General features: G+C 46.4%; 2 protein-coding genes across 2 annotated transcripts; one reads left to right on the top strand and one right to left on the bottom strand.

Annotated features, from left to right (window-relative positions):
- Positions 1-23930: 23930 nt before the first annotated feature.
- Slc22a3 (solute carrier family 22 member 3) lies at positions 23931-82129 on the top strand. The gene is made up of 11 exons (XM_090337871.1): positions 23931-24652; positions 46912-47015; positions 51835-51989; positions 53034-53202; positions 53954-54071; positions 73800-73897; positions 74000-74214; positions 78337-78445; positions 79094-79206; positions 80542-80641; positions 81549-82129. The coding sequence occupies exons 1-11, from the start codon at positions 24230-24232 to the stop codon at positions 81607-81609; spliced, it is 1665 nt and encodes a 554-aa protein (XP_090193997.1). The 5' UTR covers positions 23931-24229; the 3' UTR covers positions 81610-82129.
- A 1322-nt stretch (positions 82130-83451) lies between these two features.
- Plg (plasminogen) lies at positions 83452-118348 on the bottom strand. Its single transcript, XM_090337870.1, has 19 exons — positions 118228-118348; positions 113302-113437; positions 111126-111232; positions 109591-109705; positions 108302-108441; positions 105198-105318; positions 104812-104930; positions 103008-103167; positions 102303-102448; positions 101504-101663; positions 95380-95561; positions 94824-94972; positions 94177-94270; positions 93271-93391; positions 91960-92034; positions 91522-91662; positions 89965-90071; positions 84643-84788; positions 83452-83854 (listed from the first exon to the last, which is right to left on the bottom strand). Exons 1-19 carry the CDS (start codon positions 118274-118276, stop codon positions 83693-83695), a joined length of 2430 nt encoding a protein of 809 aa, XP_090193996.1. The 5' UTR covers positions 118277-118348; the 3' UTR covers positions 83452-83692.
- Positions 118349-144179: the final 25831 nt, after the last annotated feature.

Below are 144179 nucleotides of genomic sequence, written 5' to 3'. Positions count from 1 at the left end.
ATTTCAAAAACTTCTCTCAGACGATCTTTACTATTTTTTGCTTTCTTTTTCTTTTTATCCGTAAGTAGCTGTACAGAAGAGTCGCAGCTCATGCCAGTTTGTGAGCCATGTCTCTTCCATGAAATCATTTCTTTAAAACTCTACACCCATTAATTTGTAACACTTACTAATATAACTGTACTTCGGATGTAATGTTTCTTGTTGTTTTTCATTATTTAAAAGGTATTTTCTCAGTTCCTATGAGCAAGCCCATGTTTGTGAGACTTTGTTATTGAATATAGTATTATCCCATATACATAAAAAATGTGAGTTCATTATAGTTGCCAATTTCTGTACAAAAGCTACTCAACAACGTGTACTGGGGATCTTTCCTCCAAGTTTGACATCAGAGCTAATGTTTCCAAAAATTCAACATGGGTGTGTTTATTTGTATATGTGTGTGTATGATATTTATATGTACAAACACCAATAATAGTATTTTTGTTTGTTTGTTTGTCATGGGGCTTGAACTCTGGGCCTGGGCATTGTCCCTGAGCTCTTCAGCTCAAGGCTACTGCCCTACATCCTGAGCCATAGCACCACTTTCTGTTTTCTGGTGGTTAATTGGAGACAAGAGTTCCATGGATTTTAGTGCCTGGGCTGGCTTTGAACCATGATCCTCAGATCTCAGCCTCCGGAGTAGCTAGGATTGCAGACATGTGCTACCACACCTGGCTTATAATAGCAGTATTTTGCATGTCTATATCATTTATATTTTACCTTTCTATTTCATCTACTTTAATACTACCATGAAATATTTTAATTTTAAATTATCTCTTCAAAACTGATCTATTTTCTGTAGAAAAGTTTGATCTATTTCATTCACTGCTAGTCTTATCCATGTAATTTTCCAAGTGAATTTTATATTAACCTACGTACCTTCCCTCCTTCCCTCCTTCCCTCCTTCCTTCCTACCTTCCTTCCTTCCTTTGTTCTTTCCTTCCTGCCTCTTTCTCTCTCTCTCTTTCTTTCTTTCTTTTTGATAACTGGGGTTTGAACTCATGATCTTACGCTTGCTGGGTAGGCACTTTCCTACAGAGCCATAGCTCCTGATCTTTTTTTGTGCTGGTGGATCTTTGGACAGAGTCTTCCTTCCTACCATACCACACTCTTGGACTACAGTCTGCTTATTTTAAGCTTCCCATTACAGCTGGGATGAAAGGCACATGCTACCATACCCAGCTTTTTCTGTTGAGATGGAGTCTCATGGACTCCAGTTCCAAGGTGGCCTGGAACTGCAGTCCTCCTAATCTTAGCCTCCCACATAGCTAGGATGCCCGCTCCTGGTTAAGAAGGTACTCATGCAAACTTCTCTGCTCAGACTGGCCTCAAACCGTTATCCTTCAGATCACAGCCTCCTATGTGGCTAGGTTCACAGGTATGAACCACTAGGCCCCATTTAAGTTTAAGAAAAAAATATTAAAATTATATTTAGGATTTCAATACAAAAATCTCAACTATCTAGTGAAGAGCTATACTTATAATGCTATTTAATCTACTCAGTCTTTGCATTCAGAGATACCTTACTTCTTAACGTATCAAACATAGATATGTCTATTACTGAATATATATGTATAATTATATCATACACATATAATATGTTTTATTATGTATATTCTTTACATGCTGGAAAGTTTGATCTTTGCTGATTGATTGAAAAACTATTAACGTCCATACATTTTTCTTGCAATTACCTTATTAGCTTCCTGTAGTTCTCAGCTGATTTTATATGCTTTGTTTAATCAATAGGCCAGTTGAATCAAAAAGTCCTGTGAGAGGTAGGAAAGCTGCAGGAGTGAGAACACCACTCCAGCTTCCAGACTTCCTCACTATGGAGTTTCAATCTGTTTAAAAATGTTTGAATTGGTGCCGGGGCTCCCACCTGTAATCTCTCACTGAGACCTGACCATCATGGTTCAAAGCCAGCCCAGGCAGGATACTCCACCACTTATGAACCATTAAAAAACTATCAATGAAACTGTGGCTCAGGTGGTAGAGCACTAGCCTTGAGCAAAAGCACTCAGGAACAGCTCCCAGGTCCTAAGTTCAAGTCCCAGGATGGGCCAAAAAGGAAATCCTAGAATTCCTGCAGGACTGTACATATACTGAAAGCAATAGCATGTCACAGAATGGAAGAGCATCTGACATGTAGCTGCTACTGGCTGTGGTCCCTATGAATCCTGTGTTAGAGACCAGCTCTAATGAGCTATCATCACAATTCTAGCTCGTGATGGTAATGATCTGATTGGAACTTGTAGATTCCCCCACCCCCCAGTGATTTCCTTTTGTCTCAGCACAGTTGATTTCTGAGCAAAGGTGGAAAGAAAGGATCTAGCACCCCCCCACCAAAAAAAAAAGCAACTGTTTTTCTAAGCTATTTTCTAAACACAAAGCCTGCCAGCCTGTGGCCTGACTTGTAAAGCTGAGGCTAACACAGTGCACCGCCTGGTGGGAGCCCTTGATCTGGCTGTTTGTTTATCTGGGGAGCACCGGAGGGACTGACTGAAACCTGGAGAGCTGCAGAGGGGGAGGGAGCTGGTGTCGCTGAGGAGGCATTTTGACAAACTCTGCAGGAATGTACTCTTTATTTGCTACGAAAGATGGAGCTTTGATGGAATCTCCTGCTAGAGCCAGCTCTGTAGAATAATGGCTGTGTAAACCCAGAGATCAGAGACAGATGTCACACATCCTCTCCTTCACCGACCTCCAGATTTAGGGGAGACACAGAAAGTTGCCCTTGACATCAGGCAACCACACAGCCTGCCTGTCAGCATGGAGGCCAGGCTTCCCCGCAGAGTCTATCTTTTATGACCAGGTTGTCTCAAGCACTAGCTATAGATGAAGCCCAGGTGATTTCTGTAAAGGGAGCATATACCAGAGGGAGTCCAGGGAGGTCTACATTAGATTAAGTACCGGGTATATTAGACTAAGTACCATGTGCGATAGAACCAGTACCAGGCTTGGGGCCGGGAGTTTGGCCTAGTGGTAGAGTGCTTGCCTAGCATGCACGAAGACCCGGGTTCAATTCCTCAGTGCCACATACACAGAAAAAAAAGCCGGAACTGGTGCTGAGGTCCAAATAGTAGAGCTCTAGCCTTGTGAAATTCCAAGAACAGTGCTCAGGCCCTGAGTTCAAGCCCAGGACTGGCAAAAAAAAAAAAAAAAAAAAAGAACCAGTACCAGGCATGTTAGATGAAGTACTGTGTACGTTAGAGTGAGTATTGTGCACCCTAGAATAAGTACCATGTATAGTAGAATGAGCACCACCAAGGCAGTCGCTTGCCTCATGGGTGGAGGGGACTGGTCGTCATCTCCTTTGTCAGGGAGCCCCCATCCTTGCTGAAAGTGGAACCAGCTGTATCATTTTCACAGTATTATTGGCACACTCCCTGGGGAAGCAGAAAATCCCCTGCAAGTATTGGTTTAGCTGGGGCCTCCTGGGGAAAGCTTCATTCAGATTCTACATTTGCTGTCATAGTACCATGGCACCATTGGACATTTCCAAAGAGTGATGATTGAGGTTCCTGATGTAGTACTTTTAATTTCATACCTATTTATTTTACTGGTCCATATATGTATAAACTAGTCTGTATAAGAGAGTAATCGGGCAAGCCTCTGAAAAGGGAGTGAATATATGTTAGAGTCTATGTAGTCTATCATCTTCTAGTCTATATAATAAACTAATCTGTATATGTTCAACTACTATATATATTCTATATCTGTATATCGATCTATTGTTTATCTAATATTATAGACTCCCACTCATCAGACTTAAAAAAATGAGTGAGTAAAAGGGATCTTCCTATGTATCCCAGGCTGGCCTTGAACTTGTGGCCCTCCTGTCCGATAAGGCTGATAATGGGGATTTTGTGCTCTCCTGCTCTGCATAGCTGAGCAAGCCCTCGGTGTGTTAACATGGAGCCAGTGTCTGGTGATGGGTTTAGGTCCTAAACAGTTAGGCCCTCGGACTCCTCTTAAAGATAGATACTTGCATGCTGGCCAAGAAGTCACTGGAAGCCCCTGGTTCCTTCTGTATGTCTGCCTGCTGCTTCCTGCTCGACTGTCAATTCCCCAAGGAGAAGGCTGGGCTGTGCCCCTGGGTGTGTACTGTCCCAGCCCTGCCCCTCAACAGGACGGTTCTCAGGACCAGTGTCAGTGAATAACTGAATAGCCTTTTTATTACAAAGGCTGTGCCTTGCTTGGTTGTTTTATTATTTTAATGTTTTACAGTTTTATGGAGGCAAAACTGACAAATAGAATTGTGAATCTCTGCAGTGTGACGACACCCACGCACGCTGTGAAAGGATGACCCAGTGGAGCTGGTCAGTGTGGTTCTGGTCTAGAAAACTCCGGGGGTTCAGCATGGCAGTTCTGGCAGCCTGCACGCTGCTCAGCGCTCCTCTGTGCTAGGCTGTGCGTGTGATTCCTATGCGGACGCACCATAGAGAGCTCCAGCTCCACTTGTGCTGTACTTAAGGACAGGAACTCCTTCTTCGTGTGTGCCAGTCCTGGGATTTGAATTCAGGGCCTGGGCACTGTCCTCCACTCATGCTGTACTTAAGGACAGGAACTCCTCCTTTGTGTGTGCCAGTCCTGGGATTTGAATTCAGGGCCTGGGCACTGTCCTTGAGCTTTTTTGCTTAAAGCTGGTGCTCTACCATTTGAACCATAGATCTACTTTTGGTGCTTTTTAGGCGGGGGGGGGGGATGGTTAATTGAGAGTAAGAGTCTCATGGACTTTCCTGTCTAGGTTGGCTTTGAACCAGGATCCTCAGATCTCAGCCTCCTGAATAGCTTAGACTGCAGGCAAAGTCACTGGTACCCAGCTGGAGGTCTTACTTCTTAAAGACTAGACAATATGCCATTATACATAGATGTATATATGCCATGTTTTTTTCACCTATTTGCCCACTGATGGGCACTTGAGCCGGCTCCATATCCATGAACCTAAAGACTGTAGTGGGGTGGAGTGTTTCCTTTGGATATACGTGGAAATGGCATTGCCAGAATAAGCTAGCTCTCCAGGTGTGTCCCTGGCTGACGGCTGAGCCACTCGGAGACTCGAGGCTTCCTATTATTATTATCTTCAGGATAATAGGAAGTGCTGAGGGAGTCAGTTGCACTTGTTGAGGAGCTTGAACTTGATCAGGAGCAAGCTGTAAACTTCTCCTAGTCCCCTGAGGAAGGCCAGCCGAGGCCGCCACCTTGTGGCAGCTGCTGAACCCTAGCAAACCTGACTGGCAGGGGGTGAAGGCCGGGCTGGAGTGACAGGATGCCCCAGGGGTTGTGTGGGTGTTTTCTTCAAGAAGAGAAAGACCAGGAAAGGGCAGATCTTCAGAAAGCCAGATACTGACCTCCCAAGCTGTGAGTCCTGATGCATATTCAGCTTAGGGACTGGGTCAAGAAGGCATGGCCTTTCTTGACTTCTGGCAAGATAAAGAACCAGGAGGAGTTCTGGACACTGCCTGGTCCCTGTCCTCAAGCCCCTGGGGAGTTACCTCTTCATCCCTGATTTCCTAGAAGTCAGTCTGAGGTTTAGAGCCAGGTGTTGAGGGTCATCCAGAGGGTCTGCCTTCAGGCCAGTCTCCCATCACTGCTGCATGAAGCTACTCACCTCCCCTGGCCTGGGACCCTGTCATTTACACATTACATTCATGCATGAGCTCTGTCTACCTGGCCACCCAGCAAGGGCCTAGCTGGATCCCCTGGAAAAACTTGAACAGGTTGTGGGGTGATGTGGGGCAGAGCTGGAGGTGAGGTATAGCAGAACTATTACTAAGCAGCCAGATTTTTACTTTGGCCAGCCCTGCAAGGGAAGAGGATTGTGTGTTAGTGAATAAATGCCCTATTATGGGGAGAGGAGGTGCTAACCTGAAAGGAGGCAATGGAGTCACTGTTGCTATTAAGAAATACACAGCTCTATAAGATACTGAACGAGCAAACATCACCTCCACAAAAGTACAGAACACTAGTAACAGGGATGGGAATTCCTCTTATCTAAGAGAGATGCCTGCTAAAGCCACGAGTGGAGCCCTTGAACTCTGGGCAGTACCAAACCCTACAGTTTAATCCCTTTCCCTACTTAGCAAAGTACCTACCAACGGCAGTGACACATTTGCCACCTGAGGTGTGCCAGAGGACTTCGTGTGGTTGCCTTTTCCTTCTTCACAATTTCAGACAGATTTCTTCTCAGCCTAAGATCTTAGCAATGCCATGCGTTTTTGTTGATGAAGCAGAACGCTTTTACCTTTTTACCTAAAGGAGACACAGATGGCTTCTCTGATATGGATTGATTGGCCATTGCATGGCTCCTCTTACACTTTGTGGTCACTGAGGTGACTGCACCTTTCCCACAGTGTGGGTGTGTCATTAAGACCTTACCCTGCTCTCATTGGTGGGGACACCTGTCTCTAGTGTTTTGCTATAAGAACGACTGCCCAGTTGCTTTCCCATACCCAGATAAGCCTTTCTTTCTATCGGGTAGATTTCCAGAGATGGAATTAGAAAGTTAAAGATTTTTCGTGATAGATGGCTGTGATGCGATGTCTCTGAGAAGCTGGCATGGAGAACGGAGACTCTGGGCAATGTCCAGTTTTCATAGAGGCCAGAGAGCTTTGACAGATTCTGCAGGGCTCAGAGCCCGTAGGGGTGTGAGTCCAAAGATGAGGCCATCTTTTCTGATGGCCACTTGGGCCAACAAAAGGTCCCTCTTGTTCCCTCCCCCTCAGGGAACATGGTGCCTTCCACCACCCTCAGCCTTCAGAAATAACCTTGCTGCCTTCCTCCCTCACCTCAAGGGCTGTGGCCTCTGCTGACAGAGTTGCGCAGAGCCCCGGGCGCCTGGCTCAGCTGACAGTGCTCACCGCCTGCTGGCCATGGGCCAGCAAACCACTCCTTCCACTGCCACATTTCCACATGCCTGAGGACAGCGGCACAGGGCACCTTGAAGCCCGAGGCGGGGGTAGCCAGGGCTTCCCAGAAGGGTGACACGTGATTGGACTTGAAGGGCAGGCCAGTGCCAGCTGGCAAAGGAGAGGGCAGATGTGTGACGGGAAACATGGAGGGAGGAGGGAGACCAGGTGGGGAATGAGGAGGCTCATGTCCCTTTCTCGTTCGAGGGCGGAGCCCACCTCTTCCACCTCTCCCTGGGCCCCACGTCCTCACTGCTCTATCGCCTCACCTCGTCAGTACCTCCTTGCCTTTTTGTCTGGGGAAACTTAGTTTTTTATTCCAGCCTCATCTAAGAAGCTTTTGTACTGCTGCCATTTACCTTATACTCGCAGGAAGCTGCACTTTATCAGCCTCTGCCATGTCCTGTGTGGACACAGAAACAGCATCTGCCTGTCCTCTGCTGTGCAGGGTGGGTTTTGTGTTCTATGGCACGCTGGTGTTTAGGGGCTCAGACAGATCACACAGCACCACCAGTTGTTCAGCCCCTTCCCCCAGGCCTTGGCTATTGAAATCACAGGCTTTGCTTGGGACGTGATGCACAAGTGATATCTGCTTGTTTGTGGTTGGGGCAAAGTGATCCAACCCCACTGGAAATGTGGGGAGGGGGACCAAACATCATCATATCCCGGCAAAGAGAAGAGGAGGTGTTGCCCGTGTTTTACCCCAGCTCACGAGAGCTGAGCCACCTGTGAGCTTGCCAGCCAGCCTTGGGGTCCTCAAGCTCGGCAGTGTCCCCGGCCTGCTTTAAACTGACCTGCTGGAGTTGGCCCTCTTCTAGATGAGAGTGCATCGATGAACATCCTCACTAAGAACTTTTGGGGTTCCCCGTGTTTTGTGGCAGTGGCTGAGCTTATAGCATCTTACCCGGGTTGAGAAGACAGCTATCTGTGCAGCCACCACCTGCCTGTGAAGGCTTTGAAACACAATTGCTAGAATTCCAGAGATTTCTCTCCTTAAACCTATGTTCAATTCATCATAGAAGCTGCTGTCCAGCTTTTGATTATTTTTATTAGTATTTTCCAATCTACATCATGTAATCTCATGTTGAGTATGATTAATTTTTTGTTTGGGGGAATAGTCATGTGTTAAAGAATACGATGCTGTATTAAAGTGTTCCTTGGGTAACATTGCTTTGAAACAAATGTGTAGGCCTGTTGTGGAATCATTAGACATCGAGTCTGATCTGTCCACTGCAGACATTACAGATGAAAAACTTCAGCTCCCTTCAAGGTCTAAGCAAAGATCTACTTTGGGGAACTAGCTTGGAGGATTTTATTCTATTCCAGACAGATTATTTCTAGGAGATTGTCTCTGCTATTACTGGTCATCAAAATCTAAGGTTCCTTTCTATGAGAGCGAAGTGATCCTGAAAACACTCAGCAGGGGCTGACTTAGCAGAAATTCTTCCAGCAGCCGAGAGCTGGTGGCTCACCCCTGTAATCCTAGCTACTCAGGAGGCTGAGATCTGAAGATAAAGCCGGCCTGGGAAGGAAAAGTCTGTGAAAGTCTTACCTCCAATTAACCACCCAAAAGCTTAAAGTGGAGCTGTGACTCAAGTAGAAGAGCACTAGTCTTGAGCAGAAAATCTCAGGGACCATGCCCAGGCTCTGAGTTCAAGCCCCACAATTGACAACAACAACAAAAAAGTTCTCTTAGCAGCCATGACAAAGCCATATGATCTATGTTACCGATCCCAGTAGGAAGAGACAAGTGATAGGAAGCCAACTTCTGTTTCTGCTGTGGGCCATTCACTGAATTTCTGAGGTCATTTCCAGGCCTAAGGGCTCTGCCTTAGTAACTTTTTGGAGGTTGTTACATAATAGTATGTAGAGAAGGGCATTTGGTGAGAAAAAGAGAATTGCCAATTTTGTAGAGAACCTCTTCTGATACAAATTGGTTATGTTTTTCTCTACTAATGTTATCAAGTTACAATCACTTAGATTACACTGCCTGGAACGGGCTGGGACATTCCAAGAAAGGGTTGTGAGTAAGGCAACTCCTCATTTGTGTTTAGAGGAAAGGGGGTGGGGGTGGGTATGGCCTGGAAGGGGATGGAGGATCCAGAATGCAGGGCACTTGGAGGTTACATAACAGGCTCGGAGAGTAGACATAAGTGATTGCTTGAAAAGAGAAAGGTGGAGAGGTTATCATCACAGTGAATGTTTTGTAATTGTTGATACAGGTACTGCACAGGCTTATTGGACGCAGGAGTACTTGCCCTGATATTCTTCATTTTTTATTTAGAAGACAAATAAAAACTCTCTCTATATTGCCATGTACACAATGATACTTTGAAACATATGTGCCCTGCAGTATGGCTAAATAGAGATAATTAAACTAAGTATTACCTCATTTTGATTTTTCACACCCAAGGTTATTGTGGACAGGTAAAAACCTATCATGATCATTTTGCTCACCGATGGTTTTTGGTTGATCCGTGGATCCTTCCTTTGTGACAATACTTAAAATCTATTCTCTCAGTGATTTTTCAAGAGTTCAAAACATCACTATTCACTACTCCAGTGTGTTATAGCACAGATCTCCTGAGCTGAAAAGTCCTGTGCAAGGGAAATTTTGTATCCTTTGGCCAACATCTCCTGCTCCAGTCCTTGACTGCTCTGTTCTAGTCTCTGCTTCTGAGGTCAATTCTTATATCTCACACATTAGGCAGATACCGCAGTACTTGACTTTCTTTGTTTGACTTAGTTCACTTAGCTCCAAGTCCTCCAAGTTCATCGGTGTTGTGGGAAATGGTAGAATTGTCTTCTTTTTCAAGGCTGACTCATCTGTACGTGCCATGTAGTCTCTATCTATATATCTACAGACATTTCGTGTTTCGCATGTCATGCTGTTGTGAATAATGCTGCAGTGAAGTGTTGATCATTGACTGGCGATTTATAATTTGCTTTTGTAGTCTTTTATTGTCTTTTTATATTTTTGTAGTATCAACTGCAATGCTTCATTGTTTATTTCTGAGTTTGATTATTTGAGCTATTTTTTTCTTAATCTAGCCACAAGGTTGTTTGTTTTGGTTTTTGGTAAAAATAAACAATTCTTAGTTTTATTGTTTACTTTTTTCACAGCACTGGAGATTGAAGTTGGGTAAAGTTTTGCTTAGTGCCCTAGCCAGCCTGGACTTCAATCCCCCTCCTTGTGCTTTCCCCCGGTGCTGTTAGGTCAACCCATTAAGTACCCTCAGCCAGCTTCCAGCCTGGAAGCAGTCTAGCATGGAGAGAAGAACCCAGAAGCAGGGAGATGGGAGTTTGGGCTACTGGGGTGACTGTTAACAACAACAAAAAATTAAGAAGGGTCAGGGTTGGTGTTACAAGAATCTGCAGAGATCACAGCCATTCTGGCCAGTTCCTTCTGGAAGGAGTGATGGTGTGGGAGGTCTGCTGAGCACTTGCCAGGGATTTGTGAGCACGCACAGGCGCTGGAAGTGGCGGAGCTCAAACTCTGTGGACAGGTCACGCACTCACCTCACAGAGGAGAGGGAAAGGCTGAGTCCACTCTCGTTAGAATGAGCAGGTTCTGAGCAAGCCCAGAACAGTATTAAGTGGTTTGTGGAAGAGGATACTGAAGTGTGAACTCTTACCAGTGTAATGTTCCCTGTTTCCAGCTTTAAATCATAAACTGGTGGGCAGGCGGCAAGAGGAAAGTATGGCCCATAACCATGGCTCCAAATTCAAGGCAAACTGACCGAGATAGAGTAATTAACTCTACTACAGGTCTTCAACCTTTGTAAATACAACGGAAAAGGGAAAGGTTTACACTGCTTTGGTATATCCGCAGAATCATATAGCCGGGAGCTGTGTCTTTCTCTAGTTGATTCCATGAATAAGATGTCTGAGGAACAATAGAAGCTTCCTACGCCCATGTCCATGGTAGCACTATTTGCAATAGGGAAGCCATGGAAACAGCCCAGGTGCCCTACAACTGATGCAGAGTCTGTGTCATCCACACATAATTCTGCTATAAAGGAGGGAATCATGTCACTCTCAAGGAATGGGTAGAAACAGAGGTCATCAAGATGAGCCAAGTAAGTTAGGTTCAGAAAGACAAAAGTTCTATGTTTTCTTTCATATTCATAAGTATGGGACCATTTGAGGGGGCTGTGGAGTGAGAATGTTAGCGGATAAACAATACCCACATATACCACACTCGTAAATGAAGATGGCCAATTGAAACTCACTGAGAGTTGTTGACTAATGAGATGTAGTGGGATGGAGAGATAGCCAAGGAGGAGGTCAATCTGATTAAAATAATACATGCATGTATGAAATGCCAGGATGAAACACTTTTTTTTTTTTTTGCCACTCATGGGGCTTGAACTCAGGGCCTGAGCATTGTCCTTGGACTTTTCTCAGGGCCAGCGCTCTACCACTTGAGCCACAGCACCACTTCCAGCTTTTTTTTCCCCTATATATGTGGTACTGAGGAATTGAACCCAGGCCTTCGTGCATGCTAGGCAAACACTCTACTGCTAGGCCCAACTCCCAGCCCCATGAAACACTTTTTAATAACTAGTATACACTACAAAATAAGACAAAAGCGTGATGGGTTCTGTTGGGGATAGAAGAGACAGGAGGGAAGACTAAATGGAGAAGGTGAGGAGGGCAAATGTCTATATTCATGAAACGTGAGGCAATTGGTTAGGAAATGCCAAAAAGGGAAGCGTATGTGTGACAGGAATGAGTCTGATCAAGGTACATCACATGCATGTATGGACAACCAACTGATGCTAATAAAGTTTTTTTTTTTAAACAAACAGGGCCATCAAAAAAAAAAACCAGTAGTTGAATACTGAATAGTTGAATAGTTGAAGACATACACATGTAATTCTAGCACTCACGAGGCTGAGGAAGGAGGAGCCAGCCTGGGTTCTACAGCAAACAATAAAGAACAATACAGACATTTTAGAACTAAAATTAATTAATTAATTAATTGGATGAGGCTGGGAGTTTGGCCTAGTAGTAGAGTGCTTGCCTACCATGCGCAAAGACCCAGGTTCGATTCCTCCATACCACATACATAGAAAACCTGGAAGTGGTGCTGTGGCTCACATAATAGAGAGCTAGACTTGAGGAAAGCCCAAAGACACTGCTGAGGTCCTGAGTTCAAGCCCCAGGACCGACCAAAACAAATTAATTGGATGGAAGCTGACATTTTATTTTCTGCTCATTTATTTTAGAAGTGTACATTGAACATCACAGTTTACATTTCTATCCGCCTCTTTCTAACACAGAAATTTAACTCATCCACTTTAAGTAAAATAGAAGCTGTGATGATTAATACAAACAGGAGTAGGCTGTCTTCTGTTCACAAAACGTTAGTGTTGCTGGCTAAATTGCCTGGTTTTGCCAGTGGTTCTCATTGCTAAGGCCAGTTTCCCTGCAGGTTCATGCAGAGACCCTGGGTACATTTGAACTGAGGACAAGTGATTGTCTGGTCACCAACCTCCTTCCTAAAACGATGCTCCTCCCTTGGGCTCTTCTCCCACTTCCTGGCTCTCAGAGATTTCCTGTTTAGTCCTGTGTCACAATAGGGTGCCAGGGGAGGGACGCCACTTCAAACCCCCAATGTGAACAGTTGATAAACTGTCTTCTCAGGGAGTTAAATGCACGCCAAGAAGAGACTGGTGAAACAAATACCTGTCTTTTCAAATGCAACATTTTAGGATGAAACAAGAGATATGTTGAACAGAAAATGCTGTAGCTTAGTTACTGTTTTGTTTTTTAAAAACAAAAAATCACGGATACTGTTGATTCTTTTAAAATAATTATGCAATCCTTAATAATTAATATTAAGATATTAATAAGAAGCCTTTGGCTGATCTCAGGAGTTCAAATCTAGTTTGATTTCTCCATCCACAAGATAAGCAATGTCTGAATACTTGAGTTCTGCTGGACAGAAGCCCTAGGGCAGCGTTTAGCCAGTTTGCATCCTGTAAAACACTCAGATGAGGGCATGTATCCTTCTTGTATCCCTGAGCAACGCTCAATCACAGTTTTTTGCTAGAAGGAATTGCTTTTTTGTGTACTTCCTATTTGTGAATATTTTGACACCTATAACCAGTATTGTGTTGTGTTCTCTTCACAATTGGTAAGGCTTGAACATAGAATGAGATTTGTTTTTATTACAACCCTTTATCAGATCTGCGTCTGGGCAAAACTTGCAACCATTGCTTCAATAGTCCAGATCATTAACAATGCTGAAATTACCTGGAACAAACACATAAATGACAGCAAAAGCATTTGTGTTACTGTTTCATATGACATTAGAAATATCAAAGTTGGATAGTTTGTAGAACCAGCAACTACAGAATAAAAGTGTGGCTTGGGTCAAGAATCAGTCATTTCTTGAAATGTCTTTGTATGTGTATTCACTCATGAGATGATCAACAATTGATCTTCTTTGGAGTGTGTGTGTGTGTGTGTGTGTGTGTGTGTGTGTGTGTGTGTAGCTGGGCTGTTAGGGGGACTTGGACTTACCATCTGAGAAACTGTCTATTAGCTTTTTTTGTTCAAGGTTGACTACCTACCACCTGAGCCACATGACTTTTTGCTGGTTAATTGGAGGTAAGGGTCTCACAGACTTTCTTGCCCAGACTGACTTTAACTCCTGATCCTCAGATCTCAGCCTCCTGGGGCGCGAGGATCATAGCAGAAGGAACCAGTGCCTGGCAGTAATTGATCTTCTAATTGGAGGGTTGAGACGGTCCTCTCCTGGCAGCTTCTTCAGGAAGGGTCTTAGACCCCTCAATCGTGGGATCCATAATTAGCTCTCCTCCCTTGCAGCTGGCAAAAGCATTAAGAAACAAGTGTTCTCAGGGTATTTCGGGAATTGTATTCCCAGTGAGAAAACAGACATTCTGGCCTACATGGAGCTGGAAAGGATGCCGAGAGAAAAGAATTTACTAAGCTTGGTGGGGCTGGCAAGAGGAAGCAGGCTCTGGGGAGCCATTCTGGGCACGAGGTCAGCCCTGAAGGGAGGGGCTGCCCTGGCAGCCCAGAACCATGGGGTGATGTTTCCAGTTGCCTCCTGCAGCAGGAAGACCCAGTGCCTCGATCCCGAGCTGGGTTTATGTGTGAGGAGTCTGTGTGCTTTGGGCTGTGAGAAGAGTTTTAGAAGAAATGAAAGATGGGGGTGGAGGTCAGAATGAGCCGCTGCCCAGGTTGGAAGACAGGAAGGAAACCCTGGTCAGAGGCTGAAGGGTCTCAAGTCTCTGAGAGACTCTAGGCAGAAGCTTTGTGCGTGTGTGCACTGGAGGGAGTCATCTTCTCATTCTGACCTCCCAGGGCCTGGGACCACGCTGTGCAGAGAAGGGACAGCAGGTCAAGGACCCTCTCGCTGCAGGAGTGCTGGATACACCAGGAGCCCTGAGCAGAAGCACTGATTGGTTCATTTCTGAAGGTGTCCTGGGTGCACTGGGGTCAGGGCTGAGGGCCTAATGGAGCATAAATAAGATCTGAGAGGCCTCAGAACCAGTGACCAGTGTATGAGAGTCAGAGGAGACACACAGGGAGAAGAGGAGAAGCCAGGAGGCGAGGACAGAGACAGCTTGTTGTAGCTGCCATCCCAAGAACAACTGCAGTCTTCAGAGATGGAGCAGGCACGCTGGGAAGCCTCCCCTAGAGTCCACGAGGGAACTAGGCCCTGCCGACTGCTGGCTTTTGGACTTCGAGCTTCCAGGATCATGGGGGAATGGATGTCTGGCTGGCTTGAAATCCGGTTGTGGTCCTCAAGTCCGGCAGCCCCGGAACACATGTGCATTCCCCCGATTGTCCTCAGGGTGTTCTGCTGCTCCACCCTCCCAGCCTTCCTTTTATACCCTCTGCAGGGCTCAGGAGATGGCAAAAGGCTTCGGAACATTTATCTTTGTGAGCCTGCTCAGAGCAGATGAATGTCAACAAGCCATTCATGGCTAGGGAGGAAGTCCTGTGTGTGTCATCATCCCTAAGTCTTCCCCACAAGGGCTTGGCATACGATGGACATGTCTTACAATTGGCGAGACTTGCGCAGTGCTTGGGAGCATCTACAAGAGAAGTCTCCTCTCTTTTGATGGAGGAAGGCACAAGAGGCTGAAGACCCAGGATGGAAGGCTGTCAACATTCTCGTGGTGATGACATGGCTCAGGTTCCTAGAACAGGAAATAAGGATTTAATCGCTTGAACCCATGGAAGAACTCAAAATTTATCTGTAGTCTGAAAATACTTAGAGGATTATGGAAAAGGACAGCTTACCTGTTGTGGAAGACTCTCTAGATTCCCTTAGAGCTGCCAAACAAAAAGGGGAAGTGGAGACTTGGAGTCCGTGTTTTATTGGTCCCCTGAGATAGGAAAAAAAAAAAAAAGCTTCCCCCTGGGGGTATTTCTTCTGTATTTTTTATGTACATGCATTTTAACAAAATATATTGTGATAGAGTAATCCAAATATATTTGACTCTGGAGCCAAATGTATTTTCCAAGTAGAGGTTGGAGTGAAGAAGGGACGGGAGGCCCCGAATCCATGGAACTAATCTCTCTGGCCTTCCTTCCGTTTCTGGGGTGGACACTTTCAAGTGGATGAAAGTTAAGGGAAGGTATCTGGAATCACCAAGCCCCAGGCTGTTCTTGTGCCTCAGGGCCCACATTTCATAAAGCCGCCTTTGGCAGCACCAGGGCACCTCTATGCCAAGCTGGGCTTACATCATAGGTCTGTGAAGACAGGGAACGATGAGGAGATTAAAGGTTGACTTAAGTCACTGGGATGCCTTTGGTCCAGGAATAGATCTGCGGCTGATACATAGCCATCCAGATTTTGTTTGAAAAGAGATCCCTTGCATTAATACGTAGCAAGTGGAGAGGCACATTTCCAGCATTTGTGCTCTTACAAAGGAGGAAAAAAATGCAGAGGGAAGTTTGGAGTCCAGAGGGTTTTTAAAATTTGTTCAGAAAGGTTGACGATAAGTCATATTTCTACCTAGTGTTTTTTCTCTGTCTGCCTGCTTGTTTCCCTCCTCCCCTCCCCCTCCACCTATAGCTCCCTCCTCTCTTGCTCTCTCCATTTGCAAATGAATCTTGGGAAGCAATTCTCCTTCTCCAGGAGCTTCACAGCTGCGTATATCAAAGACAGGCATCGCTGAGCCCTCTTAGTAGGCACTGGCTGTGATCTGCAGGGCCCTGAACTGCCTCCATCCGCCAGCTTTGTGGTGGAAATCCTGGTTTTGTTTCCTTGCCCAGGCTGATGGAAGCACTCACCAAGGGGTGATTATTATGGGCTGCTCAGGGGAGCAGCAGCAGGGAGGCCTTTTCTGATAGACTTGCTCCACTTGGGTTCCTCTGGGGCAAATGGAAGTGAAAATCCTTCCGCCAATGCCAAGAAAGGCAAAACCCAGCACATAGAGAGAGGACTTAGAGCCTAACTTGAGAAGAGCTGAGCCCCGACTCTGCTTCCCACTCATGGTTTATCTGCTCTTATGTGAACATCAAACTCTGTGAAAGAGCAAAAGCAGAATGACCAGGGGAGAAAGACGTGGGCTTTAGAGCTTGGCAGGTTGAATTTCGATTCTTATTTTTCCTGTTTTCTGGTTGCATTTATTGTCTCTGAAAACTAGTCTTGATGGATTCTATGAGATGCAGGGCATAAAAACCCCTGGGACTATTCCAGTATGTTGTAGTCTACTCGAAGAGGCATGAGTGAAGGAAGTAAAAATAAAGTGAAAATTGCCCACAAAAATGGCCTAGGAGAGAAGCTGGGGGTGAGGACAGGAAGTAGCAGAATTCTAAGCTGCAGGCATGATGGGTAAGAGGGCTCTGAGTTGCTAATTGTTTGAGCAGAAGTAGATGTCCATTAGCCCTGAATTCCTCTCTAGTTGCTACTGCAGGCGGACTGCCCCTCTCTTCATGACCGGTGAAGCTCTGGGTGGCAGAGGTTGCCTAGGGAGGAGAGAGAGCTTTGGGCAGGAGCCTAGCAAGCCCCCCACCCAGGGAGAAGTAGACAGAGAAGAACATCTACCACCAAGCCCAAGGAGTAACTGTGGGGGCCTCTGGAAGACCTAGGAAGAAGAAAACGCACCACAGGAAGGCTCAGTGACAGGAAGGGCAGCTAGGGAGCTCAAAAGGACACCGCCTTATCTACTGGATTTAGCCCACTGGAGATCTGGTCATCCCTCAGGACTGAGTGATGGAGGAGGGAACGCAGCTTTGGCTGAGAAGGGTGGATGGTGTCTGGAAGTGGAAGGCAGCTGTAAGATGGGCATTCTTCCTTTTTCTTCCTTTTCATAAGCGGAGATCTGAGACTACATAAACTCGAATGAGGAGAAAATTAAAATATAGGCAGATAATGTCCCCAATTGTCTGTTCCACAGAACAGGGCCCATGCCCACCCAGGGGCAGCCTTCGCCATGACCTGCAGTGGTTGGCACTGCTTTCCCTAAAATGTCACCACAAAATGTATCCTAGAGCTGATGTGTAAAAGCCAATTTCATGCTTGTACCAGATCTGCTTTCTTAGCTTCATACTACAAACAGTCATATTTGCAGCCACTTGGAAACTCCTGCTAGTCTGTGATCCTCATTTCACAGCTGGCTTTGGATGTCACATCTGGAGAGAGCTGTTTGGTGTTCTCTAACAGATTTCCCAGGCGGGAACCGCCCCAGCGGCAAGAGTAGTCTTGTGTCGGGCTGTTTATCCGTGCATATACGGTATAAAAGGCTCTTCATCCATGGGTTGCCTGCCAGTAACCCAAACTGAGGCCCTTCTGACTGGACCCACCTTCCAGGGCAAAAAGACTGAATTCAGCTGTTGTGCAGCCAAGTTTCCTTTGCAAAGTGTGGTGCTGGCATCCCCAGCCTGTGACAGGCTGCTCAGAGGCATGTCAGAAAACGTCAGCCGGGCAATAATTAGCAACTGCGTCAGGCAGCTAGGCCCATTTTGATAAGATCACAGCCTTCTTGCCCTCAGAAGAACAGGAAGGAATGGCTTCTGGAAGCCAGGAAAGAGCACACTTACTTTCCCACGTGTGTATGAGACTACTAGACTAGCTATTACAAGAAAGAAAGGAGAGAGCTTTAGAAAACAGGGCTATCCTAAACTGATGACAAAATGAGCCATGGAGTGACTTCAGTGACTAAATTATTGATTCCAGCCAGCGATTATTGTTTGTTTGCATTTAGTAACCTGTCCAGCACTACACTGGATAATTTGCATATTTGGGAAATGTATAATACAGTCCCTGTCACCAATAAGAAGATGAAGGAAGTAATAACTGGTGTGGCCCTTGATTCTGCTATTTATCATCATTTTACTAAACTCAGAGACAGTAAGTGATGTTTTGGAGACGCACAAAGCAAACAAATGACAGAGGTGGAATTCCACTCTACAGCTAGAGGCTGGCTACAGGCAAGGTTGGTGTGTTGGTGTCACAGACATGGAGGATATAACTAGGTACAGAGGTGTGGTGTGGGCCGAAAGTGAGAAGAGAGACTCTCAGAGAGGAAAGAAAGATAGTAAATATAATATAACCGTGGGTACTGGCCTGAGATTGGGTGGTGGTGTTGAACACATTTAATTCATGATGAAAATGTATCTTGGGAGGGATAGATGTTGAGGGTACCTACTTTGAAAGAATGTAAGTGGGTGCATCAGTGTTAACATGTGACAATTGTGACCTTCAGATGTATACTGACCAGTCAAATAGATGACCACTATAATTTAGGCTTGAGGCACATGGGCAATCTATGGACACCAATACAGATGCCCAAGGCTGTCCTGAGTCCCATGAGATCCAGGACCAAGACCTTGAACTCTCACTGGGCCTGGGGTTCAGATATATGCAGACTTAGAGATAAGCTGAAGGTAGAGACCACTGGAAGCCTATAGGTTGAGCCAAGGGGAGCTGCTGGACTCCCAACCCCCAAGCAGTGGACAGAGGCCCTCCAGAGGGAGAGCCAGGGAGCTCCCGCTTCCCGGATCTGCCCCTCCTGACCATCCCACACATCCTTTCCACAAGGCCAGCCGTGAGCTCAACCCAAGTGCTGCATCTGGTCCCCAACCAGAGGTGCCATGATCTCCTCTCCTTCTGGACTGCATTCTGGATCAGACACCATCCCCTCCTTCTGGACCGCATTCTGGATCAGACACCATCCCCTCCCAGAAGAAAGAAGCAATTCTTCAGCACACAGGAAACACTCACCGGCCATAGTCTGAGAGATTCCTGGAAGAATACAAAGCAAATGGTCAAAATAATAGAGGTCCATGTAAAAGCTCATCCCTAGAGATTTTCAGAACAGTTTGCATTGGAGAACCCTGCAAGGGCTAGGTCTCCCATAGCAACAAGGCTGGCTAAGAACTATGGAGGGTCACAGAGACACCCTCAGGAGATGTGCCCATGAACATGGCTAGCATGCTTTGGGAGAAGATGCAGGTTAATAGATGAATAGATCTAAGGTTTGATATGAGGGTGTGTGCCAACAAACTCTATACACCATTTGTGTTTGCATGCATCCCACAAAGATGGCACATCTTCTGCAGCAAGACCACTAAGACCAGTGACTCAAACAGTAAAACAGTGGGAGAAAAAAAGGAATACTTTTTTTTTCCCCCGCCAGTCTTTTCCCTTTGGTAGTTAGCACTGGAGTTTGAACTTACAGCCTTTCACTTGCTAGGTAGGTGCTCTACCACTTGAGCCAGGCTTTCAGCCCCAATCATACCCTCATAGAAGATTTAGCTTGAGGACATCTGATTGATCACCATACTGTCACCATGCTTTGCCCATTTCAATAAAAGTGCTGGGTTTAGGGATGTGATGTGACTCAAGCAGCAGAGTGCCTGTCTAGTAAGCAAACCCCACATGGCTCTGCTGTCACTTGCCCTGTGTGGTAAATCTAGGGTCACCCTCGGGGCAGCAAGCCTGTAGGCCATCCCCAGTTTTCAAAAAGCAGGAGGGACCTGGTTCTCCAAACCTTAGAAGCATTTCGCATAGGAGCAATTGACTAGATGGAATCTTCAACTGGGGTTCAGCCAGAGCCGCTACTTAACCCTTTGAGGTCTGGAGTGGAGCAGAGGCCACTGAGCAAGTGGGAGGCAGAGGATGGAGTGAGGCCAGGGACAGAGGCCACATTTAGAGTCCTCTGGGGATTGGCTTGCCCTTCAAAGGAGCAATTCAGTGGCACGATGGTTTCTGGCACAACTTTTTCAGCACTGGTTGTCTTAGCAATGTATCATGGCTTTAAAAAATAACTCTTTTTTTATTTTGAAATAATTTAAGACTCCCCAGAAGTTGTAAAAATAGAACAGAGAGTTTCCATGAGTCCAGCATCAGCTTCTCCTGTGATCACATCTTACATAAGCAGTTGATGGTCAAGACTCAAGCAGTCTGTGTTGGCACAGCACCATTAGGTAGACAAGTTGCCTTCATTTCATTCTAAATGAATCATTAGATCATTTTGTTTTTCAAATGGTTGCACATGAAGTTTTTTCCCTAACAAAGACTTCCGCACTGACAATGTCAATTAGAGTGAAGACAGATTGCATTTCATACTCACACAAATTACTTTCGTAGATTCTATTTGTCAAAAGAATAATTTGGAAGTGAAGGAGCTCAGGAGAATCCCACTGAGCACGTTTATTTGACTGTGAGCCTTGTCTGCATCCTCCTGCTGTCATAACCAAGACATTTAACTTTTTTGTTCTGTTCTGCTTGACTATAAAGGGAGGGAAATAGATGACATTGCTTCTAAAATTTCTTTCTAGTAAAATAATAATCCTATGCTTCCCCACAGAACATGAAATTGCTTTATTTTAAAACAAAAAAAATTGAAAAGCTAGAACTTCAGCAAAAAGTTTGTACTCAGGTAAAAATCATGGGAGAAGAGGAAAGGCAGAAGTCAGTGTGGAGGTGGTGGTGTGAGGCAGTGCCAGGCGACTGTGGGTGGAGAGGAAGGGTGCCATCTGAACTCCCAGGGCACCTTGGAGACATAGGGAAAGGATGACCACCCTTCCAGGTAGCGCCCAGCCAGGGAGCCTCAGAGAACACCAAGGGATGTGTATGTCAAGCCCATGGCACCGGGTCCCTGATCCTCCATCTAGGAATGTGATGAGAGATCCTGCCTGCCTATTAGTGCTGTACTTTGCTTCTGTAGTGTCCCCCACACCTTAGGATACTGCTGTAGTGAACACAGGAGTGCAGGTGTCTTGTACTATGATTTGATTTCCATTGGTTAGATTGCCTATGTGGCATTCCTGGGCCACTTGAGAGTAGTTCTACTCTTTCTTGGGAAGCCTCCATCCTTCCACCAACATCTGCTGGTCAGTGCTTCCTGTGTGCCCCAGAACTTCCTGGAACCATGAGATAGTCTCTTTCTACAAGGTCCCCATAAGGGGAGAAGGCCAGTGAGACTTGTTCTGCAGGTGGAAAGAATTCTTGGAGAAATGCTGTAGTGACAATGAACCCCTAGGGTGACAGTGAGCCCCCAGTATGGCAGGGAACCCCCAGTGTGGCCATAGGCACACAGCAGTCAGCCAGTGTGGAGGCTCAGGTCAGGGTTTTGCTCACACCAGACAGAGTCCAGACTGGGAATCCTGAGGTAGGGAAAATCTTCCTCGGAGTCATGTTTGGATAGTGGCTGGACCATATCTGCTGGGAGAAACAAGTAAAATTAGATCCCATCATTTTCTGCACAAAATAAATTCTAGAGATACTAAAACTCAATTTAAGAAATGCAATTTATTTCCCCCCCCCGTTCCCTATCCAATTTCAAATAACCAAATACAAATATATCTGATATATCAGGTAACAAAGTGAGATACTGTAACAATATGAGATAACCAAGGGACAGCAAAAGAGATGAGAGATAACATAGTACCTTAAGAACAACAGTCATTCATTATATTGCTTATGTTTCTATATCCTAGAGATCCTTTCATTTAGCGTCCTACTATATGGCCTTTTGGGGACCAAGACATGTGAAAGGGTATCAATGTATGGGAATTAATGCACCATCGATCTGGCAAATATCATGTAACCCTTCTATTAATTACAATAAAAATATATGAAAAAAGAATGCAATTTAACAAGTGCATAGTAGAAAATATTTAAACATGGCAGAGCTTGATGTTTTTTATAGCAAAACAGGAACTATTGAAAGAGAGATATATTTTACTATATTAGGACTTAAAGTTCTTGAGCAGCATTAGAACATTAAGCCACAAATTGAATAGTACATACACACCTGACAAAGTAGAAGAATGTATAAGAACACAGATAACTTCCCCAAATTCAACCCTTGCCAAATAATAAAGAGAACAGATGAAACCTGAGTAAATCTTACGTGTGCCAAATGTGTGCCATCTGCCGATTCAGGGATGTGGGAATCAGAGCATTGCAGTTGCTTTTGATACTATAGCATTGGAGTGATACTAAAGGCTCGTATCTGCAGTCCCAGCTGTGTGGGAAGCTCAGATCAGGAGGATCATGGTAAGAGGCCAGTCCTGGCAGAAAAGTCCATCAAACATCATCTCTGCTGGCATAGTGGCTCACAGCTCATATCCTAGTTCTCATGGAAGAGAAAAATAGGATCATGATCCAAGTGTGCCCCCAAGGTGGAACCCAGACTGTCTCAAAAACTACCAGGACAAGCTGGGCACCAGGGCACCAGAGGCTCACACCTATAATCCTACCTACTAGGGAGGCTGAGATCTGAGGGTCACAGCTCAAAACCAGACTGGGCAGGAAAAGTCTGAAAGATGCTTATCTCGAATTAACCTTCAGAGATCCTGGAAGTGGAGCTTTGGCTCAAGTACAAGAGCACTGAAAATCTGAGCGGCAGGGCCCAAACCCTGAGTTCAAGCTTCAGTTCTGGGGGGACAAGAACACACACTCACATACACACAGACAGACAGATGTGCACACATGGAGACACACACGCACACAGAGTAACTAGGACACAAAAGGACTGGAGAAGGGTCTCAGCAGACCACCTGCCTAACCAGTGGGAGGCCCTGAGTTCAAACTCAGTAATGCCACCAAAGAAATCAAAGAGCAAGCATTGTCACTTTCCACTTTCCATGCCATTAGTGGGTTGGGTCCCCGGGGACTGGCTTCATTTCCCAGATGAGAACTCGGGCTGGTGAATTAAGTTGTCTGAGGCCAGGAGCTGGTGAGGGGATGCCGAGGCGGGGATGCCGAGGCTGGACTCGAGCTGCCTGACTCTGAGTGCTTATTCTCAAAGGGGAAATAAGAGTCTGTTCTTTGAGAGGAGTGGAGCGGGTAGCTTTGGAGAGGGGAGGGTACTGGGAGATGAGGTGAGGAGTCCTCAGAACTGGAGGGGAGCCTCATGGATGAGGGGAGACGGTGCACATCTGCGAAGCTGACCTTGGATGGTAGCCAGTGGGTCAGCACAAGAGCAAGGAAGAAGCTGCCACTGGACTGAACTCCACGAGAGCAGGCTTTTCTGGAGCATTTGGCACAGGGTGGGTCAGAAAGGCCTGGCCTGGGGGCGGTGGGTTCTCCCCCCTTGAGCCTGGAGGCCGCGAACGGTCTCTCCCTCCCGTGGGCTGCCCGGGTCTTTTTGGAAGAGGTGGACCATGTTTGAGATGGAGCCAGGACCGAGCCTTCCCTGGTCCTAGCCCCGGCCAAGTCTAGATCAAGCCTGGGCCATGTGCAGAGCCCTCGCCTAGGAGCCCCTCTGTGGCACAGGCACGGAGCAGCTCTGGGCGAGGGGCTGGGGGCCTCCCGGCTCCCCTTTACCCGCCGGGCCAGCTCGTCCGCTGTGCCCGCCTGCTGCGATCCGGAGCGCGTACACACCGAGTCCGTGGAGCCCGGGAGGTGGCGGGGAGATCCTGGCACTCTTTGGTCCTGGAGCCCGACCCAGAGTGGCTGGCAGCGCAGGGGGCTTGGCAGGAGCCGAATGGAGCTGCGCGCCAGGCCGGAGGCTGTGCCCGTCACTCCAGTCCCGGGCCCTGGGGCGCCGGCGCCGGTCCGTGCCACCCGGACTCCTGGTGTGCCCACCCAGATCTCACGTGGGGGGCCCCACGGAGGAACCCGGGACTGCCGGGGCACCCGTGGACGGGAGGCGGGAGCCGCGCGGGCTCGGGCGCCGTGCCAGGGCGAGTGAGGCGGGGGCGGGCGCCGTGCCAGGGCGAGCGAGGCGGGTACAGATCGGCCGCCGGCGGAGCCCGCGGGTCACTCGGAGGCCCGGCGGCGGCGGCGGGCGGGCGGCAGGGCGCTCGCAGGGTGGCGGAGGCCGGCTGGGCGCACGATGCCCTCGTTCGAGCAGACTCTGCAGAGGGCGGGCGAGTTCGGGCGCTTCCAGCGGCGCGCCTTCCTGCTGCTGTGCCTCACGGGCGTCACGTTCGCCTTCCTCTTCGTCGGGGTGGTCTTCCTGGGCAGCCAGCCCGACCGCTACTGGTGCCGCGGGCCGAGCGCCGCCGCGCTGGCCGCGCGCTGCGCCTGGAGCCCAGAGGAGGAGTGGAACCGCACGGCGCCCGCGCGCCCCGGCCCCGCGCCCGCCGCCCGCAGCCTCGGCCGCTGCCAGCGCTACCTGCTGGAGGCCGCGGGCGCCGACGCGGGCGCGCTCAGCTGCTCCGACCCCCTCGCCGCCTTCCCCAACCGCTCGGCGCCCCTCGTGCCCTGCAGCGGCGGCTGGCACTACGAGCAGACCCACGCCACCATCGTGAGCGAGGTAAGGGCGGGAGGGCAGCGGGCACCGGCCTGGGAAGGGCGAGGCGTGGGGAGCTCGGCTGGGTGGCAGGTCCTCCGGGCGCCCTGGCGGCGGGACGGGTCTCGCGTCCCGCCCGTGGAGCTGCCTTCGCGGGATCTCTGGGCTCGCGTGGTCCCCCGATGCTGTGATTCCCGGACTGCCCGCTTACAGGTGCCCCGCTCACCTGCCAGCGCCCGGCGCTCAGCCACGTGTGTTGGCACGGTGATGGAGATGGTGGGTTGACCGGTGGCGGGGACAGTGGCAGGTCTGGACGACATGAGGTTTCCAGGAGGACGCGGAGAGTGGACGTTTGGAGGCAGGGCGGTCTCCCCCAGTGACCAGAGAAGTATCTGGAAGACAAGGGGGTCCAGGCCCTCGTGGGGAGAGGGCTTTGGTGGAACGCTGGTGGGGCAGAGAGCAGCCATCGAGGAGACGCTGGGAAAGCGGATCATGTGCGGGACAGACTTCCTGCCAGCCGCTGTCACGGGGGGGGGGGGGGGGGGCGGGCTGCAGGCGTCCCTGACTTTCCGAGTTAGGGTGCAGTGGGGGTCCCCACCTTTGGAGGTGCCGCCCTTGCTCTGGAGTCTGTGTACCTGCTGGCTTGTTAGTGTCACCCCGTGGATGGGCTCTCTCATTTTTGTCCAGGGTGCAGTCTTCCTGCCTCCTCCGGTGACCCTCCCGGGATTACAGCACAAGCCACGAGCATTCAGCCCCATCAAAAGCCCCCACTCGGGTGGAGGGCAGGCCCGTGGGCAGCGAGGCTCTGCTGCTGTCCGGGGTGAGACTCAGGTCCCGCCGGGGTGGGAGGCAGCTCCAGCAGGCTCTGCTGTTCCGAAGGCCAGGCATGCGTTGGGATTCGCTCACCTGTTAAGTGGTCTGGAAATTCAACCCCAGGGCAGCCATGTGGGCTTTGGTGGGGCTTCATGTCTGTGCTTCGTGGTGTGTGCCTTCATGTCTGCCTCATCCTGGGCCGGTGTTCTAAACTCCACGGGTCACCATGGAGACGGATGGGAAGGATCCTTCTAAGAGGGGGCCTCCCCACGCGGGAATCCCACATGCCTGCGCAATGCCTCCCCCCACTGGCCTCAGCTGGGCTGCTCGCTTTCCACCCAATCCGAGGAGTGTGGATTCCTGATTTTTAAAGACGTTTAAAACTGAAGAACCAAGGCTGGGGGTGTGGCTCAATCAGCAAGCACCCAACTCTGAGTGCAAATCCCAGAACCACTAGGAAAAGAAAAAGGAAAAAGGAGGAAGAACAAAACAAACCTTTACAAGCAAAGTGTAGCTGGGCACTGGGGGGGGGGTGTCACACCCATAATCCTTGCTACACAGGGTGCTGAGATCTGAGGACTGTGGCTTGAAGCCAGTCCAGGCAGCAAAGTCCATGACTCTTAACTCCAATAAACTACTCAGAGTAGGCAGGAAGTGGCACCGTGGCTCCAGTGGTAGAGAGCTAGCCTTGAGCACAGAGAGGCGCTGTCCCTGAGCCTCTGGGAATGTAGTGTGCACCCATCAATGAATGCCCTGGCAGATTCTTTAGACATGTTCTGGGATTCCAGGTTTCTAGCAAGGTGGGTAAGGAGGGTCAGTCTGTGGTGGGCTGTGAAGGTCGGAGGCTCCTAACACCCAAAGAGGAATGGTGGCAAGTTGGGAGATGTGTCCTGCACAGGCTTGCGTATATTACTGCCCTGGGCTTTACTTCACTGGGCTTAGCTTTCTTGCTTGTCATTCGCCTTTAGTAATGCCTGCAGGTTACTGTCTAGAATGGTGATGAAGCATCCTCCAGATGCAGTCTTTTTTTTTCTTTTCCTGTGGGTCATAGGGCTAGAACTCAGTCTGGGCTCTGTCTCTGAGCTCTTCAGCTTAAGGCTACCGCCCTACCCTTGAGCCAAGTCACACTTCCCATTTTCTAGAGGTTAATTGGAGATAAGAATCTTAGGTCCTAAAAAAAAAAAGAATCTTAGGTCCTTTCTGTGCCCAGGCTGGCTTTGAACCTTGATCCTCAGATCTCAGCCTCCTGAGTAGCTAGGATTACAGGTGTCCAGATGCACTTTTTAATGCCACATTCTGAACTACACTGAAGTGACTTCTTCAAATCCCAAAGGATTCTGTGCTTCTTCTGGCTTGTCTTTCATGTGTTTCCTCTTAAGAAAGACCCCACCCTTACCGGTATCTTTTCAGAAAGTTCCATTATCCAAAATCACTCAGAATCTCACAGAGAGCTCTGTAGCTACTGTTTTACTGTCTCCGGTTTTGGATACAAATGGATTCATTTTTGCTGTTGTTGTTCTTAGAAACTGTATCAATGTGATGGGCTCAACTATAGTTCTGTCTTCAGCTAATGCCATGTGTTTTTATAGTCTAAGGCATTGATCTGGCAAAGGGGATGCACTGGGAGAGATTAGAAAGTGGACAGGCTGCTCAGGTTCCAGAATGCCCTCATATGGCTGTTTCATTTGATCCTGCATTGTGTCACAGTCCTGGCTTGCTAAGAGTGACTGGAGGCTAGAGATAGATATTAGTGGGCCTGACAGGGTCCCTTATGTAGCTACACTGAATTAGGTCTTGACGGTAAAACATTCTTTTTCATAAAGAATGAAAGTCCCCAAAGGACTCCAGGAAACACAATTCTTACACCACTCACACTTTAAAACCAGTAGGGAACCGTGCTGGACTCAGTGGCGATATCCTCAGGTAGGGACCTCAGTGAATTCTCTGGGAGTCTGAAAGTCCAGGATCCTCACACGCTGTCTTCACCTAGGAGTGATGAACCCAGTCGCTCATTCCTGCCACCTTCACAGTGGTTGGAGTGCTGGGAATCACAGCATAGGTTCACTTGAGTCTTGCCCTAGATCTTTATTAAAAAAAAAAAAAAGAAAAAAAGAAACTGTCCAGCTTGGAATATGTTGTCTCTAAAAAATATCTGGCTCAGGACTTGGGAAAACAAACAAACAAACAAAAATAAGACAGAAAAAGAAAAAGGAAAACTTATAGAAGTTATGGCCATAAAAGAAATGCAAATCAAAATGAATTTGAAATTTCACCTCACTCTAGTTAGAATGGCCATCATCAAGAAATCAAGTAACTACAGATGCTGGCAGGGATGTGGCCAGGAGGGATCACTAACTACTACACTGCTTGTAGGAGTGCAAACTCATTCAGCCACTCTGGAAAGCAGTATGGCAGTTCCTCAAAAGACTAAACATAGAGCTCCCTATGACCCAGCAATCCTGCTCCTCGGCATTGACCCAAATGTCCAGAAACAAGGACATTCTAAATCCACTAGCACAACGATGTGCATTGCAGCACTATTTACTATAGCGAAGATATGGAAACAACCCAAATGCCCCTCAGTAGATGAGTGGATCAACAAGATGTGGTATTTATACACAATGGAATTCTATGCTGCTGTCAGAAAGAATGACATTGCCTCATTTGTAAGGACTTAGAAAAAATCATACTAAGTGAATTAAGGAACATAGGCTCAATGATTTCCCTCATTTGTAATAATTAGTACACATTTAGGACTCTCCTAGCTGAGGATCACAATAGCGTAAAACCTAGGTACATAAGGTCATATAGGATGAGACTAAATGAAATGAACTCTAGGATATGGAAACAAGAGCTTTATCTTGTGTGATTATTGTGCTTAATGTACTATGTTATTTCTCTTCTCTTTTTTGCCCTTACAGTTAATCTCATTTTGTTACTGTATCCGACTTTGTTACCTGGCATATTATATATACATTTATTTGTTTATTTGAAATAGGAAAGGGTAGGGGGATATTAAGATGACTGAGGGTAGGGGAAGGGAAATGGGGACAAAAACATGGGAAAGGGTACCTGAAGAATGTAACTGTAACCCCTCTATACATTATCCCGACAAAATTTTTTGTAGAAGTTAGCAAGGCCCCATTTTAACAAATGAGGCAGGCATCATACCTCAATATTCTCCAGCTTGTGACTCTGGGAGCAGACCTAGGCCAAAAGTGACAGTCTATCTGAAAGACAACAAAAAGTCTAGAGGTGTGGCTGCAGTGGGAAAGCACTTGCCTAGCAGTGCATAGCCCTAAATTCCATTCTCAGGACTGCAAACCTCCCCCCTTCCCCACACACACTATTGGCATGTGTTGTGTACTCAGTGAATATTTGCTGAATGAAATGTTTCTCCTCTGTGGATTTGATTCTTTAATACGTTCTAGAAGATTCTTAGCCATCATCTCATCATTATTCCCTCTTCTATAATCTGGTCTTTCTTTCTGAGACTCTAATTAAAAGCAAGTAGGACCTTCTTTGTCTTTCTTTTATGACCATCTTCATATTTTCCATTTCTGTGTGTGTACTTTTTTCAGATCTCTTTCAATTAACTTTTTGTTCAACAATAATTAACTGATGTTTATTAATTAGTCTTGACAGCATTGGGCTTTGAATTCAGGGCTTCATGCTTCCTAGGCAGATGTTATGCTGCTGACCCATGCTTCCAGTCCTTTTTTTTTTTACACGGGCTAGTTTCGAGATGGTGGAGGGAATCTCACTTCCTGCCTAGGTATGTTTATGGACCTCGATCCTCCTATGTTCACACTTCCCATCCTGATCAGTGTGACAGGTACTCATTATCCTCCCAAGCTTCTTCCATTGAAGAAGAGTCTTGCAGACTTTTCTGCATGAGTTGGCCTAGAACCATCATTCTAGCAGTGTCACCTTTCCAAGTCAAACCTGTTCCTACACTGGTAGTTTCTTGGTTCTTATTCACATTTGTGTTTTTGCCTTTTAATTTTTAAGTATTCTGTACATGCTTAGCAGTTATTTTGTGTCTGGTATCTATCTACCTGAGGTCCTGGATCTGTTGTTGTAGACTGCCGATGAGTCCATCAGTTGGTTTGGCTGGGAAACCTGGCTCTCTCCAGACTTGCTTCTATGAGAGCTAGAGAACAGTGGTGGCCTGAAACCCTGTCTCCCTTCTAGACTGCCTGGCTGAATCTAGAACAACTGAGGTGGTTGTTATTAGGAAATAAGGTTTATTATGAAATGAGATTTTCCTGAAACACCAGCCATTTAACAAAAGTTAAATATTTTGTTTTCCAACATGAGTCCTTCCAACTATTCCTTTCCTCCGGTGACAAAGTAAAGCAGAACGGCCCAATAGGTTCATACAATGCCTTTGGTAGACTCAAGAACATCGAGGGGTGTGAAACAGGGAGTTTTAATGCCAGACTAGGTGAGGATATCACCTGCCACTCTCTGGCAGTGGGATTTTTGGATTCTCAAGTGTAGTCATAGAAATGACTCCACGTTTGGTAGATGTAGGCACAGCAGACACTGGGCTAGGCTGGGGGTACAAAGATGGGTTACTTCTCTTAACTAGTCCAAGGCTGAGCAGAGCACTGACCTGAGACAACAACGCGCTGTCAGGTATGTGCTGGTACATGTGGGGGATAGCCCCACCCTCTGCTGGGGCTCAGGGCTGAGAAAATATCCCTAGAGGTCAGAAGGTATCCAAGATGAAAACAGGAGGGCAGAGATGCTCTCATGTGCTCTCACCTTCATTTGCCTTTGCCCTATGGCCATTTGTTAAGTGCCTTGAGCAGTGGTTGGTGCACATTCCTGGGTCCAACCCGCAAAGTTTGAGGGCTGGGTGTAATAACCTTCCTACTTTACAAACATCTGCGGACCCACGCAGGTGGTCCGGGGACCTCACAGGGAGAAGGCTGGGTGTTTCTTCACGAGGACAGTAACAGGAAGTAATTGTGATGTCAGCATCAGATCTGCCAAGTCCCCCAAACAGACTGGGGGTGGGAAAGGCTCCTTCCTTCACCTCCAGGGCGAAGTCATAAATGGATAAAATGCTGCTATTTGTTTCCTGAAAGCCTTGAGCTTTCCAGAGCTGTGCAACAGGCAGCAGATCCAGAAACTGATTGGGGTGGAGCGAGCACACAGCTGAACTACATTCCCTGGGAATCTTGGCAAACCATAGAGCAGTTTGGACAAAGTCAAGATGCATCACCACATGGGCTGTCCAAATGAAATGCCATCTAGGTCTACACGTTTTATTTGTGGGCTCACGATTCATGACAAGAGCATCTTCAGGTGGAAAGGGCATGTGGTCCTTTGGGTCAGATGGGTCTGAGCCTCAATCGCAGCCCTGAACCATCAGCGTGAGGGATCAGAGCAGCGGCCTGCGCCCAGTCCTCCTCAGCTCCGGAGCAGGTGGAGTTCCTGCCGTAGTCATGTTACAGTTTGTGCAGGCCATGCCCCTGCAGGGTGGCTGATCATTGACATGGCCCAAAACAATGGCTTCCCACATCCAGGTGGGAGCTAGGGAGAACAGCAGAGAGGAAACAGGCTGGGGGGCAGGTTTCACCCTGAAACTTGCTAGACATAATACATCACTAATAAATTTGTCTTAAAAAATCCATTGACCAGCCAAATGCATATGGCTCACGCCTGTAATTCTAGCTACTCAGGAGGCTGAGATCTGAGGATCACAGTTCAAAGCCAGCCCAGGCAGAAAGGTCCCCATGAGACACTTATCTCCAATTAACTACTCAAAAACTGCAAGTGGTGCTGTGGCTCAGGAGTAGCCACATAGGCCCTGAGTTCAAACCCCACAACCAAAAAGAAAGAAAGAAAGAAAAATTCATTTACCACAAATTTGCCCTTGAAGTTGAGAATCCAGTACTTTTCCTCCAGACTGGGTCATGGTTTCGGGTTTCCTTGGACTTCTCTACCCACTTACCTGATGGCGAACTGATGGTGTGTGAGTGGCCCCCACGCCCCACAGAAAGCCCAGGGCAGACACTGTTCTCCACCCCCACCTCCACCCACCCACTGCCCATTGCCCACCTAGCTTAAACGATGGGACTGGGGGACTAGGTGCTGTCCCTGAGCTCTTCAGCTCAAGGCTACCACCCTATCCCTTGAGCCACAGCACTGCTTCCAGTTTTCTAGTGGTTACTTAGAGATAAGAGTCTCTCGAATTTTAGTGCCCGGGCTGGCTTTGAACCATGATCTTCAGATCTCAGCCTCCTGAGCGGCTAGGATTACAGGTGTGAGCCACCGCGCCTGGCGGGGAGGGATTTGCATGCGCTGACGTTCCCGTCCCGATTGTCCTCAGTGGCCAGGTCATCAGCTGAAGGTGACAGTGTTGGGACTGACAGTGCTCCACCCTCCGTGGCTGCAGAGGAAGAGGGAGAGCTAATGCAACCTAACCTTCATGACCAAATGCAACTTCCAGCATTCTTCTTTGGATGTTTTCCTTTCTTAACTCATAACCAAGAAAGGAGTTTCTTTCCCCTCTGGGAGGAAAAGGCAAGTCCCTTAGTGTTCCTGAGGTACTCTCCAAAGGAGAGAAATGTGGTGAATGAGTCAGATGATGGCCTGGCCCTTTAAACTGGGCCCGAGCTCAGAAACTGCAGCTTCTAAGGGACCACTGCCTCTGTGTCCTGTCTCTGTTAGTAATAAAATAAAATCACTTCAGGGCTATAACCCATGGGATAATAAAGACAAACAGAAAGGATGGAGTTGAAGAGCTTATAAGAAGTTAAGACAGTGTAATTCTGAAAGTTCTGAATAAACTGTGCTGTGCTTTGAATTATGGCTGGCTCCACCTGACCCAACATTGGCCTCAAGGTGCAATACAGACTCGGGGCTTTAGCTCTAAAGATAGATCTGAGGAGGTAAAAATGGAAGTCAGGGAAGAACTGTAGTGGCCATGGCTGAATCATTTCTCCAGGTGCCAGGCGTTGCTGCAGTGGGAAGATGCAGATTCACAAGCACTGCCCGAGTGGGGCAGGGGTGCCAGCTTCTCTGTTCTCGGAGTAAAGCAGTCCTTGACAGGCATCCGGGCTTCCCTTCGCTCTGTCACTGCACAGCTGAGTCGGAATTCAGGTTGGTACTCTGCTGAATTCCTGGAGCCTGAATTCCGGGGTTTCCTATCTCTGGGCGTGGGCAGATGTCAGGAAGACGCCAGAAGGAAGTGCGAATTCTTCCTTGTTCCTGCCCTTCTTCCGGATTGCTTGCTGGGCCATGGATGGTGTTGACTCTCTGGATGCCATGTGCACGCTGCCCAAACATCTGTCCAAGATCCTGTAGAGAGTCAGGAGGGGAATTTTCCATAGGCCACGTGCGGGATGGAAACAACTGGACAGAGATCGTCAGGTGGGCACATCTGGGACTTGAGAATCTCGGCTGCATCTTCTGCTCTGTAGCTAGTCCCTAGAAGGCGGCTCTCCTGTCAGATTGCTCTCAGGCAGAGGAGATGGGGGTGATGTGTGCTCTGGCTTTCCTTGGTAACGGGGAGCTTCACGTGTCCCTCCACCTTCCCACACTTGAATCTCCGACACATTTGGGAGTGGGGTCTGTGACATTTCTTTTGAGGGTTTTATTTTTCGTGTATGCTGTGTTTATTCATTGTGAAATCTGAGAATAAGTGTGGGGCATGGTGATTCTTGTTCAGGGATGAAATTGGGGTCTTCAGGTGATGTGAAAAGTGAACTCCAGTCACCCGGGGATGGGAGAGTGGAGAGGGACAGCTGCTCCTGGGCAGGAAGGCAGCGATGATCCAGCCATCCCCCCACCTCAGCCCCCTCCGGCCCCCCTGCCTCCCGCCCCCCGCCACAGGGCCACACGGCCAACGAAGTGTCAGCAAGTTGAGATACAACTGCTTGGGTTTTTGTGAGTCCCTGGCGCAGAGATCACAGAGTCACGCGTGGACAGCAGTGGTTAGAGGGCAGCGTGGGCAGTGTGGAGTGCAAGTCCTCACAGCGCTCTCAGCGTCCTGAGGCTGGATTGTAGTTTTACCTCACAGAGGAGGTGAGAGGGTGGTGGGTTGTAAAGGGCCATGAACGCGGTGGTGTCCAAAACGAGGCACTTTCCCAAGGCCTTGAACACATGGCTGGGCCCCAGCCTTGGGACAGTCAGTGTCTCCCTGGTGGGAGAGAGAAAGCAAGCAAAGCACTAGTTCCAATTCCCAGGACAACAGGAGCAAAGAGATTTTAATGTGTTAGTGTATCTTGATCCTTCTCCCCATCCTCCAGCCCGATTCTCGTATTTATTTGGTTAAGCTGCCTGTTAGCTGTTCAAAGGTGTTGTGCCATCAGGACCTACCCATGTGTAGAGCATGCATATTGAATGAACAGTGTATGCATATGGAATGCACAGTATATGTATATGGCTGGCCCTGTGTGTTTTCATGTATGTGTATATTTTAGATCTAACTTCTCCACATGAGAGAAAATGTATGCATTTTGTCTCTCAGAGCCTGATCCACTTCATTTAATATTTTCCATCCATTTCCTAGCAAATAACATAACATTAGGGTCTCGTGTTTATGCTTCTTGCACAGCTGGGGTAGCAGCTTTTCATTGGTGTCACAAAATCCTACCAAGGCTGGCCTTGAACCTCAGCCCTCTTGTTAGTGACCTCCCATGTAGCAGGGATTATAGGTGTGAGTTACTACACCCAGATAGGAGTTTCTGATGTTGTATTTTGGGAGTGAAAACCCCAGTTCTCATGTGCTAAATTGGCTTGGGGGCACCAAGGCTGTCCTGAGAGAAGGCAGGACTGCCACTGTGGGGTTGGTACTTAGCAAGCACCAGACAGCCCGCTCCAAGGTGTGTGAACACTCCTCCCTCCTCCCTCACCAGTGTCTCAAGTCTCAGGTGCCTTTCCCCTGTGGCTTAACCCAGCATGCGCACAGGAGGACTCGGATTTCACCTGGCTCCTGCCAGCTGGAGGCTCTGAGTGGCAGACAGCTCAAGATGAAAGACAACATGTGTGTCTGCTGTAAGCTGAAGCCTCTAAGCCATAAACAGAAGGGACCCGGCGCCAAAAGCTCCTGCCCTGAAGATCGATTGTCGCACACTTATGGGGAAAGGAGAAGGTGACATACACTTAATAGTAGTGGTTTTCAAAAGTGATTCTCTGCAGAAATCTGCTGAGAAATGAGCTTCTTGACATGGCTCTCGAGTGAATTTTCAAAGCAAATACTCATAGAGCAATCTTTCGAAAATCAGCCATCATATTCAATATGCAGGGTAGAGCAGGAAAGCCTGCTGGTGTTAATAAAGTTAATTTGGCCTCAACTAAAAAAAAAATCAAAATAAAGGAATACATTTCTAGCCAGGTGCAAGTAGCTCACACCTATACACTAGTAACCTTAGCTATTCAGGAAACAGATCTGAGGATCATGGTTCAAAGCTAGCCTAAGCTCTCTATCTCACAGTAAGCACCATAACACTGGAAGTGGAGCTATGGCTCTAGTGGCAGAACATTAGCCTTCAGCAAAATAGCCTGGGGAAGAGCACAAGGCTCTGAGTTTAAGCTACAATATCAGCACAAAAAAAAAAAAAAAAAAAAGGAAGAGAGAGGAGGGGGGGCAGAGACAGAAAAAGAATAGAAAAGAAAATACATTTCCAATCTGAAGTGTAAGAAACTGTTCCAAGATCCGTCCTCTCAGGCTCCTTGATCTTTCCATATGTCATGTCTCAGTCATGTGGTGACTGTGTGCTAGTTTCTTTGGTCTGCCTCGTAGGAGGGAAACTGCCTAGCAGGTGTGTGTGTGTGTGTGTGTGTGTGTGTGTGTGCACGTGTGTCTCAGAACTGTTCTGATTACCTAGTCCAATATGCTATAAAAACAAAATTGCCATCGACTACGTTAATTGCAATTGATTGCTGAAAGGAAATGGTTTTGTTTTTTGCAAAGAAATGCTCAAATGATCAAAGGTTAGATTTGAGCTCAGGTTCTTGCAAAATGGAGTCATGCTGTGTAGAGCACCACGAGAGCAGACGGGTGGAAATGGTGCATGCCAGGGGCTTTTCTGTGGCCCTCTCAGTCAGAGGGAACCCGACTTGTGTCGAGAGTGTGGCCTAGGCAGGGTGCCAGGATCCCAAGCAGCTGGCAGGGGTTCCTTTCCTCCCGTGCAGGCACCTGTCGGGACCAAATGAGAGTGTCGTGTGAACTGAGAGACTTCGTCACTAAATGGGGCATCTCAGGCCTCGGCTTGCTTACTCTGCTCCAGGGCTGCGGAATCCAGCTGTGTTCAAGGCCCCATGCCATGCTCTGACTGCAAGCCAAGCAGGGGTTGCTGGGAAAGCTGGGTCAGACCAGAACTAGGGAGGGCCTGGAGACAGGGCTGCAGAAGGAGGCCTGGCTGCCTCTCAAGATGCCTTTGAGCCCAGTGTACAGGGAGCAAATGTCAGCAGAGAGTTGTCCTGTTTCCTGGAGCTCCATGATTTTCCTGGCTCAGCTTCCCTTCAGCCATCAGGGGCTGCTTCTGCCTGTTGGAGGGATGTGGTGTGGCTGGACCTGGCATGGCTGCAGGAAGAACGGGGTGGGGTAGTGCAGGTCTTTGATGGGCTGCTATCACCACGATGAGACCCTGGGAGCCCGTGAGAGGAGCCAGGCATCACTGCTCTTGAGCAGAGAGGACTTGGCCTCGAGTCCAGGGTAGACGTCAGGCCGTAGTGAGCAGGCTGAGTCATCTGCCAGTCTGCGGCACTCTCTGTGCCCGTGCATGTCTTCTGGAGGTGGACACCGTCTCAGCCCTTGCCACGTGGCCCTTGCCATGGCTGTGAGTCATTCCACAGGAGGACACGAGCAGAAACGAGACCTGAGAGCAGAACCAAAAGGAAGGAAAAAGACAAAGAGGACACAGGGTGTGAGCCGAATCTCTCGTGAGATTCTTGTTCCAGAAGCTGCTCTCTCCCTGCAGACCCAAACTGTCACCCTATCCAAGAACCCTGCTGGCTTCCCCTGGAGCCTCCATTTTCCTTTGCTTCTGCCTCTCCCCAGCAAAATTCCGTGTCCACACAGAACCAGCATGCTCGGCTGGGCCCCCTATGCAATCTTGACAGCACTCAGGACTTGTGCCTGTGACAGAGTTCTCAATCATGGGAAAGACCACGCATTTCTAACATGCCCCCACCTGGCTCAGTGAAATTCTGACAGCTGAGTGAAGGAAGTCGCAGGAAACAAGACAGTTCCACATGAGAAACTATTCAGAGTTCAGTGGCAAAGTTTCTTCTGTACTTTGGGCCACTTCAAACTTTCCGGTCGTAACAAGATAATTCTTGCAAAGCTGTGTTACTGAGGTAGGTTTCAGTCAGACAGACATTCTCTAATCTCAGGGCTGGCCTGGACTTCCTTGAAGTTCTCTGTCATAAATCCTGGCCAAAACAATTCTAAAATAAAATGGCTTTTCCTGATTCCAGTCAGTGGGAAATGTTATAACAACAGTTCTATTGTCATGTCCCATTTACTGTCCAGTACAAACTAACAGAAGAACAGCAAACAAAGTAAAGAAGCACAAGACCCAGAGAAAGGAAATGCCAGCAGTGTGCTCAGATCATGGAGTTTTGGTTCAGACATTTGTGTTTCTTTGAATTAGCTCACCCCTTTAACCTTGCAGTAATTTGTCGATGAAGTCTAACAATAGCTTCTGGATTTCTTGTTGGATCATTGAACATTATGTTTCTCCTCTAAAGCCTTTCAGAGTGTGTGTTTGTCATCTCATAGAAGTAATTTGAGCTCTCCAAGAAAACCAGTATTTGATTCCACAGACATCAGAACATGAAACCACCAAGCTTTTTTTTTTGGTCAATCATGGGGCTTGAACTCTGGTCTGGGACATTGTCCGTTAGCTCTTCAGCTCAAGGCTACTGCCCTGCTCCAAAAGTGGCTACAGTGCCACTTTTGGTTTTCTGGTGGTTAATTGGAGATAAAAGTCTCAAGGACTTTAGTGCCCAGGCTGGCTTTGAACTGTGGTTCTCAGAACTCAGCCTCCTGAGTCGCTAGGAGACAGGTGTGAGCCACCGTGCCCTGCTCACTAAGCTTTTTTAAAACAGACTATTTGGTGGTGTCTCAGTTGATGGGAGCAAGTTCTAGAAGGATTCTCTGTGTCATGTCACAAACGTACTTGTGAAATTAGAATCAACTTTGTGGTATTTATATCAAATCCAATAATGTTTAAAATGCTCTAAAAGGAAAGACCCACACACAACCGGGGTAATACCAGGGCTTTTGATCCTAGACGCAAATTTTCACATTCTGGAAAAGTCAATTTTATGTATGTGGCATTGGTGGTGGGGTTTCATCAGCTCAGCGGTGTGTGTCCTAAGCGTGGGTTCTTGGTAGAAAATGTTGGCTTTGGCAAGGTTTGAAAGGCGCACATATTGCTGCATGTTCTGAGAGGATGATGAAACCCGCTGACAGACAAGTGCTCTTTCCAAGTAGAGAAAAAGGAAGGCAGGAACTGAAGAAGTCAGAGAAGGCATCTTGGGTCCCTATCGCCACACAGACATTCCTCCTCAAGAAATCTAAAGCATCCCAGGATGGCAGATTTCTGGGAGAGATGGAAGCTGGGAACTTGCAGTCACACTGCACACAGCGTCAGGGACAGGAAAGGCCTGGGTTTACTTTCTCCAGAGGAGGATATTACTTAATCTAAAATCTGTTTTTCAATACGTTCCCTCTTTTTTTCCACTCTCTCACACCAACCTGTAATCTCATGCCTGAACGGGTTCCAGAGGGTCTTTGAACTCTGAAAGCTACCCAAGAGCTCTTCATGTGTACAGGACAAAAACTCGAGCAGAAGCAAAACAGACTCTTGCTTCTTGTTTTCAAAATGCCGGTTGCGTGAGATAGGACTGTATTTGTCCCAGTGAGGCATGTGCTTAAGGCTAATTTGGCATTCTCTTTTCCCCAAGCTGAAGTGTCAAATGAGGCACCTAAAGTTTGTAATTATTATTATTATTATTATCTTTTAATTCTCATTATGTTTCTAAGGCTCAGCCCTGTGTGTCTTATTTTGCTCTTTAATACCTGTAGTTATCAAATGCTTGGCCTAGTTGTGTGCTGTTCTATGCTTTGAGACACAAACTAGTCCCCTGGGATAATTACAGAGACAGACAACAGTGAGGAGCTATGGCTCGTGTTCTGAATCTGCCTTCCCCCTCGTTGGTCTCTATTATGTATTTTCCACTAGTTGCTGCAGTGCTGATAAATGCATCTGAAATGGCTATGCTGAGATGTCACCAGTTTTTGTTTCTACCATCATTTAGTCTGGACTGTTTTCCGTCCCAAATGTTAAGTCATTTCTATGTATTTCACATACCCTTGGAAAAGCCTTAACTGAATCTGATTATCTCAGCACATTTGTTCCAGGAAGTTATTACACAGTGGATCCAGAATCAAGCACAAGAAAAAGTTGAAATCACTGTTACCAGTCTAAACAGGTCTTATATCTTATTTTTGAAAAACTAGAGTTCAATACTCTTTGGAGGAAAAAATTATGGATAGCATTCAAGCATGCTTATTTTAGTAGGTCTGTGTTTTACAAAAGAATCTGTATTCTACATGATTAATTTGGTTATAACTGATTTTTATATGTGGGAATGTGAGGTTTAGTAAATGACTGGAATGGTTTTGTTTAAAGTATAAATTTGACTATAACAACAGATCCTTACAAAGCATTTCCTATTTAAAAAAATTAGATACCTGATGTGTTCATAGACATGATGTTGAGAGAACATCACATAATCCCTTATCTAAAATTAAAGATTAGCTTAATCTATCTGGCAAATATAATGTAACCCTTCTATTAATTGCAATTTAAAAAAGAAAAGGAAATTTGAAAGAAAAAGAAGGATTAGCTTAAGAACTGTGGTTATACATTGAATGTATTAAGTACAGCCACGTATGGTAATAGAATAGAAGAGAGATTCACAAACTCACAAATCATATGCAGAATTTATAAAACAATAACAGAATATAACTTTATCTTTATAAAATGTATACACATGTAAAAACACACAGACACATGTTTAATAGAATATGTGTATCAGAGCAGGGTTGCAAGTGGTGATAATGCTTTCACAGACACCATGTTAAATTTTTTTTAATTAAGTGATGGGAAAGATACTTTTGAAAATAATTTATTTTCCCACCTTTTGAATCTGAAAGTGTAATATTGTAGTAAATCCAAAGTTTTGAACCAAACATGGAAACTGTAGTCTAAGAAGTAGAAAGTTCATTTTACACACACACACACACACACACACACACACACACACACACACACACACACACAGCCAGAGAGAACTGAGGCTGGGAAGTCCAAGGGTGTTTGGTTTCTAGCTAAGGGAAGGTACCTGGGGGCGCTGCCAGGCAGGGACGCTCCAGACTAGGGGCCACCCTCTACCCAGCGTGGAAGAGTGACTTTACAAGGCCAAAAGAAGTGTTTGGGATGGAGAGCAGGAGGAAGCTCAGGGAGGGAAGCATAGGTGAGCTACGGGGACGGTGGTGTGGCAGAGAGGCTAAAGGAGCTGAGTCCTTGACACGACGGGAAGGGTCATGAAATAACTGTGAAAACCCGCATTTCATTCTGTAAGTGGTTAGGTTTAAACTGAAAAAGAGAATAATTGCATTTAAAAAAGAAAAAAAAAAAAAGATGCCTCACTCTCCAATACCACGGGTAGGGTCTGGACCTGGAAGCCGGTATTTATATTCTCCGTGCCGGTCAGCTCTGACTACTCCTCTGGGTAGGAAGGGTGTGCGTCCGTGGGCCACAGACCTGGCCCCATCCACGTGGCTGTGGCTGTGTGGGAGCACAACCCTTCTGTGTCCCCTGCATCCGCTCCTCTCCTCCCCACCCCACTCACCCTCCAGTGCCTGAGTTTGGGGCTTAGCTGTGCCTTTCTCTTCAGCCCTTTGCCACATGCTGTTTTCCAGCTTGTGTTTGTTATTGTTTTTCTGATGCTGCCCTTTGTCTTCCATCAGTGAGCCTCAATTGTGGTGGGGGGGAGGTGGAAAGGGAAGGAGAAAAGAAGAGGTCAGACTTTGGTGTGCTGGTGATTCTGGCTTCATTCTCCATTGCACTCTAAAGATGTGGTGCTGTAGTTGTAGGTAGGTTGATCTTTAAGCTTTCTCTTCAGGTTAATAAAGGCTCCCCCTCCCCACCTTTCACCTCTTCCCCATCTGCTCTCGGGCTTCAGAGTGATTCTGGTACAGACTTCTGGATGGTATGTCAACCATCTCTGGTGCTCCTGGGTGGGTAGACACAGAACCCTGGTCCCACCTTCCTCTGATGTGTGGCTGCTTCTGGTTTCCTGTAGGGACAACTATCACTGGGTTAGGTCCCATCCCCCACCCAGTGTGACTTCACTTACTCCCAACCATGTCTGCAAAGATGACTGCCAAAGAAGGCCACATTCTGAGGTTCCAGGTGACATGACCTTATTTATTTATTTATTTATTCGTTCATTCATTCATTCATTCATTTATTATTTTTGTCTATCATGAGGTTTGAACTCTGGGCCTGGGTGCTGTCCCTGAGCTCTTCAGCTCAGCCCTACCCCTGAAGCCACAGGGCCATTTCCAGTTTTTTAGTGGTTAGTTGGAGATAAGAATCTCATGGACTTTAGTGGCTTTGAACTGCAATCCTCAGATCTCAGCCTCCTGAGTAGCTAGGATTACACGCGTGAGCCACTGTGCCTGGCAAATGACTTTATTTTTATTTTTTTGCCGATCCTGGGCTTGAGCTCAGGGCCTGAGCACTGTCCTTGGACTTTCTCAAGGCTAGAGCTCTACCATTTGAGCCTCAGCACCAGTTCCAACTTTTTTTCTATGTATGTGGTACTGAGGAATTGAACCTGGGTCTTCATGCATACTAGGCAAGCACTCTACCACTAGGCCAAACTCCTGGCCCATGACTTAATTTTTTGAAGAACACTACTCAACTGAATGAAATGTGCCACAGTTAATTATACTGCAGAAGACATTAAAATACTTGGTAGCATCTGTCTATTTGTTGTATATACAACTGGATTCTGAGTTAATTGGTCAGAGGTGGTGCTCAGTTATTTTTTTTCCCTCAATTGCCCCAAGTAATTCTAATGAGTATCCACTGGTGAAAGCACTTTTAAACCTTGTGGGTCATGGTATTTATGCTGACTATCTTCATGCACTGATCAGAACGCAATTAGCAGTGTTTATTGCACACTAAACAATATGAAGAATATCACCAAGGGACACAGAGCTGTGGTGGCAGAACGGAAGCTCCCGGTTGTCTGACTCCAGGGCCAGCACTCCTGTGCCATGCAAGCCATTCGTCATCCCATCTTTATAGTCTCCATTATTTAGAGAAATTGTAAACATGTCAAGATGAATAATTGCATGTCCTCCTTACAAAGAAGTAAAACAGCCCACGGAAAAGGTTGAAGGATCAAAGATGTGTCTTCTGTCCCATAAAGCTAACTCACAAAGGCAAAGTTAACAAAAGACAGTATGGAAACAGACTGCAGACTTGCTCTTCTCATCATGTCACAGGTGTAGACAGAATGCCTGCATTTTTAAGACACCTCTCTATTCTGTTTCGATGCTCATTTGCTGAACCATCCATTAAACCTTGAGGGATGGCTCCACAGACAGGAAGACTTATAAGTCTCTGTCCTCTAAGATGCTTCTTTATATGGCGCTGTTTTGTCCCCCTGTTCAGGACAACAGAGCAGACTCCTCAGGCTGAAGCCACAACACCTGTTTTGGGCCTTTCCATTTGTAAATGCCAGACTCTTCACCCCCTGTGTGTCCTGAGCTTTCTTCATGCCTCTGTTTTCCTGGGGGAAGAACTCACAATCCCAGCCCTGCTGCAGGGGAAAGACGTGCAGCTCTTCAGGTTAAGCACAGATTGGCACGGCTGCATGCTGGCAGGCCCCCACTGGCCCCGAGGGACTACTCCTGTTCAGCCCCTTGCTCTCCTTACTTCTGCCTTACCCAACTCTGCATAGATAGGGTTGCTTCCCCCACCCCCATAACCTCCTCACATCTAGCTGTTCTCGTGAGAGCCAGATTACTATATTGGCTTCACATAAATTGACCCGGCTTCCGAACTATACCGGAATTCTCCAAAGAAGCACAGGGGAGACGTGCAAATACTAATGTGGCACGCTGTTTATAATAACCTCCTCCGGAGGGAACAAACTATGGAAACAACTATGAAATGACATTCATTTGTTCTGAAGGTGTGCCCCTAACTACCCGGAACTAGACCCCACCTCTTTCTGCGGGGGCAGGCTCTCCTAAGGTCTGAACCCAGAACCTTAGGATTGCTTGGCTCTCTTGCTTGGCGGGTGCTATTCCTTGAGCCATGTGTGCAGCCTTGCTTTTCAGATGGATTCTTATGGACTTTACTATCTGGGCTGCCTTAAAAGCTCAGTCTTCTAGATCTCAGCCTCCAATGTACCTGGGATTCTAGGCATGAACTAGTGGTGCTCCCACAAGGCCCTGGCTGGTAAAGGCTCCAGCCGTGCCCAGCACTACCCCACTAGAGGCTGAGCTCCAGCTTCTGAACTTAACAGAGTTCATCCTTACGACAGTTGAAACGGAGGCACATGGGTATTGTGACGACTTCAGCGACTCCCCTTTCTCCCAGAGCAGTACAAACAGTGTATAGATGCTGTTTCTCATCGCGTGTGATGACAGTCCAATGCTAGATGCCCTCAAGTCTTTGAATCTCTTCTGGACATGTTTGGGCAAGAGGACTGACCTAGACTTTTATGGAAAATCCAGCCCATGGTCATACTCTGATTGAAGATCAGACCTGGTCTCCTTAGTCTCTTGTCTTTTGCACACTTGCACTTGTTTTGTTTTTTTTTTTTTTTTTTTTTTTTTTACTTTCTTTTCACCTTTGACCCTTGTATATTAAAGATAGTTTTTCCTTTAAGAATAATTTGGAAGGGGCCTGGAGTTTGGCCTAGTGGTTAAAGTGCTTGCCTAGCATGCATGAAGACCCGGGTTCGATTCCTCGGTACCACATACATAGAGAAAAAGCCGGAAGTGGTGCTGAGGCTCAAGTGGTAGAGCTCTAGCCTTGAGAAAGTCCAAGGACAGGGCTCAGGCCCTGAGCTCAAGCCCAGGACTGGCAAAAAAAAAAAAAGAATAATTTGGAAATCACAATATATATAAATATAATATAACATATATATATTATATATCTATAACATATATTATATATAACATATATAGTGTGTCTATATATATACAAGAATGGATTTATATGTATATAATCCATATATATGTGTATGTATTTATCCTTGGGCCCACATTTTATCATTAAATTCAAAGAAATATGTCTGTTTGAATTTTAACGACTGGGAAATTCTAAGCAAAGCCCTTAGTTGGAAATCCTTCAAAACACTCAATTTCATTTTTCTGCAGACTATAGCAGTGGTGTTCCATGCACAGCTGCTCTAGTTCTTTATCAGATCAACTCTCTGCTTGTTCTAAGGAGTTATTCTGTTTGTGGAAAGGGGGTTTGGAGATTAATGAGTAACAGGATGAGGGCACATGGATTTATGAGCATTAGAAAACTTCTAAAATGTTTTTATGTGTGTACTCCTTGGGGGAAAAAAATTGAGGAAGGCATACTTGTTCAGCACAGATTGCCTTAACAGAAAGACATAAATTTGCTTGTGTCTTGTTCAGACTGAAGTAAGCATTCAGTGAGGTACAATGACCTTCTGCTGACAAGAAGTAAACCTCTGTCTCCCAAGGAAGTGCAGCAAGGCCATGGTACTTCCAATAAAGCCTTCCCTGTGCAGAACACAGGCTGGAGCTGTGTGTGTGTGTGTGTGTGTGTGTGTGTGTGTGTGTGTGTGTGTGTGTGGTATGTTGCTGTGCATCTCTTCAAGTACACACAGCTTGAGTTCATTTATTTGAAAGCTGGTAAGCTTCTAGACATGAAAAGAGAAACTAGGTTAGGTATTTCAAGAAAAAGGAATTTGCTAAGAGGCTTCTTGGGAGGGTTATGAAAGGAGGGAGAAAAGATGAGGAGAGGTGGCTTTTTCAGCGTCCAGGGGCTCAGTCCTTCTAGATAGTGAGTTTCAGAGCCCACACCACACTCGCGGTGCCGGATTTCTTGGGCCTCACATGGATGATTCTGCAGCCACCAAATGTCGTCCACTGCTAGGATTATAGGTGGGGCTGGCGCCGAGGCCAGGAGCCGAGTCCACCCCCTCTCTTCTGATTTCTGATCTGGCTCTAGCCTCTGACCGGATGCTGTTGGCAAAGGAGTCTGGGAAATAGTGGGTCCATGCCGCTGGTTCCCTGGGACTCAGAAAGTGCAAAAGAGCAGATGATATTTAGCACTTTCACCATTTAGACATTTGTTTTGAAATTATTTTATTTATATATGAAGTATGACAATTTTCTTTGCACTATTCCTCTTATGAGAAACATGAAAAGGATGAATCATTTTATATGAAAGAACATTTTGAGCATTTTAACTCACACAACTCAAAAGCAGCAGACTCAGGGGTCACCTTTGTGGGGTCCTCCAAGGTCATTTCTGAAAATCAGTCATTGCCTCTATCTTGCTAACCTGAGTCTTTGAGAGTACAGTGGGGGAGAGCAAATGCTACACTGTGAGTTTAGATGTTTGAATTGTCTCATCCTTCTCGAAAGCAAAATGTTGGCTTCTCCCTCCCCCCGTAATTACATCATATTTGCTTTCTCAGATTCTTGCACTTTTTTTTCCCCTGGTACTTTCTGTCTGTATTTAATTCCGATGGGTGTTTCCAGATAATGCTTTCGTAAAATGCATACCTTCAAAAACCGAAAGTGATGTAGAAAAAAAATCCTTGAAAGCCACAGCATTAGATTATTCCTGTTAGGCAAATAGTAAAATTCTTTCAAATGTTCTCAGTACTCTGAGGTGGGCCAGCTACTTTTTCCTCCCACCTTTTTTTCCCCTGGCTGTGTTAAGGAATGGGACATTGGCTATCTAACCAAGGCAAGAAGCTGGGCCTGTAAATAAATCATAGTTTACTTGTGAATATGTATTTATAAAACTACTCAAAATTCGTGTTTTATGATATGAATTTTAGCTTAATGCTATGGTCTAACGCAGGCTGGTTAAAGCATAGCATTTGGCAGAAGGCCTGATGCTCTGAAGAGAATCAGATCCACCCGTGTTCCCTGTCCCCAGTGGAGGTCCCTGAGAACAGGACTATAGTGAGAAGAGGAATTAGTAGCTGGCTCATCTTCCCATGATGTGGAGGTTAAAAGCTTTACAACCTTGGGGCATCAAACCAGGGGACAATTTAAAGCCCTCATTTGGATATGAAGAAAGAAATGAAGGGGGGAAAAAAAGATAGCTGATGACTTTTCTTCGTGTAAGTCGTGTTTCCCATTTCTTGCTTCCAGGAAAACTGTATGAGGACTTAAATAATGTATTAGCAGTTAGAAAAGTAAAAATAAACTTGAGGCTAGAACAGTACGCAAAGTGTGGCATTAATTGGGAATGGCAAAGGATTGAGTAACATTGCCATAAAAATCTCTCTCCATTCCCACTGGTTTGTTTATAGATACATGATTTCTGGGACCATAAATTTATAAAACTGAGCGACAGAAATAGACTTGCTGTTGAGCATCAGTTCTTTCTAGTAATAGATGTCCATCTGCGGGTCACGTGACCTCAGTTAGGAAGCCTGCGCCCTGTCAGTATTCTCCAAATGGCCCATTTCTAGCATGATTTCAGCCTGTGTCGTAATTATTTTTCAAAATTCACCATGGCTTATATTTTACCAAGTATGATCTGAATGTAATAATGAGTATAACTCAGAATAAGATCTAGTAGTTAGAAACTTATTTTCATGGCCATTTCAAAAGTTAAATGTCAGTTTATATAGACCTAATTACACATGGAATTGTGGGAAGTAACTTCTTTTTACTGGATGATGGCAGCGATCCAATCTCATATTTATGCTGGTAAAATGTGGCATAATGGGGACCAGAAGTGTGGCCTAGTGATAGAGTGCTCACCTAGCATGCATGAAGCCCCGGATCTGATTTGTTGGTATCACATACACAGAAAAAGGGGCAAGTATTGCTGAAGCTCACAGTGGTAGAGCTCTAGCCTTGAGAAAGCCCGAGGACAGTGCTCAGACCCTGAGTTCAAGCCCCAGGATGGTCAAAAAAAAGTGGCATAATACTCTATATACTAAAGTATAAATAAAAATATATTTTACTGGACATTCTTAATATTTAAAAATATCAGTATTTATAGTATACTATAAATTCCATTTTCTGAATTATTTAAACTGATAAAATTATGTCTTCCATATAAACATTCATATGATGATTTATTGGAAGAGGCTTTAAGAAAAAATGCTTAAAGACCATTGATGTACCCAGGAGAGTATGCTATAACCCCCCCCACACACACACACGTGTGTCTTTGTTTCTCTAGTTTGATCTTGTCTGTGTCAATGCGTGGATGCTGGACTTCACCCAAGCCATCCTGAACCTGGGCTTCCTGGTGGGAGCGTTTACCTTGGGCTATGCAGCAGACAGGTAAGACCAGATATGAGAACCGTTACATCCCGCACACACCGTGTGCACGTGGAGATGACGATGCTTTCTGTCACCTACCGAAGATAGCTTGACCCAATTCGGAGGCGAATTTCTTCTTCTACCAGTCATGACATTTGTACTTATATGGTTTGGCTAAGTTTTTAACAGTAGATTTATTTGCTGGTTCTGAATTCTCCAGGTAATATACTGTATCCCTCCCCCTTTTTCTTAAGTATTCTCTCTGTCTTTAATCTTTAAAAGGCAGATTGTAGGCCAGGTGCTGGTGGCTCATGCCTAAAATCCTAGTTACTCAGAAGGCTGAAAGCTGGAAGACTGTGGTAAAAAGCCAGGTCAGGGCCCAGGAGTTTGGCCTAGTGGTAGAGTGCCTTCCCAGCATGCACGAAGACCAGAGTTCGATTCCTTGGTACCACGTACGTAGAAAAAGCCAGAAATGGTACTGTGGCTCAAGTAGTAGGGTGCTAGCCTTGAGAAAGCCCAAGGACAGGGCTCAGGCCCTGAGTTCAAGCCCCAAGACTGGCAATTTTAAAAAAGCCAGGTCAAGAAGGAAAGTCCTTTAGCTCTCATCCTCAATGAACCAACACAATTCTGGATTGGAGGCATGGCTCAAGTAGTAGAGTACTAGCTGTGATCAACCAAGCTGAGTGAGTACAAAACTTCTGAGTTCCAGCCCAGTACCAGCAAAACAAAACAAAAACAATACAGATCATTTCATTTTCCTCTAGGCTATAAGGGAAGGCTAAACCTTCCAGATAATAGAAGAAGAAACCCAGGTCATTGGTTCTGAACCATAGAACATGGGTTTATATATCTGAAACACTCACGCAGTAAACACTGCATAAATACCCTGTTACCACTATTGCTCTTTAAGAAGGGCTGGAAAACAGGTTTCTGTAGCCCACAATTCTGGAGGTCTGAGAGCATGGTGTCAGCCGCTGCCTGGCTCTGGAGAGGGCCTGGGAGCTGGCAGCATCCCAGCGGTGAGATGCCACTGCATGAACGGGATGGACTGAGAGCTGCCTTGGTCCCTCTTCACAGACACCAGCGCGGGAGAGAACTACTCACATGGAAGCCAGCATGAACGCATTCGTGAGGTAGAGCCCTGCAATGACCTAGTTATCTCCTGCTACTCCTCACCCCCTCGGTGCTGACAAGTCTGGGCCCAAGCTTCCAGCACAGGAACCTTTAGGGATCAAACCAAGTCCAAATCATAGCAATAAACAAGTCATGCAATTTACCACAGCAACTGGTTAATGGGAGAAAAAAAAATCACATAGTATCAGTCTATACAGTAAGAAGTGAACATCCTTAACTTAGTAAAAAAGAAAGCTTACAAAAGAGAAACTTCTAGCTACCCCCACACTAATGATAAGAAACGAGAAGCTTCCCTATCAACATCAGGAGCAAAACCAGGGTCTTCCAGGGTCTTCAGTGTCATACTAGAAATGCTGGCTGATGAAGTAAGGAAAGAAAAGGAAATGAAAGACACTGAGTGGGGGAAAAAGAACTGAACTGAACTGTCATTATTTGCAGAAACATGATTGTGTAGAAAGTCCTAGGGAATCAACAACCACAATCTTGCGAAAATTGTCCTGAAAGGAGTTAGTGAGCCGAGCAGTGTCGCAGGATACAAGGTTAATACCAAAAGTCAGTGGCTTTTCAATATACTAGGACTAAACAAGTGGAATCTGAATTTTAAAATATACTAATATTACAACCCTCTCCAAGTAAAGTTGTTAGGCATAAATAAAGCAAATATATTCAAGATCTATAAAGATCTGTAAAGCTGATGAAAAGCCAAGAGAACTAACAAGGTGATAAACGTTCCACGTTCATACATAGGCAAGATGCCCATTCTCCCCACCCTGCAATCCTAATCACAATCCCATCATGCTACATTTTGCTTAACAACCTGATTCTAAAGCTTATAGGAAAATGTGAAAGACTCAGAATAGCCTACTATATTGAAGGAGAAAAATGGAATCAGAGCAGCCTGTCACAGTGACAAGAGTAGACCTAAATGTAGAACACAAAATGCAAAACCTCTTGAAGATTTTCTCTGGAGAAAATCTAGGACTCTTTGAGTTTGGCAATGATTTTCTAAATATAACATCAAAGGCATGATTCTTGAAGAATTGATAAGCTGGTCTTAATTAAAATGAAAAGTTTTCTGCTGTGTTAAAAAAAATAAAACAGTCAAGAGGATGAAAAAGATAAGACATAGGCTGTGAAAACGTATTGGCAAAAGGACTATTTGACAAACAGCTGTTATCCAAAAGATACAAAGAATTCTGAAGATTTAACCAAATAAAATAACCTGACTTTTAAAAAGAAAAGTACACTCTCTGATGTCTCCTCTATGATTTTGATTTTTTTTACTTTTATTTTATTTTTATTTTTTTGCCAGTCCTGGGCTTGAGCTCAGGCCTGAGCACTGCCCTTGGACTTTCTCAAGGTTAGAGCTTGAACCACTTGAACTTCAGCACCACTTCTGGCTTTTTTCTATGTATGTGGTACCGAGGAATCGAACCCAGGTCTTTGTGCATGCTAGGCAAGTACTCTACCACTAGGCCAAACTCCCGGCCCCTGATTTTGATTTTTTTTTTAAATGTACAGATGATTAAATAAAGATGCTCCACATGCTAGATCATCAAAGAAATGCAAATTATGCCCAAGATATCTATACTTACATTCTAAGTGGCTGACGGCACATTAGAGCACTGGCAATGCCAAATGCTGTTCCGTGTGTGTAACTGAGGGAGTGTTTCTCCACTGTTGGTGTGCTGCAGTGGTAAAGCCACTTGAGAAGACGGTCTGGCAGTCTCTGTGTTTTGTCTCATAAAACTAAACATATACAATCCAGCAATTTCAGTCCTTGGTGTTCACTCCAAGATGCTGAAAACGTGTATCCACACAAAACCTGGACATACTGTTACAGCAGCGGTAGTCACGATTGCCTAAATTTGGAAGCAACTGCAATTTTTTTTCCAGTAGGGGAATGCATAAATAATCTAGGATATATCTAGACAATGAAATGTCGTTCTACACTAGAAAGAAGAAATCTACCCGCTGAGCAGGGCATCAGGCAGGGGGGCAGGGTGCGATCTGAGGCCTGCGAGTCTAGAGCTCACTACTGGCACTCCTGGAAGTGTGTGCCAGATGGTCTCAGGGCAGACAGGCGGGTACCACTGTGTACCAGTCTAAGTGCCCCCTGGTTGGGGCCTGACTTGGTTGAGTGAGAGGGTTGCATTATTGCTTGACCTGGTGTGTAGGAGGAGCTCACGAGCCTGGCTTTTCCTGCTGTAGATTTTATACACCCGTGTGTCCATGTGTCCTGGGCTACTTTGGTAAGTTCATAGGCAGTACATAAGCAAGGTGGGGGTTAGTCTGCCTTGTGGTTTGCACTAGACAGATGATGGTTGTTTATTTCTGCTAACGATATAGAATCCTTCTGCACTTAAATTGGAGAAAACTGCTATTTTATAAAATGGAGGTGCTCAGGACAAGCCCGGGCTGTATAATAGGAAGTAACCTAGAGCAGGCTACAGCCTGATATCCACATGGTACATGCTGAAACCTGCTGGGGTTCACAAAGGAGAGATGGTAATGGGCTAGTTACCCAGATATCCCGCTCCCTGCAGTTGGATTTCAAGCACCTGAAGGCTATCCTTGAGTTGTCACTCTACCACTTGAGGCACAACTTCACTTCCTGCACCAACTTTAACCCCTTTTCAGCAATTCTGTAATCCCTGCTATAAAGTATAAAGCGTGAGCTAAGACTTAACACTAGTATTTAACTACTTAAGTTAGCATTAGAATAGAGGAACCCATTTGCTACTGGCTATTGAGGGATACCAGTAGTACTTGGTGATTTAATGTCCAGGTCACGTGACTGGCGATCCATTCAGGCAAGCTGATAAAGGAGGACTCCTAGCTGTAATGTACCTGTGTCACTTCATTCTGTCCCTTTCTCCTGTGACTCCGTACATAAAAGGTACTAGAAGGGGTCCAGTCCATGCCATTAGGAGACTGAGCCAGTGTGTCAGTGAGAGAACCCCCTTTGGGGAAGCTTCTTTAAACTCTGTTGTGTCAGTTCACAGGGACACATTTCACTTGTCTTGGTTTTGACATATAACAAAGCTTCTAGCTTTCCACAGTTCTTTAATTATAAGTACTCATTTAAATATTATCATAAGTTGGGCGCCAGTGACTGTAATTGCAGATACTCAGAAGGCTGAGATCTGAGGATCATGGTTCAAAGCCAGCCCAGGCATGAAAGTTTGTGAGACTCATGTCTTCAGTTAAGCACCAGAAAAATGGAAGTGGTGCTGTGACTCAAAGTGGTAGAGCACTAGCCTTGAGCTGAAGACCTCAGGGACAGCACCCAGGCCCAGAGTTCAAGCTCTGTGACTGACAATATATATGTATATATATATATATATGTAATATTACTATTGTCTAGTGTAAAAAGGAAGTTACAAAAAGTACATTTTCTGTGCTTGCAACTTCTCTGGGGAGGGGAAGGGGGATACTGGGACTTGAACTCAGACCTTACATTTTCTCTTAGTGTTTTCGCTCAAGGCTGGCTCTCTACCACTTGAGCTGCAACTCTACTTCCAGCCTTTTGATGGTTAATTGCCCATAAAAATCTCGTAGACGTTTTAATCTTGGCTGGCTTCAAACTGGGATCCTTCTATCTCAGCTTCCAGAATAGGATTACAACAGTGAACCATTGGCACGTGACCAAGCCACTGTGTGGAGGAAAATGTTGAAGTTGATCTCTTCTCTCCTTTTCTAAAAGGTATGGCAGGATAGTCATTTACTTAATATCCTGTTTCGGCGTCGGCGTCACCGGTGTCGTGGTGGCCTTCGCACCAAATTTCCCTGTGTTTGTGGTCTTCCGCTTCCTCCAAGGTGTGTTTGGCAAGGGGACATGGATGGCTTGCTTCGTCATTGGTAAGACTTCTGCGCCCTCTCCTCTGTGGGAGTCTGGGGGAGGCTGGCCTCAGAGGGGCAGGCAAGGCCATTGCAACCACCCCAGACTCATCTGGTTACTGATACCATTTCTGCAATAAGAATGCTCAGGAGCAGAATTCTGACTGCAATAGGAACTGAAATATTTCTTTTCATATTAGCAGAAATTTAGAAAGAGATAGAAAATTTGGGGCTCTGATATGGAGTATAAAACCGTGTAGTGAACAACTTCTCTCACTCTTTCTCATGGTTATCACAAATTCCATGATTCTGCTTTACTAGAAACTGATTTCCATATAGATTTTAGTAGCTCCTTGAAGCAACAGTTTGAAGCCTTTTTTGTGTATCGGTGCTGGAACTATAGTTAGATGTTACATTCATAAGTTGTCAAATACCTTTTATCTCCTATATAAGCAGAGAATGTTTTACACATGGGAAATACGTACTGAAACGAGCTTGTTTATAATCTTTGCGATCTTCCATAACTAGAAAACTTGACCTTCAGCTAGGAAAGAAGCAATCTTCCCCCATGCTTTCTTGTATCACTGAGAACATCGTAGGTGCCCCCTTTTGCTCTGCTTCTAGCTTAGCACCGGCTACTGGCTCTAAGGTTTGGTGGATTCATGCCCCGGAAAATAAGAACACCCAGTTTCCACTACTGCTCCAGTATTCTGGACATCCACTTTCTCAACACTCAAGCAATGCTTAGAAAACTTTCTAGCATCTCTGAGAGAGTGATCGCTGCTGACTAGAACTGAGAAATAACATTTCCTCCATGTTTTTTTTCCTGTTGGCCAGTCCAAGTGCTTCAGTTTAGAACCTGGGTATTCCCCTAGCATTCTTTTTTTCAAGGCTAGCACTCTACCATTTGGGCCATGACTCTACTTCCAGGTTTTGGGGTGGCTAATGGGAGATAAGAGTCTAGCGTGTCTCACCAGTGGTGATGGATTTGGCAGGTGGAGTGTGTGTGTGTCTGTGAAAGCTGATCTTCACTTTGCCTTACCTTTTGTGTTTGTTCCTCTGCAGTGACAGAAATAGTGGGTTCGAAACAAAGGCGGATTGTCGGAGTTGTGATTCAGATGTTCTTCACTCTGGGGATTATAATTCTCCCGGGAATTGCCTACTTTATCCCCAGTTGGCAAGGGATCCAGCTGGCTATCACTCTGCCCAACTTTCTCTTCCTTCTTTATTACTGGTAATGTGGTCACATAGCATTTATACTTGTTCCCTAAGAATGCAAAACCCACATAAGGAAATGAAAGCCATAAAGATTTCTGCTGAACTTTGAGAACTACTTAAAACAGGAGAATTTACAACTATTATTGATTGTACCAAAACACAAAAATTTAAACAAAGTGTTGCATTATATGTCCATGTTTTGTAATAGTTTCTTGAAGATGATGAGGCAAAAAAAATGTATCTGTCAGTATTTCAACATGCAAATTAAGTGTAATGTAATTAATTTCTTTCTTTGTAGTTTCCATTAAGCAGATGGACAATGATCCAGGAATTCTCTGAGGAATAGGAAAGTATTAGGAAAATTAGAAAATTAAATTATCAAGAAGATGCAGGTGTATACATTTGAATCTTCTGGGTCTGATCTCTTTTAACAACTCCTGTCATTGAATTTGAATATATGGGCAAATCATTTTACATAAATTTGGTTTCTAACCTTTCCTAAATACTCACCAGGCACAGTGCTATTGGATAACTTGGCCTTGGAAGAACAATATGATATCAGTTATCTTTATGAGTAACGACTCAAAGATTAGGTTAGATATTTTCCGTTTATTATTAGTTTTCAGGGATAATCTATATTTCAGAGAGCCTGTTGCCAGCTCTGAAAGTTGCTTCCACTTGTTCTTAATTGTGATACAAAAATTCAGGGGTCACCGTTCAGGTTTTGACGTTCCTCCCTTTACTCAAAGGACTTTCTCCCTTGCTAGGGTGGTTCCTGAATCTCCCCGCTGGCTCGTGACTCGGAAGGAAGGTGATAAAGCATTACAAATTCTGAGACGCATTGCAAAATGCAATGGGAAGTATCTTTCGCCAAATTACTCAGAGGTAATTATAATTTTACTCATTACTAGTAACAAAGATTGTTAAATTGGGTAAAATTAATTTATTTGCCATTGATGCACTGGATTTTGCATTTTAAAATTGCATGCATGTTGCAAAACATCTGACTAAGCCATTTTGGGCTGTGTTAAACTGATCGTTTCAATCCATACTGTAATGGTTCCAACAAGTTTCTTGAATTATTGTAGTTTATGTATGGTAGACCTCATAGTACGTTCTAGTTCACATTGATTTCACACACTGTAAATCTGTTCGTTTGTGTGTGTGTGTGTGTGTGTGTGTGTGTGTGTGTGTGTGTGTTTTGATGCTGGAAATGAACTCAAGGCCTTGTGCATACTAGACAAATGTTCCATTTATCACAGAGCTAAACCTCCAGATTCTCTAAATCTGTTCTAGGCATTATCTAAAGATTTGGTTTAAAATTTAGTTTTGGAATATTATTAATTTGAGAAAAATGCAATATTGCAGCTTAGACTTGCATTTGCTTACCAACCTTCTTTCCTCTTTCCCTCTCTTTCTCTCCCTGTCTCTCTTCTTTCCTTCCTCCCTACTGTATTCCAGTAGCAAAGACCTTTTGCATGACTCTGACCTCATATTCTAAGCAGTGTAGGGAAAAGATATGAGCTCATTGTTTTTTTGGTAGGTGTGATATGTGGTTGAAACTATAACACAATAAATGATCCGGGATCAGTATATTAAAATAACAACAAAACCAAAACACAGGACAGGGCATTTGCTAACAAAACTGAGTGCCAGGGACAGAAAGGTTATCTAAAGAGAATGTTAGATATGAATCTTAATTTAAACCTTGAACCTATTAGGCTGCCAACATCGCTTCCTTCGCAGCAGAAACATTCTGGTAAGAACTTTCTGAAAAGAAACTGGGTATGGGTGGCTTTAGTCCCCTTGGACTTGGTTAGGCTCATGTGGAGTCTAGCGGTCATCCTTCTTGTGGGAATTGGTAAAGCAGCACCTTCTGTGTTGACAAAGGTTTCAGTGGCTCGACTGTCACTTTTACAAGTGAGTTAAAAATGAACTGTGATGGGCCTGGAGTTTGGCCTGGTGGTAGAGTGTTTGCCTAGCATGCACAAAGACCTGAGTTTATTTCCTCAGTACTAGATACACAGAAAGAAAGCTAGAAGTGGTGCTGTGGCTCAAGTGATAGAACCCTAGCCTTGAGAAAGCCCATGGACAGTGCTCAGGCCCTAAGTTCAAGCCCCAGGACTAGGAAAAAAATTAAAAAATGAATGAATTGTGAGACAGGTGGCTTATGCTTGGAATTCTAGCTCTGAAGAGACTGAGAGCTGAGGATTGTGGCTCAAAGCTATCCCAGGCAGGCGAGTCTGTGAACCACTTTTCTCCAATAAACCACTCCGAAAAAGCCAGAAGTGGCTTTGTGTTTTAAGAGGTAGAGCACTTACCTTGAACAAAAGGAACCCGAGGAGAGCCCCTCGGACCCAAGATAGGACTGGAACTAAAACCCCAGAACTTTGGGTCCAACTTTGCTAGCCCACACCTGTAATCTCAGGTGGAGGTAGGGCATCCATCTGCATCTTGCACCCTGTATATAATATCAGAGACCCTCAGCTTTAGCTGGAGTAGCCAGTGGTCTCCTTTTTCACATAGCTTCCCAAAGCAATCCTGATATCTGTAAGTTAACCTAGAAATTACCTCATTCCTCAATGCCATTCCACTTCCCACCTCACTCAGGAAGCCAATGGAGAGCAAAGAAAGTTGGAATAGATTTCAATGAATCTGGCTGGATTCAAAGCAGTCCTGGGGGGTTGGGCAGCTCTGGCTTCTCCTTTCTTCCAAGGCCTCTTGACTGCCAAACACGTCCTGAGATCCTATCACTAACCTAGGGTCCAGGGATGTTTTCAGGAATCCTAAGACTTGGTTTAAAATGACTCAAGAGCATGTGCTTGATTTTAAGAAAACCCTGAGGTCACTACAAAGTGGAAGTATGCAAGCTCCCAGCTTTAGCATGTGGAAGGAAGAAACAGGAAGGATGAATCTGGCTCTGTCACTTGACCAGATGCAATGCCGAGGGGGCTGTCTGGCCAGGAATCATCTCCGTTCTGTTTCACTTGGTGCTCATTGAACCCACAGACAAACTGATCCTGGAGTTTGCATTTTCCAAAGTCACGGCTGGCTTTCAGGTGATAAACATTCAGGTTTTGACATTCCTAACATAACTCAAAGTTGTTTCCTCCCTCGCTAGGGTGGTTCCTGAATCTCCCTGTTCTTATTGAGTAGGAAGGGGATAAAGCATTAGAAATTCTGAGGTGCATTGCAAAATGCAATGAGAAGTATCTTTCTCCAAATTACTCAGATTAGCAAAGGGTGTGTGTGTGTGTGTGTCATTAAAGGCTGAATTCTATGTAGTAGGTAGTGACTCAATACAGAAGAAGGGTTAGCTAGGGTTAGCAACCAATGACCCTCAGCCATGTATTTATGCACAATATTTGTTCATATATTTAAAGAAAGAGAATTATATATATATGTATATATTGAGTCATATGGCCATAAAGAGACAGAGAGAAATGTATGTGTACATGTAAGTATATATACACATATGTATATGTGGCCCTCAGCCATATATATATATATATATGCCCACAGAGAGATGTATGATACATATGCATGAATATATATGTGTATATATATTTATATGTGTGTATGAGTGGGTTTTATTGAGGAGGGAACTTTTGAAGCCTTTGCCCTTGCCAGGTAGACGCTCTACCACTTGAGCCCTGGCCCTAGTCTTTTTGCCTTAGTTAGTTATTTTGAGGATCTCAATTTATGCCCAGGCCATGACCTTCCCATTTATCCTCCTTGTGAGGCTGGGATGGCAGGCAAGACCCACTCACACAGCTATTGGCAGCAAAAGGAGTCTCACAAACTTTTGCCTAAGCTGGCCTTGAACTATGAGCCTCTCAGTCTCCACTTTCGTAGTGGAAGGTGTCATCACAGCCTTCAATACTTGAATTTGTAATACATACCTAAAAATAAGAACCCAATTTTTGGTACATCTATAGCAGAAACCATGTAAACATCGCTATAACATGGGTAATATTAAGAGCGTGCAGTCACCCGCTGAGCCACTGTGTCTTTGTGTCACACCTTCTTTGTGTTCATGGGAAAAGTTCTGGTATATTCCAGGGATCTTCCTTTGCTCTCAGTCTGAATTACTCCTGTCGCTTGTAGCATGCTGCCTCTTGCCCCGATTCAATTGAACTCTCCAGTCTTGCATGATAGACATATCATTGTTTGGTAGAGAGGAAGGGAGAGCCAGGAAGCGGGCAGAGCATTGAATGATGACCCCAGGTGAGGCCGGATGCTGAGATGCCCCAAGGTGAAGAAGGAATTAGGTACTGAGCATTTCAGAGAAGCGTAGACTTGATCCATTGGAAGTGTTGGGGATCTGAGATGGTTGCTTAACGACTTTATCAGGAAGTGGTGTTATTTGTGATAGATTGTGTTAGCATTGCCAGCTGCCCACATCCTTTCTTACGTGCTTAGGCATCTCAGCCCCACCCTTTGCTACCATCCAAGGGTGATGTATTTCCTTGTCTGGGAGTTAGATGCAGCCTCTTGACTTGGTTGCGTTCCACAGTCCAGGGCAACGCTTTCTGAAGCACTGTGAGTCTGGGTAGCCTCTGCCAGAGGACCAGCATCTCACATCTTCACTATTCTCCAGCATATGTAAAGGGGGCAGGCTGTACCTGAGGAAATCACTGGTTCCTCAGGAAGCTAGACGCTGCCAAGCACATCTTGACGTACGGAAGCCCCCGAGTATGGTAACGCCGTCAGCAGGGACAGTACCGAGTTAGTCATCAGAGGAGGCTTTGATGCATCCCTGGCTATCCAGAGGGTTCTGATTGATGTAAGAATAGATAATAAGAAATAGTGACACATTCCCCCTCATTTCCATGGAATAAAAGTGCTTCTGGTTCCACGGAAGTTGGGTGTGGTGATGTGGATGACTTTCTTGGCCTGGTAAGAGATACTTCCTCCCTTCTGGCATGGGACTTGGCCTTGTGATGCGCTTTACCAGCAGAAGAGGGGAGGTGGCTGAGGCTTGCGAGTACTTGTGTGGCTGGTCTTATCCCTGTGTATCAGCATCACCAAGAAGAGGCCGTTCCCAGACTCACCTTCTGGCCTCATTTGGAGTTCAGGGTGGAGATGTGGCTCAAGGGATATAGTGCCTACCTAGCAAGCTCAAGGGCCTGAGTTCAAACCCAAGGACCACAAAATAAAAGCAGTTTAAAAAAAAAAGAAAAGAAAATTTGAAGCTGTGTTGCTCCAGCAAAGAATCCTCAAACCTAAAGCAGCCAAACGAGCCATCCACCAATGTGAGCCACACAACTTCTTCCTGTAAGGTTTGCTGAAAGCAAACAGCCACATGGATGGGGCAGAAAAGAGTTTATTGGTGGGGAGAGCAAACTGCCAGCCTGCACAAATGGAGACGTGCTAAGTGAGAAGGGAAGGAAAAAGGGGCTTGTGTTGAGTGGGTTATGTAGGGAAAGGCCAGAAGCAGGACCACAGCAGATGTGGAAGTGACCCCAGAGTCCGGGGAACCTCTCACCGTCGGAGAGAGACGTGACAGTGCCGTGCAAGAAGTATCCTCAATGGAGGAGGAAGTGGCCCTAGAGTCTGGGGTCCTTTGGTGACTCGCAATCAGGTGGTTGGCAGTCAGATGATTCCTGGCTGCAGGCAGGTGAAGAGGAAGGTGGGAGGGGCTGCTCTTGCTGGGAGTCCTCACTTCCTGTGTGAGGTCTCAGTTACTTGACTAAGAGAATGGATGTCTGCAGCCTTATTTGCTAATTGCTCCCTGACATGTCCACTGTGCTGGATCAAACACCCCATGCAGAGCCACTGGGGGGGCATTTTTAAGTTTCTGATTTTGCTTAAGGATATTTTTTTAAGATCCCTCTCCTTCCTCCATTCTACCCCACTGTTCTACTCACTGTATGGGAATCGTCTCACAGAGCACAGCACAATTCTAGCTACCAAGACACCCATGCCCAGGACTGAATATGACCGTATTCATTAGTGAGTTCCTACGTTCATGAAGCCATAAGGTCTGGTTATGATTTCTTTCCTTTTTCGATAGGCCATATGTTCTTTGCTCATAGTGAACCTCCAGTATATTAAAATGGGATTCCAGGTGTTGTGCCCTGCATGATTAGACATCGACATGTCCTGTTCTTTTGGGAGTAAGTTAAGGTGACATAAAGAATGTTCATTTGAGCTTTCTGGCCCTACAGGGATTCCTTGGGGGCCCATCATCAACATGAATTAAGTCATCCTGGGTTCATTTTCAGCACATGAAAGATGAAAGCATCATTGGAAAGTGTCAGGCTAGGGCTCAGTTGCCTGTGGTTACCAAAGAGACTTCTGACCCTCGACGGATGACTCTTCTGTGCTTGGAAACCAGTCCATAGTGGTGTTGCAGCCGAAGGGACTTTCCTTCGGAAATCTTGGGACTATCTGGTACACTCCTTTCTATATCAATATCTGTAACCCCCTTTTAAAAGTTTTCTTTTTTATTGAGAGGAATGTTTCATTTATTTTTTTTTCCTCATTGAACGTCCATAGCCACTCCCATAGAGCATTTATTTACAGTGGTTTTTAAAATCTGCATTTCATATATCAGGAATTGGGACTCAGAGAGGTTTAGCCACTTGACTACAGGCACACAGCTAAAAATGGAGACAGTATGACTAATAAGAACAATATCTGAGCCAGGCGCTGGTGGTTCATGCCTGTAATCCTAGCTACTCAGGAAGCTGAGACCAGACGACTGAAAGTTTGTGAGACTCCCATTTCCAATTTCCTCAGAAAAACTGGAAGTGTGGTTGTGGCTCAAGTGGTAGAATTTGAACAAAAGAGCTTAGGGATAGTGTCCAGGCACTGACACACACACACACACACACACACACACACACACACACACACACACACCACAAAATCACCATCACCATCACTAGGAAAATACCATGGCTTCACTCGGGAGATCTACAGGAGTCAAATTCTCAGAGACAGGAGGTAGAAGAGTGAGTGTCCAGAGGCTGAGGAAAAGAATGGATGGGTTCTACTGCTTAATGGGTACCAAATTTCAGTCTGGGGCACTACGGAAGTTTCAGGAGTTAGTATCGATGAGGTTGCATAAGAACATGACTGCACTTAAAGCCACTGAAATGTATATTTATAATTGGTTCATCTGGCACATTGTATGTGATACTTCTTATTTCTCCACAGTGAGAGAATACTCACCATTCTAAAAAAGGACAGGAAACATGGTAGGAGGCGAGGCCCCTACCATGGAAAGTTCACTTGTTCCATTTCTCACTACCAAATCTGTGCCATTTGTGCTGGGGCTATGCCACTGTAGAGTGAAGGTGAACTGGCACTCTACATCGGAACCACGCCTGCGCTTCTGGCTTTCTACAGGTGAATTGGAGACAAGTGTCTCTGATTTAGCTGCCTAGGCTGCTTTGAACTTTAGGCCTCAGTTCTCAGCTTCAATCTCTAGTATCTTAAACACATGAAAGGGCATGGCGGTCAGCTCAGATTTGACCCTAAGCCAGAGGATGGCATTGTTTCCCTCTCCTTGTTGCTAGGGAGCCAGGATCACATTTCTTAACAATGGGGTAACACAGGAAGTTGGAAAGCGCTGTGACCATCAGTGGAAGATTCCTCATGGGAGAGGCTGTCATTTTGGAGGCAAAGGGCACATTCTTCTTCTCGTGGCTGGCTGGAAACATGGCTGGGAATGAGAGTGTTGACAGTTACAGTTGGAGAACATTGGTTAAGTTCTCAGTGGGAAGTTTTCATTCAAGGAGCTGGGTTCGTGTTTCAGAAGCAAACCTCTGCAGTTGTCATGTTGCTTCCTCTGAGTGTCCCTGAAGCATTCACAGCAGCCTGAGCTATAGCCCCAGTGCTGTCCAGTTGACTGCCAGCTGCCAGTTCAGTATTCAAGGCAACCAGGACCCAGTGCTCTGGCAAGGCTTCACGCCTTCCTTGGCACCTGAGGTTGAGCTGAGTACGTGTTATCTGTGTCTTGCTCTGTGGCTGTTCTGGGGTGGGTTGGTCTATCCCAGATTTGGTTGAATGTTCAAGATGGCTGGTGAAGTTGGAGAATATATACAATACAGATCTGAAATGAAGCATCTTTTAATGAAGTTGTAGGCTTTTTGGTGTGGAATTTATAGTCATTTAGAGAATGAGGATGAGAATAGACTGGTGTATTAACATCACCCATTGCAGGCCCTGCTTATTGCTCTCTAATACGTGATGCCATTGTCATCATCAAACTTCTTACGTGCTGGGATATACTTTCCATTTCTTGATTTTGCTCCATTAATTAATCTGACCAGTCTGGACAGAACTATTTTTTTTCAAAAAAAAAACTTAGCTGCTGAAGCTGGGAGAGAAAGATCCTAGGGCATGCACACACTCCAGGTTTTCTTTCGTTCGTTCTTTCTTTTTTAAATAAACATAACTTTAGGTCTCTTGTGGTGCTGAGGATTGAACCCAGGACCTGTGCATGCTTGGCAAATGCTCTGCCACTGGCTCCATTCCCAGCCCAGGAAAACTCAGTCAATGACAGCGGTGACGCTGCTGGCCCGCGGCCCCGGAGGAGAGGTAGCCTGTTCGTGCAGTCACAATGCTGCCATGTTGAAGTGCTGCACTTAAACTGTCATGCCCAGAGCACATGGAGAACACCGACCCCCTTCCCAAGCTTGGTGGTTTTTGAGTTTCTTTCATGAAGGGAAATTCTGCCCGACAGCTTCCAGGTCAGCGGCCATCATAAGCCACACAGCCCCCGAGGACAGAGGACAGTCCCCTAGAACAGGTGTCCTAGAGCTTAATATGGCTCTGACTGAAGCAGGAATCGCAAGGGCTTGTGTCTTCAGGAGCCGAGGCAGGCTTTAGGATGCTCTGGGTCGCCACACTCAAATTCATCTTCCTCTTGAACTAACTCCTTCCCTTGTCAGGATCTGTTTCCTGTCATGGACATTAGAGCTTGTGAAGTCCTCTTGGGAGTGGGTTCTCCCAGGTGTGTTTTCCACGTTGTAGTTCTCAGAACTCCCTGGGGGTGACTGCCCCCACCAGTTCTGAGGTCTCATGACACATGCTAAAGAGGAAAGGAGGGAACAGAGCCCACGGTGACTCCAGCCCTGGGGGAGGGTTAGCTTAGAAGGGGAAGAGTCTGGAGGGGCAACCACTGGTCACCCAATGCCCACAACCGGACAGTTCCTGAAACCTGGCCATGATCTGGGAGTCAGGAGAAAGTCTTCCCCTTTCCCATCTCCATGGATGACCTTGCCCGTGACCTTCAAGATGAGTTTTTTGGAGTGCTGAGAAATTCTCCCTGCTTCTGACCAAGTCCTTGTAGTACAACCAACACATTCAAATATAAAAACCAAATAAGTAAGCCACACAGGCTTATTTTGTTCAGTGGATATTGGTTGCCTCCTTTTGTGGGACTAATAAAAGTATCTAATCCAGTTATTTTAATGCTGCATCTCTGTCTGTAAGACTCCTCCCCCCCTTGCAGAGGAGTTAGCTTACTTTTGCTGCTTAGGAAACAATGCTCTAATCCCTTCTTTGAATCTTTAGACTTCCAACTGTGAGATAAAGTGAGGACTTTTTTTTTAAATATTTTGTTTCTGTGCCATTTGACCTGTTTTTGTTTTTGTTTTCCATTAAAAAAAAAAATTGTCACCATCCAAATGACTGAGTCTCCCTACTGGGAATCCATGTGAAATGTGCCTCCCTGTGGAAATGTTCCTGAGTGGAGGCGGTCAGAAGCTGTGGGTCGGCAGTCCTGCAGGCCAGCGTCCCTGGCAGGCCAGCCAGCCAGCCAGCATGGTCCAGAGCAGCTGTTGCCATGACAACACTGCCTGCTGACCTTTGACCTATTGGGACAACTGTCTTTCTTCATGAAGTCAGCCTAAGAGATTTGGCCAGGAGAGCAGGGGACTCCATTTCCATTCCTGGTGGGCCTGGGAGTGTTCCTTCCATGTCGAAGGAGTGGCGAATCTGTCCTCCCGTGTGGGAGAAACACAGAGTCCTCATTTCTCCCATGCCGTGGGGAAGATGGGAAACAGGACCTGGTGCTGCATTGCCATGGAGTAAAAAAGGAAGTTAAACCAAGGTTGTTGGAGGAAGAGCCTCTGGGTTTGGTGCACGAGGTCGTCCGGCCTGCTCCTGCAACTCAGGGCCTGAGCTATCTGGAGCTGACTCAGTTTCCCAGTCTGACCCTGCCATACAGCTTAGGAAGGTGTAAGTATACCTTAGCACATGCTCCAGAATGGAGCTCTGTGAAAGGAACGGCCCTCTCATAAGGAGTCTGGATAAACATGGCTCTTTAAGAGCAGAGTGCTGTAAGTCCTTTGCAGGAAACCAACTTAAAAAACGTTAGGGGGGCTGGGAGTTTGGCCTAGTGGTAGAGTGCTTGCCTAGCATGCACGAAGACCCAGGTTCGATTCCTCAGTACCACATACATAGAAAAAAGCCGGAAGTGGTGCTGAGGCTCAAGTGGTAGAGCTCTAGCCTTGAGAAAGTTCAAGGACAGGGCTCAGGCCCTGAGTTCAAGCCCAGGACTGGCAAAAATAAATAAATAAAAAATGTTAGGGGAAATGACCAACTCTTAGGCACATTTGGCTTTCTGCTGGAGGAATCGTGCATGTGACAACAAAACTGTTATCTATCATGACAGTGAGCCTGGAGAATGGCCATAGGGATGCCTTTGATGAGGGGTGCCCTGATTTCAAGGTTCATTCTTGTCCACATGCTTGTTCCTGACTCCTGCCAGCTGTAACCTCAGTCCCAGAGTCTGTGGAAGAATCACTTGGCCAGCCAGTCCCCAGCGGACCACAGATCGACAAGGACTAGGTACTTAAAGCAAAGGTCTATAAACCATCGGCAACTAAGCCGTGTTTGGAAAATGAATGATAATTATGTATTTCCTCAGATGACCATAGCCATGGTGCTGATTAATTAATAACCCGCCAAAGGGTGTTATTAAATCACACTTGGCAAACATGCTGTCAATGCCCAGAAATTAAGAAGCACAATTCTTATCCACAGTTAAATGTTTTGGCATTAAGCAGAAGTCCTCTTGCTCGTGAAAGTCTACATCTAGGCAAAAAGGTCAAAAGACCCCATCTCAGCCTAAAGCTGAGTAAAGCGGTGCACGCCTGTCATCCAGCCATGCAAGAGGCTAGAATCAGGAGCATCAAGGTCTCGGGGAAGCCTTGGGCAAAAAAGCTTTGAGGCACCATTGCAATATAAACAGCTGATCTTGCCAGGCACGGGTGGCTTATGCCTGTAATCCTAGCTACTCAGGAGGCTGAGACTTAAGGATCTTGGTTCAAACCCAACTTGGGCATGAGAATCTGTAAGAAGCTTATCTCCAATTAACCACCAGAAAAGCAGAAGTGACGCTGTGGCTCCAGGGGTAGGGTGGTAGCCTTGAGCTGAAGAGCTCAGGGACAGCATCCAGGTCCAGAGTTCAAGGCCCATGACCAGCACACACACACACACACACACACACACACACACACACACACACACACACACACACACACACGCTGATCTTGATGGGACATGACACCACCCTAGATTCAGTAGGAAGCAGATACAGAAGGGTGGAGGTTCAGAACACCTGAGGCAAAAAGAGAGACATTCTCTCAAAATAACCAGAGCAAAAAGGCTTGGAAGTGTGGTTCAAGCTGTAGAGTACTCGCAGCCCTGAGTTCAACCCCCAATCCCACCAAACAAACAAAAGATAAAAGGACTGCAGTCATTCACCTAAAAGCACCAGTCGTGTTCTTCATTTGTTGAACTTTTGCCGTGAGTGCCTCAAGGCTGAGTTCTGCTGTGTTAGGAAAAGCTGAGGGACTGCACACATTCATGACAAATTCCAAGTCCCTGACAAGCTCTAAGAGCCCTTGACTTACTGATTTTCATAAAATAAACTCAAGTCTGATCCTTTTCTGGCTTTAAAGACAACTTCTTCATGTGAAGCAGGAAGAGTTGAGTCAACTGCCTTGCAATTGCCTCCCCATCACTCTCAGATGAGTTTTGTTTCCTTGTACTGCTTTCCCTTAGCTGGTGTGTATGGGGGGGAGAGAGGGAGGGGGGAGGCTGTTGACTGAGAACTCTGCCCAGTGGCTTTTTTGTCTTTGTTTTTATTTTGTTTTTTTTTTTTGTTTTGCCAGTCCTGTGGCTTTAACTCAGGGCCTAAGCACTGTCCTTGGGCTTCCTCGAGGCTAGCGCTCTACCACTTGAGCCTCAGCACCACTTCCAGCTTTTTTCGAGGAATCGAACCTGGGTCTTTGTGCATGCTAGGCCAAACTCCCAGCTCTGCCCAGTGATTTTTCTAGCACAGAGGGAAGAAGAGATGAAGCACTTACTCTGTTTTGATTGGTTGTGTGATTCTCCAGGCTAAACTTCTCTCTCCGACATTTGACCTAGACGTAATTTACTCACAGTTCAAGTATTCACTCTGCAGTTTGCAACCATTTGCACCCTCTATTTATATGGTCTGCTCTAAAATTAGCAGGGAACAGACTTTTTAATGTGAATTGATTGAAATATAGGAACTATATCCTGCAGGGTTACTTACCATCTCCTGTCTTTCCAGAGTTCTGGAAATGATGGGGTACACTTTGCTACCTAAAAATTACCAGCCTCACAAGTCCGACAGTCGATCGTGGAAGTGAAAATATGGTTCACATTAATAGCTGGGATGGAAAATCCATTTACTCTGTCATTAGGATATCCCAGAAACAAAGTACATAGAACCACATGGGTGGTTGTAATTTACCTTCACCTGTTAGTGGGTGAGTTTGGTACAGTGTTACTGAGTTCTGTATTCAATGCATCTCTCTCTTTTTTTAATAACCTATGTGTTCTATTCTTAAAAAATGTGATCTCAGCCGTGTACCAGTGACTCATGTCTATAATCCTATCTACTCAAGAAGCTGAGATTTGAGGATCACAGCTGAAAGCCAGTCTGTGAAGAGATGTTTAATCTGCAAGAAATCCAGAAATGATACTGTGTTCAAGTGGTAGAGTGCCAGCATTGGGTAAAAAATGTCAATCAACACACTGAGTTCAAGCCCTACTATCAGCATGTACATGTGTGCGTGGTGAATGCACACACACACACACACACACACACACACACGCATTCTACATGCTTGTCTTTTGTCCAGTCCTCTATGGCTGCTTTTCTTTCTTTTTCCCCTCTTTTTGATCTTTTAGTCTCTTCTTACTAATAACAATTCTTTATTTGAACGTGGAGCTCAAGCCTCAGGACTTGTGCACACACATAAAATAGTCAATGAATCAAGGATAAGAAAGAAACAGCTGGCAACTTCCAGAACTCATGAAAGGCTCTCACATGTGTCAGATGCATGCAAAGTGGCCCCAACACTCCCTATCTGCACTTGAATATCCACAGGAATGTCCCGGCATTCCTGCGTGGAACGCGGAGCTTCTTGAGCCACAGAAAGAAGAAAACAGTGGATACCTAGCGAATGTGCAAACCAATATGTGCCATCATCCTTGTATCAGGCTGCCAGGCTGACCTTTCTGATTTTCATGGACAGGCAGGGGTGTCCCTCTTAGCTGCAGTCTGCAGGGGGTGGCAGTGCGCCTGGGACGTATACCGTAGCTTATTTCTGTGATAAGCTGTCTATTCGTTGAGGATGTGGTAGAATTACCAAAGCCTTCATTCCTCTTTAGGAATTTTAACGATATGATTGAGCAAGAAAAACATTAATTTTTTTATCACTGGAATTGCAAATTTTTTCACATGTTTTGATTGAACAGTCTTCGTTTATTTTTTTCAAAATAGAAACTTACTACTCGGCATAATAAATGACTAGCGAAAGAAGATGTGGGCAGTGTAAACCCTTTTTCCTTCCTTCCTTCCTTCCCTCCTTCCTTCCTTTCTTTCTTCCTTCTTTCCTTCCTTCTTTCTTCCTTCCTTCCCCCTTCCTTCCATCTTGATTAGTCATGAGAAGCTTCATTCTGTAAGTGAGGGGTACTACAGGAAGCCTGTGGCTTAAAACATTCAAGGTTAATGCCATGCCAGGTCATTTCACCTGGCCCTGTCCTTGCCTTCAGTCCAGCTGTCCCCAGACACACTGCCTGGACCACTGTGGGAAAGAACTGATTTCCTCGGGTCATCCTACAGCAAGGACATAATCATACCCATTAACAGATTTGGGGAGAAGGACGAAAAAGAGCAATTTTATCATGCCATATAATAGTGTAGAGAAGGAAGAAAAGACTCAGAAATATTTGGCAAATAATTTAATAATAATTACCCAGACCTCCTTTCAAAATTAAAAAGAAAAATGACTGAATACAAGATTCAATGTGAAAAGCAATGACTGAGACATATGCTGCTAAGTTTATTTTATCACTGCAAAGGTGAAGATCTGTTTTTATAACTGCAGAGAGAGAAAAAAGAGAGAATAATTTGTTGAGAGTGCAAACACAAAACTGTTTCCATAGAAACATGTGTAGAGATCTTTTTCCTTGGCAAAGAACCCACAGTTTCTGCATACGAAGTGCAGACCAGCAGAAGAATAGCCATATTCTTGGGACATACTCTCACTGAGTATGTGGACTGCACACATGAGCCCCTTCTCCTGGCATGTATCGTCCAACTGAGTCTTGAGAATGCCTCCTGGAGTGAGTATCTTCATGCTGCTGAAGGGAAAACCAAAGCTCATGGGGTTTTAGTAACATAATGGTTGGAAAAAAAAGTTTGGAGTCAAGTAGCGTATCCCTGGCCTGCCCTTGTGGTCACTTTTATGACCTAAAACCAGTCATCTGTGTGGGGCTCTCTGAACTCCATCTTTAGAGCAGGTGCTAATTGTAACGCCTTTGTCTTGGCAAATGTAATTGCAATGACCACTTGTAGAAATGTCAGCCAGACATAGGGAAGAACTTAAAGAGAACTGAATTAATCAGAATGAGTGGAAGAAAACCTTCTTTTCAGCGTTGACTACATCATTGTTGACAGAAAACAAAGTCTTGGCAGAATTAAAAGGCAATCCATTGCAAACAGCAACTCAACTGGGCCATAAATAAGAAAAGGGTTGCAGCCGCCACAGGACCTCCAGCAAGGCCTTGCTTCACGAGTGGCATTTCTAGACAATGGGCCTCCAGACAGACAGCTATTGCCCAAGCCCTCTCCTCCTGTGCTGGCTGTGGTCGGAGCCGGTGTGCTGTGTGGAGGGCAGGGAAGGAGGTCGCCGAGAACTGCCAGGCAGGGTCAGAAGACAGCAGGTTGTATGGCTCTATTTCCATGAAAATCCACGGAAAGTAAAACTGTCATGACAAGAAGCATGGTTGCTCCAAGTCCAGAGTGGGGAGAGGGGCCAGCCACAGGCAAGTGGGGGGTCTCGTGATGGATCCCATGGCGAGTCTCCACAGATGCCCTACCCTGACAGTGAGTGCAGTCTAGAACTCTCTACATTTGGCAAAAGTCACGGAGGGCCTCACTTCCAGTTGTTAAATTTTATTGTCTTGATGTCATTTATCTCTTCATTGGGCTTTTCCCCCCCACTTCAAAAATAGTAACCTAGAGTAGCATTTTGGTTCTTTCATATCTGACTCAGTCTAGGCAACATTTGATAATCCTTTGGCAACCGAGAAGAAATGGAGCTTCAGAGTGAAAAACAAAAGAACAGTGCCGGGTCAGCAGTGCTCATGAGTTGGCAAGACTTGACTGGGTGAATTTCATCCAAGATACAGCTCAGAGCCTCCCGATCGCCTCGGACCCCCAGAAAGTGGGTCATTTTTTCAGAAAAACTGTGGAGAAGATGTTAGATCCAAGACCCACTGCATTTGTTCAGAAATGTAACAGAATCCTCACTTGGAAAGCACTCTTCATCCCTCATTCGCCAGCAGGGGAAGGTTGGCTTTCAAGTCTCACCTACTTCGTCAGTACCCAGCATTCTTTTGGAAGAGGATTTGAGGCATTTGATTTGAAGCTATAAATCTGTGCTCTGGGAAGGCCCAGGTCATGTTGCTTCCTTGGGTTCAAATCTCCAAAGTTTGAAAGGCAAACTCACTGCAAGTAGTTTTTCAGAGTGAATTGGAGTATGAGAGTATGAGAGCAATTCATTTAACAATAAAATTATCTAACTTAAAATAGTTATTAAAGCAAAAGCATTGTTCTGGACTAGATTCTTCAGAGAATTCTGCTGTTGGCACCAGAGGAAGAGAAAACCAACTTAAATGGTTTTTGACAATGAGGACATTCACTGGCACTGTGTCTGGAATTCTGGTCACAGCAGGGTCCAGGCTTGGCTGAGCAGATCTCACCAAGCCTGTTCTACCCTACCCTTCACTGCTGGCCCCACAGCCAGCGCAGCCTTCTAACGCTGCTTCCCTCATGGGCACAGCATAGCTGCGGATACCTGCTTAAGACCATTTCCTCATTCATTCCCTGGAGTGAGTGAGAGAGGAGATGCCTTCAGAAAGCTCTGAATTAAAAGTAGTGAAGGATTTTCCCACAAATCCTTTCTTCATTGGGCTGAATTGGACCATGGGCCTCTTTTTTCATGGGCTCAGATGAGGACTGTGTCTCCAGAAATAGTTTTAGAGCAGAATGAACAGAACCATCCACGGAGGTGTTCACATGCTGAGTTATCACTGAAATTGCAATGCAGGATTTTCCTTCACCTCCAGGATGTTGAATGAGTGAAAGTGGCTTTGCTCAGAGTCTTATCGGTAGGAAGAAGGCACAGCTATGGGCAGAGAATAAGAAGACTGAAGAGGTGCTGCCAGTTCTCCTAAAGAATTTTGAGTATTACCAGGTGGATGACGCTATAGTTGTGGAGACTGGATCACCATCCAGGAAGTGACTCCTGAGACAGAAGAGTCCAGACAGAAGGAAGAGTCCAGACAGAAGGAAAGAGTCCAGACAGAAGAGAAGAGTCCAGACAGAAGAGAAGAGTCTGGACAGAAGGAAGAGTCCAGACAGAAGGAAAGAGTCCAGACGGAAGAGAAGAGTCCAGACGGAAGAGAAGGGTCCAGACAGAAGAGAAGAGTCCGGACAGAAGGAAGAGTCCAGGCCGAGATGGTCCGGCAGACCAAGCATGGGTAGTGGGAAAGTCCAAAATGAAAGATAAGAAGGCCTGGTGCACACACACACACACACACACACACACACACACACACCCCACGCTGTCAGGGTTCTGTCATGGAGGAAACTTGTCCTAAAATGCTATCATATCTTTAATCTTAAAGTCCAAGACCCTTCAAATAAATTACTTGACTAAAATATAATCTATCCGAGTTATTTATCCAAATTTAACTCTTCCATGAAACTATGTTGAACTAAATGATTCCATTTTTATCAAGTTCATACTGTTCTTTTAAAAATATATACAAATTACCATTAATTTCCAAGTTTTGTAGACTCTATATTCATATTCTCCATATTCAAGATTGCCATGTGATGGTTAATCTAGTTTCCTGGGTCCAAGTCCTGACTCAGCTTCCTTTCCTGATATTTAATCTTTAATATCCTAAGCCTTGTTTTTTTTAAATTATTAATTCAAATTAATTAAACCACTGACTTTATGGAGCTTTGATGAGAATTAGTCTAGCATCTAACAATTATAGATTATACATTATAGTCATTTTAATGTGGAGAATGTAGAAAAACTTACTGTGGAAAGTATTTGTTTGTTGTGCCAGACCTGGGGCTTGAACTTAGGGCCAGGTTGCTATCCCTGAGCTTTTTTGCTCAAGGCTGGTGCTCTACCACTTGACCCACAGCTCCAATTCTGGCTTTCTACTGGTTGATCTACTTTCCTGCCCAGGGTGACATTAAACCATAATCCTCAGATCTCAGCATCGTGAGTAGCAAGCCCTTGTGCTGTGCTGGAAATATGTTGACAATTGTTGGAATATGCAAGTTCTCACCTTTCATGTTGCTCTTCTTGCTTTATTTAGGAAACAGTGGCTAAACATAAAAGTAATCCTTTATTGATGTATTGTATTTTAGAGGGTTAGCTGAAAACATTTTATTAGTTAGGTTACAAATCTACTTTCTAGTCCAAAAAGACTAGAAAAGGTTTTCTTTGCAACTTGTCCCCCAGAGACCAGTCACCCAACTCTGTCACGTTGCCATGAGGTTGTTCAAGACCTGAGCTTTGCCCCCCTGGTTTCCCTCTTCACCTAAGCTGGGTTATGGGTTATAGCTCACCAGCCACTTCCCCCATCGCTCAGGAAGGGGAAGACAATAAACGAAAGCAAGCTATTTCCAGAGGAGTCATTCCCTGGTGCACACGCCAGCTCCAGCCACCTCTTCCTTGAGGATCCTAGATTGCATCATCAAAAGGTAGAGGGAATCCGTCAGCAATCTTCCATGAGCTGTCGAGGAGAGTAGATGTCGAGCTCCAGTTGTAAGAAATTATTGGTTTTAACATAACTAATCACTTGATGCCTCACCAAGTAGAGAAAAACTCTTCTATTTAAGTTGATAGTTTATCAGGAACAAAAAAAGTAAGCTTCAAACGTTGCTAAGGGATGGGAGAAGTGGCTTAATAGAGCACAAATATGCTATTGGGAGGATTCTGGGAAGCAGAGTGACCTAAACACAGTCGTTTCATTGCTTCTCTTGCCTAAGTAGCTGTCCCGGAGCAAGCATAAAGGTGTCGACATCAAGCTTGTGGAGCTGTGAATTGCTGTTTAAACGACAGGTGATTGCAGTATGGATCTGCTTTAGGTCAGATTCTTGTATTTGCAGGTTAGAGAAACTCTTGGGCCAAAGGTTTGGGCAAACATGCCTAAAATTTTACTCCTTCAAGGCCAGGCCTGAATTTGAATAAATAGGCAGGGGAGGCCTTATCTTTAGTAGGCAGAGATTTTTGTTCAAAGAAGGACAAAACCTTGACTTTTGGCTTTAAAAATACATCACTGCCAGCCGTGTTGGCTCACGCCTGTAATCCTAGCTACTCAGGAGGCTGAGATCTGAGGATCAAGGTTCAAAGCCGGCCCAGGCTTATCTCCAATTAACCTCTAGAAAACGGAAAGTGGGGCTTGGCTCCAGGGTAGGGTCGTAGCCTTGAGCTGAAGAGCTCAGGGACAGCGCCCAGGTGGAGTTCAAGCCTCATGACCCACAAAAAAAATCACGAAGCAGAACGCCATGGACTTTAGCTGTTCTTGCCCAAGCTGCAGAGCATCTTAAATCAGAGAAGACAGGGGTACCAGAGCTGGGGGCTGGGGAGGGGGGTGGGCACCGATCTGGGAGGGGTCAGGTGAGAGGAAGGACTCCAGCAGAGGTTGAATTCAGACTGAGGAGGCCCATGGGCTCAGAGTGGAGTTGGGGACTGTCAGCATCTGGGGAGGACAGTGGTCCCTAGGCCGGAGGGCTTGGCATGTAAGACCAGAAGCAGTATGAGATGACCGAGATTTGTCGGGAGCTTCCTTTCCTTGACAATCCCTTGTGCTGCCAAACAACCATTTCTACAGAACTGAGTGGATGGGTAGATTAACTTCTCCAGTGGTCCACGCTGAGACGAACTGAGTTTCTTTAGTCAAAGAGATGTAAGCCCAAATACCCGGACAAAAGCAAAATGATAGCTCTGGTGCTTACTCGTGGCTTTCCTATTTTATCAAGTAAGACTTTAGCATTTGATACATGAATGCTTGATGGATTCCTCCTTGTTTACCACCTTCATTTTTTTTTACCACATTACAATAGATTGACACATCTCTTTTCCTGGTTCATTCAGAGAAGTTTAACACAAGTACTGCAATGATGCTCTCACAAGCAACTACATTTGTGTGTAATTTGTGTGTATTTGCCATATTCGAAATGCCAGGTGGAAAGCCTTTTTATTCTCAGAGGTTCAGATATAATGATGAAATTCCCCCTCAGCCAGGCAAATCAGAAAAACCATTCTGGAGTGAAGAAAATACCGCAGTGGCACTCACTAGACACTATGTTGAAAATAAACTGTACAGCTTACAGAGAGCATGGGAGAGAGGGAAAAACCTGGAGAGAGTGAGGGAAGGTGTGATAGTGTCCAAAAAGAAATAGTAATCCCTCTGTAATAGCAATAAAAAATTTAAATTTAAGGGGCCGGGAGTTTGGCCTAGTGGTTAAAGTGCTTGCCTAGCATACATGAAGACCCGGAAGTGGTGCTGAGGCTCAAGTGGTAGAGCTCTAGCCTTGAGAAAGTCCAAGGAGAGTGCTCAGGCCCTGAGCTCAAGCTCAGGACTGGCAAAAAAAAAAAATTAAATTTAAATTTTTTTTTAAAGAAAGAAGAAAAGGCTAGGCTGGGAGTGTGGTCTAGTGGTAGAGTGCTTGCCTAGCATGCACGAAGCCCTGGTTTCAATTCCTCGGTACCACATACGCAGAAAAAAACTGAAGTGGTGCTGTGGCTTAAGTGGTAGAGCTCTAACCTTGAGAAAGCCCCGAGTTCAAGTCCCAGAACTGGCAAAAGAAAAACCAAGTGAGGAAAACATAATCAAAACTCTGGATTGTATTTCATGAGAGATCCAAGTGTTTGACTATAAACTTTTGTAATAATAAAGCTCTCATCATAAAAAAAAAAAAAACCTTCCTTTTTCTGTAGCTTGAATCTAGTGACTGGCAGATTTCTTCTCTGCAGGTGTTTCTTGCCATGCATTGGTCCCGGTCTCTGCCTTTCTCTCTAGATCACTGTGACGGATGAGGAGATTAGTAACCCGTCCTTTGCAGACCTGGTGAGAACTCCCCAGATGAGGAAGTGCACGCTCATCCTTATGTTTGCTTGGTAAGTCTGGCCTGCGGTGTATCTCGGGGCTCCTGGACCCCCCGCTCTAGCCAGGTGCGGCTCGGCCTCTCACACACCCTCCTGGTCTCGGCGATGGTGCAGGTTCACCAGTGCCGTCGTCTACCAAGGACTTGTCATGCGCTTGGGCATGGTGGGAGGAAACCTCTACGTGGACTTCTTCATCTCGGGCGTGGTGGAGCTGCCCGCCGCGCTCCTCATCCTGCTGACCATCGAGCGCCTGGGACGACGCCTCCCGTTTGCAGCAAGCAATGTAGTGGCCGGGGTGGCGTGCCTGGTCACGGCCTTCTTACCAGAAGGTAAGCCTCCCCCACCCGCCCCACCAACTTGTCTGGCTGCTGCTGCTGAAGAACCGGGCAAAACCTAACAGGATGGGCTTCCTTTTAGCCACCATTTTCAGAGTTCTTGGTGGTTTCCTGGGTGCCGACCTTCTGACTGGCACCGTGCTAGTATGTCACTGAGGTGACATACAGAAGAAAGGTGCAGTTCTCAGCTCCATTCAGTGCAGGACACATAAAGGGACAAGGACTCTCTAACACTGCCACCGTTCATTGGGATCACTAAACGAATAGCACCGTTGAGGAGATTTAGACAGAGAAAGGAGAGAGCAACGGAGGGAGGAAAGGCGATCAGTCCATGCAAGAGCTGTACTGCAAGTGAGAAGCAGGCGGGTGTGGCAAATCAAGTGAACCAGACAGAAACAAGAGGAGCAGGTTTTCCAAGGTTCCTGTGAGCAGAGTGCAGCCCAGCGGCCCGCCTCTGGGGAGCCCGGCATGTCAGGGATGTGTGGGTTAGAGCAAGTGGCACCTCCACATCTGAGCACAGCTGGCTCTTGGGCTGCCTCCTGTGTCCATGTGGGAAGCTGCCTTTCTCTGAAACTGGGAGACACAGGAAAGACACCGATGGTGATGCAGAGGTCGAACAGACATTAACCAGACACTTGATGGATGTGGTGCAGATTAATGAATTTATAAAACACCACATACACCTTTCTGGAATAAGATTTCAGAAATGCCGGTTTTCAGAGCTGGAGAAGAAAAGGATGGGAAGGGCCCCTGTCATACTGGAACGGCTGGTGAGATGCAGAAGTTTGGATTTATCTTGCTTTCCCGAGTGTATCCTGTGCCTGCTGTTGTAACACCCCACAGACGTGGTGGCTAGCTACGGTTGACCTGCCACGGTTCTTAGGGCTGGGCATCTCAAGTGGTGGGGGATGATGGGGGGTAAAGGGGAGGTAAGGAGGTAAGGAGGAGGTATGGGGGGTCCTTCCAGAGAGTCCAGGTGAGGGTGGTCCTGTGCTTATCTGCTGAGGGCAGCTGCCACTTCCCAACAGACACCGTAGAATTGTTCTCAGCGAGACTGAAGAGGCACTGCTCTTATACTGGACAATTTGGGGGTTTTATTCTTTTTATTGCCTTTCAGTAGTTGTACAAAGGAGTTTATGAATACAGTTGTAAAAGGCAGTTTATAAACACAGTATATCTTCATCCGTGTCATCGTCATCCCTTTCAACATTCTCACCCATCCCTCCCCTACCCGCCCTTTCCCTCTCTCTTCTTCATTTTGTAGGTTATACCTTGGCTTCTTGACTGTACCCTCCCTCTCTTCTCTTCTTCATTCATCCACCCCTTCTCCTTGAGCCCCCATCCCTTTTGCATACTCATCACTAAACTTTGCCTTTGCCTTTCTAAGGCATCCCACAATTTCAGTTCTCCTTGGAATCTACAGTATTTTAAGTAATATATATATATGTATATATATATATATTTTTTTTGCCAGTCCTGGGCTTGAGCTCAGGGCCTGAGCACTGTCCTTGGACTTTCTCAAGGCTAGAGCTCTACCACTTGAGCCTCAGCACCACTTCTGGCTTTTTTCTATGTATGTGGTACCAGAGGAATCAAACCCGGGTCTTTGTGCATGCTAGGCAAGCACTTTAACCACTAGGCCAAACTCCCGGCCCTTAAGTACTATATTATACCTGACACTGTTTATAGTCTGCAGACCTGACTGCTTTTAGATCTCATGTCATTTTTAAGTCACATGTCAAATCCCAAGACTGGAAGTTCTTCTCCAGCTTGAGGCATTCTTCCACTTGCAGGCGCCTTTGTGCTTCCCGACTCTTGTCCCCAGGGGCTGTTGAATTAGCACTCCAGGCTTTGCCTGTTGGTGCTGTGTGGCCCCAGGCAGAGTCAGTAGGATGCTTGTTCTCATGAGGAAACAGTCAGAGCTCAGAGTTACAGAACTCACGTAAGATAACCTCCCTCCCCTGAACCCAGCTTTTCAGGGTCTGCGAAGGAAATTCTGCGAGGGAAAAAAAAGAAAAGAAATACTCTTTCTGACTATGCCCTGTGTCTATAATGCTCTGCTTCAGGCACAAATTCTGAACTCTAATTAAAATCTGGAAAATGTGCTGGAAATGAAGACTGGGGGCCTCAGCTGAGGCCCTGGCAGGTGCTTGATGGGCTTCGGGGGCAGTGGAGAGGCTGCTTCCCTGCAGACACCTGAGCTAGCAGCTCAGATGCTTCAGCCACAGGTGTTGTTTTAGTAAATCAAGAATTTTTTGTGCATTTTTTGGTCAGCCGTGGGGCTTGAACTCTAGACCTGGGAGCTATCCCTGAGCTCTTCAGCTCAAGGCAACCTCCCTATCCCTTGAGCCTCAGGGCCACGTCAGGTTTTCTAGTGGTTAATTGGAGATAAGAGTCTCCCAGTCTTCAGTGCCTGGGCTGGCTATGAACTGCCATCCTTAGATCTCAGTCTCCTGAGTAGCTAGGATCACAGGTGTGAGCCACTGTATCCGGCTAAGACTGTTTTATAAATGAATTCCATGGACAAGTTCCATACCTCATGCATATTTCACTTTTCTTTTCTTTTTTTTGCTGGCCCTGGGACTTAAACTCTGGGCCTTGAACTCTGGACTTAGGCACTATTCCTGAGCTTCTTTTTGTTCTACCACTTGAGCCATAGCATCATTTTGCTGGCTTTTGTTTTGTTTTGTTTTTGAGTAGTTTACTGGAGATTAGAGCCTTCTGCCGGACTGTCCTGCCTGGGCTGGCAGGATTGAACTGTAATCCTCATATCTCAGCCTCCTGAGTAACAAGGATCACAGATGTGAGCCACCAGCACACAGCCCCTATTTAGCTTTTCAACTGAGGCTAGAACTGTTTAATGGGGTGTGAGAGGAGAGAACGAAACTCATAAAACGAGTTGGACAGTGGTGGCTCTCACTTGTAATCCTAGGTACTCAAGAGGCTGAGATCTGAGGACTGCTGTTTGAACCAGCCTGAGTAGAAGGGTTGATAAGACTCTTCTCTCCAATTAACTACCAGAAAGCCAGAAGTGACTCAAGTGGTCAAGTACCAGGCTTCAGGGAAAAAGCCAAATGAGACTGTGAGTCTGGAATTCTGGCACAAAAAAACATGCAAACAGCAACAATTAAAACACACGTGCATACACACATACATGGTAGAAAATGTTGTTGACTCGGGTGAATAACCAATCAATTCAGTAAGAGAGTAAGCACCACTCAGGTCAGTCTTTTGTGGATGTCATTCTATGCCTACTCTAACCACTGACTATAATCTGAAGACTTGTCTCTTCTCCAAGTCCTCTAGGGAAGAATAATGTAAATTGTGCAACTTTTAAGAAATTTAAAGGTCTGGCTCTTTAGAATTCTAATTACATTGCTTCTGCCTTTAACACAGAATAAAGAAGATAGCATGTGACACAAGTTATAATCCCATCACTCAGGGGGCTGGGGCAGGAGGAGCAACAGTTTTCTGGAACTTTTGCTAGCCTGGGCCACATAGTAAGACCTTGTGGCTCTCATAGAGGGGTGAGGAGAAAAAGAGAGGAAGGGAAAAAAAGAGGGAGGGAAAGGGAGTGAGAAAAGGGAGGGAGGAAAGAAAAGAGAAGGGATGGGAGGGAGCGAAGAAGGAAGGGAGGGAGGTGAGAGAAGGAGGGAGGGAATGAAGAAGAAAGAAGGGGGAAGGAAGGAAGAAAAATAGGAGGGGAGGAAGGGTGATGATGGTAAAGATGATGTCTCCTAGAGAATGTTTGACACTTTTCTCAGTTACTCTTTCAAGAGAAGTCAATCTATTACTGTATTATAAGAACCTGGCTCTTCTCACATGATTTGTTAATGGAGAAGCAGGATTAGGTTGAAGAAGATAACGGATGACTCATGCCATAGGGAGAAAGCACATGGAACTGGTTTCCATTCCAAAGATCTCAAAGCCCAGCTGTTCTGTGAAAACCAGGGTCTTCTGGTTATTGTTAAAATATGTGTAAGATGCTAGAAGTCTCCGTCATTTGTGTTTAAAAGCCTTGGGTTGGGGGACACTCAGCAAATGCCTTTTATTGTTTCGCACAATGCTGTTGACATTAACCCTTGACTCTCCCCATCCACCATCTTGTGTTTGCAGGGCTACCCTGGTTACGGACCACAGTGGCTACCCTGGGTCGGCTAGGGATAACCATGGCCTTTGAAATTGTTTATTTGGTCAATTCGGAACTATACCCAACAACATTACGGTAATTCCAAATTATACCTTATGATTTTTTTTTCCTAAGTAACTCTGTTGTCAAACATTTCCTGGCTTGGTGCTCTATTAGCCTGGGCTGTGCAGAAGCTATGCTGTGAGCGCCTGCTGCTTTCTGCCTCACCGACTGCCATGTTTTGCAGCAGAAGTGTGGCTCGTGTCAGTGTCTTCAAATGGAGCTAGAGTTTTGTACAAAGACACCAAACTTGAAATGGTAAAGGCTAAGAATATTAACTTAAAGTAGTGTAGGCTAAGTAGTCTTCTTTCATCAACACCACCCTGCTTCAAGACTCTGGCCTCCCCTCTAGATGTGTCTGGCCGAGTGGGCAGCTGGCTTCAGAAGGGTCACGTGAGAATTTCATGAGCACAGCTGCGGGCACCAGGACAGCACATGCGTGTCCCCATACTGCTGACAGATGGAAGTCTTTGCACCAGTGTGTGAAAGACTTCCTGGCTACTCTTACCACTAAACAGTGAGGAATGGAAATGGTTTTCTCAAAGCCCGAAATAGCAATTTTTGTAATGAAGAAGTAGAAACGCATTGTCACTGTTTCCAAAATTTAACCACCTCTGAATATTTTCATTATTTTGATTTGATGTATGTAAGTAATTTCCGTGTAAACCCATGTTGATTCCGTAGGAACTTTGGCGTTTCCCTGTGCTCGGGTCTGTGTGATTTGGGGGGCATCGTAGCGCCGTTCCTTCTCTTCCGCCTGGCAGCCCTGTGGCTGGAACTACCTCTAATCATCTTTGGTAAGAACTCATTTCCAAACCTTCTCAGGGCTTCCACTTTTCACGTTTGCTATTCCTGGTCTTTCCCTCCTCCGCTTTCTGTGATAATTACGTCTGCTTTGAGGAGCAGTAAAACCAGAAATGCTAACGGGTTGTAAGTTACATGACAGGATGGTGAGGAGGGGTGTTCAGGTGAGTCTTCTGAATGAAAACGGAACATCATGAAGTTCTTGAAGGATATTTGAGAATGGAAATGAACATTTTCAGACAGACCAGGCGTCAATGGCTCACGCCTGTAATCTGAGCTTCTCAGGAGGTTGACATCTAAAGATCAGGATTCAAAGCCAGTCCAGTCAATGAAGTCCAGAAGAGTCTTATCTCCCATGAACCACCAGAAAACCAGAAGTGGCACTGTGGCTCAAGTGGTAGAATATCAGAGAAAAAGATAAGCAACAGTGTCCAGGCCCTGACATTTCAGAGCAACTTGGATCTTCATGTTGTTATGTTTAAAAGTCAGCCTAAAATGTAATAAAATAAAATAAGAAGTAAAAACCAGCCTAAAGAGTAATTGTATTTCTAGATGTTCGATGTCAACCCCAGAAGGGGTGGTAGTTTCTCACTTGCCAGCACACCACAAGGCTACGAAGTCATAGAGCTGATAGAGGACATTTCAAGAATTTCGGCTCTGAGGCTAGAAAAAGGTCGTGGTAACTGAAGGCTGATGAGAGGTCAACGGTCAGCCAGTGAAGACAAGAGTTAAGGTGGCTCAGCTTTTCTAGTAAGCTGTGGAGCAGGACAGAGCAGATGAATCGTATGGTAGGAGACGGGTGTGGATGAAGCCTTGCCCTCGGGCAAGGCTCATAGTGTGACACGTGGCAGGAACAGAAGAACAGAGTGCACGAAGCACTCAGTATCAGGAAAAGGAAGAGGAAGGTCTCCTCTCTGCTGGCTTCTGTTTTCCTTGGGAAGCAGGGCACAGCCACCCCCACGCAGAGGCCCAGAGTATCCTCAGTGAGGGACACACAAGGTCACATTGCCTGGTGATGTCATGGCCACCCACACTTGCCTATGTCTGCTCCATGACGTTCCCACAAGGGAATCACCTTACGACACAGAGGCTGTCCCATTATCAGGGCCGCATGACTAACAGCTAACTGAGCAAGTAGATGCCAAGAGCACAGGGACTGTGGTGGTGGCCAGGGTTTGGAGAAGTGCAAACACTGAAGTAGTGCAAGAGCTGGTACTCGCCAGCAGCGGGTGGAGGACGTCATGGCTGAGCAGCGCAGCTGACCAAGGGAGGGGGTTGGGGAGAATGTCCTGGGTAGTTCTGGACATGGTGCTTTCCCCTTTCTGCAGGTGTGCTGGCCTCCGTCTGTGGTGGCCTCGTGATGCTCCTACCTGAAACCAAAGGCATTGCCTTGCCAGAAACGGTGGATGATGTGGAAAAACTCGGCAGGTATCGTACAAGTTTCAATAATACTAAATGAAAGCATCGATTTAAGCCCTGAGGGAAAGAATGTTATTAACAAAACTGAATACCTGTAGGGAAAAAAATAACGTTAAGTCTTCCTTTCATGTCCTAAGGAAAAAGGTTCAAGGTAAATTTAAAAGGTTACCTAAAAAAAAAGTTTAAAAAGAATATGTGCTATTTTTAAAAAGTGGTTGAGAGCATCTCCAATTAAGGTATTAAAACTCAGACATGCTCTAAAGAAAGGGACTAATGAGGTGTCAGTGAAATAATTTAAATGTGTGTTATTAGAGAACTGGTAGAAACTGCTAATATATCCAGAATACGCATTACTCTACAGACCTGAAAAGAAGCAGGATCTGTCTGTATGGAATGAAACAGGGAGCCAGTGAAGACTGCTCACTCACAAGGTGAAATGCAAACAATATTGATAGACAGGAAGATAGGAGAGAGAAGAGAACACAGACACAAACATGCATCCCTAAATATATAGACAGAACATAGATGATACGATGCATACATAGGAGACAGACAGAGGCATGATAGATGTTCGATAAATACATAGAACAAAGAAGTCAGATACATAGGTGGTAGGTAGATGAACAGACAGATAGGCAGACAGATGACAGGAAGACAAGACAGATGATGGGGGCATCAGCTGTTGTCTGATTGGTCAGATCCTTTGGTAGCCGACTGCTGGGTATTGGCTGGAGATTTTGTTTTGAGAGCACAGTAAGTCTTTCTTAGGAAAGTTCTAGGGATGATTAATCAATCTGATTTTTCAAAATAGTGTCAGAAATTGGAACAATGAGATTACTGGATAACTTAGCTGTTTCTACTAAGGGGTTGCATAATCTTTCACAAGGACTTTTTCTGTTCTCTTTTGTTTTGTCAGTTCACATTCTCATCAATGTGGCAGGAAAAAGAATATTCAGGTTTCCAGCTCTCATGTCTGAGGCTCCTTCAGAGTGGGAAGGAACGGGCCGCGAGGATGTTTCCATCCCTCCCTCCCTCCCTCCTCCCCCTCCTCCCTCCCCCTTCCTCCCCCCCCCTCAAGCCCAGCTGGAGGGATGAGCCCTTCAGCTCCGCCCTTCCTTCTAAGTATATAAAGATGCCCTGTCTGAAGAATTTTTCTATGGTGTTAGATGACTTAGTATTCTCATGCTACCCTGAAGAACACGTGTGTTCACTTTAGCAAAGCTCCTCTAGGTGCCCACAGCCCTCCCTGGGCTTTCTCCTGTGTTGGAGCAATGCCTTTGGCTCCCTGGCTGAGAAGAAAGGAAAAGAAAGGCTGTCGCTGTCTCAGGAAAGCTCTAACACGGATGGAAGCGGATGGCGTGCAATCAAGCATCCAGCACAGAAATCCTCTAACCAGTCTAATAAGAGGACGGAGCTCCAAACCCAACATTCTGAGGAGCCTTGGTGAATAGAAGGCTGAGGGTGGTGCCTACTTTCTTGGCTGGCACCTTGGCTGGCACAGCCAAGTGTTTGCCCCATCCACCTCCTCTGAAGCACTTGGGGTTCAGGGCCACAGTCCCTAAAATAAGAACAGGCCTGCTTGTGCGAGTTAAGGCTTTGTCTCCATTCTTTATAAGTTCAGCCTACAGATTGTTTGGGATATTTTTGACTCTCATTTAGTGGATGCCAAGAGCCCCAAATTCTGTCTTTACCAAACAAAAAAAAACATGGATTAGATTTCCTGGATTTTATGATTTTAAAAAAACAAAAAGGTATTGATATTGCATTTGTTCCAGCAGTATTCTTGATTGAGTGGAAAAAACATATGGACAAAAAACGTAGACAGTTCTCATTCAAGACACATGGAACCGAAATACAATGCAGTGTTCTACTTTATATTTTACATTTTTTTCTACTTTCACTTTCAGTACATACCCAATGCTGATTTAATTTTAATGACAGACTTTGTGTGGACAGATAAAATGGGTACCAAGGGTTATCCTTACTGATGAGGAAAGAATTCATACATGGAAATATGTGTGTGCTGTTTGTAAAATAATCCTTGTAACCGGCCAGGCACATCAGAATTGAATGTGACATTTCTACTCATCGGTGATTGCACATTCAATACTGCCTTCACCCTGCACTCATACATATTTGCATTTTTGCTTCTCTTTTCCACAAAATGGCTGTTGCTCTTTGGTATCTGTCACCACTGGATTGTATTCTGAGTTGATATTTTTGTTTGGTAACAATAAAAACAAATTTTAATTGTTAAGAAAAAAAGATAGTCCTCCCTTTCTCTTTCTTCCAAACATGCGTCACCCTAAAACACGCTGTCCCTGTGACAACCATGCTCTGGGCCACTTCCAAGTGTGGAAGCCAGTGTGTGATGGGAAAGAAATGATCTGCCTTCGGCACTGGGGTGTGACACCATTCCTACCCTCCCTAAGGTAGGACATACAAGACACACAGAGACTCCGCCAGTCAGCTATCATACTTCCGTCTCCTGGCTCACGCCATGACCTCTGCATGATGGCCCCTGAGCTGGGCTGAAGCTGACATGTCCGTGTAATTCCCAAGAGGAGACCTTGTTGTCCTGGCCCCCTGTATGTGTGGCTCCTCATGCCTTGAGGGGCCAGAAGACCCCAAGGACATGCATTGGGCTGCCCTCAGCAGCCACGTCAGACGATGTGCTAAATCTTATCTCGCAGGCTGCCTCATCCTGCAGGTCTTTTGAAAACGAGCCAACTTCAGTTTATCCACCGAGACTTCACAAGGAGGATGGAGAACATGAAAATACTGACGCCCCCCCGGAAAAACAAATTAAATGCAATCAATATTAGTACACAGTTTATTTTCAACAGGCATCCCATTTATATTGCTTTGGTATTACAGAATCCAGTAGTTTATGGACAGGAAAAAAATTTATTCACAATAATACAAAAAAATAAAAATGCTGGGGGCTGGCAGCAGATGGTGGTTAAGTACAGGGTCTGCAATTACTGTCGAATGTCTGTGGACATTCTGAATTCCCTACGCAAGTTCCAGCACTTACAGTAAGTTTTTGCTCCCCTCCAGTTAATTATTCCTCATGGTTTGCTCAATCCAAGAAACAAACATTGAAACACGAACATAGACACCAGGCTTATTGGGACGTGCACAGCCCAGACCCCAGGAAGTGACGCCTTGTAAAACATATTTGTCCTTCTCAAAGCAAACCAGTGGCCCTCCGCTGTCGCCCTGAAAAAAGGAAGGGAAAGGGTGAAGAGGCTACCTTTGATTATGGGATTGCAGATTGTCTATACTGTGTGAACGTTTTCCCAGTCCCTAAAACTGGAAAGGGGGCTGGGAGTTTGGCCTAGTGGTAGAGGGCTTGCCTAGCATGCATGAAGACCCGGGTTCCATTCCTCAGTATCACATACATAGAAAAAAGTGGTGCTGAGGCTCAAGTGGTAGAGCTCTAGCCTTGAGAAGATCCAAGGACAGTGCTCAGGCCCTGAGCTCAAGCCCAGGACTGGCAAAAAAAACAAAACAACAACAAAAAAACCAAAAAACTGGAAGGATCTTAAGATTTGAACATGGAAGTGTTCAAGTTCTGAGCAGAATATGTACAGTGAAACCACAGGTTTCCATTTCTCTGGGAAACAATCCCTAGTAAATACTTTCCTTCCCCTCCTGCTGGGGTTTCTTTCAGGCCTGAGCATAGTTATACAGAAGTACTGCTGGATTCTCCATCCTGGATTCTCCATCCCCTTCCTTGTTGGAAAGCCCCGCCCTCTTCCCTGTCCACCAACAGAGTCATGTGACCTGTGGAAGTTGTGGCACTGGGACCCCTTCCTGCCTGTCTGACTGGAACGGAAGGCCTGGAGATTCACCTGCGATGATCTCCTTCGGCCTTCAGGGCAGACCACACAGTTTCTCGACAGCGATGCTGGCCCTTGGGTTGGCAAACCCTCCTGATTTTCCCACGAGGGGCGGAGACAGGCCAACCATAAACCAGTGTGACTCTCCTTTTAGTTTTTCCTTACCTGGCAGCTGTCAACGCCACCAGCCAAATGTCCAGCGCAGAGCTCCGTTGATCTGACTCTTCCATTCAGGTATTCATAGCGATTGCATACCTTGTTCTCAATCACAGGGAGCTGAGCCTCCTTCAGATTACCAGCGCCAAAGGTCCCTGTGTTGAAAGAGTAAAAAAACAGTCACTGATGCCAACACATGGTTCTGAGGAAACTTCCAGAACAGCAGAGCAGACGTGGCAGGGCTTGTTTGTGCCTATGGTTGGATAACCCAATGGGCCATTTTACAGAAGATGTTGTGAGACTTCTGGATAATGCTTGGAGAATTGTCTTTTGCTTACTCTTAACTTTTCTTTTAAAATCTATAAGCACAATTAGTACGTGAAGAGAGTTTGAAAAAGCCCTTGCTCCTATTTGCACACATCCTTTTCAGGCTATAGAAAAGCTCAGGAATTGACATCTTGCCTTCCTGTTCGCTAGAAAGGCTTTTTAATGTAATGCGGGGCTATATAATGGTTCTGAGGTTTCCTCTTGGAGTAGAAAAATGTTCTAGAAACTTGGTGGCCAGATACATAACATTGTAACGGTTTTAAGTTCCTCTCTAATGCACTTTTCAAATTGGCTAAGATAGTGAATTTTATGTTGTGTGTATATCATTGCAATAAAAAGTAAAAATAGCTATCACTCTTGGAGAGTTAACCTTTTCAGGCATAAGCTCAGAATATGGCACAATTCCTTTAACCCACAGCCAGTCCTGTGTAGCAGACACTTAAGGAAGGAAACAGGCTTATAGAGATTGCCACTGTGTTCTGTTGACCCCACTCTTGCCTCCAGCGTCTTATCTGTCACACAGTTTGTCCTCATTCTGTAAGGTTCTGAATTCCCAGAAATCATATAGACATAGCTACAGTTCCCCAAAGCTTTGTCACATTAGTGCCTAAAAGGCTATGATGGTATAAAAACGTCCTAGAAGAGTGTCACCATCCCTTCATGAACATTCATATCATACTATTGTTGAACTGTTTTAACTTTTAAAATATTAGCTAGTGTAACAGGTGGATATTATCCAGATTCATTTTCTAATTTACATTGCTTTGACAATTAAAGGCTTGTGTGTTAGTGGTCGCATAACTTCATTTTTGCGGAAGGGGGAAAACTGCTTCTCTAGCTCCGCAAGAATGAAAGAGGGCATTTGCAAAATTGCTGGAGCAAATGCTTTTTTCCTGATGAACACACCTGAGCCAAGGATATCTCAGGAGTTTACAGATAATCCAATTTTCTAATTTCGCAAGCCTGGCTTTCCCCAAGTTTTGCAATACATGTTCCTTGCTTGTTTGTTTTTCCCTATGCTAGCATAGGACAGCCAAGGAAAGGCCCACTAACCCTTCCTGAGACTTGGACTGGACTTGGATGCTTGTCTGGGGTCAGAAAACTTGCACTCAATCTGGGGATCATAGGGTCCATAGGAGGTTTGTGTGAATGTCCTGTCCAAAGCCCAGCGCAGTCCTTCCGGGCCAGAGAGGAGGAAGGGCCTGACCTCCAAACACTGGGCAAGCAGGTGGGGTGGGCATTGTCCAAAGTTAGTGGGAGAGAGCAGAGGGGGCGGAAATATTCTGCTGAAAGTTAATGTGGTGACTGCTGGCAAGTGCTCTTGGGTGTGCTCTCTGGGCACATGGGTGAAACCCACAGCTGGGTGACAGGAAGTTGATGGGGTCTGTGTGGAGGTGCTGCCATCTGGTGGCCATATCTAGAGAAGGCACATCCGGAGACCTTCGGCAGAGCTCCGCAGGAGGCTACAGGCTTGAGCCGGGGAAAGCCTGGAGCCCAGAAAGCAGCCACCTAAGCCTGCCTGGGGGATCCCCTCACCTCCACATTTTGCATTTGAAGACGACAGACCAGGGAAGCATAAAGACACAAAGCCAAGAGAAGGAGAAGTGTGATAGGCTCGAGAGGCTGAGAACATTGACTGTAGGTCAAGAGTAACATGGAGCAAGGGGATAAGCAAGAGACAACATAAACTGCATTACTTGTGCAGTTACATTTGTGATTCTTCCTGGTCCGTTCATATTCCAAGTCATGTGACATGTCTGGGAGCGACAGGTCAGTGCTCAGACTTACAAGGAGGTGGACCTTGGGGTCCTTTGGTGTTCGTTCTATCAGGCTTGAGCACACATTGATTATGTGGTATGTGGTGTTTACTGATGATGCAGATGCTGACGGTGATGGTGGTGGTGACAGGGAAATGGTGGGGAGGTAGGGGTGGTGGGAATGATGGGTATGATGATGATGTGATGGTGATGGTGGTGACAAGATGATGATGATGATGGTGATGATGGTGATGATGGTGGTGGTGATAGTGATGATGATGGTGATGGTGATGGTGATGATGATGGTGTGATGATGGTGATGATGATGGTGATAGTGATGACGATGATGATGGTGGTGGTGATGGTGATGGTGATGATGGTGGTGGTGATAATGATTGTGGTGATGGTGATGATGATGATGATGGTGGTGGTGGTGGTGGTGGTGATAGTGGTGGTGGTGATTGTGATGATGATGATGATGGTGGTGATAATGATTGTGGTGATGGTGAAGATGGTGATGGTGATGGTGGTGGTGGTAGTGATGGTGGTGGTGATGATTGTGGTGATGGTGATGATGATGATGATGATGATGATGATGATGATGATGATGGTGGTGACAGTGGTGGTGGTGACAGTGATGATGATGATGATAATGATTGTGGTGATGGTGGTGATGATGATGGTGGTAATGGTGATGATGATGATTGTGGTGATGATGATGATGATGATGATGGTGGTGGTGATAGTGGTGGTGGTGATAGTGGTGGTGGTGATAGTGATGATGATGGTGATGGTGATGATGATGGTGATAATGATTGTGGTGATGGTGATGGTGGTGATGATGATGGTGGTGATGATGGTGGTAATGGTGATGATGATGGTGGTGATGGTGATTGTGATGATCGTGGTGATGGTGATGATGATGATGATGATGGTGGTGGTGGTGATAGTGGTGGTGGTGATTGTGACGATGATGATGATGATGATGGTGATAATGATAGTGGTGATGGTGATGGTGGTGATGATGGTGGTAATGGTGATGGTGGTGGTGGTAGTGATGGTGGTGGTGACGATGATGGAGGTGATGGTAATAGTGTTGATGGTGATGATGGTGGTGATGGTGAAGATGGTGACAATGATGATGATGGTGGTGATAGTGATGGTGGTGATGGTGATGGTGATGGTGGTGATGGTGACAGTGATGATCTTGGTGATGGTGATTATGATGATGGTGATAGTGGTGGTGATGATGGTGGTAATGGTGATGGTGGTGATGGTGATAATGATTGTGGTGATGGTGATGGTGGTGATGATGGTGGTAATGGTGATGGTGGTGGTGGTAGTGATGGTGGTGGTGATGATGATAGAGGTGATGGTAGTAGTGTTGATGGTGATGATGGTGGTGATGGTGAAGATGGTGACAATGATGATGATGGTGGTGATAGTGATGGTGGTGATGGTGATGGTGAAGATGGTGACAATGATGATGATGGTGGTGATGGTGATGGTGATGATGGTGATGGTGACGGTGATGATCGTGGTGATGGTGATGATGATGATGGTGATAGTGGTGGTGATGGTGATGGTGATAATAGTGGTGATGATGGTGGTAATGGTGATGGTGGTGATGGTGATAATGATTGTGGTGATGGTGATGGTGGTGATGATGGTGGTAATGGTGATGGTGGTGGTGGTAGTGATGGTGGTGGTGATGATGATAGAGGTGATGGTAGTAGTGTTGATGGTGATGATGATGGTGATGGTGAAGATGGTGACAATGATGATGATGGTGGTGATAGTGATGGTGGTGATGGTGATGGTGAAGATGGTGACAATGATGATGATGGTGGTGATGGTGATGGTGATGATGGTGATGGTGACGGTGATGATCGTGGTGATGGTGATGATGATGGTGATAGTGGTGGTGATGGTGATGGTGATAATAGTGGTGATGATGGTGGTAATGGTGATGGTGGTGATGGTGATAATGATTGTGGTGATGGTGATAGTGGTGATGATGGTGGTAATGGTGATGGTGGTGGTGGTAGTGATGGTGGTGGTGATGATGACGGAGGTGATGGTAATAGTGTTGATGGTGATGATGATGGTGATGGTGAAGATGGTGACAATGATGATGATGGTGGTGATGGTGATGGTGGTGATGGTGATGGTGGTGACGGTGATGATCGTGGTGATGGTGATGATGATGATGGTGATAGTGGTGGTGATGATGATGGTGATAATAGTGGTGATGATGGTGGTAATGGTGATGGTGGTGATGGTGATAATGATAGTGGTGATGGTGATGGTGGTGATGATGGTGGTGATGGTGGTGGTGGTAGTGATGGTGGTGATGATGGTGGTGATGGTGGTGGTGGTAGTGATGGTGGTGATGGTGATGGTGGTGATGGTGACAGTGATGATCGTGGTGATGGTGGTGATGATGATGGTGATAATAGTGGTGATGATGGTGGTAATGGTGATGGTGGTGATGGTGATAATGATAGTGGTGATGGTGATGGTGGTGATGATGGTGGTAATGGTGATGGTGGTGGTGGTAGTGATGGTGGTGATGGTGATGGTGGTGATGGTGACAGTGATGATCGTGGTGATGGTGGTGATGATGATGGTGATAATAGTGGTGATGATGGTGGTAATGGTGATGGTGATAATGATTGCGGTAATGATGGTGATGGTGATAGTGGGATTGTGATGATGTTTGTTTGCTTTCTTGCTTTTTAAGCCACAAAACTGTTTTCTAGTCTTAAGTTCTTTCCAGCTCCGGGGAGAGCCAGTGCCCTCTCTGATTTGTCTGAGAGGGAGGCAGAAGTCCTATGACATCCTTAGCCTTCTTACGGCCAATGGGGCCTGGCCTGCTGGGAAGAGCTGTGGTCAGGGCACATGGACACCAAGAGAAGGGACCCCACAGTGACCACAGGCACTGGCAAGGCAGCAGGCTCCACAGGACGAGCTCGGCCCTCACCCACCCATCGATGCAACGCCGCCCTAGAATCAGGGGCCGTGGTGAAAATCCACTTCCCTGGGGGGTGGGATTAGTGTTGCCACTACAGGTGAAGAGAGTCAAAGGTCGGCTCCTCCCCCCTGCCCACATTCCTTGATGGCTGATTCTAGAGACATAGCCCAGTGCCCAACATCAGGACGGAGGTGAGGAAGGCCACAGACAAGGCTTTCTCACCTAGACCATCTGCCAGGGTCAGCTCACCACAAGGCCTGGAATTCATCTCACCTTTTGTTTCTCCCCAGCCAGTGATGTAGCAGACAGTCCGGTCTGCGACAACGTAATTTGGGGGTGGCAGACAAGCTGGGATAACTTTGTCTGTGATGATGGCAGGGCTGAAAGAAAAACCGCAGCCATTAACCTTGAGTCCTCCCTATCCCTGGACTTTCTCCCTCCAGACCCTCCTTGCCTCACCTCGCATGGGCCTAACAATTCCCAGGAGCTAAACAAACCTGATTCTACATGGAAAGCATCTGTGTGTGTGTGTGAGAGAAGCAGGATTGTCTGTCCGAGGACACTGCCGGGACCCAAACTGTACAATACTTGTTCAGGACATCCACCCAAGACCACGGGATACATGGGAAGACACAGGGGGAATATGAGAGAAATTGGCTACTGTTCAGGCTAAGCCCTTTCTTTCTTTCTAGAGCCTCATTGCTCAGTTTTCAGACAAGAAAAGCTGCCCATGTGTGGGACCGGTCCTAAAGAACAGCATTCAGTCCCCGGCTTCCCAGCTGGCTTCCTCACCGACAGCATGGCATTCCGTGCCCTTATCTGGAACCCATTCACATGTGCCTGTTGCCTGTCCCAGAGCAGCTTTTCTCAACATAGCCATCTTTGGGTGAGTCTCTCTACTCTTTCTAAACATTGCTAACTCTGTAGTATAGAAGTCAATTTTTTGCCGTGTCAGGCACAATAGAATTCCATTTCAATTAGCAAGAAACAAAACTACAGGAGATCAAAATGATAGAACTTGCATTTGGGAATTGTTTATGCATGTGTTGCTTGTTTATTTTGTGAGATTTCCCTCGCTCTCTCTGTTTGTAAATACAATTTGACTGTTATTTGTTATTGTTAAGGTATTGTACAGCAGTTGTTAGCATTTCATAAATCAGGTAATGAGTACATGTCTTTTTTGGACAATGGCACCCTTTTGTAAAGAAAATATGTTTTGTGCCTGTCCTGGGGCTTGACTTCAGGGTTTGGCACTGCCCTCCCCCCCAGCTTTGTTTACTCAAGGCTAGTGCTCTATCACTTGAGCCACAGCTCCACTTCTGGCTTTTTGGTAGTTATTTGGAGGTTAGAATCTCCCGGACTTTCCTGCCTGGGATGGTTTTGATCTGTGATCCTCACATCTCAGCCTCCTGAGTAGCTAGGATTTGCAACATGAGCCTCCAGCACCAGGCATTACAGGGTTTTTAAGGACTCTGAAATGCATAATCTTACACGATTCTCCCAAACATATTGTCATCTTGGGCCAACTGAGCCATTTGCTGATCCTGGGAATGTCACTGAGTGTACATTGGGTGAGTTGTGGGAGCCCTGGAACCCCTGGAGAAACTGAGTCCTAGTGCCTTTTGTCAGGCCCACAGCGGGTGGGTGGCAGGCCTGGGGCTTCATCTTGGTTTTCTGATGAATTTGGCGTGGTTTGATACAAGCTAGCTCCATTCCTATCGTAGCCATACCTCCCCACACCGTGGTTATGGCTTCTAAAGCCCAGGCAAAAGCCAATGACTTGGCAGAGCTCAGGGCGCAGCTATGGAGTTGGGGGGGGGGCAGTGGTACCGTTTCAGCTTCAGCAAGGCGATGTCAGCCCCGCCAGGCTGCAGGAACAGCTTGAACACTTCTATGTCCTGAACATCTGATTCCAGAATCGCTTCCTTGTGTGCACCCAGGATGACCTTGTATGATGAGGGCCTCGGAGACCTGGAACAGATGGTGCTGTGAGGGCTGAAATACAGCCCCCCTTCCTCTGTTATGACCCGCCAGCTCAGTGGCTTCTGAGTGGTGAGCAACAACTCATGAGGCGCCTAGACCTGGAAGTTAGGGAATGTTCTTGAATTGCTCTGAAGGAGGGAACTGAGGCTAACACAGACCAGTGGCTTGTCCTGGCCACAGCCTCAGCTGGACTGGGTTGGGAGGGAGAGAGGGAGGGAGGGAGAGAGGGAGGGAGAGGGAGGGAATCTCTAGGACATGGTTCATGTCAATTGCCAGGGAACATACCTCTCCAAGCAGTGGGCAGCGGTCAGCACCCACTCTGGGGATATTAAGGTGCCCCCACAGAAGTGCTGTCCTAGTCTAGGGAAGAAGAAGGAGAGTCGGGATTTTAGTTCAAAACAAAGTCTTCTTGTTCCATTGTACAAAATGCCAGAGTGTTTACTTGATTTTGATAATGCTTCTATTCCTCAAAGGCTAGTAGCCCATCAAGAGGACAGCAAGAATACTAAATTCCTGCAGGGAGATTTTCCCCAGAGGTCTCTCCATCCTTAAAGATGGCCGAGGGAAGCTCAGGCAGTCTGGCCACAGAGATAGAGTCCTCCACCCATAGCATTGACTTGTTAGCTCTAGATTATAACACAAGCCACCGGCCAAGGTCTTCCCTCGGGATCCCCTTCCTTGTGTATTGACAAGATCTAAGCCAGTGCAGCATCATGCACAGAGCCAGAGGGGATCTCAAATAGCAGGAGAAGCACAGGAGCCTGAGCCACCGATGGCTTAGGCCGCCCCATACCCACCGAGGCCAGCAGCAGCCCAGAATCACAAGGGGAGCTGCTCAACCAGAATGCAGATTCCCCGCATAAGAAGAAAGAAAATGAGAAAGAGAGGAAAGGAAAAATGTAAAGAAAGAAGAGGGAGGGAGGGAGAGAAGAAACGAAGGAAGGAAGGAAGGAGAAAAGATGAAAGGAAGAAAGAAAGGGAAGGAAAGAGGAAGAGAGGGAACAGGAAGGAAGGAGAAGACAGGAGGTTGTTTGTAATTATTATTCCATCTTGATATAATATTCTCACCACCACCACCACCATCATCATCATCTTAACAATCTAAAGCATTTGTTCGGGTGTTGTAGAAGAGTGAGCAGCCTCTGTGCCCAATTGTTGATTCATAGAAGGGCATGTCGTGTTTCTTGTCTGCCAGTCTGAGTCTCTGGTACATGGGAGTCCTCCATGCTACCACATCTCCACCCCTAAGTGTCACCTTCACAAGTGTGACACTTCCTTTTTATTTTGTGATGGACCCATAAAGCATCTTCTCTCTTCTCCCAGCAACCTCAATTTCTAAAGTTGATCAGTGCATCTACAGATTTTGAGGATAGTGGCCCAGAGAGTGATTGGGTTTTTTTTAAGTCTGTGTCCATTTTTAAACCAAAGAACCTCTGTGGGTGTGTGTGTGTGTGTATGTACGCGCGCACGCGTGCGTGGGGCTTTATTATTCTATAGAAGTACTTAGAGCCAGGCACTGCCACCACCTGCTGTGTGGGTTTGGTAAAGGTTTTCCAGAGCTCATGTGGGAACTATTCCCTGTGACCTGGTTCTTACCTGGTTCTGAGACTGACTTGCCAGGGCCACGAGTGGGGTTGGGCCACACACCCACCGACAATTCTCCCAGGACATTTCTTCGGCTCCACTTGAGGCTTCCCACAAGCGAAGGAAGCTGACTCTGGGACATGGTGTGGGAAAAGGACGTCACATTTGACTCAGAGCTACCAATGCATTTGTATCATTCAAGCTAAAACCGTGGCTGCATGGCCAGGAAATAACACAAAGGCATCGCAAAGCCCAGGACACAAGTGATCCAGCACCTTCTCCCTTAGAATATAAACTGTCCTTTACTGCGTTGGGGTTGATGAAGTACTCTGGTGTAGTTTGGCATAAGATCCTTTCTGAGACGACATCGATGGACATGGTAGTTATTTGTAGTTCATATTCCAACTTGATATAATACGCTTACCAAATTATATCCTCTTCCTGCTCCTTATTGTCCTCATCCAGAGTGTGGAAAGTTGCTATCTCATGGAAAGATATTAAGGATTTGTTTCTGTGTGTGTGTGTGTGTGTGTGTGTGTGTGTGTGTGTGTGTGTGTGTGTGTACTACAGAAAGTGGCACAGGGAAAGTTGTTGCGAGTGAGATTAATAGTAAACAGGTTCAGACGTCCATGACAGAAGAGGGTCAGGAGAAGGCCATCTCCTCTCTCCTGAGCACAAAGCTCAAGGACCTTTAGGATTTGGGGTTTGTGGTTGTTTGGGGTTAGGATCTGGGGTTTGTGCTGTTTTCTCTCTCCCCCTCCCATCTCTCTTTGCCTCTCCTCTCCCCTCTTCCCTCTCCTTTCCCTTCTTTTCTCTCCTTTCTCTTCCCTTTCCCCTCTCCCCCCAAATCTGGACTAAGGAGATAATTTCCACATTTATTTGCAAAGCGCCTTCCTTACAAGCAAGAAAGCAGCGTACCACACTGAGGGATGTCACAGTAGTCAAAAAGTTTCCGTGGATTTGTGGTGTAGCACCAGGGACCATTGACGTCACCATCAGGATTTCGGCAGTACTGAAAAATAAATAAATAAAAGGATTTGGGAGGTGGCCCCTGGGGCAGAGTAGGGACACGCTTTCCCGTTCCACATCCGCCTGCTTCTCTGCCATTTTCTTTCTTTCCTTCTTACTGGGTTTTTGGCAAGTTATGTTTGTAACTAACACACAGCCCTTTCGGTTTTCTGCATGATGACACGAGACCCAAGATTCCCATACAGCCTCTGCGATGCCCCGGGTGTCACAGCATCTCTTGTTACATGGAAATGTCTCTTTAGATGTTCCCCAATGGCCTCCACCATTCTCTGATCTCCAGCGAGGAGACAGAGAGGAGTAAGAAGCCTGAAATGCGCGGTGCGGGGTGGACCTTGCGTCTCCTGCGCTCGCTCTGCCAGTTGCACTCCCATTCTGGTACAGGCTTTGTTCCTCTGCAATCTCTCTATAGTTTGCTTCCCTTCCTTGCCCTCGGACTTGCAAGCGCAGTCCACACTGGTTGTCCACAACCCAAAGCACCCAGAATTCTGTTCAGAGCTTGCTTGCTGAGAGGCAGAGCAGGAATCCCAGTGCCTTACGTTACTTTCCAGACCTGCCCGCGGATTGGTCTCTGGGGTGAAGATGGTGTGGCTGTGGGGCTCCTGGGCATCCCACGCCTGGCATGGGGTACCCATCACAGTGGTGGCCCTCGTGCCTCGATACTCTTTGCCATTCCCAAACATGCAGTCTGTAGGAAAGAAAGCGGTAGTTATCTGCCCGCCTTTATGACCAGGTGACCCGGCACCAACACAGTGCCCAGCCTTACATCCTCCAGAACCCTAAGTGCTAGAATCACAGGGAACCCCACCTAGTCTCAGAAGGTTCCAGAAACACTCGCTGGGGTGGACATAACGGTTAGTTTGCAGAATGTTCAGAAGGGAACTCGCCAGGACACGACTAACCTAATCACAGAACACTTTGTACCCTAAGAGGTTGCCCTGTGCCATCCTGAGGACGCCACGTCACAGCCCGGGCGGCTCTCAGGCCATGTGGAGGGCTGGGTACAGCCTGGACGCTTCTACATCTGGAAAAACAAAAACCCTTCCCTCCCTTTTCACCGCCGTATGCTGGTGTTCTGATCGGCCGCTCACTTACCCGGCTTGGGGGTGGCCTGCACGCTGGGGACCTGGGACATGGCTGGCTCCTCCACCAGTCCCCCTCCCGCTTCTGCACATCGTTTCAGGTTGCAGTACTCCCACCGGGTGCTGGGGTCGGTGGTGTAGCACCAGGGGCCCTTGTCAGCATCCGGGTTCCTGCAGTAGTTCATGGTCAAGCCTCTGCAAAGCCCAAGACAACAGGGTCACGGGAGGAAGGGGAATTCACGCCCTCCCGACTGCGCCATAGCCAGTGCCCTGGAATAGAGCGCGAGGAGGAGAAAGGAGAAGGGGACATGGTTGTACACTGGGCTTCCGAGGGCTCGTGAAGGAGTCAGTAAGACATCGAGCAAGGGACATCACAGATGAGGACCTGGGAGACACTAGAGGACCCCCCCTTAGGGGTCCCCACACCCTCACTGTCACAGCTACCGGAATCCTCAGCTCCGGCCTCTCCTTTCAACTCAGTCACCAGCAAACCAGACATGGAAACATAGGCTGAAGGTCAGCCTCAGACCCAAGATGGAGAAAGCCAGCCAGCAAACACCCAAACAGCCAGGCTTCAAAACAGATGCCCCCTCTTCCCTTCCGAGGAAGGGAAAGGCACGCATGTGAAGGGGGGTGTCGTGTTTGATGAGTACACATACCTGTGTGGCACACACTCCTAAGAGGACATATGCCATTTTCCTCACCCTAGAAGCTCTGTGCCACCACCCAGCCTCTGCCAGCCTCCCCAAAGCAAACACTACCAGTTTCTTTTACCATAAGAAGTTTTGTCTCTTCTGGAGCTTTATATAAATGGTTCCCACAGAATACGCACGTTGTTCTGTAGTAGTTTTGAACTCTGTTCCTTTCTATTGCTGAATTTTTTTGTTGTCTGAATAGATGACACACTATTGACTCATTTTCTTATTGCTTAGCTTTCCTAGTTGTTGTAATTTGGGACTATTATTCACAAAGCTGCTCTGTCTACTCTTGCAGATGTCTCTGGTGACTTACATGCAGATTATTATAGGTGAAATATTCAAGACTAGACTGCAGATGGGTAGAAGAGACCCTTGCATATGTCGTGTTATAGGAATCCAGTGCAGTGGTTTCAGAAGAGGTTGTACAACTTCCTATGTAGGCCAATGTGCCAGTTGCACACCCTCTCTTTGCACTCGAATGCTCCTTACAGCTATCTGCCATTTCCCCGGGCCGTCCACTAGCTGTCGTGACCATTACAATTGTTCTTTCTTTCATGGAACGATGGTCAGGTATTTATTGGCCATTTGTACATCTTGCCCTGGGAAATACCTATTCCAATTTCCTGCCTAGTTTTTAATGTGGTTGTCGTCGTTATTAGTGAGTGGGAGAAGAGTGCACATATGTTCCAAATAGAGGTCATTTGTCAAATGTGTGGATGGAGAGAAATTTTTTTTTGAATGAAACTGTTGGGGCCTGGAGTTTGGCCTAGTGGTAGAGGGCTTGCCTAGCATTCATGAAGACCCGGGTTCGATTCCTTGGTACCACATACATAGAAAAAAGCCAGAAGTGATGCTGAGGCTCAAGTGGTAGAGTTCTAATCTTGAGAAAATTCAAAGACAGTGCTCAGGCTCTGAGCTTAAGCTCAGGACTGGCAAAAAGTTGAAACTGTTAGCGCTCAGAGACATGCCAACTTAAAAGAGCCAGGTCCAGACAGTTTCACTATGGAATTCAACAAGGCTTTTAAAGATGAATTAATACACAAACTCTTGAAACTCTTCTGAGAAATAGAAGCAGAAGGAGCCATCCAAAATTCATTTTATGAAGCTGATATCACAGTTATCCCCAAACCAGGGAAAGACCCAACAAAAAAAAGAGAACTACAGACCTATCTCTCTAATGAACACAGATGCAAAACTCCTCAGTAAAATACTAGCCAACAGAATCCAGAAACAAATTTTAAAAATTATACACTATGATCAAGTAGACTTCATCCCACATATGCAAGACTGGTTTAACATTTGCAAATCAACTAATATAGTACATCATATCAATAGAGCTAAGCTTAAGAATCATATGATAACATGATAATTTCTCTGGACACTGAGAAGGCATTTAACAAAATATAGTATCTATTCATGTTGAGATCACTAGAAAAAAATAGGAATAGGAGCTATATTCTTTAAAATAATTAAAGCCACATATGACAAACCTACAGCCAGTATCACTAAATGGAGAAAGACTAGAAACATTTACTTTAAAATCAGGAAAAGACAGAGATGCCCACTCTCTCCATTCTCTTCAGTATAGTGCTGGAACCCTTAGCCAGAGCAATAAGGCAAGAAAAGGACATCAAAGGGATCCACATAAGAAAAGAAATTAAATTATCCCTATTCGCAGATGACATGATCCTATACCTGAACGACCCAATAAATTCTACTCTCAAACTCCTAGAACTAATAAATCACTTTGGCAAAGTGGCAGGACACAAAATTAACCTGCAAAAGTCAGTGGCCTTCTTGTACACCAACAATACACAAACAGAAGCGAAATCAAGAAAATGATCCCATTTGCAATATCCCCCAAAAGAATAATATTTAGAAATTAACTTAACCAAAGATGTAAAGGAATTATTTAATGAAAACTATAAAAGCCTAAAGAAAGAAATTAAAGAGGACACCAGGAAATGGAAAGACATCCCATGCTCATGGATAGGGAGAACCAACATAGTGAAAATGACCATACTGCCAATATTGATATTTTTAGTGGAATCCCCATCAAAATGCCAAAGACATTCTTTACTAAAATAGAACATATAATCCAAAGATTTATAATGAACAAGAAAAGACCTAGACTAGCTAAAACAATTCTAGGCAAAAAGAGCAATGCAGGTGGTATTACAATACCAGACTTCAAACTCTACTATAGAGCCATAATAACAAAAACAGCATGGTATTGGCACAAAAACAGACCAGAAGATCAGTGGAACAGAATAAAAGATCCAGAAATAAAACCACATACCTATGGTCAACTTGTATTTGACAAAGGAGCCAAAGATATACAGTGGTACAAACATAGCCTACTCAATTATTGGTGCTGGCAAAACTGGGCAGCCACATGCAGAAAACTAAACATTGATCCTAGCCTTTCTCCATGCGCAAGCATTAACTCAAAGTGGATCAAAGACCTCAATGTCAGACCAGAAACTGTGAAACTGCTACATGATAAAGTAGGAGAGACATTGGAAGTCATAGGCACAGGCAAAAGATTCCTGAACAGAATCCCAGGGTCACAACAGATTGGAGAGAAACTTGATAAATGGGACTACCTAAAAATAAAGTTTCTGCACAGACAAAGGCATGACTACTAAAGTAGAAAGACAGCCAACCAACTAGGAAAAGATATTTACCAATAATACATCAGAATATCCAGTATCTTCAGGGAACTCAAGAAACTAATCTCCCTCAAACCCAACAAACCAATCACTAAATGGGCAAGGGAACTAAAGAGAGACATCAAAAGAAGAGGATAAAAATGGCAAAAGAAAAAGAGAGAAAATGCTCATCATCCATGGTCATAAAGGAAATGCAAATAAAACAACCCTAAGATACCACCTTACCCCAATTAGAATACCAATATTCTGAACTCAGACAACATGCTGGCCGGGTTGCAGAGAAAGAGGAACCCTACTGAACTGCTGGTGGGAATGTAGACTAGTTCAGCCACTCTGGAAAGCAGTGTGGAGGTTTCTTAAAGAACTGAAAATTGACCTTCCCTACGATCCCGCCATACCACTTCTGGGCATCTACCTCGAACATCATAACCCAAGATATGATAAGGACACCTGCTCAGCTATGTTCATCTCTGCACTATTCACAATAGCCAAGAGATGAAAAATAACCCAGATGCCCTACTACAGATAAATGGATACAAAAAATGTGACATATATATATACATACATATATATATATATATATATACACACACACACACACACACACACACAATGGAATTCTACATAGCCAACAGACAAGATAAAATAATGGCATTTGCTGGGAAGTGGATGAAACTAGAGCAAATCATATTGAGTGAGGTAAGTCAAGACCTAAGGAACACAAGGCGCATGGTCTCCTTAATATGTGGATATTAGATCCAAACAGTACAAGAGCGAGGACTCAATATTTGGGTACCCAGGATTATGCAGATGGTCTTGGGGATATGAACATAATTACGTAGACATAAAAATCTATGATGGGATATATATAGACATAATGTTATAATATGGATTGATATGTATCTATGACATGCAAACCCTCAGCTTAATTTTAATTACGTTCTAAACTCTATGTGCCAGTGATTGCATATAGAGATTCCCTTCTTGAAGGCTTGTTTGTTAAATAGAACATTTGAAATATGATGTAAAAATCAGTGTTAATACAATCTTTTAAAATAAACAAATAAATACCAAAAAAACTTGGAACTGTTTTAAGCTTGTAGACTTCCAGGAGAGATCTCAGGGATCTCCAGATCTTCAGACTATATTCTGAGAACTGTTATCTCAAATTATTGACTACAAACTTACAGAGCCCTTACAAAAGACTTCATCAGGAACCCGATTTGGTATGCTGTACTTTTTATTATTCTGCTCAAAACATTTTAAAATTCCTTTGTGATTTCTTCTTTGAGGCATAGATTGTTTAGATATGTGTTAAGTTCCAAAGATTTGGGGGATTTTCTAAATTCATTACTTGTATGAAAAAAAAAGTCCCTAATTCAAGAGTGATGTTATTTTAATTTTTCCATAAGTACAGAGACTTATTTTTCTTTTGCAATCTTGGGCAGGACCTCACATTTGCATACTTATTCAGCTTGCTTGCTGCATTGTTGTTCTACCACTTAAGCCAGGTTTACTTTTTGCTGACTACTTTGGAGATGGAGTCTCAAGGACATTTTTTGGCTAGGCTGGCCTTGAATTACGATCTACCAGGTCTGAGCTTCTAGAGTAGCTAGGATAAAGGAATACATTTCTGATACCTGGCAACAAAGACTTTTTTTGGAGCTGGGATGTGACCTAGTGGTAGAATGTTTGCCTACCATGCATGAAGCCCTGGGTTCGATTTCTTGGTACCACATACTCAGAAAAAGCTGGAAATGGTACTGTGGCTCAAGTGGTAGAGTGCTATCCTTCAGTAAAAAGTGTCCAAGGACAGTGCCTAGGCCCTGAGTTCAAGCCCCAGGACTGGCAAAAAAAGGAAAAGACTTTTTTGTGTGGTAAGCATGTAGCTCAGGTGACTGCCTCTTTCTCACTGGAAGAGACTCCATGGCTGGCATAGCCTTGGAACTTGATATTTTGCTTTTAAATGTCTGTGTCTTCTCTCTGATTTTTTTTTGTTTAATTGTCCATTTATATTTTGTTTTGGGAAGATTTATAAATAACGGAAGGAAAAAAATGGGGAAAATATTTAGCTAGACTTATAGACTCAATCCATCTCAATCCTTAGTTCTTGCCTCCTCTAACTGAGGTTCTGTTGTTAGGACACATTATTAGACCTAACAATGCTTTGTCCTTATGCGGTGTCCTTGGTGCTATTTCTTATCCTAAAATCTACTAGATACCAGCAAAGCCACTCCTTCTTTTGATTCTCGGTTTCCTCACCCATCATTTTCACCACTTCAGTTTTTATCTTACGCCAGTCCTTTTACCCTCCTGGCACTGTTTACCCTTAAGACCCAGTGAGCCCAGGAAGGTGAAGGTTCAGATAGAAATACTGATTCGTGTCCTGAGGCATGATGGCAGGTACTTAGTTCCCTTCAGTGCCTTGAGGCTGGAATGACAGAAGCCCAAAGACCTAGTAAGCGGTGGGGAATGGTGCTGTCCTCAACGATGGCCACGTGTTCTTCTGAGCTTCTCACTAGTACAGACTCAGCTCCTCCCTGCTTTGCCCCCAACCCCGCTTCCACAAAGCTACTCAGGAAAGAAAACCATCCTGGCGCCTCTCTTCTCTCAGACCTTTTGCTGACAGACAAGACCCCTGAGAAAAGGTGGCTCCCACTCTAGACCTGAGAAACGCTGGCTGTGAGACGCTAGGTGAAAGCATATCTCATGTAACTGTCAGTTCCGTCAGCTCCTGCCTCGCTCGTGACTGACATCAGAGACGTACGCATTTGGGAACTTGTCTGGGGTCTTGTCGTGCCGGTGCGGAGTCATCGTCCGCCAGGACTGACACTTCTTCCCCGTGATGGTGGTGGAGGAGGTGCCTCGGTAGCTCTGCCCGTTGCCCTCGTAGCACTCCTGGACGACAGGGGTTTGCTCAGGTGGCGCTGAAGTGGAAACAGAAGAGATCAGGCAGCGGAAGGACGGGAAGACAGACCTGACGGGCCATGTACGACAAAGCAGTCCAGTCAGCGCTGGGAAACAGCACAGTGGCTCTCGCCTCTGTGGCCCGTGAAAAACAAAGCTAATGTGATGCACAGAGCTAGACCCACGCAGGAACGGACACTGACCTAGGGCTAAGAGTGAGGGTGTCACGAATGAAACAGGAGGCAGGGGAAACACAAAGGAGCCCTCACAACCAGCCTGACTTACAGAAGGTTCAGTCAGAAGCCACATCCGAGAGCCTGTGACCCCTTCACTGGCATACTCTGAGCCATGAACAAACCAAGGCCATTTAAAACTGCATTTAAAAATGCAGTCATAGCCGGGCATGGTGGCTCACGCCTGTCATCCTAGCTACTCAGGAGGCTGAGATCTGAAGATCAAGGTTCAAAGCCAGCCTGGGCACAAAAGGACCTGAGACTCTTCCCTCTAATCAACCCCTAGAAAATGGGAAGTGGGGCTTGGCTCAAGGGTAGGGTGGTAGCCTTGAGCTGAAGAGCTCAGGGACAACACCCAGGCCGAAAATTCAGCCATAAGGAACATGTTCTCCACCCGCACCCCCGGCCCCCCACCCCTGTTCTTACCCGAGGTGTCCAGATGGTCTGAGGTGGTGGGGAAGGACTCGCAGGAGGGGATGGCGCAGTGCTCCCACCTCACCTCCCTGTTGGTCGTGTAACACCAGGGAGCCGTTTCCCCATCAGGGTTCCGACAGTAGTTCTCATCCAAACCTCTGCAAAACAAGTGCAGCCCTTCAGGAAGGCGAGAGCGGTCAGGTGCGGGTGGCCGCGGTGACAGGTGCCTGTCTACTTCGTGCTCCACTATCACTCCCTGGCGGCGAGGCTGGGAGGAAGGCTGAGCAGAACTTAGGAGCCCAGGGAGTTATGGCCCCGCGCTCCCCTGACTAACACAAGACCTAGCCCTCTGGTGGGCACTGTGTTGTCTACTGGAAACAGAATAGGCCTTTTCCGTGCTTCTCTTAGGCCCGGGGCATAGGCGCTGCCATGGGGGGCTTGTTCCATTGGGAAATGGTTAGTTGTCATGGTTGTCGGGCCCCACCTCAGAAGTTTCTGGATGTAGTAGATGGCGGGGAGGTAAGGCCCCAGAATTTGCTACCAGTAGGAGACACCACACTTCGGAAAGGACAGCGGTTGAAGCAAAATGCTCTTGCGAAGGACCCAATCATGTTCCCCGCTGAGGGCTTTGGTCCTGGGTTCCCTGCTGTAGCCACCCAGACAAGTGCCAGGAGTCCCCGAACACGGCTGTGGACAGGAAGGGGGCGGGAGACGCACTTGCAGGGGAAGTTCTCCGGGGTCCTGTTGTGTTCATGAGGGGACTGTTCACTCCAGCGCTGGCACGTGTGCCCAGACACCGTGACCGACACCTTCCCTCGGTAGCTTTCACCCCTTCCCTTCAGACACTGGTACGTTGGACCAGAAGGCGGGGGTGTCGCTTGAAGAGAAAACATAAACAGATTATAATGAATCATTTTCATGGCGTGCACAGATTGGTGGTGGAGGAGGCTGGATGGCACAGCCTGCCTTGTTGTCCTGTTGGAAAACCGGGCACTTAAAAGAAGGCAGTTTGGTAAACTCTATGTCTGTGACACCATGTCACCAGGAACTTGTCCAGGAATAAGCTCTTGGGGCAACTGCCGGTTCTTTCTGTGATCAGTTCGTGGTGAATGGGAGGTACCCTGTGTGTCCCCCAACCCGCCTCAACTCCTTAGCCCAGCTTTATCATGAAGACATGCTGCATGACACCCTGTGCCCCACACAGCCCCACGATGGAGGAAGAGTCCAGGGGAAAAGGCCAAAAATGTCTGTAAGGAAAGAGGGTGTGCTCAGAAGCTGACATGCTCTTGAAGAGAAAAGTGAAAGAAGAGAAGAGAAGCTGACGTTCATAGTGACAGTGATGGTCAAAATCCATGGAATGCAAGGACTCCCACCAGAGCAAAAGAAGGGAGCTTCCGTGCGTCCTCGTACCTCCTCACCGGCTACCCGCCCAGGATCCCGTTCAAATTCTCAGAGAAGGAACCTACTATTAAATCGTCTCCTCCACTTCGCTTTTGTGTGTGGTGGGAGGGGATTTGTGTGGCTAGAACTGGGTCTGGGCGCTGTCCCTCAGCTCTTTAGCTCAAGGCTCCCACCCTGCCCCTGGGCCTGGGTGTTGTTCCTGAGCTCTTCAGCTCAAGGCTGCCATCCTACCCTTGAGCCAGGCCCCACTTCCCATTTTGTAGAGGTTAATTGGAGATAAGAGTCTCTGGTCCTTTTGTGCCTGGGTTGGCTATGAACCTTGATCCTCAGATCTCAGCCTACTGAGTAGCTGGGATGACAGGCGTGAGCCACTTCACTTTAACCAGGTCTTTCACGTCATCTTCTTCTGAACTCTGTTTTCCCACAGCTCCCTGAGTTGGATACTGAAACACTAGATGCCCACGGACAACTTCCTGTAGACAATACCTAGAAAGAACTCTGCCTAGTATCGAGGTCTGAGAGCATGCACGAAGCTGCCCTGGAGCAGAGCTGTCCTCTGGGAACCTGAGATGGGGTTTCCAGTGTGCTCTGATAGGGGAAAAACAAAATTTATAAACCAAATGGATGCTCTGAAATTGAAATCGATACTCCAATAGAAATTGAACGGTCGGGAGCATAGCCTAGTGGTAGAGTGCTTGCTTAGCACACACGAAGCCCTGGGTACCACATACTCAGAAAAAGCCAGAAGTGGTGCTGTGGCTCAAGTGTCCAAGGAACAAAAAGTGTCCAAGGACAGTGCTCAGGCCCTGAGTTCAAGCCCCAGAACTGGCAAAGAAAGAAAGAAGGGAGGAGGGAGGGAGGGAAGGAGGAAGGAAGGAAGGAAGGAAGGAAGGAAGGAAGGAAGGAAGGAAGGAAGGAAGGAAGGAAGGAAGGAAGAAATCAATGCTCTCATAGGTACCTAGATTAGCCAGTAGACTGTTTTTAAAGAACAGTAAAATAAAAGGTATTGATACCCCACAGAGGTATGGGCCACTTTTTAGTCCATGTTTCAGGAGTTTTTGTGCCTCTTCCCCAGCCCGTGGGCCAGTGGGAACACGGTCACCCATGGGGCCACACTCACTGCATCGGGGAATGTCACAGAGTTCCCAGCGCTTGTTGGGGTCGGTGGTAAAACACCACGGGCGAGGCTCCCCATCAGGGTTCCGACAGTAATTCATCTTCAAGTTCTTGTTTGGAAATCTGGATGGATGAGAAGGATTTCAATAGCCCCGAGCATTCACATTCGTAGAACAGCAGCTCTGATGACCAGCAAGCACTGAGTGCCCACTGAGCGCTAGGCACACTCTGAAACCCAAGCTGCTGACCCTGGACCATGCTGCGAATCGCCACAACATAGCCTGGCAAGGAAACACGAGCTTTGAAATCCCACATCATTCAATTCCCTCTTGAGGCCCTGCCAAACAGTGACAATAGGAGGGCATGGCCGGCCTCAGGTCTGAAACTTACTTAGAAGGAAGGTAGCCATGAGCGTGAGGGGTCTGAGAGTCCCAGGCCTGACAGTCGCGTCCAGACATGGTCTTGGAGATTTTGCCTTCATAGTTCTCTCCGCTGCAGTGCATGCACTCCTCTGCACAGTGCAGGAGGATGGGAAAGGAGGAAGAAAGAACGGAAATATTGACATAAAAGAGGGTAGGAGCTGGATGCCAGGTGGCTAACGCCTATCAGCCTAGCTACTCAGGAAGCTGAAATCGGAGGATTGCGGTTGGTTCATAGCCAACCAGGGCAAAAAGTCTGTGGGAGTCTTATTTCCAGTTAACCACAGCGAGCCAGAAGTGGAGCTGTGGCTCAAGTGGTAGAGCATTAGCCTTGAGCATAAAAACTCGGGGACAGTGCCTAAGCCCAGGATTCAAGCCTCATGAGAAAAAGAAGGAAAAGGAGGAGAAAGAAAAGGAGGAGGAGGAGGAAGAGGAGAAGGAGAAGAGGAGGAGGAGGAGGAGGAGGAAGAGGAAGAAGAAGAAGAAGAAGAAGAAGAAGAAGAAGAAGAAGAAGAAGAAGAAGAAGAAGAGGAAGAGGAAGAGGAAGAGGAAGAGGAAGAAGAGGAAGAGGAAGAGGAAGAGGAAGAGGAAGAAGAAGAAGAGGAAGAAGAGGAAGAGGAGGAGGAGGAGGAGGAGGAGGAGGAGGAGGAGGAGGCTGCGCAAGGTAGAAAAAGATAAAAGGAACTCGAATCCCTCCAGATATAGCTCAAGTCTACTTTCCACTTGCTTGTAAACCATTTCCAAGAGTCACTTTGCCTTGGAGACTCAGAATGCTCTACTACAATCCAAAACACTTCCCCCTTTGTCAAGTGGTGTAATTAGCCACATAGGTCAATGCCAGCTTGCTTATGATAGTCATGATTGATACAAAAGCCATGCGTGCATGGTGTTTCTCTTCTAGGTGGTACTAGGGTCTGAACTCGGGACTTGGCACTTGCTGACAGCTATCCTACTAATCGAGCTATGCCTCTAGTCCTCTTGGCATTTTTAGATTATTTTCTAGGTTTTGCTCAAGGCCAGCCTTAAACCATGAGCCTCCTTCCTGTGCCTCCTAAGTAACTGGGATGACAGGTGCATGGTACCCTAGCTTACTGACTGAGACAGGTCTTGCTAACTTTTTGCTCAAGCTAGCCTCAAACCACAATCCTTCCAGTCTCTCTCCATCTTCTCAGTAGCTAGATTACAGTCATATTCATGGCCGAATAACCTACAATACTATCCAAAATAAGGCATCTCCATTATTCAGATAAATGAGGGAGATGTGAGGCGTTGTCATTTGCTGCAACATCCACATTGCCACACAAATCCCACCTGTGTCAATTCTCTTTAGTCTAATAAATGTACTTAGAAATATGAATTGAAGGCAATTTTTTCCTATTTTCAACTTGACCTTTAATGTATACACTTAAATTAATAAATCCATTAAAATAAAGATTACTGGCTGGGTATGGAGGCCACATCTGTAATCCCAGCTACAGAAAAGCTGAAGTTAGGAGGATCTTGGTTTGAGACTAGTGTTGGCACAGAGTGCATGAGGTCTCATCTCAGCGTGTTGGTTGACACCTACCATCCCAGGTACTTGGGAAACACAAAAAAGAGGATCATGGTCCAGGGAGCCCAGGGAAGCATTCAAGGTACCAAATGCAAAAGTTAATTAAGGCAAAGAGATGAGAATCATGCCCAAGTGGTAGGGTACCACTCAACCAACTGTGAGGGCCTGGATTTCAACTCTAGCTCTACTTTTAAACAGATGTAAGATGGCTAATAGAAAAGCTGGCTCATTATCTATCTTTAACTAAACCATGAGATCATACATATTAATATTATTTGCTTGAATTTTCATGGTCTAATAAGCTATTCAATTACAAACATTTGGAGTTTTGCACTATGTGAGTACTTTGAGACTAAGAAGTTTAGGTCTAATTTTATGTTTATACATGCTGGGATCATTCTAATAAAAATAATTCAGCTCAAGCCGGGCATGGTAGCTCACACCTGTAATCCTAGCTACTCAGGAGGCTGAGATCTGAGGATCAATGTTCAAAGCCAGCCTGGGCACCAAAGGACCTGAGACTCTTATCTCCAATTAACCTCTAGAAAATGGGAAGTGGGGCTTGGCTCAAGGATAGGACAGTAGCCTTAAGCTAAAGAACTCAAGGTCCAGAGTTCAAGCCCCATGACCCCTCTCCCCCCACACACAAATTCAGGTCAACAGTGGAGAACAGAATGAAGTTTTCTTCTTTCCCAAGATGTGAATTCGGCACTCCACTTCGTAATATGAGACATTAATTGGGTTTTAAATAATATCTCTGGGAATTGCATTCCATGACAGACAACTGAGAAGTGGAATTGTGGCTCAGCCTTTTGCACCAGCCTTGAGCAAAAAAAGCCGAGCAAGAGCACAAGGCCTTGAGTTTAAGCCCCAGCAGCAGCACAAAGTAAGACTGTTCATGGCCCAGAAAGAACTGATGCAATGTGGGCCGGGAGTTTGGCCTAGTGGTTAAAGTGCTTGCCTAGCATGCATGAGGACCCGGGTTCGATTCCTTGGTACCAGATACACAGAAAAGGCTGGAAGTGGTGCTGAGGCTCAAGTGTAGAGCTCTAGCCTTGAGAAAGCCCAAGGACAGTGCTCAGGCCCTGAGCTCAAGCCCAGGACTGGCAAAAAAAAAAAAAAAAAAAAAAAAAAAAGGACTGATGCAATGTATCTTAATGGAGGAAGATAGCAGTGAAGCCACTATCCAGTGGGATAGAGCCCTGGTTTCTGTCCCCAACGTTGCAAAATACAAATAAATATATATATATTTTTTGCCACTCCTGGGCTTGAGCTCAGGGCCTGAGCACTGTCCTTGGGCTTTCTCAAGGCTACCACTTGAGCCACATCACCACTTCTGGCTTTTTCTATGTATGTGGTACCGAGGAATCGAACCTGGATCTTCATGCATGCTAGGCAAGCACTCTACCACTAGGCCAAACTCCAGGCCCCAAAATAAATAGAATCATTTTTTTAAAGAATTCAAAATAGATACATTGCAGGGGAAGGGCGGGTGGCAAGGGTTTTCTAGAGCCTCTGCTGACCTTCGCATTCTGGAATGTCGCAGTAGTCGTATCTCTTCTCGGGGTCTGTGGTGTAGCACCAGGGGCCCTCATTGTCATTGTCTGGGTTTCTGCAGTAGTTCTCCTCCAGGCCCTCAGTCGGGAACTTCTCGGGTGTGTAGCTGTGGGACAGAAAATGCGTGCCTTGCCCTCTGAAGGCGGCAAGTCTGCAGGAGGCGCTGTCCCCCGGTTGGCTGGCGGGCTAGGCCGGCCTCCCTGTGCTTTATACTGGGTTGTGAGGTCCTTCCTTTCACTGACATGCTGTTTCCTTGCTTCTTGGGGGCTGGGGGGAGCAGATAGGAGAAATACAGGCCTCGGACGCCTACTTTTCATCAGAGGCTGTCACTCCCAGTAAGAATCATAGTAGTTTAGGCCAGACACAGGCAGTCACAGCTACTCAGGAGGCTGAGACCTGATCTGAGGAGTGCAATTCAAAGCCAACCTGCGCAGCAAAGTTCATGAGACTCTTTGCCTCATTAACAGGAAAACAAAACAAAACAAAACAACAAAACAGAAGTATTAGATCATGAGCCTTGGAGTGAAAAAGACAAGTGGGAATATGAGGTCCCGAGTTTAAGCCTCAGCATAAAAATAATTGGCTAATTAATTAAAAGGCACAAGAACTTGAGGTATAGAGAGGCAGGAGGTTCCCGTCTTCCTCTCCTGGGAGAACCTCACCAGCACAGGACCTCGCTTCCCTGAGAGATGAACTAGGTCATTGTGAATGCTCTGACCTGAGATTCCAGCCGCCAGGGCATCGTTTACTTCATGTAATGGGGAATGTGACACCTACCCATCTCACAGGGAAGCAGCAAACAAAATTTGTCTGATAAGCTTCATGACAGAAAATGTAATGTTATCTGTCACCAAACTGGGGACTGTACAAACAGAAAGACATGACAGTATAGCAAACCATATTTCATATGCTACTTTTTCCTGTGCATATAGTATGTTCTTATGTGCTGGTGTCTAGATGACCTTGCCAGGCTTGGTTGAGACATGCCCTAAACTCTATCACCTTTGGTCCTTTCTCAACGTGGCCTTCAATTTATTATTGTGTTGTTCTTTTCACCAGGCCACCTTCTATGTCTTAATTCTAGAAAATTCTACAAACAATCTACAGAAAGCATCTGTCCTGTAAGGAACTTAGCTAATTTACCTCTACACTGGAATATCCTCTCTGCTGCTACCCACACATTCTCTTTTGATTCAGAGGTAATGGGGTTATTTCAAGTACAGTTGGTGACCCCAAAGAGAGAAGAGATTCTTACTTGGGTCTGTGTGGGGATGTGGCACTCCATTTTTGACAGGGAACGCCACTCTTGGTCTTCGCCATGGTCCCTCTGTAGCTCTTCCCGTTGCCAGTCTTGCACTCTGCAAGATACACTGAAAGAAGCCGGCACAGTGGTTGGAAATGCAACAAGCAACCATGTCTGACAGGCACGAATCACCACACCTGGCTTGCTTGTTGAGATGAGGATGTTACATTTTGCTCAGGCTGGACTTGAACTGTGAGCCTTCTGATCTTTGTCTCTCCGATAGCTGGGGTGACAGGTGAGAGCCCCTGCAGCCAGCCTAGTCAAGTTTTTTGATGCACTGACCATGTGTCTGGGAAAAACACTCCTAAGGTACCTCTTAACACCCCAATGCCTTGAATGAGGGCCATGCCTGCAGAGGCTCAGCACGTGGCTCTGGGGTCACATGGACATGGTGGCAGGTGTCATCTTACACCAACAGTTCCCAGGAGCCTCTCCGTGCAGGTTACCCCCAGAGGGCCCATATATCCCCTAGCAAAGAAGCAAAGACTGAACACTGACTGACTTTTGACTTTTCGCCTTGCTCTTGTTTGTATGTACCTGCCGAAGTTTATATAACCTTTCACTCCCTGGAAAACAAGCAGTTCAAGCCTCCAAACTTCAGACTTCAAACCAAGCCCAGCTGTTCCCCCCTGCTCTTGATGGTTAACCATTTACAAGTGACATATTTCAATGTTAGCATTTGTGGAGAAGATCCCACTGACTCCCTCTAAAAACACATATGAAGCCTACTGAAATCCAGACCAGTAGGTCTACACAAAAAGATTCTACACTTTAGGGGCCGGGAGTTTGGCCTAGTGGTAGAGTGCTTGCCTCGCATGCACGAAGAGCCGGGTTCGATTCCTTGGTACCACATACATAGAAAAAAAGCTGGAAGTGGTGCTGAGGCTCAAGTGGTAGAGTGCTAAGCCTTGAGAAAGTCCAAGGACAGTGCTCAGATCCTGAGACCAAGCCCAGGACTGGCAAAAAAAAAAAAAAAAAGATTCTACATTTTAAAGGAAACTCTGAAAAAGGAACTCATTTTTTTGCACATTTCCAGTAGACAATATTGCAAGCCATGTGTTGGTAGTTTGTGTCTGTAATCCTAGCTCCTCGGGGCGGGGGGGGCGGGGGGGAATGAGATCTGAGGATCTTGGTTCAAAGCCAGCCTGGGCAGGAAAGTCTGCAAGACCATTATCTCCAATAAAAGACCAAAAAAGTCAGAAGTGGTGTGGTAGTTCCAGTGGTAGAGTGTGATAGCCTTGAGCAAAAGAAGCTTAAGGACAGTGCCCAGGCCCTGAGGTTAAGCTCTAGGAGGGCTTTCAGGTTACAGAGACAGAAAAAGAAAATCAAAGATGTAAAGTGGCAGACTCACTCTCACACAGCAGGTGACAAGGCAATACTGTCCTTACCCAGAATTCAATCACTCTACCCTCCAGGGCCTCATTGACTGAAGCCCTCAACTAGAGGGGAGGGGCAGCAGAGGGAGAAAAGGAAGGATTCCCACTCACCTCTCTTTTCAAACAGAACAACATCCCTCATCCTGATGACTGCAGAAGACTTGCTGTTTTCAGCCATGATCACACATTGCTGCTCTTTGCTGTGGTATTGGAATGACCTGCAGAAGAGTCAGCAGACACCATGAAGCCTTTCCTGGATGGATAACAAACCTTGGGGAGGAAGAGGATGCTTGAAAGGTAATTGGGTCTCTCTATGGCTCCGTGAAGCTGGAACCATCGTCGTTGCATTGATTGGGCGTGGTCTGAAAGTGAATTCTTCAACACCACAGCCACTCTTGTTTCTCAAACCTTTACCCTCTCTCTCTCCTTCCCTCCCTCCCCCTCTAGTTTTTTCTCTCTCCAAATTTCCTCTATTTCAATTACTGTCTTTCTGTCTTCACTCATTTCCTTTTTTTTTCTTACTCATTTCATGTTTATGTGAATACTGTGGCTTTGATTCAAGGCTTGGTGCTCATTTGCCTTTCTTGCTCACAGCTGGTGCTCCGCCCCTCAAGCCACACCCACAGCCGGGTTTTTGGTGGTTAATTAGAGATAGAGCCCTATAGACTTTTCTGTTCAGCTGGTTTCCAACAGCTGTCCTCCAGGTCTCAGCTTCCTGCACGCACACTACTTCATTCATTTTCCTTAGTGCTGGATATTTATTTTGTGATGAATACAGTCTGCCTATTTGAGCTCCAGAATCCCTACTTCCCCTTTTTCTTTTTGGCTCTGTAGTCTACTCCTCCCCTTCCACCTCCACTGTGCTTCCTACTCCTCCATCTGTGCCAAAACTCATGGGGAGGCCTTGTCCCAGTGTAACAGTGCTGGGTGCGGGCCCTTTAAGAGCTGGTGAGAACATTGAGAAAGAGGAGGAAAGTCTTGCTCTATTTGACTCCATGTATTGAAACTCCAATTCCTTCCAACCAGTGCAGGCGGCATAAAGCAGGACTGCCGTCCTGCCTTCTCTTGCACACCTGCTTCCCCTTTCACATTTCACCACGTAGCCCTTGTGGAGTGCAGTTGCCTGGGCTTAAACTTGCAGCCTCCAGAACCACCCACTTAATAAAATTCTTTCCTTTGTAAATGACCCAGCCACCAAAAACAAAGGAAGAACCTCTCCCCCTCCTTTCCTTGTCTGTGTGGCCCTGCTGTGTGCTGCCTCCTGCTCAGCCTGCTGTTCAAGACCCCTGCTCTGACACCTGCAGCATCCCCAGCTGCATGAAGTCTCTGGGTTAATGAGTTTGGTTTGGCATGGTTCCTATCAGACAGTCAGTGTCTCTCCCCGCCCTGAAGACCTCCCCGCCTTATCTGTGTTTTCTCAGTGTCCAGCTCACCCGGTTCCCCACAAGTTCCTGTCTCGAGTCTAGCAGTGTTTCTTTCCTCTGCACCTCTACCACGCATGCGTCAGTATGCCCTCAGCAATGCCCGCACTAGCTGCCTCAAAAACACCTTATTTCTGCTTTCATTAGCTACACTATAAACCAAAAGGGCCTCAAACGCAAATCTTTTCTTTTCCTCGGCTTTGTGTAGGGCACTTTTATTTATGTGAGTCCTGTAAGGATTTGGGATGGTAGCGTTAAAAAGTAGTAGAGGCACCATGCCCGTAATCCTAGCTACTTGGGAGGTGGATATCTGAGGATCATGGTTCAGAGCCAGAAGGGGAGATGTAGCTCAGTGAACAGATCACCAGCAGTGAGTGGAAAAGCTAAGCAAGAGATGAAGCCCTGAGATCCAGTCCCAGTACTGGCATCAAAAAAACGTTCAGCCTGGAGCTCGTGTTAATGTGCACATCAGGTATAAACATCAAAAACTTCCTTTCATGGCATTTTTCTAAGGGAAACTTTCAGAAAAAGGGCTTCCGATCTTGTGAGAAAACACTTTCAAACCCCCTCCTTCTGCTGCGCCGCCACTTGCACTGCGCCTCCACTTTGGGTTTTTAGAGTGGCTAATTGGCTATCAGAGTCTCACTGACTTTCTTGCCTGGGCTTACTTTGAACTGTGATTCTTAAATCTCAGCCTCTTGAGTCGCTAGGATTATAGATGTGAGCCAGTGGCCCCTGGCTTGTTTTTGTTAATGGGTCCCTGAGAAAATGTCTTGCCACCAGAGCAGCAGTGTGAAGGGACAGTTGTGTGGCATTGGAACCGCTGCGTGTGTGCACTGGCTGTGGTGGGTGTATGTGGCAAGTACCTGCAGGTGAAGTCTGTCTCCGCCTCACAGAGGTTTGCACACTCGGCTACACTGCTGGCCCCTAGGCTCTTCTTGGTGATGCTGAACACCGAAGCCCCCTGAGTGCTCACATAGTCATCCAGAGAGCCTCCTTGGCCTGAAAGCAGAAGATCAAAGGGGAGCCACTGAGAAAATTTGTCCACATCGTTGTTAATTAAGCTAGTGGCTTTACCTAGTCCAAGCCAAGCTTGTGGCTTTTGTGGAAGCTACTGAGTCACCGGAAATCACAATGTATAGCCTGGAAAACAGTTTCCATCCGTAGATTGCAATACAGAAGAAACAGACTACCTGCTTAGCAGATTCCAGCTATGTAATGGCCTCTGTGTTATTACACGAATGAATAAGAAACTCAGGAAGATTTCATTTTTATCTGCTGGCTGTTGACTGCCATGTCAGGGTCAACCTGCTGTAACAACTGTCTTCTCCAAATGCATCTTGATTCTCCACTCCTTGGGTATAAGTCAAACTTGGAGTCTCTTATTTGACACATTTGTCCATGTGAGTGGTTCTGGTGTTTCAGGGAAAATTACTAAAAAATCAGAGCCTGAAAGGGTGACCAAATGCAACCATGGTACTCATTAGACACTATGTTGAAAATGAACTATAAAACTTGTGGGTGAGGCTGGGTGCGGTGGCTCACGCCTGTAATCCTAGCTACTCAGGGGGCTGAGATCTGAGGATCAAGGTTCAAAGCCAGCCCGGGCACAAAAGGACCTGAGACTCTGATCTCCAGTTAACTTCTAGAAAAAGGGAAGTGGATCTTGGCTCAAGGGTAGGGCCTTGAGCTGAAGAGGTCAGGGACAGCGCCCAGGCCTGAGTTCAAGCCCCATGACCCACAATAAAATAAAATAAAATAAAAAACTTGTGGGCAAAGATGAGAGGGGAAAACAGAGAGAAAGGGAAAGGGCGACATTGTCTGAAAGGAAATGTATTCCTTCCTTGACTTATATAAGCGTGACCCCTCTGTACATTGCCCTTGTAGTAACAACTTTTTTGTGATAGTTGTGGGGCTTGAACTCAGGACCTGGCTGCTATCCATGAGCTTTTTTGCTCAAGGCTAGTGCTCTACCACTTCGAGCCACAGATGCTGCTTCCAGTTTTTGAGTGGTTTCTTGGATACAAGAGTTTCATGGACTTTCCTACTCAGGCTGGCTTCAAGGGGAGGAAAAATATATTTGCCTAAGACAAATATTGGGCTGGCCTTCTCTGGAGACAAAATGGACAGAACATGGACAGGGCCTACAGGGTGGCTGCACACTAGGGGCTCCTGTCCCCGCCCCTGGGGTCCCCCACTGCTGGGTGTCTTCCAAGTTTGGAGACTCTGTTTTCTTCTTTCCCTCTACTGTCGGTGGCTTTCACAGGAATGAGGGGCCAAAAAGGTTAATAGTAAGAAGATAGCAGTGTTTCCACGGGGTTAGGCAATCTCAGAACCTTGACCACTTAGGGCGGTACTGGGACCAAGGCCAGACTGAGTGGGTCAAAGAGTGATCAGGACAGTAAAGGAAAACACAGGGAAAGACAATATGTTAACACAGATCATCGCCAAAGCCCCCTGCCCCACCATTTGCTGTTTCATCTTCCTGTAATCTAGGATACCCCAAACCAGATGGATATATATTATATACAATCTGTATAATAGAGAGATGTATAGACTATAGAATGGATAGTTGGCAAATACATTAAAACCTTTATAAGACAAATTGAGACTTAATTATGGTGAAATAGATTATGGAAGAGTATGTGTCTTTACCTTCCTTTTCTTTCTTTAAATCACAATTTGAACTCTTGTTGTCAAGAAGAATTATGCTTTGGTAAATTCTATAGATTAGTGTGTGACTTGAAAAGCAGACAATACGTTTATGAAGTGTACTCTATAGAATAAAGTTAACTTTTGTAAAGAATTCTTGGAAGGTGAGCCAGGGCAGACAATACAGGATATTTAAAATGAAGCTTTCCCCCCATTTATATCAACATTATGTTAGCTTTAATTATGCCACATCATCATATTTTGTAGTGCAGAGCTGCTAGGATCATCCTACAAGTTGAAGCCCTGTGGAAATATCCAAAAGGAAAATTAATTGCTTCTTTTACATTTAAAATATTCCCCCCCAATATTTTTCTTCTTGTTTCTCTTCTTTTGATACAATTTTTGATAAAGAAATGTTGAACACATCTTTAGTAGGACAGATTTTTTTTTATTATAGTTTAAATGTGAGAGCTTATCACTATCAAAGTGGTACATTTGATGTGAGTATAAGTTGCTTTCTTCAATCATGGTGTACGTTCAATCCATGATTGTAAACTTGTATGTTTAAAAGAGAAGATGGTAGGTTGTGAAATGGAAGATTTTTTACGCTTTTTTTTTTTTTTTTTGCCAGTCCTGGAGACTGAGCTCAGGGCTTGAGCACTGTCCTTGGACTTTCTCAAGGCTAGAGCTCTACCACTTGAGCCTCAGCACCATATCCAGCTTTTTTCTAAGTATGTGGTACTTAGGTGTCAAACCCAGGTCTTCATGCATGCTAGGCAAACACTCTACCACTAGGCCAAACCCCTGGTCCCATAATGGAAGATTTTTATCCACCCCTCACTGAGGATAGCTGTAAAAGAATTTGTTTTCTCTCATTTCAGCACACTGGTATGATAAAAATCATTTTTCTATAGAAAATGAGAGTATTTTCCTTTCAATGAGTTTAATGAGAGAATTTCCCCTCTCGCTTAGCTAAACATGTGTTAACCTTGTTGCAGGAAGGTTTTTCCTGATGTGCACAGCCCTACTTTCCATGGGCTGAAAGAGGACACTGATAACTCCCCCCAAAGAATTTTCTTTCTTTTCATCTTTTCCTGCTCTGAATTTTTTTATCATTCTTTGAGTGGTTCCCACTAAATTCAAATATATCTAACCAGAAATGACCACTTGTTAACTTTGCCTGGTGACTTACAGATTGAATTTCAAGCATGGGGACATAAAGAACCATTACCTATCATACTTTGCATATGAAATGTTCAAAACAGCAAATCCATGACGATCAGACACAGGTGGGAACGTGGTCTAGTGGCAGAGTGCTTGCCTAGCAGCCACAAAGCCCTGGGTTCCATTCCTCAGTGCCATATACACAGGAAAAAGCTAGGAGTGGTGCTGTGGCTCAAATGGCAGAGCCCTAACCTTGAGCAAAAAGTGTCCAAGGACAGTGCCCAGGCCCTGAGATCAAGCCCCAGGACTGACAAAAAAAAAAAGATATAAAATAGGTGAAAACTTTTCAGGGGCTGTAGATTGAAGGTAACAGCCAAGAAGAGTACAGTCTATGGGGGACATGAAAATTCTAAACTTCATGATGCTAATAGTTGAACAACACTAAGTATTCTGCACCAAATATTCTTCAAGTCTTAGACAATACATTTTAAATGGACAGACTGTGTTCTGTGACTTGTATCTTAAAGTCAAGTCTCTAAAAAGCTGTTTAATAAAACATACCAATGGACATATTTAGAAGATCATTTTTTAGTGTGTGCTGCTCCTGGTGCTTGAACTCAGGGCCTGAGTGTTATCCCTGAGCTTTTGTGCTCAAGGTTAGCTTTCTACCACTTGAGTCATACCTCTACTTTTGGCTTTTTGTTGGTTAACTGGATGCTAAGTCTCTAAGATTTGTCTGTCCGGGCTGGTTTAGAATCAGAATCCTCAGATCTCAGCCTCCTGAGTAGCTAGGATTACATGTCACATAGCTAGAAGATGAATTTTGAACGATGGAGAACACCAGATTCCTTCTTGGAAATCCTTGGTTTAAATACAGGTTTCTTCCTTGATGAGCCAAAGCTCTGATATCCCTTTTATTTTGGTGGGGAGGGGAGTGAGAGACTGGGCCCGGAATGCTTTTGCTCTTAGCTAACTTGCTACCAAGTAAGCCATGTCTCCAACCCCACTCCGACTTTCCTAAGCGTAGATTTCTTCACATATATAGTAACCTGCCTATACCACCAGCAACTTAACAATCTTTAGTGAAGATACTCACACGTGCATACACACACACACACACACACACACACACACACACACACACTTATGTGCGCATATTAAAGTGTGCCTGGGATACCCCATCATCGTCAAAAGCTATTTATTGAATTATTATATGCACACATCATTTCAAAGACGGGCTTCTCCAGGCATTGGAGGCAACCATCTCCTCCTGGGAAGCCTGCCTCAAATCAGAGCCAACAGACACATGCCAGGTGGAGAGATCAAATATACTCAAAGGAGTATTGATCGCATTGCTCAAATGTGAATGTTACGGGAATATAACTGCTTAACCAAGAAAAAACATACTTAAGGGCCTGAAGTGTGGCCTAGTGGTAGAGTGCTCACCTAGCATGCATGAAGCCCTGGCTTCGAATCCTTGGTACCATATACACAGAAAAACCTGGAATTGGTGCTGTGCTAGCCTTGAGAAAGCTCAAGAACAGAAAGCTCAGTGTCTAGGCCCTGAGTTCAAGCCCCAGGAGCAGTCAAAAAAAAAAAAAAGGTATGCTTAATCCTGCGGAAAACCAGCCAAAGTAACCACCTCTACCACTATTAGTTACGGTGACAATTTTTTCTAACAGAGACAATTTTTTTCTAACAGAATTGTCACCTCACAGGCTTGGTCATTTGGATCTGAAAAATCTCCCATTGCTTTTTGTGCCCCCGCCCTCACGTACCACCTAACACCATTCACAGGGACATTAAATTTATACCTGGAGGAGTCTACAGTCCCAGACTTTAAAACAAAAAAAAAATCTCAGAAACCCAAAGCTCACTTAAGCAAGTTGCCAATAAAATAAGTATGCAGTTAATTATTTTTTTTGGGGGGGGGAAGGTAATAATGATGACACAACAACCAAAACCCCAAGACTTACCTGACTTCAGAAATAAAAGAAGTAGAAGGAAGACTTCCTTCTGCTCCATGTTAAGCCAGGCCAGCCGTGCTGGAGAATCGTGTCCCAATCCCAGTTGTGAGGGACAACACAGGCCACTGGCACCCGTAGCCACATAGATAGCCTCCACAGCCAGATAGTCAAATGAGGTTAATGGTTGAACAGCCCTCCCCCATCTGCCCAGCTCCCAAGCGCAGACCGTACCTTGAACAGGAGCTTACAACATGTTTGAGTGCAGGAATCTGTAATCCATGCTGCAAAGTGGTGAAAGTGACCATCCCCTCTCAGCTTCTAGCCGTCCTCCTTTCTCCCTCCTCCCACCTTCCTCCCCACAGGCCTCCAACTCCTTGTGTTTTGGGTAAGGAAGGAAAGTCATAAAATCACATAGATGACAGGAAGATAGCTCAGACACATCGTTTCAGGTTCCATTGCAAACCAGCATTGATATCCCTATCTCAGACATCATACTATAGAAACTATAACATAAGTGAAAATACTTTCTTGTTATCCAAATACTAGATACCTTTATTCCCAGTGGACTTGTACATTTTCCATTATTTGAACTGAACTGACTTTTAAACCAAATGCATATAGAATAATTGTCCACATTAGTGGGGTAGATGCAATATTCTGATAATAAGTATATTGTGTCCCGTTGGCAGGTTTCATATGTTATGCATTTATTTTGGCAGTTTAGTATTTGTTTTTAGAGGATGGGATCCAGGGACTTTCTCGTTTGTAGACAACTGCTCCTCCTCTAGCTCATTACATAATGATTAGTCAGGTCAAACTTCTCAATCTCCTCACGTAGAATTTCTTTCATAATTATAGATTGTTATAAAATGTCATTCTTTTTTTCCCCAAGTCAATTCACACCCCCTTTTATTTTCATCATCATAGAATGAAGCAAAAAAAAAATGGCAGAAGGAAGTTGAAACACTGTCTCAACTTTCAGGATTGAGTCTGCACTCCTCTTTGACCAGACAATGCATCCATTTTCTTCTTCTTTGGTTGTACTGCCATTGAAACTCACAGCCTTGAACTTGCTAGGCAAGTATTTTGCCACTGAGCCCTGGCCCCAGGCCTCTTTTGGTTCCTAGTTATTTGAGGGACAGAGTTTCGTGTTTTTGCCCAGGCCTGGCTGCAGACCATTCTCCTCCTGCTTAGCTGCCAGCACAGGTGGGCCCGCCATACCTGGTTTAACGATTGAAATGAGATCTTGGAATTCTTTCCTCTTGGGCTGGCCTCTCGCCTCGATCCTCCCAAATTCCGCTTCCCAAATGGCCAGGATTACCGGTGTCTTTTTAGTCTTTGGAAAAAAAAGATTTAGAAATAAGATGGCTTCTCTAATCTAAAATCAGGACAGAAGGCATTGTTCTCTTTTCAGGCTGTCAAATCTCTTCCTACGTCAGCTAACCCAGGATGGGGCGGGCCTGGATAGTCCTGAGCCACCTCCCTGGTGTCTGACGCTCCTGCAGAGATCAGGCAGGGGGAGGAGGGAAGGGGGCTGCACGGGTCCCACCCGAGGCCCATCACCTCCACCCCGTGGCCAGGGCCAGGGTCCTTCCTCAGTGAGCACTGCCTGGGGGAGCAGGGCCCCAAACTTCCCTGGTCTAACCCCTCAAACCCCGGCAGAGCCAGCTTTCAGCCCCAACACCTGGACCTCCAGAGGCGTCTGTGGCGCCTTCCCGCTGTGGGGTTATCACAGCTTGTCACCGAGAAGTGACCATGGTGTCCTTGGAGTCCCCAGGTGAAGGTGGGCCTCTCCTCACCCTGCCCTGAGGAGGACGCCCCTAACGCCACAGCAGGCAAATGGCCAACCAGGCAAGGCCACCAGAGGTCCAGGCTTGTGCCCCAGTCCTGATGCCTGCAGGCGGATGGAGCAGGGCGCAGAGCCTGTGCCCGGCCCATGCCAGGCCCGTGCCCTCCGGCCTCCTCGTGTGTGTGTGTGTGTGTGTGTGTGTGTGTGTGTGTGTGTGTGTGTGTGTGTGAAGGATCTTGATCACCCTGAAAACCCAAGCCACCAGACAAAGCCCTGCGGGGATAGAAATGGGGAGGGGGCGGGTGGAGGGGGAGGGGGCGGGGGGAGAGGGGCAGGGGGAGGGGGGAGAGGGGCAGAGGGAGGGGGGAGAGGGGCAGGGGGAGGGGGTCCGCCTTGCTTCCCACTGCTCGCACACAGCTGGCCTCAGCGCAGCTTTCTCATTGTAGCTGCAAACTCCATCAAAACCAAGCTAGATTCCAGTAGGAGCCACACTATAGCCTCTGTGTCCCAGACTGCGTGTGTCCCCACGCACTGGGTGTGTGTCCCCGTGGACTGTGTGTGTCCTCACGGCCTGTGTATGTGTCCTCATGGACTGTGTGTGTCCCCACAGACTGTGTGTGTGTCCCCATGGACTGTGTGTGTCCCTGTGGACTGTGTGTGTCTCCAGCAGACTACGTGTGTCCTCACAGCCTGTGTATGTGTCCCCACAGACTGTGTGTGTCCACAAACTCTGTGTGTGTCCATGGACTTCGTGTGTCCCCACGGACTGCGTGTGTCCTCACGGCCTGTGTATGTGTCTATGGACTCTGTGTGTGTCCCCAAGGGCTGTGTGTGTCCCCACAGACTGTGCGTGTCCCCACGGACTGGGTGTGTCCCCACAGACTGCGTGTGTGTCCCCAGATCTGTGCAGGGATGTAGTCCCCCGCGGAGAGCCTGCGGGATGAGTGGGAAGTGTCCTCGTTGTTCACACCCATTCTGTAATCGGTGTCCTTGAGGATGTTCTTTGTCCATGCAAAGTGAACAGGCCGTGGGAACCAGTCTGCTCCTTCAACGTTTTCCTCTGGAAGCCCTACTTTGTAAGAGGCTCGCGCCTTTTGAAGACGGACAAATCTAAGAGAAAAAGTGGGCAGTGTTGCACACTCCATGCAGGAAACCTGCTTCACTCCAACCCTGGGCCATCCCAGCCCTGATGCCCTGAGAACTTACACCCAACCACAGATATGCTGTGGGTGCTGGGAAAATTTATTGCTTAACAGAAGTGCCCTCCCTCTCTCCCTCCCTACCCTCCTCCCTCTCTCTCTCTCTCTCTCTCTCTCTCTCTCTCTCTGTCTCTCTCTCTCCCACCCTCCCTCCACTCCCCCCCTCTCTCTTTCTCATTTGCAAACATTTATGTACAGGACCCCTGCTTTGGGGGTGTTCTTTATTGAACGCTTTTAAAAGTGCTTTTGCACAGGGCCGGCAGAGGGCAGCAGATCCCATTTTTCTGCAGCTGAAGCGGCTGGAGCCTCCACGTCTCCAGGCTTGTCTCTGAGACTTCAGGCAACAAATGGGCCCACATCTTGCTGAGACTGCTAGGTCTGGAGAAGAAGCAGAGATAGAGGAAGAGGGTGAAGAAGCAGAGGAAATTAGGGGCGGTCCCCATTTGTCTTGCTCAGAAAACAGCACAGAGAATAACAGAGTGGTGCAAAAGCTGAGCAAGACTTTCCCTGTGTTTACAATCACGTTTGCACGTGCATACTCATGCATGCACACACCTAATCTCTGCCTTGTTCAACATTGTGCCACGCTTTCTCTCCCTCCTCCTCCTCCTTCCCCCCCCCCCACCACTCCAGGTACATTCCTGTACTTGTGTGAGTCATTAAGTTGCTATCAGCCTTCCTGAGCACACTGCAGGCTCCTTTAAGGACAGGGCCATGTGTGCCTTTTGCATGCTGCATTTCTGCTGGTAGTAAAGGGCCTGGTACAGGAGCCATCAAGTATGTCTTAAAGAAATGCACTCCATTTCCAGGTCATAGCTAAGAACCACCCATCCACTTTCAGTTGGTGTGGGTGACGATAGAGCTGTGGGCACCAGTGGGCCTGGGCGCCAGTGGGAGAAGCCTCCAGCCTGGAGCAGCTCTCACTGCTCCGTGAGCCCAGATGAGACTCTCACTCCCACCTGGCTGCCTCCTGCCATGAGTGTTGCCAGGGGTCTGGACTGGATTGACTCCCCAGTACTGCTGTTTTCCATTCTGCTGTCCGAGAGAGATGTTGAATGACAGCCCAGGCCCTGTGCATCCGCAGCAGAGCCTCAGGACTCGGGGTGTGTGTGGACTCCCTAAACCGGAGGGGGGGGGGGGGGGGACACGACAAACAAAATCTGCTCACAGATCCACCTGCTGGGTGGATTGTGTGTTGCCGTGCTGGGGTCTGTGGGGTAGTGGGAAGAAAGGAGTCCCCACCCCTGCTCTTGGCTCTCAAGGCCTGGTTGTCCCTATGAAGCCTCGCAGTGGTTCTGCTTCCAAGCGCCTTCTCCTTTTCACCAAGCATCATTGTACCAGAGAGAAGAAGGTGAGCTCAGAGGCTTCTTTGTCCAAAATAACCTTTGAAGGCGAATTCTTGGGGTACTTGAGACCTGCAGTAGGGTAGTCTTTTCCATCGTGGAGGCCTGGGTCAAACCCAGATAGAAATCTTGGGTGTATGTTTCCAGAATCTTATTTATTATGACTTTCTGGGGGAAATTCCACCATTGACAAAAGAAACCATGCATTACTGAGGCTCGTTTGAGCTCATTGTCGGTGACTCATGACTATAATCCTGGCTACCTGGGAGGCTGAGATGAAGAGGATTATGGTTCAAGGCCAACCCAAGCAAAAAATGCATGAGACAGGCTGGGAGTTTGGCCTAGTGGTAGAGTGCTTGCCTAGCATGCACAAAGACCCGAGTTCAATTCCTCGGTACCACATACACAGAAAAGGCTGGAAGTGGTGCTGAGGCTCAAGTGGTAGAGCTCTAGCCTTGAGAAAACCCAAGGACAGGGCTCAGGCCCTGAGCTCAAGCCTAGGACTGGAAAAAAAATTGCATGAGGCCTCAGCTCCACCAGTAGCTGGGGGCAGTGGTGTGTGCCTTCATCCTATGTATGGCAAGAAACGTCACTGGGAGGACTGTGGTCCAGGCTGACCTGGGCAAAAAGCCAGATCCCATCACAAAAGTCATCTGAAGAGAAAGGGACAGAGGCATGGCTCAAGCAGGAGAGCCTCTGCCTGGCAAGTACAAAGCCCTGAGCTAAAACCTAAGTCACTCTCAAGAGGAAGTGTGCGTTATTGTTGCTAGATATAAAACTGTAATCCCATTTACTGGAGAAGTGGGAATCAGAGTGTTGAACTAGTTCTGAGTTCTGCCCCGTTCTGAACTATCCCAGGCAGACAAATCTGAGAGACTCTTATTTCCAGTTAACCAACAAAAAGCCAAAAGTGGAGGTCCCGCTCAAGTGGCAAAGGGCCCATCTTGAGTGAAAAAGTAAAGAGAACAGGAGGCCCTGTTCCAGTTCCCTTGTCTCTGCCTGCCCTGCAGACTTGGCAGGGCGTGGACATGGCTTGCATGTGGGGTTTGGGGTGTGTTGGCGTCTTGCCCTGCTGTCACCTCTCAGGCATGCTCTAGGACAGATCAGGCAGCTGCAGACAGTCAGAGCCGTGGCCGTGTGCACCTGTACCCCCAGGTAAATGTCTCTTTGCCAGCCAGTCGCCTTTATTTACACAACAAATACGTGACTGCTTACTGCTGGGCAGGCCTGCTTTTAGACACTGGAAATAAAGAACTACCCGAGTCTTCACAGAACATACAATCTAGGATAGTGAAAGAAGACCAGAAGCAAACACTAGTAAACACACCCAAAGCATGCTGGGTTATAGAATGATAAAGCAGTATGGGGGCTACAGATGATAGGGAGATAGCTATCTGATGCAGACAGACAGGTAAAACCTCACTGAGATGGTAACATGAATGAAGAGACTGGAGTAGGCCTTGCAGATATCAGGAGAGTTGCCTGAGGTCATTACATATGCAAAGGCCCTGAGGTAGGTCCAGGTGTCCCCTTTGTAGGCCTAAAAAAGGCCAGAGGGGCTAGAGCTCCCGGAGTAGGGGAGAGAATGTTGGCAGGTGGTCAGAGAGCTTCAGGATCAGATATTTACCAGCTTTCTAGGCCTTGGAGGCCTTTGGTTTAATGGAGTGATTTAGGAATCCGGGGTGGGGGGGAGGGACTGACCTTCAGCCTCATTTGGCTGAGGGAGGAAGAGCCCAAGGGAGCTGAGGTGCCAGGGCAAGCAGTCCTTGCTGTGGACTCAGCTGGGCAATGCCGGCAGCTGGGCCAGGCTGGACAAGCCAGCAGTAAGAAGTGCTCCAGGCCACCAGGAGCTTGGGTAGAGCTAGAGTTTGCTAAAAGATCTGATGTGGAGTTTGAAACAACTGGATGGTAACAACAATCTCTGTGTTTTCTGCTCGAGCTGATGGAAGGGTGAGTCACCAGAAGCAAATGGGGGCTGGCTCCGGCTCCGCATGTGGTCGCTGCTCTCTGTGAAACATGAGCCCAGTTTGGAGCGTGTGACATTCACTGGATATCTTAGTGGGCCACTCAGAGAAGGAGGTTTGGGGACAATAATCAAATCACTTAGGCACCACTAGATTCACTTGACTTAGGATCACAACTCTAACAAACACCAGAAGCCGTGGCCCAGGGCCACAACCAATCCTGGATTCCAACTGTCATAACAGCTTCCTGACACAGCCACCTGCTCAGAGCACACAATCACATTCCATTTTGTGGCGCCAGCTTTGCACAGCGTCCTGTCGCCACACGTTTTCCCAGTGGGTCTGGATGAATCCCCAGGGTGTGAGAACGAACGGAGGCCCCCCGGGCAAAGTGGTGGTGGTCACACATGAGTCTTCCTGATTCGAGGTGAGGAAGCGGAAGGGACTTTTTCGAGCCCTCTGGTCCAAGTCTGTCCATTGCTTTATGTTTTGCAGCTCTAGGGATTGGGCTGGGCGAGCGTTCTACCACCTGAGCCATTGTGCCTCAGCTCTTTTGTTTGTATGTTGCTTTTGAGATAGTGTCTCACTCATCCTGCTAATGTGGGCCTTGAACTCCTGGTCCTCCCCTGCACCTCCCAGCAACTGGGATGACAGGCATCCACCACGCCTGTCTTTCACACTGTTGTTAAATAGGAAAATTTGCTACAATCCATCTTGCATTCCTGAAGCAGAAGGCTTTTTTCTTCCTTGGCAGCCTCCCCTACAGAGGTAGATGACAAGAATCAGGCCAGACTTCTTCATGGATTATCTGCCAAGACTATTAACCTTGTTGACCCTTAAGAATGTTTAAAGAACAATGTAATGTTGAGTTCTGTGTTATCCGATTATCTACATTGTATTTATTTCAAAGCCTATTTAAAATGTAAGTAGACATACCTGTAGAAATAGTGTAGGACCCTTGATCAACGCTGTATTAAAAAATCTGTCTGAGGGCTGGGAGTTTGGCCTAGTGGTGGAGTGCTTGCCTAGCATGCACAAAGACCCGGGTTCGATTCCTCGGTACCACATACATAGAAAAAGAGCCGGAAGTGGTGCTGAGGCTCAAGTGGTAGAGCTCTAGCCTTGAGAAAGTCCAAGGACAGTGCTCAGGCCCTGAGCTCAAGCCCAGGACTGGCAAAAAAAAAAAAAATCTGTTTGAGCAACGGGTGGTGGCTCGCGCCTGTCATCCTAGCTACTCAGGAGGCTGAGATCTGAGGATCACAGTTCAAAGCCATGCCGGGCACAAAAGACTGAAAGACTCATCTCCAATTAATCAATAGAAAATGGGAAGTAGGCTGTGGCTCCAGGGGTAGGGCTGTAGCCTTGAGCTGAAGAGCTCAGGACAGCGCCCAGGCCCAGAGTTCAAGCCCCATGACCCACAAAAAAAAAAAAAAATCTGTGTGAGCCAGGCACTGGTGGCTCACACCTGTAAACCCAGCTACTCATGAGGCTGAGATCTGAGGATCATAGTTCAAAACAGGCCAGGCAGAAAAGTCCATGACACTCTTATCTCCAATTAACCAGCAAAAAGCTGGAAGCAGTACAAGAGCACGAGCCTTGAGTGAAAAAAAGCTGAACGAGAGGCTCTGAGTTCAAGTCCTAATATGAGCACAGCAAAAAAAATTTTTTTAATCTGTGTGGGAAAAAAATCTGTGTGATAGCTTATTATTACTTGACTATGAATAGTTCATACATGTTCATTACATGTCCAAGTCAGCCTACATTCGAACTTCTCCTGAGAGATTCAGTTCACCCTCGATCTACCTGACAGTCCACCCAGTGACCCAGCTCGTCCTACTTCCTCCTTACCACAACTGCAGGTTTTTCAGAAGCCTGCAACTTGCAACTGCCAGAAAACCAGTCACAGCAGACTCCTGTCAAACTGTGTATTGTGAGGTGAACCCCGACAATTGTACGTGCTCACCCTAGAGGTGTTTTCAAACATCATTTCCACAACGCGTTTTGTTCCAAGTGATGTGAGTAGGCCTAGCAATTAACTAATTTCCAGCCAAGTGTGAAATATCAAAGGTTAGTCCCAGGAGCAGGCGGCAGGCAGAAGAATGGACCCTCTTGTTTTAAGCTTCAGCTGTGTTGATGCTACCATCGAGGCCTGGAAAACGGCCAACAGACTCAATAACCTTCTCAGCCTTCCAGAAGATTTCTCTCATGTCTAAGATGCCGATCAAACTCCAAGAATCCAGGCTCCTGCTATGTCTTGGGAGAGATGGGCTGCTCTGTGAAGGCTTTACTGCAAGGAGCAGGGGTTTGACTTTGACAACACAAAATGGTTAAGGTCTTAACTCAAGCATATGGGATCTGTTTCGGGCGTCTAAGTCAAGTGCAGGGCCACACAAGAGCACAGATGAGGCCCCCAAGAAGAAGCAGGAAGTCCCAGTACGTGTCTACACTAATGTAGCTTACAACCAGAGCATCCTGTTTCTCCCCTCTCTCTGGCTAGATTTATTTCCTATAACATTGGCTTCACACTTACTGGCCAGACTCTTGTTGATCTGCCAACCATAGTTCGACTTTTCCATTTCCCATTCTGGGCTTTTCTATCCGCAACTCCTAAGACTCTCTCCTTCAATCTTGCCCAGCTCAGAGAATGGGGACTGCAGTTCTGTGTGGCCTAGCGCTAAACTGCCTGTTCTCGCTAATCAGGAACTTTGCACAGAAGATTCAGATAGAAAATCTTTAGTGTGTGTGTGTGTGTGTGTGTGTGTGTGTATACGTGTGTCCTAGAGCTTGAACTCAGGGTCTGGGCACTGTCCCTTAGCTTTTTTGCTCAAAGCAAAAAGCAAAAGCTTGAGCCACAGCTCTACTTTCTGGTTTTGAATGATTAATTAGAGACAAAAGCCTCAGACATTTCTGCCTCTGCTGGCTTCAAGATGCAATCTTCAGGCTTGCAATCTAGGATTACAGGCGTTTGCACAGTCACTTGGCCTACAGCGTGATTTAACCCATGAATGTAGTTTAAGAGGCGTGTAGTAGTCCTTTGCTGTCTGCCAGATCCCGGCCTTCTTGTGTCAGGAATCTTGTTGTGGTACAATTGGTGTGATAGTCCTTGTCACAGTGACAACTGTAACATGTTAGCATATTTGTTTGTTTGTTGTGCTGTGTTGTGTTGTGTTAGTCCTGGGGCTTGAACTCAAGGCCTGGATGTTGTCTCTGAGCTTCTTTTGCTCAAGGCTAGTGCTTGAGTTACAGCTCCATTTCTAGCTTTACACATGCGTGCGCATGTGCACAAACACACACACACACACACACACACGCACACACAAGTCTCACAGACTTTCCTGCAAGGTCTAGCTTAGAACTGCAATCCTAAGATCTCAGCCACTCTTAGTATTCCAGGAATGACCCACTCACTGGTAAGATTATTATTTTTTTTTTTAAATTCAGGCATGGATGGCTCATACTTGTAATCCTAGCTACTCAGAAAGGTGGAAGATAGAGGTTTGAAGCCAATCTGGGCTGAAAAGTTCTGAGACTCCATCACCATTTATACCTAGCAAAACCTGGGCTGAAGGGCTGTTCAAGTGCTGGAGCACCAGCCAAGGGAACAAGGATCTGAATTCAAACCCTGGTAGTGGAAAAAAAGAAAAAGTACTATGAGGGTTTTTGTGTGTATATTTGCAGTTGTAATTGTGCAGAAGTATTTCACTGACATTTCTACCTTGATCTCACAATGCTAATTTTCCATGGCATAAAAAACAATCGGCAAGAGTTTGGCCTAGTGGTAGAGTGCTTGCCTAGCATGCACGAAGACCCGGGTTCAATTCCCTAGTACTACATACATAGAAAAACCCAGAAATGGTGCTGTGGCTCAAGTGGCAGAGCTCTGTCCTGGGAAAACTCAAGGACAGTGCTCAGGCCCTGAGTTCAAGCCCCCGGACTGGCAAACAAACAAAAAACGACTGGCAGCAGTGTCTTTCCATCTCTACGCAGGTAGCTCATGTTCCAATACAGTGGTGCGGGAAGGTCAGCAGTGGGCATTCTGGTACATGTTAGCAGAATTTCTTTTGTAATCTGTGATCTTCAAGGATTAAAACCACCTTGTATTTCCTACTTTGCTTAACACGGTATCTTTTTTTTTTTCTCTACTGGTATTAAACCTTGACCTCAGGGGGTACACCTCCCATTTTGTATTTCTGCTCAAAGCTGGCACTCTAAGACTGGAGCCACACTTCCAACTTTTTGCTGATTAATTGGAGATAAGAATCCCTCAGGCTTTTCAGCCTCTGACCTCAGCCTCCTGAGTATCTAAGACTTTAGGTGTGAACCACCAGAGCTTTGCTATGGTGTCTTATTAATATTCTTACTTAAACTGATATTTGCATTATAACAGTATAAGCTTGTGTGAGTACTTTTAAGACTCAGGGCAATGCTTCCATTTTAGCTCAATTTGGAAGACATTAGAGGTGACTCATGTCTATAATCCTAGCTACTCAGGAGGCTGAGATTTGAAGATTAGCCCTCTAATCCCAGCTCTGCAGAGCAGAAACCTCAAGAACAAACTCAGCTGCACTGGGAGACCTTGCAAGAGTTCAGTCATTTTCCAAATAGTAAGTATGTTACGTTTTCATACTCCAGCAATTGCTCCTGATATTAATCTGGGCAAAGTGCAGCTATAACCTGAGGCCTGCAGGGAACTGGCCCCATTTTATTTTATTTTATTTTTTAAAGAAAAGCAGGTAGAATAATGTTAATATTTAGCCTTTATCTTGTCTATAGGAAAGAGTTGTCAAGGTAAGTACGAAATCTTGGCTCCACTATTACCTGGCTCTCTGAATTTGAGTCCCACGATGAGGTAGAAAATGCACCTTCTCCTCAGAGGAAAATGGGGTGAAGTGGCCAACAAAGGCCCGAAGAAAGCGAAGGATGAAGATGAGCACAAGCACACAGAATGCCTATGGTGCTTAGTATAAGGTATCCAAGGCACGTTCGCGTGTAATATGCTTTCTTTATCCATCTTCCTTTCCTGATTCAGACATGGTACCCAATTCCTAGACGTCTCTTCGTTGGTTGGCATAACATGGCACTTGACCTCTTGAGTGTACAAGGCAGGACTTCAAAGGTCATCCACAACCACGTCATTTTAAGGGTAACTTCCTACTCAGGGCTCTGCTGGGTCCGCAGGCACATGTGACTATCATGTGTCTCCATCTCAGCCACTCCCTGACCATCCTCGACTGGACAGAGTTGTGCATCTGACGTTAAAAGATCCGTAGTCCAACCAGAGACAGAGAGCGTTAGAAGGCCATCCAGATGGGCCCGGTCAGTGACCGCTATTGGTGACTATTGAGATGGTCATTGGACCGATGTCCATGGGAAAAGTCAAGGCCCTGTAAGGAGACCCTAGGAGAGTAACGGATGTGGCAAGGACTCATTCCCCTAACCCTTTGGAGCTGAGATCTGGAGGATTACAATGCAAAACTAACCCAGGCAGATAAGCCTGTGAGACTCCCATCACCAAAGCACCAAAAAGTTGAGCTGGAGGCATGGCTCAAGTGGTAGAACACCAGCTAAGAAGCAAGTGGAGCAAGCATGAGGCCCTGAGCTCAGATCTCAGAACTGCAAAGAAAAAACAACAACAAGCAAACAAAAATCAGTTGTGATTAGGTAGAAGGAACTGGCCAGGGAAAAGAAGCAGAGGCAAGCCAAGAAGTTTCTTATAGCCAAAACACCAGCCCAGGGTCTGCCCTCCGTGCCAGGTGCCATTTCTTTCTGTTGTATCCTGTGTAAAATGCCACTTTTCCTGAGTTCGTAGGAGCATGCTTCTGGAGCTTGGAACCAAAAGTTCAGACACAGACACTATCTACCCAGGCATACAGAAGACATATTCTCCACCAGGAAAAAAAAATGTGACTTGCTCTAAGTCTGGAAAGCAATACCTTCCAACTCACTGGCTTTAGAGGGATAATGCAAAACACCATTGCATGAAAAATGAGGTGTCATTTAAAGGTTAGGCTTCAAGCCATCATATTTATAGAGTTAAATCTAAACTTGGAATGGAGAGCAGGAAGTTGCTGTGCCAGCCCTCCATGGGGTCCAGATTGTCATAAATCAGAGTCCAGATCTGTCGTAATTCCTGTCTGTGCTTTCCTGCCTGTTGCTCTTGTGGCCTCAGGAAGAAGAGAACGTTAGGAACTCCAGCTAATAGATACCCTAGCGCTGAAGGCATTATCAAACCACAAAACAGTGGCTTTTGCATGTTCTTTTGCTATGAGTCTGCCAAACTAAGATGCTTGGATAAACTAAAGAGCTGGCATCAAGCAAAACAAGAGAACCCTCTGCTCATGTGATAGCGATAATAGAAACATGTCAAGTTTAACCCAAAGCATTTGTAAGTCCTTCTAAACTATGAAGAAATGGCCTGTGAATAATCTTTTATGAATCGTATATGTAGGTCACTACAGCAGTTTAGCTGATAGCACCACGGACTGATTTATGCCGGGACAGAGTCTGTGACCCTCCTTTCCTGGCTTTTAGCTTTTGGCCTAGAAACATAAGCAGGTATTATGGAGGCCTAACTGGCCACTTCAGGATGCGGAACTGGCGCTGGTGAATACACACATTTGCTGGCACCCTGAGCTCTAAAGAGTTGGATCTTTGGTGCCGATACTTGAACTCAGGGCCTGGGTACCATCCTCTAGTTTTGTCATCAGGCTGACACTCTACCACTTGAGCCACAGCTCCACGTGCAGCGTTTTGATGGTTAATTGGTGATAAGAGTCTCAAGGCCTTTCCTGCCTGTACTGGTTTCAAACCATGATCCTCATTTCTCATCCTCCTGAGAAATTAGGATTATCGGCGTGAGCCACTAGTGCCTGGCTGTTTAATTTTCTGGTTGAACTCAGGTCCTTGTGTGTTGGGCAGGTGCTCTGCCATTCGAGCCCCACTACGTAAGTTTATTTGCAATTATTTGTTTAGCATCTGTCATGTAACATTCCATAAAGATGTTGCCAATGATATTTGGGGTTTTCTTTCACTTTTCATTTCTTCCTGTGATCTCTTTGAAGGACAGAGATTTTTGTCTTTCCATCTTTAGGAGAGGAAGAATATAGCTAGTGAATTAAAAAATAGGTAGTGTATTGGTCTCCAAAGGGGATTTGTTTGAAGCTGAGAGTGCACAGAAGTGTTAGAAGCTGAGTTCACCGGCGGGCAGGGGTAGCTTATCCTTTGAGTAAGGATAATCTAAGCCTCCACCCTACTCGGTGAAATGGAAAGAACAGACCAGTCCTATAGGTAGCCTCTGGGGCCTGCAGAAAGCATCAGAGGAGCTGAGGGAGCATTTGGGGTCTGACCTCCACTCCAGTCCCAAGACTGTCATTGTCCCATCATGCATGGGACATGTGGAAGTCATCTGGCATGGTAGCGGGCCCGGTGGGGGAGGGATGAGGGCATTGGTCACCGCAACTGTCATTCATGTTAGGTTACATCATCCAAAGAACACATGAGGCCAGACGTTCAACCCTAGTTACAAGGGAGAGATATCAATTTTAGAGGAACTCAGGATGAGAACATTTCTGTACTCAAGTATTACATGTGGCTTTGGGTTTCCTGGCAACGAGGGCAATAAAAAGCACAATGGTTTAGGTCATTATCACTATAATTAATCAGCTGAAGTGACAATGTCCAAGATGGCAAATTGGTAGCTGCATGGGGCTGTACTGCCTTTGAGCTGTGGCTACAGACTAGAAAAGTACCATTTAGAAAACACACCAGAGGGACTCGGAGTTTGGCCTAGTGGTAGAGTGCTTGCCTAGCATGCACGAGGACCTGGGTACCACATACATAGAAAAAAAAAAAAGCTGGAAGTGGTGCTGAGGCTGGAAGTGGTAGAGTGCTAAGCTTTGAGAAAGTCCAAGGACAGTGCTCAGGTCCTGAGCCCAAGCCCAGAACTAACAAAAAAAAAAAAAAAAGAAAACATGCTGGAGTGAGAAGACACGATAAATCAGAACAATACTGTACTTATTGCTTTTTATACGGTATTTGGGATATTTGGATAAAGTAGATATTACAATTAATTTACCTATTTTACTTATTCATGTTGCTGCTAGCATATTTAAAGTTTCATAATCGGTTCATGTTTTTGGCATTACATAGACAGGGCAGCACCCAAGGACAAATTTCTTTATTCCCTGTTATAAGTGGGATAATAGTATCTGTATTTTTATATTGAAACAATTTATGATAGTATATAATTATAGTCTCATATGACATGAGATCACAGTTATGTAATACAATGACAACTGTTTTGATGTGAAATAAAAGATTGATGTGAGTATGTATTTAATATATTCATATGTTATATACTTTGCATTATTTATAAAAGAGACAGGGTAACTAAGTGATAAACCTCTTCCTTTACAATTTTACATTAAATTTAATTAGTATCTTGATGACCAAGAGAGGCAATAATAATTATAATAAACCTAGGTGCTGGTGATTCACACCGGTAAACCTAGCTACTGAGGAGGCTAAGCTCTGAGGATCAGGGGTGGAAGCCCGCCCCGGCAGGACAGTTAATGAGACTCCTATCTCCACTAAACTACAAAAAATAAGCTGGAAATGGAGCACTGGTTCAAATGGTAGAGCACTAGCCTTGAGCCCAAAAAAGCTCATGGATAGCTCCCAGGTCCAGAGTTCAAGCCTCAGGACCAGCATGTGCCTGCGCGTGCATGCACACACACACACACACACACACACACACACACACACCACACAACACACACACTGCAAAATAATAGCAGTAATTATAATAGTATTATAATGAATACATGTCAGTAGCAGGGATTTGAATGGCTGGATGTTACTGCATAAAGTGCCAGTCCACTGTGCGGCCGTATCTTCACTCATGCCAGTGGTCCAACTTAGCATTGTTCTAGGCTTGTGTCCAAAGCTATAAGAATTTCTTCTTGGCCTAAGTTTCCACACGTTGACCTTGAGGGCAGGGGAGGCAAAGGACGTTTTCCCTGTGGGCGGCTTATTAGGTGGCCTGGGTTGGTCTGGGGGAGCTGCGCCCCCAGCCCAGCCCATGCAACCCAGCGGGTGGGGAGGTTGACTGGGGAGCAGCAGCAGAATCATTGCTGCTGGCCCAAGCCGTGACCTGCATGAAGCATCTAGACAGCGCTGTGGGCACTCAGCACATTTTCTCACAGCACAGCAGTCGCGTGCCGGCGGCGCTACTCTTAGCTACTCAAGAGACTGAGATTTGACCATCACAGTTCAAGGATAGCCCAGGCCCCAAGCAGGCAAGATCCTGAGACTCTGATCTTCAATAAAGTAGCCAGCAGGCAGAAGTGGAGCTATGGCTCAAATGACAGAGAGCGCACACACACACACACACACACACACACACACACACACACACTCCTGCAACAGGGACCATGTTTCAAATGTCACCCAAGGCCACTCTTGAGTAGACTAAAAATATGTCACAGGGTCAGAGGATGTGAGATGCAGAGGACACAGGGCCTTTGCGTGCTACACTACGCCATCAGAATCTCAGTTCTTCCAGCCAGTCCCATTAAAATGTAAAAACTCGCCCGGGATTCCTGGTGTTGTATTGGGGCCTCCAGGCTGCACCTGCTCTTCCCTCAGCTGCCAGGGGGCTGAACAAGTGCTGCAGCCCTGGTGCCCCGTGGGTCCCAGGGCCCAGCCCAGGGCTCCATCCCTAGATTCTTGTCTTTGCCATACACTGGATGTTAAAGGGGAATTGCAAAAGATGAGGCTCTACCCTGTCTCCTCCCCTCCTGCCCCCCAAAAAACAAAAACAAAAACATGGCAATGAGCTGGTGGAAGCGTCGCAGTCTGAAGGAGACAATCCAATCACCAGTGAAGGCTGTGGGAAGGAAGTGGCTACGGGAACCAGGGAACTTGGCCCGTGGGGGAGATGAGTTGTGGGAGAGAGGGAGGGAGGCCTAGTCCAGAGGAGGTGGGACAGAGCGGGATCACGGGGATGGTTGGAGGAGGGGTGGACTCCCTCACTGGTTTTACCCTAGGGGTGTGACACATGCTCGTCTTATCTCCAGCTGCTTTGCACACTCCCTGCCACTGGCCTTTCCCTCATTGTCTGCTAGTTGAGCAAGCACAGCAGGTAAATAATAAATGCCTGATGGGGGTGAGAGTGGGAAAGTGGGAGATAAAAAAGGGAGGAGGGTAACTGGCTGCTGTCGCAAAGCAGAAGATAAAGCACCTGTTAAAACATCTTTGCAAAAGTGAGCATTCTTCAAAATGTCTCTGAATACACAGGTGATAAAGCTGGAGATCCCTCTTGGGCTGCAGTTCTGTGTTTGATGGTGATAGTTGTTTGGGTACTGGGGTCGCCCAAGGCCTCCTGTATGCTGAGACACCACTCTATAGCCCCAAGGCATTCTTTCCGTAACTCAGCCAGAGTGAGTCTTTTGTTTTGGGGCTTATACTCAGGGCCTAGGCTCTGTCCCTTTGCTTTTTTGCTCAAGGTTAATGTCCTACCACTTAGGCTACAGCTCTACTTCCAAGTATTCGTTGGTTAATTTTGATGTAAGAGTCCCACAAACGTTCCTACTCCGGCTGACGTGCAATTGTCATCCTTAGATCTCTGTCTCCTAAGTAGCTGGGATTATAGGCGTGAGCCACCAGAGTTAGTTTTCTTTGGTACCACTCTAGATACCTAGCAGACACTTTACTAAAAGCAGATTTGTAAGGATGATGATGATGTGATGATGGTGATGATGATGGTAGTGGTAGTGGTGGTGATGATGATGATGATGATGATGATGATGACGATGCTGATGATATGATGATGGTGATGGTGATGATGGTGATGATGATGATGATGATGATGTGATGATGATGATGGTGATGATGATGATGATATGATGATGGTGATGGTGATGATGGTGATGATGATGATGATGATGATGGTGGTGATGATGATGATGATGGTGGTGATGATGATGATGATGGTAATGATGATGTGATGATGGTGATGGTGATGATGATGATGATGATGATATGATGATGATGGTGGTGATAATGATGATGATGGTGGTGATGATGATGATGATGGTAATGATGATATGATGATGGTGATGGTGATGATGATGATGATGATGATATGATGATGGTGATGGTGATGATGATGATGATGATGATATGATGATGGTGATGGTGATATGATGAAGGTGATGGTGATGATGATGATGATGATGATATGATGATGATGATATAATATGATGATGATGATATGATGATGATGATGATGGTGGTGATGATGATGATATGATGATGGTGATGATGATGACTATGATGATGATATGATGATGGTGATGGTGATGGTGATGGTGATGATGATGATGATGGTGACATGAGGATGATGATGATGATGGTGATATGAGGATGGTGATGATGATGATGATGGTGATGGTGATGATGATGATGATGATGGTGATGATGATGATGATGATGGTGATATGAGGATGGTGATGATGATGATGATGGTGATGGTGATGATGATGATGATGATGGTGATGATGATGATGATGATGATGATGGTGATGGTGATGGTGATGATGATGATGATGATGATGATGGTGATGGTGATGATGATGATGATGATGATGGTGATGATGATGATGATGGTGATGGTGATGATGATGATGATGATGATGGTGATATGAGGATGGTGATGATGATGATGATGATGATGATGATGATGATGGTGATGGTGATGATGGTGATATGAGGATGGTGATGGTGATGATGATGATGGTGATGGTGATGGTGATGGTGATGGTGATGATGGTGATATGAGGATGGTGATGATGATGATGGTGATGGTGATGGTGATGATATGAAGATGGTGATGATGATGATATGATGATGGTGATGATAATGATGGTGATGGTGATGATGATGATGATAATGGTGATGATGATGATGATGATGATGGTAACTGATCATTGGGTTTGGAAGCCTATTAGTGATAGGAGGCTATGTCTATGTGTGTGTGAGAGTGTGAGTGTGTGCACTGGCACAGGCAGGGCAGGTGACCAACGTTCCCCATCCCACCCCGGAAGCCTGTGCTGGAAGGCAGGGACCGTGCTCGTGGAACCGCATCGCTGAACTTTTGTATCATATTGAAAAACATTTTTGGCTTCTTGTTTCCCAAGAGGAAACTGGAGAAAACCCAGAACAGGGCCGAGGGTTACCTCACTTTCGTGCTGTGCCATGCAGCAGCTCTGGTGTGGCCCGGGACTCCTGCCGGCTCTTGCACAGCAGCAGTGGCCTAGGTGGATAGCTGTGTTGCAGCACAGAAGCGGCAGCGCACCTGAAGAAAGGGCTTTAATCTCTGACATGCCAGCCTCGGGCGCCCAGGCCCTGGGTCCCCGGACTCCTCTGAGGCGCTGGTGTAGAAGCCCGGCAGAGCTCTGGCTCACTCTGCTCTGCACTCTCGGGGACGGTTTCTACAGCACTGAGTGCCTGTACTGGGAAGAGTAGCAGGAGAGACGCTGCACACGGTACAGCCCGCTGCTGCTGCAGCGCTGTCTTCACACTTTAACCCCTGCGGCCTGGACAGGGGGAGCAGCTCTGTCCCCAAGCCCGTGGCTCTACTTTCTGTCCCTTGCCCTGCCTCGTGGCCTAGCCTATCCTTCGATCTGATCTCATCTCTTTTGTCTCCCCAGATCAGACTCCAACCCCACTGTGGGCGGGAAGCTGAGCAGCCACCTCCCGGAGCCCCAGAGCCATCCTTTCCTCTCCTCTCTCTGCAGGAGGAGCCACTCTCACCACCAAGGGTGCGCAGCCCAGCGCCCATCGGAACAAGGTACCTCACTCCCTCACCTGCACCACAGGCGGATACACGCGACAATGCTGAAGGTGCGGTGCGGATGGCCTGCAGCTGGCATGGCGCCTCTGCTCAGCTGGGCACGCTGAGTGCAGAGTTCTGGTCCAAGGCAAGGTATTCTGTGGTATTTCAGTAACCGCTCGGAGGTCACGCTTACAGATGATGATTTACTTTAGAAATGTGCTATGCATATATGATCAATTCATAGACATACCCATATTCTATATTGATCATTTTCTATTATTTATAATATCCTGTGATAATGAATCAACACACAAATGTCTATATAATCTTTATAAAATCTTAATAGTATTATATGATATTTAATGATTGGAAACATTACTTTCATACTTACAGCTCCTAAATCCACCCTGAGGACTTGGTCCTGAATATGAAGTCTGAGTGAGACTCTAAGGGCTTGTCTCGCTAGTCACCTTCATTGTCACCAGGGCTTCCCAGATGGGGTCCACACGCACTCTCTCCCCTACTTCTCTCAGCCCCCCTGCTCTCAACTCCCCCCTACTCTCACCTCCCTCTCCAGATCTCACCCCTCCCCTGCTCTCATCTCCCCCTCCTCCCCTCTCCTCCCCCTCCTCCCCTTCCCTCCCTCCTGTTCCTCTCACATCTCCCTCCTGCATTTATCTCTCTGTCTTGTTCTCCCATTCTTGGCCTTGTTTGATACTAGGGTCAAACATTCTGATGTTATTGTGATGATTCTAGGAATAGTTTTGAATGGGAGTGAAATGAAATAGCTGGACTTGTAATGTGGTAGGCCTCCACTCCTCCTGCGGGGAATGGAGGCAGACCTGCCAGAGCATGGGAGAATCCTGTCAGCAGCTGGTCTTCAGACCAGAGCTGCAGAACCGAGGCCACACCCTGGTGTCTCTAGACGTCCATCCCACCCTGCAGATTCCGGAGCTGACAGCCCCAGAATCCACCAACAAATTCCTCAGAGGAAACCTCTTGCTATGTGTATTTATGCAAGCCATTCACTTTGTTTCTCTGTGCATCTCTTGGCTGGAACTCAGCTCTTCACTGCCAAGTAGAGGCAGTCAAGCCACGCCGGCGCCTCCAGAGCATGGTAGAGGCCGGACTGCCCACAGCCCAGGGAAGGCTGGCGGTGCCCGGGCCTTGTGCGCGTGCCCACCGCCTCTCACTCAGCAGGGCGGGTGGCCCTTACGGCACACCCAACACTGGGCGATTTCTGCTCCATGTGACTCTCATCTCAAAGGAAGAGTTGCTCTGGAGTCTAGCCCTGTGAAAATCCCCAGATCAATCCAAACCAATCCTTTGGCCTGGGGTTTGAGCTCCAGAAGAAGTTCTATTTTGGATTCCCAGTGGCCCTCTGCCCAGGTGTGCACAGTGCCATCCTACAGTGTGTGTGTGTCCCCCCTGAGCCCTCCGACTGTGACCGTATTTAGAAGCAGGGCGGTCGCAGATGTAATTGGTTCAGATGAGGTCAGACCTGAGGAAGGTCTGACGGGAAGAGTCGTGCCAGGCAGACCCCGAGGGAGGTGAGGGCGTGTGAGGTGTGGCACCACAGGTGCCATCTGGAGTGCTGAGGCCCAGGACTGCTGGCGTCCCCTCCTCCTGGGCTCTGGAGAGGTGGTGGATCACACTGGCCTCCCTGGGCCCCACAGGAAGCCCAGCTTTCTCTTCCAAAGCTGGGAGAGAATAAATTTCTGTTACCTTATGCTGGCCAGCTGATGGCACTTTTTGTTGTGGCAATCCTGGTCAATTAATATGACAAGCAAGCAGAAATGTCGATGCAATATACACAAATGTTATCCGACATGACATTGGACAGTTGGCACCGTGGGTCCAACAGGGTGGGTCCTGCCTGCGTGAGCAAGCGTCATCACCGAGGGTAAATGCAGAAAGCTGAGCATTTGCAGAGTAGAGGCTCCTAAGAGACAGAGTTGTGCCCAGGGCCAGTGAATGAGGATCAGATCTCCATTCCCAGCTGCAGTGAACAACAGGGTCCCCAGCAGACCTAAGTAAAACACCGGGGTACGCTCTCTGATGGCGTTTCCTAGGCTGATTCTGGCGATGAAGGTTCAGATCTGTATCTGTGCTTTTCAACCGATCAATGCTGACTGCTGGCCCCATCTCAGACCCATTAAATGTACAGGGGGATAGGAATGAGATTCAAGCCTTAGTAAGCGTGTGTGTGTGTGTGTGTGTGTGTGTGTGTGTGTGTGTGTGTGTGTGTTTTGCCAGTTCTGGGGCTTGAGCTCAGGGCCTGAGCACTATCCTTGGGCTTTCTCAAGGCTAGAGCTCTGCCACTTGAGCCACAGCACCAATTCTGGCTTTTTCTATATATGTGGTACCTAGGAATCGAATCCAAGGCTTCGTGCATGCTAGGCAAGCACTTTAACCACTAGGCCAAACTCCCGGCCTGTCCCTGAGCTATTTTACTCAAGGTGAGCTCTCTAATACTTGAGCTACAGCTCCGCTTCTGCCCTGGCTGGTTTTGAACTGTGATCCTTAGCCTCCTGAGAATCTAAGATTACAGACATGAACCATCAGCATCGATACTGTTTTTAAACCCTTCTCGGGTGATTTGATTCTGCAGCCAAAGGAAAGATTCACTGGGTTCTACCTAACTTTTTAAACTAGTCACCAAGCCACTTTTCACAACCTAGTGTGGACAGATTTTATGAGATTTGTGTATCTTCTAAGCTACCCCTGTACTGTTGTGCTGGCACACTGTGTGTGTCTCTCAGGTACCGTTACACACAGGGCAAGGACACAACTTCCTGCAGCCCCTGTGTGAGGGCCTGGCACATCTGAGGCTGTTCTGTCCTCTAGCTCCAGGGCGGAGGGGACAAAGGTCACTCACCAGGTGGCTGGGAGGAGCTGGAGTGTGTGTGCACTACTCAATCCTGGAAGTGAGATTGGCCCAGGGGCTGGGCCATGCGTGCCTCCTCTAAAACTCTCAGGGAGGCGCCTTCCTTGTCTCTTCCTAGCTTCTGCTGTTTGAGGGTGTGCTGGTGGTATAATGGGCTAATGGACAGCTCTCTCTTCTCCTCCTCCTTTTCTTTCTTCTTCATCCCCTCCCCCAACTCCTCTTAGTTTGTGTTGGACTAGGGCTTGAACTCAGCGTCTCAAGCTCTCACTGAAGCTTTTTCACTTAAGGCGGATGCTCCATTTCTGACTTTTTTTGGTGGTTCACTTCAGATAAGAGTTTCACAGATTTCCCTTTTCAGGCTGGCTTTGGTTCTCAGCCTCCTGAGTAGTGAGTATTACAGGCATGAGCCACCAGAGCCAGAGCCTGGCTATTTCTCCCTCTTCTTACATAGGTGCCATTTACATGGCACCAAAAGCCCACACTACTCCAGTGTGACCTCATTTTAATTTGCTTACAATTCTGTAAAGTGAGTCTTATTTCAAGTGGAGCCACATTCACAGGGACCAGGCAGAGGGCAGAATATTACTTTGCTCGGAGTTAAGTGCTCGTGCCCTTACAGAAACTCTTATTAGAACTTAAACCTGAATGTGGTGGATTAGGAAGGGAGCAAGTCACACGGGAAGAGTCCTCATACATGAGATCAGTGACTTCATAAAGCAGCTGGAGGGAAGTAGCCAAGCCCCCTCTTGCCCTTCCATTCCTCCTGCCATGTAAGGGCACTGTGGTCCTTTCCCCCAGGGAAGCAGAGCCTAAGACCAAACCTTCACCAAGAACTAAATCTGCCATTGCCTTAGTGATGGATTTCCTGACTGCCAGAACTTTGTGTAGCACGTGTATGCTATTTATCAGGATTCCCGTTCCAAATACTTTGTCAAACAGCAGCACAAACAGGCTCAGCTATCTTTCAACATCTCTTTCTAAGGGACATGATGCAGTCCACAGGGCCAGTGTCCCCAGCTGTGTGCTGTTTCCACCTGCTCAGGAGGCTTGGTTTGAATGAAACACCTCCTTTCCTTTTGGGTGATTTTTTTTAGTATAAGAGTCTGAATCTGCCTGGTGCCTCATGAAGCCAGGAGTTCTGGGCTTTGATCCCATCTGTGCTCCAGGCCAGACTGCAGCATTCTGAGAAGGGGGACCTACTGCCTGTATGGCATCTCGGGAAACGCCCAACCCGGGAAGTCCAGGCAGCTGCAGCACTCAGGAAAAGTAAGCCTCTTTGGTTTCTGGAACTTAATTCAAAAGCTCAGAAGAACTTCTTGGGTAAGAAGTCTGTTGAGAATATTTCTGACATATACCAGAGCTATACCTCATAAAATCAATGTTTTCAGTATTTATCCCTGTTTTATACTTTTATCTGACTTAAAGGACAGTGTAAGAAACTTTCTGTTTGTATGCGCGCGCGCGCGCGCGCGCGTGTGTGTGTGTGTGTGTGTGTGTGTGTGTGTGTGTGTGTGTCTCCCATAAACCTCCATTCTCTGCCTGTATTAGAATCCAGGTGTTTCTGTTTATCATGATAATTTTGTGTGTACGAGCTGCAGGTACTGTGGAGTTAGCATTGCTTTCATTGTCTATTTTTATAAATTTAGCTTTTCTTACTTAAGGTCATCTTGGTTGTCTCTGACTTTTTGGTATACCTTTTTTTTTTCTTTTGCCAATTCTGGGGCTTGAACTCAGAGCCTGGGCACTGTCCTTGGACACTTTTTGCTCAAGGCTAGCATTCTGCCACTTTAGCCACAGTGCCACTGGGCTTTTTCTGTGTATGTGGTTCTAGGAAGTCAAATCCAGGGCTTCATGCATGCTAAGCGAGCACGCTACCACCAGCCACGCTCCTGGCCCTCATCCGACTTTTCTACTTTTAAAAGTCTGCCTTGGTATCAAAGCTTCTTTGGTACTAATGTCTTCAGTAATTTTTTTTTTTTTTTGGTCAGTCATGAGGCTTGAACGCAGGGCGTGGGTGCTGTCCCTGAGCTCTTCAGCTCAAAACTACCACCCTACCACTTGAGCCACAGTGCCACTTAAGATTTTCTAGGGGTTAATTGGATTTAAGACTCTCATGGACCTTAGTGCCTGGGCTGGCTTTGAACCACGATCCTCAGATCTCAGCCTCCTGAGTAGCTAGGATTACAGGCGTGAGCCACTGTGCCCAGCATCAGTAATTTTTTTTTCCCAGTCTGGGGTTTAAGCTTAGGGCCTGAGCACTGTCCTTAGGCTTTCTCAGGGCTAGAGCTCTACCACTTGAGCCACAGCGCCACTTTGGCTTTTTCTATATATGTTACTGAGTGTATTTATTTATTGATTATGTTGGCAGGGGGAGGGATGAAAACCTTTTTTGTTGTTGGTGTTCAGATTGTCCTGGAAACACAGGTCTCTATATTTCTGCCTCCCAACTAGTTAGGCTTTCAGTTGTGAGCCACCATACCACTGCAGTTCATTTTCTCTACAGGCATTCAAGACACAGGGAGTTATTGCGGGTTCTATAAGCACAATCTTAAGAATGAACTAGTAGCTGCTCTTGAAAAGACCTGGGAGAAAGAAACACACAGGCAACCAACAGGTGCATAAGTGCGGTGAGCAGTAGATCACACCATAGTGTTAGGGGGACTGAGGTGGGGCACGCGACGTCAGGCGGACAGTGGGGCTCAGCGGTCTTTCCAGAAGGACAGTGGCTTTGAAGGGCAGACCAAGGGGCAGATGGAGGTGGCAGAGGGCGTGAGGTTCCCTCCTCCTTGTTCATCTCTCGTTTTCCTGTCTGCTTCTGTGTTGGGTACAAAGTGGAGACTTGCAGGGCTGTGAAGATGATGTGGGAACTGCAATGGGCAAGTTCACAGCTCCTTATTCCTGCACCTGGCCGCCCAAAGCGGAAATGAAACTGTGAGACTCAGGCACCGCCTCGCCATGGTTTGGTTGGTAGGAAATGGTTGCGATTTCTGGCTCACAAGAACAGCTGGCAGTCTTGGAAGAGCAGTGCTGCATTCGTGCCTTCCTCACCTTGGCAGGATCTTGAAGAGTAGAATGGAGGAGGCAGAGCAAGCATGGAGACGCGTGGGCTCTCCTGGCTCTGCCACACAGCAGAGTGGGTGAGGCGAGGCATCACTCCTGCTCTCCATGCCACTCCCTGTCCCTCTATTAGGTTGCATTCTTTTGAGTAAGACATACTAGTCTAATCTTTTTGTGTTTTGTTTTAAAACTTCTTCCCCTCCTCCTCCCCTCTCCCTCCTCCCCCTCCTTCTGCTGAAGTTATGGGGCTGAACTCAGGGCCTTGGCCCTGTCCAGGCCTTAACTTTCATGATCAAGGCTGCTGCTCTACCACTTGAGCCACAACTCCACTTCTGCCTTTTTGGTGGTGAACTGGAGATGAGTCTCATGGCTTTGGTTGCCCCTGACTGCTTTTTTAGGTCTTAGCCACTGACTGTCAGCTAAACATCTAACTTAAGAAATGATTTTTTAGGAGCCAGGAGTTTGGCCTAGTGGTAGAGTGCTTGCCTAGCATGCATGAAGACCCAGGTTTGATCCCTCGGTACTACATACATAGAAAAAAGCCAGAAGTAGTGCTGAGGCTCAAGTGGTAGAGCTCTAGCCTTGAGAAAGTCCAAGAACAGTGCTCAGGCCCTGAGCTCAAGCCCAGGACTGGCAAAAAAAAAAGGTTGTTTAATCATTTTAAGCTCTTGGCACTGTCTCTGAGCCCTACAGCTCAAGATTAGTGCTCTACCACTGGAGCCACAGCACCATTTCCCATTTTCTGGTGGTTAATTGGAGAAGAGTCTCCTGGACTTTTGTGCCCAGGTTGGCTTTGAATCTCAACCCTCAGATCTCAGCCTCCTGAGTTCAAGCTTCAAGACTGGCAAAAACAAACAAAAATAAGTCAATACAATAACCACATACCA

The sequence above is a fragment of the Megascapheus bottae genome, chromosome 8 (assembly GCF_031878675.1).
Source record: "Megascapheus bottae isolate mThoBot1 chromosome 8, mThoBot2.hap1, whole genome shotgun sequence".
NCBI classification, from domain to species: domain Eukaryota; kingdom Metazoa; phylum Chordata; class Mammalia; order Rodentia; family Geomyidae; genus Megascapheus; species Megascapheus bottae.
Note: the sequence above shows the minus strand (reverse complement) of the source record. Positions and strands in the feature narration are given on the sequence as shown.

Coding starts and splice junctions, on each gene's coding strand:
- Slc22a3 (XM_090337871.1), top strand. CDS start 24,230: ATGCCCTCGTTCGAGCAGACTCTGCAGAGGGCGGGCGAGTTCGGGCGC. Junction 24,653..46,911: donor ACGCCACCATCGTGAGCGAG/GTAAGGGCGGGA, acceptor TTGTTTCTCTAG/TTTGATCTTGTCTGTGTCAA. Junction 73,898..73,999: donor CTCATCCTTATGTTTGCTTG/GTAAGTCTGGCC, acceptor GCGATGGTGCAG/GTTCACCAGTGCCGTCGTCT.
- Plg (XM_090337870.1), bottom strand. CDS start 118,276: ATGGAGCAGAAGGAAGTCTTCCTTCTACTTCTTTTATTTCTGAAGTCA. Junction 104,931..105,197: donor CATGGCTACCTTCCTTCTAA/GTAAGTTTCAGA, acceptor TCATCCATCCAG/ATTTCCAAACAAGAACTTGA. Junction 84,789..89,964: donor TGGCTGGGGAGAAACAAAAG/GTGAGATGAATT, acceptor CTTTCAACACAG/GGACCTTTGGCGCTGGTAAT.